At 44.0% G+C, this 144,179-nt stretch overlaps 1 protein-coding gene across 4 annotated transcripts; it reads right to left on the reverse strand.

Moving 5' to 3' along the window:
* Positions 1–20,949: 20,949 nt before the first annotated feature.
* Positions 20,950–104,264, reverse strand: DUSP22 (dual specificity phosphatase 22). Of its 4 annotated transcripts, XM_037843322.1 has the most exons (9): positions 103,879–104,259; positions 91,136–91,169; positions 84,646–84,728; positions 60,834–60,883; positions 47,906–47,980; positions 45,562–45,733; positions 44,981–45,053; positions 24,295–24,413; positions 20,950–21,899 (listed from the first exon to the last, which is right to left on the reverse strand). In XM_037843322.1, the coding sequence occupies exons 1-9, from the start codon at positions 103,897–103,899 to the stop codon at positions 21,876–21,878; spliced, it is 651 nt and encodes a 216-aa protein (XP_037699250.1). In that variant the 5' UTR covers positions 103,900–104,259; the 3' UTR covers positions 20,950–21,875. The 4 variants fall into 4 exon arrangements, with proteins under 4 accessions (XP_037699250.1, XP_037699249.1, XP_037699252.1 ...); XM_037843321.1 differs by lacking the exon at positions 20,950–21,899 and having other exon boundaries at positions 24,189–24,413; positions 103,879–104,264; XM_037843324.1 differs by lacking the exons at positions 20,950–21,899; positions 24,295–24,413 and adding an exon at positions 42,699–43,222 and having other exon boundaries at positions 103,879–104,207.
* Positions 104,265–144,179: the final 39,915 nt, after the last annotated feature.

Consider the following 144,179-nt stretch of genomic DNA (forward strand, 5'->3'; position numbering starts at 1 on the left):
GCCTTGGCAAGTGCCTAAATAAAAAAGTGATGCAGAGGAGCAGGTTTACAGGGGGACTAGAAGCATGGGATGGTGGTGCAACATTCAGGTTGAGCAGCAGGCATTTGGAAAAGTGGGAATTGTATCTTGATCATCTTTGAATCACAGAAGCTGAAGCGCTGAGTTCATAGTTGTGTATAATGATCCTGTTTCTGATATCATGTCTTTGGTGACAGGAATATAATGAGAGTCCAGTCCTCACTCTGCCATGAGCTGGGTGTGGGATAGGAGCAGACTCTGAGACAGAGATGAGCTCCTAGGGTGTTTTTGAGGGAGTGTTCTCTGAAGGCATATCTTCGGGCCAAGGGAAAGGAAACAGGATTGGGCAGAAAGAGAAACTGAGATGCCATACAGTTCCAAGAAGCCCTCAGCCAACACTTCAGAGAGCTCTGAGCCTTCAGAGCTGTCCCAGGTTGGGATTTTCTTCAGCTGGGGCAATCTCCAAATAGGGCTGGTGGCTGAGCACTGTCTTCCAGGAGCAAGCCCAGTAGATGGGGAAGAAAATCTGTCACTCCTGTTGGGAAGTCTGAGCAACACATAGTCCACCAATGTCTGCTCCTCGTGGCTTAGATCCACTTCATACAGGGACTGGAGACACCTCCTCCAGATTCCTATTGGCCCCTCTTCGTAGACCGCTTGATGCTGCCAACTCCCTTTACCAAACCAGCAAAAATGCGAACGGTTTGCAAAGACTTTGCACATATTGCCAGATTTAGCATACAAAAAAACAAGATGCCCAGTTAACTTTATAAACAACTAGTAATTGGGGGGGGGGGTATAGGTATGCTCCATGTAATATTTAGGACATATGTATACTAAAAAAACTATTCATTGTTTATCTGAAATTTAAATTTAACCGGTCTTCCTATATTTTATCTGGGAACCCTAAACTGGAGGGAATTTCAGAGAGAAAGGTTAGTGGGGCAAACTCCAGCCTCTGTCTCTGTAGCTAGTGTTGGGGTGGGACTGAGACTGCCATGCTCCCCGCCCCCTTCTATCCATCCCAGAGCCCCTCTGTGTTTAGCTAGCAACACTACTGGCTGACTTGGTGGCAAGACCCTAACCCTCATCCATGAGGGGTTTGTACAAACCCCAGTGCCCAGGGTTGCCACACTTCCTGGGAGCACCAAGAGGGCCCATTTGGGTCACCTGGGTGCCAGGCAAATTCTTTCCCACCCCACGGTGTAACAGCGGCCCTACCTTCTCCTGATGACCTTCTTCTGAAGTCAAGGTCAAGATGGTGACTTCTCTCCTCATCTGCCAGTCCTTGCCCAAGGCAGACACCTGGCTGAGGTCTGCTATAGCTTGTCCTTCAGAGACACTCAATCTGTGTGCCCTGTCAGAGTAGTTTCCCCTTTGGGACCTGGACCTCCAACCCTGCAGAGCCCAGGCTTGCAGAGATTAGAAGCACAAATTCCCCACGTCATCAGGATGGGGTGGGGTAGGGGGGTGCTCCAAATTGCACCCCTGGGTTCCCAGATCCATGTATTGGACTGAGGGCAAGCACAGCCCCCAGGCTTCTGTTCCACCATGTACGCATCCCCCATCCTTTCCACCACCTCCTGTCCTGGCTTTAGTACACGCCATCATTGTCCTCACACTTCTAGGAGCCATCCTAGCAGTACGTTTCTACATCTGTCTCCCAGGAAGTCAGCACATGTTGATAAACTCGGGTTTATCTGAACTTACCTTCCCCATCCCCTCCGTGTGGTGCCTCAGACCTTCTCCAGACATTCCTGGCAGCTGCAGGCTGGGCACTGGGGTCCCCCAGCCAGGGGAGGCTGCAGCTCGACCCTCGCCATGGGTCTGGAGGTGCCAGGACTGAGAAGGGGCAGATCCGAGGTACACGCTGTCTCCCACTGTGGGGGCGGCTCCTGCAGGTCAGAGAGGGTCTAGGGGCTCAGCCTTCTGGCCGCGCTGCTGGCAGCTGGGGGAATGGGTCCTTTCTCCCCCGAGGGCTGCTCCCGACCCTGCATCCAGGCCTCTTGGGGCCTCTGCTTCTCCTACCCGTTGTGCGTGAGGCCAGTGAGGCCAGTCCCCCCCCTAACCCCACTCCCCCGACTCTCAGGGTTTTTTCAAGAAGATTCAGTGGAAGAATTCCTATTCCAGCAGAACTCTGATGGGAGAGCAGGACTTCTCCAGGCAGGGCAGGGTGGAGGAGGCAGCCTGGGGGAGGACACAGGGGCAAGGAGAAGGAGGTGGGCTGTGAGACAGAGGGGTGTGGGGGAGGGGGAGTTTGGGGGGGGAAGCTGGGGGAGGGGAGGGGGACTTTGGAAAAGCTGGGAGGGTGGAGGGAGCTGGAGGATGAGCTGCGGGCTGGGGAGAGCTGGGGGAGGGGTAGCAGTGTGGGAAAAGCTGGTAGGAAATGCTGGAGGTGCGGGGAGTTGGGGATGGGTGGGAAGCTGGAGCAGAGGTGCTGGGGTAGGATGAGAACTTGGACTTGGCCCTGCAGGGAAGCCCTGGAGTCCCAGAAGGCTCCAGAGCAGCCAGGTCCCTGTATCTGGTTGGAGATATGGGAGCAGGGGGACCCCAGGATCTGCGTGCCTCTGTTTCTTTCTGCCCACTGAATTAGATTCTCTGTTTTTGTTTGGTATCTTCTGTTAAGTGTAATAAGGAACCAACTCATATAGAAGATAAGGCCCAAGAGGTGCTATCCTGAAGATTTCAATCCAGCTTCTCTGAGAGGTGCATCTTGCTTTCATCTCTAACAGTGTGTCGCCGTAGTCTCCAACGATGTCACAGTTCCATAGATGAAGTCTCGCAGGCTGGACCTGAGCATGTTCATCAGGGTGAACTACACAGAACTTTTGGGAGTTTCTAAATGCTGAATTTTACCAATTTGTGAGTGTGCTAGTTTGAATGTATCATGTCCCCCAGAAAAAGCCATATTCTTTGATGCCGTCTTGTGGGGACAGAAGTATTGGCATTTATTAGATTGGAACCCTTTGAGTGTTTCCATGGAGATGTGATTCAATCAACTGTGGACAAGACCTTTGATTGGATAATTTCCGTGGAGGTGTTGCCCTACCCATTCAAGGTGGGTCTGAATTAAATCTCTGGAGTCACATAAATGAACTGACAAACAGAAGGAGCTCGGAGATACTGAGAATGACATTTTGAAGAGCAGCTGCAGCTAAGAGAGGACAAAATACCCAAAAGCAACATTTTGGAGAACACCACTGTGAAACACAACCTAAGAGCAAGCAGATACCAGCCAGGTGCCTTCCCAGCTAACAGAGGTTTTCCAGGTGCCATTGGCCATCCTCCAGCGAAGGTACCCTATTGTTGGTGCTTTACCTTGGACACTTTATGGCCTTAAGACTGTAACTTTATAACCAAATAAACCCCCTTTATAAAAGCCAATCCATTTCCGGTGTTTTGCGTAACAGCAGCATTAGCAAACTGGAATAGTGAGTTATGTGAATTTTGTATTTTATAAATTTTCCCCTCCCTTTTTGGGGGGAGTTTGTTACTATTTCTTGGCTTCCTTTTATAGTGTTTGCAACCCAAAGCCCCCTAATATATTCCTCTCCTCTGCCTCTACCTTTATAAATAAGAAATGAGCGTTCTTTTATTTATTTTTTTTGAAACATTCCAATTCCTTCAATATTTATTCCTTTCAAAAGTCAAGTTCGAGGTGCATGGGTAACGTTCCAGGATGTGTTCATTTTGATATCCACACTAAAGCACTCTGATGAGGAGTGGGTGCTGTTTTTGCTTTAGCTTCTTGAATAATTTTCTGGAAAAAAAAATCTGTGTACGATTCATACTGATCCCAGTCATGTCGACAGTATCCCCACATGGCTCTGAGAAGCTCCACATTTTGTGTCACACTTTGAGATCTGTCCAGGTCCTGGGGACACATCGTCAGGGCTCAAGGCAAGAGTAGTCTGCCTGAGATTAGAGGAATGCAGGAGAATTCCAGAGAATGCCTCTTTAGAGTGTCAGAGAGATTTCTGCTCACTTCTTAATTTATCCCATGGAGGAAGAAGTCTCAACACACAAAGGTATAACCACCGTTGCTGTTTTTTCAGGGGCTGGCCGACCCCACGGTGGGAGCTGGCCTCTGCTATGGGGTCTAAAAGCCTGCAGATGCCACCCAGCCCACATCGCTGCCTGTCTAGATTCCCACCTTGGGGGGCCCTCTTTCAGGGGACCTGGAATGGTTTCTACTGAAAGAGGGGGCCTTGGACCTTATCAGAGAAGAGCATTGCTGAGATTTTAGTTGGAGGACAATGGTCAGGAAGGGTAAACATGTGTGGTGGGTGGGTGGCTGGGGACCTCACAAGAGATCTGTCAACCTGGAGGCCAAAGGGAGACAGTATGGGAAGGACAGGCAAAGGCTACTTGGCCGACCTGGACACTTAGCTTATAATGCCCTTGTGCTTAGGGCCATGTGCTTAGGGCCATGTGATGTACTGTGCTGTGTGCAGTGTGTGTGTGCGTGTGCGTATGTGTGTGCATGAATGTGTATGTGTGTGACGTGTGTGTGCACCTGTGGGTGGGTGTGCATATGTGTATGTGTGCGCATGTGTGTGGGGTGTGTGTGAGTGCGTGTGTGTATTTATGGGTGTGTGTATGGTGTGTATACATGTAAGTGGAGTATGTGCCTATGAATGTGTGTGGGGTATGGTGTGTGTGTGCATGCATGTGTGTGTGTGCACAGTGTGTGTGCATGAATATGGGGGCATGATGTGTATCTGTAACTGTGTGATGTGTGTGCATGCATGTGTATGTGCGTGAATCTGGGGGTGTGGAGGATGTGTGTGTGTGTGTGTGTGGTTTTTCATCAAGAACAAATATTACAAATACATTGGAATACATTGGAAATACATTGGAATGTCCCCCAAATTTGCATTCTTAGGCTCCTAGAGAAACTCACACTCTGTTCAAACAGTGCCCCTTATAATGGGGAGATGATTCGTCGTCCTGCGTGAAGGAGCTTGGCAGGGGTCGGGCAACATTTGGGGAAGATCCATTGTGAGTGGAAGGCTCACCTCACAGACTCGGGTTTTTAACGTGGGAATGCACCTGCTGAAATGTGTCAAAAGTGGTGTCTCCATGGCTGAGTGAGATATATGCTTATATAAATTGGCCTTCCTGTCAGGGGCTTTTAGCCCAACAAAAGGGTCATTGAAAACCAGGCAGTGAGCTTTCCGAGAGGCAGTTGCGTGCAGATGCTTGGCTTGGGACAGAGCGTTCTCACCACCTGGCACACTTTTGAATTACCCATGCGTGTGCCCTACCACAGCCCAGTTAAACCAGGACTTCTGGGGAAAGGCTGGGCACTGGCATTTTTCTAAAACCTCCCCAGGCAATGCTCAGCATTGAAGCTCTTTGATCTGCAGAGATATTATTGCTCCATCTAAGAGAGCATTAAAATTTCCATTTTAGATGTAGGAACTTGCAGCTTGGTATCAGAGCCTTGCCCAGGATCGCAGAGCTGCAGGCAGACACTCAAGCCCTGCTCTGCATTACCTCGAAGTGGGGTCATCTTCAGCTCCACTTGGCCCTGGGACCATCCCAAGGAGGGCCTGTTGTCCTGGCTAGATTCCTAAGAGTGACCTTTTTACTCTCAAAACTGTTCCATTTGGATCAGTCCATTATTTGGCCACCCCTCCTTTTTAAAAAGGAAAAAACATAAGCTTGCCACAGATTCGCCTCCACTAAACTTAAACAGAGCAATGGCCACAGTTTTGAGGGGGAAAGTCTGCTACCCAGCCCTTCAGCAGTGTACATTTTCCATGGACCCGTATTTTAAAGTAACTGTAAGTAAGCTCTGAAACCAATTAAGCAGAGAATTAAGAATCACTAATTGTGGATAGGACTACAAAACAGAATGCAAATGTCATAAACAGTTGTTGAAAAAGAACATGGTATAAAAACACATGCAATTATCTGGGTCTAAACACATGCAATTATCTGGTTGGGTCATCAACAGTAACGATGAAACAAAACCTTGGCTTTGAAGGAAAGGCTCATAAAAAAGTGCTCCTAGGGGGTGTTTGGCCTGAAGGAGAGGTTTCCCAGGATGCACAGACTGGTTAGATGCTTAGTGGGGAAGGAAAGCTTAACGACATAAGGAAGAGGGGTCTCATGGATGGAGCATGGTCTCAGAGGCGATCAGAGATGGGCTATGGAGAAAGGCTAGAGGTTCAGCCTTGGGGAGGAGATGCCCTTTTCTCTGGCCAGTGGGAAGGAGCAGGGTCTGCAGATATGGGAAGGGGTGACCAGAAGTCCCCACCTGGTGCCTCTGTTTATTCTGTGAAGTGCAAGGCAAGGCCGTCTGCTGAGAATTAGCAGGTATTGGGGGTGGTGGGACTTGAGAAAAGGCGTAAAGATGGAAGTGGTGATTGTGGGAAATGGAGAGGGTCACACAAGGATGACAAGGAAGTGAGGAGAGAGTGGGATGGCTCTCCGCAAACACAGAGGTGTGGCCAAAGCTCACCAACTCCTCCTGACTCCTCAGTCATCTGATAAACACACAGATGTATGTGATCTAGCTTGGTGGGTGTTGGCGTCTCTCTCTCCGAACTTTCTCTCCGTCTCTCTCTCTCTCTCTCTCTCTCTCTCATACACACACACTTTGCTTCACCCATGTGGTTTTCTTGAAATTCTTTTAGTTTTCTCATGCTACAGGAGCTTTGCACACACAGTTTCTTTCTTCCTGGAAAATGCACACTTATAACACACAGGCACACACATTCAAACACTCTCAGACATACACACTGAGCCCTTCTCATCTTTCCATTCTCAGCTTAAACATCGTTCCTTAGAGAGGCTACACCTGAGCACTATTATTCAGCCCAATGCCCACCCCCCATCATCCCCATCACAGGGCGCTGTTTGCTTTCTTCATGGCTCTCCCTCTACTTTTATGCATCTCTGTCCACATGTGATTACTTTTATCTCCCCCACCGTCTGAAAGCCTGAGGGGGCAGAACCTATGTCTGGCTCACTATGGATTATGTGGAACTGACACAAAGCCTGAGGTATGGCAGGTTCTCAGCACTCACTCCAGAGATTTGCACGGAGTTGGGACCCAGGACCAGGTGGTCTGACAGCATAAATGCATCAGGGTGGCCTGGGTCCAAAGCGGTACAATGGATGGATTTCATTCCTTCCTGGATTGTGTCCTTCCTTCTTTGTCCTGTCTTTCTACCTCTTTCTTTCTTCCATATTTACTTGCTAAACTGCAGCCCATTTTCCAGAAAACTTCAGTCACAAGTCCTTAATGCACCCACCTCCTACTCCACCCCACCTCCCCCAAATTGTTGTGAATTTGGGAAAGGTCCAGACTGGCAGAGACAGAAAGCAGGTCCTAAGGCACGGTAGAGGCTCTGCTGCTTGTTCTCTGTGTGAGAAGAGATCAAGGGTACTGTCCAGGGCTTAAAATGTGCCCCCTTGAGGGGTGCCCGCAGAGAAATGGTGCCAGGGAGGAGACAGGGGCTTCGAAGGGTCCTAGAAGGTAGGAGGACCCAGATGACACAGCTGAGACAAACTCTTCTCTAAGGAGTTCTGTGTGTGTGTGTGTGTGGTTGTGTGTGTCAGTGTATCTGTGTGTGTGGATATGTGTGGATGTGTGTCTGTGTGTGGATGTGGGTGTTTTTCAGGAAGAAGGAAACAGTGTGTGCCAAGGTCCTGTGGCACGAGGAAACTCGGAGCATGAGTGAGTGAATTTCAGGGAAGCTGTATGGAAGGTGGGTCTAAAATTTGTCCTGGGACTCCCACCCGGCTCATGGTTTGGGTGGCTTAGGGGAAAGACTTAGAGTTAGGTCTGTGCCTGCTGACCCTGTGCCCAGGGGAGGGGTTGGGGAGACATAGCAAGAAAGGACTGCATGGTTCCCGGCTGGGGACTGGGTAAGGGCTTTAGCGTATGTGCATCCATGAGTAGGAGGAGCCCTTGGGCCAGAACAGATTCATCCCCACGTGGACATCCTGTGACATGCAATGGGCCATCGTTGTCCTGATTGAACAGGGAGTGTGAGGTGCACATGTGGGTGGTGGTGGCACAGTCTGGAAAACTCACAAGCAGGAAAGGGACGTGAAGAGGAGGTCACTGCCTCTGTTTCCAATCCCCCAGGTAGCAGAGGGAGTTACCCACGGCAGGTGTCAACAGCAGCCTAGGCTGAAACTTCCAGTTTGGATTATTCTGGTTTGTCCCATCCTGCCCCTCTCCTGATGGAACCATCTGGCTTGTGAGCCCAGCCCTGCTCAGACTGGCCCTGTCCCCCACCCTCTCCTGGCAAATGGCCCCACCAGCCCCAGCCAGCCCACATCAGGCTCAGTCTGGGGATTGCGAAGGAGGTGCATGCATTTGTCCCTGCAGCCACCCATGGAAGAGCTACCTTTCCTAGAAGCACATTCCAATGTCTTTGGGCATCTGGTCACTTGCTTATGATCTCGTCTACCTTGTTAACACTTTCTGTCTCCACTCCAGTCCTATCAAACTCCGTGGAGTGCCCACAAGCCCCCCGGCTCGGCTGCTGCTGCTCCTTCTGCACACACACCTCTTCTCACTGAGTTCGGCATGTCTCTCAGAGCCCACTCACGGTGCCCCCTCCAGGAAGCCTTTCTTGACCCCATGGTCTCTGGCAGGACTTTGTGTGCTGCTGCATCCTGTGATGCTCCTACCTCAGTCCCTGGGCCCTTTGTGGCAGGACCTGCCTCTTTAGTTCGCCTGGCTGTCCTGTGCCTAACGCAGACCCCATAGAGCCTGGGAGTTAGGGGGAGCTTCAAAGCAGCCAGTCAGTAAACAAGAAGGCAGGCATTGCGTGTAGAGGCAAAGTGGGCATATGCAGTGTCCCAGAAGGATGACTAGGGGACGAAGAGAAAGATATTATTTTTGAGGGAAAATGTGGAGAGCAAAGGACAGAGGAAGCAGCCCTTATTTCAACGAGGAAGTCGAGTGGCTGGGTTAACAACAGACAGCAATTTTTTGGGCACTGACTCTGCCAGACACCCTTCTCGTGGCCCCTTGACTAACCACTTCACCTTATGAAAACCCCGAGAGGTAAGTCCTACTGCGTCAGTTTTGTAGATGAGGAAACTGAGGCACAGAGAGGTTGGCAGGTGCTGGCGGAGCTTTCACCCCAGGCTGTCCACCTTGAGACCCGCTTGCTCTGGGTGAGGCAATTTTTGTGAGCAGAGCAGGAAAGGGGGCCGTGTGGGTGACACAATGAAGAGCCAGATGTGTGTCTGCGCCAAGGGGGCCATGTCCGAGGGGCTGTGTCTGAGAGCCTGTCAATGGGCTGGGCTGTCATCAAAGCAAGGGCTCCTGCAGCGGAGGGGACAGTCCCATACACAGCAATCAAAATGCAAAGTAGAATGAACCGGGAGCCATAATGATGATCCCATGATAAAGGGGAGGGGGCGATGGAGGGAATTCATGAAAGCATCGTGCAGAAGATGGGACTGACCAGAGCCCTGAAGGCACAAGGCGGCCATGGGGGAGAAGGGGCAGCAAATTCTGGGCCAAAGTTGCTGCAGGGCCCAACTCCTGGTGGGTGCAGATGAAAACGATGGAAGGGCCGGGTGTCCAGGATGGGGCGGGGTCAGGGCAAAAAGGCCAGGGAGGGGCCTGGAGCCCATCAGGGAGGGCACGGGGGGCTCTGAAGGCAAGACTAAGGACGTGGACTTCACTGGGAGGATCCTGCAGGTGTCCAAGAGAATCCGGCCAGCAGGTGGGCACCCAGTGGGGTTGGGGGAGTGGGAGCCATGTTTGATTCAGGCAGCCTGAGGGGCAAGGGGGCAGGGATCGCCCAGGGAAAGCTTGGGGGCCGAGAAGCCACGCACCCCAAGTTGAGTGAGAGGGCTCAGGGAGGGGGCACAGAGGACATGCAGAGAAGGGTGTAGAGGGGATGCAGAGGGGAGGCCCACATAGGGGGTGGATGGGGCAAAGAGAGGACGCAGGGGCAGCTCAAGGGGGCACAAAGGGGTTCAGAGGCGGCTCAGGGTAGGCGCATAGAGGGGCCGTAGTAGGGGGTGCAAAGAGGGGGCACAGAAGGGAGGCACGGTTGCAGGGCACGGAGGGGCCGGGGCACGGAGGGGAGACGGCAGCGCCGGGGTGGGATGGGGAGCGGCGCAGGGTGCGGAGCGGGACGCGGGAGCGTGGCTTGGAGAGCCGGAGGGGCGTTTGGGCGCGTGGTAGCGTAGAGGGCGGTGGGAAGCGCCGTGCAGAAGCGGCCCGGGTTGTGGGAGTGCGGACTCGGGACTCAGGACTCAGGCGAGGGGCAGCAGAGCAGCCGTGCGCCGCGCGCAGCACGCGGGACCCTGCGGTGAACGGCGGCTTCTCCATTTCTCGGCCCAGAGTGTCAGGTGGGGCGGGGGGTCAGGAGGAACTCGGCCGCCCCTGACCACCAGCGCCGGATCACTTCCCACCAAGGAGGGCTTAGTTAGCATCGCTTCCGAGGCGCTGGGGCTGGGAACCAACCGTCCGAGCTAGCTTCCTGTCAAGACCGCGGCGGGCTCCTTAGCCCCGGAAAGTTCCACGGTGGTCAGAGTGGACCCGCGACAGAGCTGCAAGTCAAGCAGGAGACGCAGGGAGGGGAGAGGCGCGAGCCGCTGAAGGAGGGAAAGAAGCCTGCGGAGCTTACTACCAACCCAGGGCCGTGTTTTGGAGCACTTCTCTTCCAAGATGTTTTGGAAACATGAAGCTGTTCTGCCCTGACGGGAAGGAGGCGCCTGGAGGTCACCTTCAGTGGAGGGACAGCGCCCCACCCCATCCCCACCCACCGGCCCACCTCTGTCTCCGTGGCTCAAGGTTCTGGGGGGTGGATATGTGTTTCCACAGAAGTGCCTCTTCCGTCAGAGTTGAGGGCACAGCTTGCAGATGTCCAACCTCATGTCTGGTCTGTGGGACTTTCTTCACTGATTCTGGAGCTATTGGGATTCAGAAATGAACACAGTATGATAAATATTGAAAATCCAGCCTGCTTAGTGGTCATAAAGAAGCCTCTGTGTTTGGAAAGCCTCCACGGCCTAGTGGGGCTCTCCCCTGTCTTCCTTCGTGTCCACAGTCAAATGCCACCTCCACCGAGACGCCTTCCGGGCCACCCCTCAGCACACGCGCTCACGTAATTTCTCTGCACAGCCTCTTTACCTCATAACCTTCTGCTTACGCTGCGTGCTTGGTTTGCTTGCTGTTGTTTCTCCTGACGGGAGTTGCAGCTCGGTGAGGGCAGGCGCTGGTACCAATTTGCTCACCGAGCCTCCCCATCCCTCAGAACTCTATCCACGTGTTAGATACTCAGTAAGTATTTTTTTGGATAAACGAATAAACGGGCAAATGGACGTTAAAAAGAGAAAGCAAATTCACATAGACTTAAACAAGACCACATGGAAAGGGTGTGGGTGAAATGAACACCCTTCTTCTACAAGGCAGCGGGCACTCTTTTCCAAAGATGTTCCTCTCAACACTGGTTACTGTGAAACGTAGAGATAATTTAAATATCTAATCATCAAGGAACAATTAAATACTCAGAAAATTATATTTATGAAAATTTTTGTTAATTGGGGGAAAATGCTTATGAGATGAGGTTAAGGAAAGAGAACACGATGCAAAATTGCCATGCATGATACGATCTTAACTCAGAAAAATATGCAAGAATAAGGGAAAACCCCAACATGTTATCAATAGTTCTTTATATAAATTGTTTTAATCTTAATTTTTTCTAAGTTTTTACTCTTTATCAGGAAAAAAAAACATGTTATGATCAAAAACATAGAACAATTTCATAAGAACAGAAAATTAACACATGTGAAGACTGACTAATCACGTTGATTTATGTCAAATCCTTCACCCTGTCTCTTATTTCTATGCCAGCCTTCCATTCTCTTCCTTCTTACTGTAAAGTTCATTCCTTAAGCACATCTTTGATACAAGTACTCCTATTTTCACTTGACTGCTTTATTCTGGATTGCTTGACATCTGCTTTGGTTGAAGCTGTTGGCAAGGAAACAGAAGCCTACTGGCAAAATTCAAAGATGATATTCTGGATGAGGTATTTTGGGGAAATGCAAGTTATATTAGACCCTAGTTCCTGCCCTCAAATTGAATTCTTGGTTGAGTAGCTCTAGCTCTTGGGTCTTTACCTTGGAGGAACTACTTTTACTAAAACCACCAGTGACATTCTTCTGGCAAAAATCCAATGGCCTCATCCTTTTCCTGGGTCTCTTGGCTCCTCAGCCAGTAGCCAATTAGCCAATTAGAACCAGGCTGGTCTTCAGGAATGTTCTGCATCTTCATTGGAGCCTTTTTGTTGAGCGTCTAACCAAGCTCCTTTCCTTGTTCTCAGAATCTCTAAGCTTATTGATATTCTTGAATCAGCTCCACATATCTGAGCAAATGCTTCAAAGATCTTTATCGTTATGACACCAGTTACCTTCACAAACTTTGGCCAAGTGGTCTCTGCTGCCCTCAACCAAAAAATAAATCTTGTTGCTGCCTTGCATCTCCATCCTACCCACATCTCCTAAGGATTATTCAATTGCTCTGTATTTAGTGGGTTTTTCTTTTGTTGTTCTTGTTTGTTTTTTTGTAGGCTTCCCTCCGTCCTAGAATACTCTCTTTGCAACCCTAATTCAAACCACAGCTTTTGACTCTTCTTCCCAGATAAATCCTACATGTCCCATACACCTTTAAACAGGCTGCCCCATTCTTAGCACAAGGTTATACATCTCAGAATAGGGGCACACTTTTAATCTTTGGTCAGTGTATTTCTCTTGTAATATCCTATTTCCCCCTAATATGTTTTCTAAGGTCAAGGACCGTATTTTCTATTTCTTTGTTATTTTTCACAGGACTTAAAATCATACTCTGCACAAAGTAAGCTAACTGTCCAGCTAAATGAAGTTGAGAGTTCAGGCAATTGTTCAAATAGGGTAATTTTAAAAAAATCTGCCATTGAGAAAAATAAGAAATATCTGCTGGCACCATCCTCACTCTTGGTCTTTGCTGTTCAGATGCTTTAACCTCTCTCCACTTCACTCTACCCCACAAGACTGTGATGGTCCCTGCCACTTGTCTTTTGAACTTCTCACATGGTTGCCAAGTTCTGCCAGGATCTAAGATCCATCTTAACCCCAATGTTATTCTTTTATAAGAGAGCAGATCACTAGAATTTTTAAGCTTTTATTTTGAAATAATTTCAGACTTACAGAAACATTATAAAAATAGCTCAGATAGTTCATTCATATCCTCCGCCCAAATTCTCCAATGTTAACATTTGACATCTTACCGTAGTACAGTGATTGAACTGGGGAATTAATGTTAGAATATTCATATTAAGTAAACTACAGACCTTACTGGAATTTCACTGTCTTCCACCTACCCATGTGGCATTTCATTGTTTCTCCTTAGCCTGCTATAGTCTGTGACAGTTCCTCAGTCTTTCCTTGACTTCATGAACTTGACACTTTTGATGAGTAGGGGTCAGTTAATTTGTAGAGTGTGTCTCCATTTGGATTTGTCTGATGTTTTCTCATGATTGCACTGAGGCTATGTATTTTTGGCAAGAATCCCATGGAGTGATGTTGTGTTCATCTTAGTGCACCGTGTCAGGAGGTACATGATGTTGAGATGCCTAATTACTGGGATGATATCCTTGACCTCTTGGTTAAGCTGGTGCCCACTCTCTAATTGATCAATCTCTTGGGGGACATCATTGAGATTATGAAAATATCCTGTTTCTCCTCAAACTTTCACCCAGTGATTTTAGTATCCATCAGTAGATCTCATCTGCAACCGTTATTATTATAATGTTTGCCCATTGGTAATTTTGTATTCTCCTCATTCTTTCTAAATTTGTTACCTTGAATTCTTCTCTAAGGAAGATCTTTCCCTTCTCTGCCATTTATTTTTCCAATTATTTACTTACATCACTCTGGACTCATGAATATTTGTTTTTTTCTGTAGATTAGGGTCCAACCCTACCATTCTTTATTTTATTTCTTAAATCATTCCTGTTTTGGCCATTGGGAGCTCCTTCAGGTCGGCTTTTGTGCTTTTTTGATGCATCCCTTTCTTTTTCGAACACTTCCTCATTTTCTGGCACCATAAGATGTCTCAGGCTCATCCTGTATTTTCCCCGTTCTAGCCCTGAAATCAACCACTTCTCCATGAAATCAACCCCCACGTTTGTGAATCTCTGTTTCACAATTGCACATTGGATTCCAATCGCAACCTTTTGATGGAGTCTTTGGTTTTGGAAGAGCAGAGGACGTGTTTTCTCATTACAGCGACACCCACATAACCCAGAAGAGTGTCTGGCACAGCAGAGAAGCCACCAAATGTCTCTGCGGAGTGAGTCCCCTTTGGTGACTTCATCACTTAACAGAACCTCCCTCCGTGCGTCCCAGAGATGGAATTTATGGCTTTGAAGCAATTCCAGCTTCTGCCAGTTTGGGGAGCCTGAAACCAGGCATCAAATCTTTATCCTCAATTTTCTAAAAGCAGCTCTTAAGGAAACAGGATCTGGGAGAGCATGAGTCACTCTGCAGAACTGAATGCTAGTGCAAGCACCAGGGAACAAGGATATGTCATAGGACAATTCACGAAGTGTCTTACCACTAGGCTTGGTATTTAATGGGCAATACCGACATGCATTTGGAAGAACTCGCTAATACGTGCATGCAGTTAAGAACCAGGCAGGGGAGTGCTCAGTACGGCTACAAAAGTGGTGCAAGAGCATTCAAAGTAGGCTCAACTCTTTGAATAACAAGGTGTGAAGCATTAGAGCCTCTGGTAGATATTATCATTAAATTCATCTAAAATAAAATACTTTTCAAATTTATTCAGTTTTTTTTTCTCACCAGCAAAACATTCTAACAAGAGGCCAGAACAATCTCTCCACTTGCTAATATCACATTGTAAAAATCAGGAGATTCGCTATTTTGATTCACAGAGATTCACGAAATGTGGCCTAATGAAAGGTAAATAGTCCTTTATACTTAACGGAGTCAAGGTTTCCAGAATCTTACCCTATGGTTAACTGCCACTCCTGGTTCCTGACTCACTTTGGGAAATGATGACTAGAAAGCCTACCAACCTTTTGGCTCCCCTTTGGGAGGGCACAGTAAAGAAAAACACAAAGGTTGAAGGCAGACATCTCAGAGTTCAAATTCCATCTCTGCCCAGTACTAAGCAAGCTTTTGGGTAGTAATTCCATCTTTTAGCCTCTGTTCCCTCATGTGTTAAACGGTGATAAAAATAGAATCTATTTGTCTGTTATTTATTAAGCACCTACTGTGTACCATGTTCCATGCTGGGCCTCAGAGGGATAGACTAGTGAGCTGTGAGCACAACATCCGAACTGCTGGCTCCCATTGTTTGCATTTTTTCCTATCAATATGGTCTCATGGGTGTTTGTCTTATTCTATGGGCTAGAATCCACAATATTTATATTGTGGCTCAACTTGTTCCAGCTTTGTGCATCGGCAGCTCCTCAGATTGGCTCCCGTGCCCTCTTGATACATCCCCATCCTTTTCCCAGAATGTTTCTCTTTTCTGGCTCCACAAAATGGGGGAGATGGAGGATTAAACAAGGAGTTCCAATAACAGGGACAACTGCCAGGCCTGAGGCAGAGGGGGCCATGTGGAAACGCCTCCTTCAGGGGGAAGTGACCTGAGCCGAGGCCTTTGTGGGGGTGGAGATAGGCTGGTGGTTGGGGTCGTGAGGACAGGTGGTTGTACACTGGGGAGAGGGCAGGATGCTTTTGAGGACCTGAAAGAGGGATGCAGGGATGGGTGACGGCAGGGCCTGGAGCACGAAGGGTGTTGTAGGCCAAGTCAAGGAGCTCAGACAGTACATCAAGGGTAACTGAGGCCTTGAGGGTTTCACACAGGGATGTTTTTAGGGCTGGATGAGAGAATATCTAGTACTTAGCACATAGGAGGAATTCAACAAAGGGTGGCTGTGGCCATCTCTCCTGTAGCAGCACCCCCACTACTACTACCCCTACTACTACTACCAGTAGTAGTGTCACCACCACCACCACTAATGCCAACACTTCCACTACTATCACTATTGTCACCACCCCCGACTACTACTACCACTGCTACTACTATCAGTACTAGTGTCACCACCACCACCACTAATGCCAACACTTCCACTACTATCACCACTATTGTCACCACCCCCGACTACTACTACCACTGTTACTACTACCAGTACTAGTGTCATCACCACCGCCACTACTAATGATAATACTACCACTACTATCACCAGTATTGTCACCACCCCCGACTACTACTACCACTGCTACTACTACCAGTACTAGTGTCACCACCGCCACTACTAATGATAATACTACCACTACTATCACTACGACTATCACCACCCCCCACTACTACTACCACTGCTACTACTACCAGTATTAGTGTCATCACCACCGCCACTACTAATGATAATACTACCACTACTATCACTACGACTATCACCACCCCCCACTACTACTACCACTGCTACTACTACCAGTATTAGTGTCATCACCACCGCCACTACTAATGATAATACTACCACTACTATCACTACGACTATCACCACCCCCCACTACTACTACCACTGCTACTACTACCAGTACTAGTGTCATCACCACCACCACTAATGCCAACACTTCCACTACTATCACCACTATTGTCACCACCCCCGACTACTACTACCACTGTTACTACTACCAGTACTAGTGTCATCACCACCGCCACTACTAATGATAATACTACCACTACTATCACTACGACTATCACCACCCCCCACTACTACTACCACTGCTACTACTACCAGTACTAGTGTCATCACCACCACCACTAATGCCAACACTTCCACTACTATCACCACTATTGTCACCACCCCCGACTACTACTACCACAGCTACTATTACCAGTACTAGTGTCATCACCACTGCCACTACTAATGATAATAGTACTACTATCACTACTACTATCACTATCCCCACTACTACTACCACTGCTACTACTACCAGTACTAATGTCATTACCACCACCACTGCTAATGCTAATAGTACTACTACTATCACTACTACTATCACCACCCCCCACTACTACTACCACTGCTACTACTACCAGTACTAGTGTCATCACCACCACCACTACTAATGCCAACACTTCCACTACTATCACCAGTATTGTCACCACCCCCGACTACTACTACCACTGCTACTACTACCAGTACTAGTGTCACCACCACCACCACTAATGCCAACACTTCCACTACTATCACCACTATTGTCACCACCCCCGACTACTACTACCACTGCTACTACTACCAGTACTAGTGTCATCACCACCGCCACTACTAATGATAATACTACCACTACTATCACTACGACTATCACCACCCCCCACTACTACTACCACTGCTACTACTACCAGTACTAGTGTCATCACCACCACCACTAATGCCAACACTTCCACTACTATCACCACTATTGTCACCACCCCCGACTACTACTACCACAGCTACTATTACCAGTACTAGTGTCATCACCACTGCCACTACTAATGATAATAGTACTACTATCACTACTACTATCACTATCCCCACTACTACTACCACTGCTACTACTACCAGTACTAATGTCATTACCACCACCACTGCTAATGCTAATAGTACTACTACTATCACTACTACTATCACCACCCCCCACTACTACTACCACTGCTACTACTACCAGTACTAGTGTCATCACCACCACCACTACTAATGCCAACACTTCCACTACTATCACCAGTATTGTCACCACCCCCGACTACTACTACCACTGCTACTACTACCAGTACTAGTGTCACCACCACCACCACTAATGCCAACACTTCCACTACTATCACCACTATTGTCACCACCCCCGACTACTACTACCACTGCTACTACTACCAGTACTAGTGTCATCACCACCGCCACTACTAATGATAATACTACCACTACTATCACTACGACTATCACCACCCCCCACTACTACTACCACTGCTACTACTACCAGTACTAGTGTCATCACCACCACCACTAATGCCAACACTTCCACTACTATCACCACTATTGTCACCACCCCCGACTACTACTACCACAGCTACTATTACCAGTACTAGTGTCATCACCACTGCCACTACTAATGATAATAGTACTACTATCACTACTACTATCACTATCCCCACTACTACTACCACTGCTACTACTACCAGTACTAATGTCATTACCACCACCACTGCTAATGCTAATAGTACTACTACTATCACTACTACTATCACCACCCCCCACTACTACTACCACTGCTACTACTACCAGTACTAGTGTCATCACCACCACCACTACTAATGCCAACACTTCCACTACTATCACCAGTATTGTCACCACCCCCGACTACTACTACCACTGCTACTACTACCAGTACTAGTGTCACCACCACCACCACTAATGCCAACACTTCCACTACTATCACCACTATTGTCACCACCCCCGACTACTACTACCACTGCTACTACTACCAGTACTAGTGTCATCACCACCGCCACTACTAATGATAATACTACCACTACTATCACTACGACTATCACCACCCCCCACTACTACTACCACTGCTACTACTACCAGTACTAGTGACATCACCACCACCACTAATGCTAATAGTACTACTACTATCACTACTACTATCACCATCACCACCACTACCACCACTATTACTATCGTGACTATGACCACTAACCACCCCATCCACTACTACTACCACTAACACTACTACCTCCACTCGTATCTCAACTACCATTCTTACTACTACCCCAACTACTACTACCACTGCTACTACTACTACTACCATTACTGTGACTACTACTATTACCACCACCTCTAATACTACCGCTATCACTACTACTGCCAGCACTACCACCACCACCATCACCACCACCACTACTAACGCTGATACTACCACTATTGGCGCTACTACTATCTCCATCACCACCACCACTATGGCTACTACTTCTATGTTCTTGAAACGAACCCCTCTTTGGGAAGCTGCAATCAGAGCCCTTTTTTGGAAGTGAACTCTTTGCCTATCTGAAGACTCCAAACTGGATGCCAGCCACACCACGACCCCCACTGTCAACTTCGGGAAGGTGTTCAGACCTGATGCGTCCAGTGTACAACAGTTGGGGTGCTCGTGTCCGAGTCCTCCTGCCTTTAGGGAGCCCCAGTTTGGAGAAGACAGGCCCAGGTCTCCAGCCAGCTACGAGGACACAAGTCCACATGGGCATTTGATTATCCGCCATGTGTCTGTCCTCAATCCATGATAGGGGAGTTCGAGTCTGAAGAACATCTGCGTATTCGATAAGCAGTGTTGAGTCCCTGCCATGTGCTGAGCACACCCCAGCACAAGTCTGGGCTCCTGCCCTTTGGAGAGGTCATTCTGAGCAGAGTACAAGAAGGGGCTCTAAGCAGTGGTCTCCGAAAGAATAAATCAGAACATCTGCTTACTGTCATCTAAAATATAAGACACCAGCTTAACTAGTCTTTAACCTAGAGGGTGACAGCGGGTCCCCACTGGGGACCCCATGAGGCCGTCCTGCCCCATCCTTCCCATGGAGGGTGCAAAGGGCAGGCCCCTTCCCACGGTGACCATGTTTGTGCTGCATGCACGGCCCTCAAGTGGATCTGCAGGGAATATCCTCTGGCTTTGAGGAGACACACCCAAAAGGATTATTAGCAGAGAAACTGAGAATGAAAGCTAATACTGATAAAGTGTAAGCAAACCAGGGACTAGCAGGCCCATCCTTCCACTCCTCTGTGTGTCTCTGCTTCATGGGCTGCATTTTGAGACGACACAGTGCACTGGAATTCTCAGAACAACTATTTGAGATACAGATTTACATTTTCTGCAATTAAAATGAGCCTCACGCTAGATGGATGTTCTGTCTTGAGTTATTAGCCAATGAGATGTGTGCTGAAGCTTCTTTTTCCCCAACAGTGCACAAGTTTGGAGTCTGCAGGCTTAGAGCTGCCCTAACCCCATGCTCACTGGATGAGTGATTCATTCAGTAACACGTATGCCAGGCACTGTGTTAGAAGTCGGGGATACGGAGATGAATAAACCACCATCCCCAACTTCAAGGAGCTCACACACATACAGAAACACACACACACGCACTGACATGCACATACACATGTACACACAGGCACACATAGACATAGACACACATATACACATGCACCCATGGACACATACACACACATATGTACACGCAGACACAGTGCACATACGGTGTACGAGAGGAGGCTTTGATTGTCTCTGCAAAGATGAGTTCTGTGAATGCACATGGGCTATATCCGGGGGAAGCAGAGAGGGTTCCGGAATGAGGAGCCAATCCCAACCCTGAGGAGCCGGGAAGGCATAGAAGGGCACTCCGGACTGCAGTGTCTAGTCATGCAGAAGCAGGAGAGCCTCCAGCGCGCACAGCACAACACACTGGGGGTGCAGTAAGGCCAGGGGAAAGGGCCTGGAGCCCATGGGATGGCAGGCAGTGCAGAACTGTCTCCCCAAAGCGTCCCCACGTCATCCCGCTGCTGTGGCCACAAAGCCTTTCCCACGAGCTGAAGGGTGGCACTGGACGCCTTGAGCCTCCCAGACAATCGCAGGGAGCTTGGGGTTCTTCCAGGGAATGCCCCCAGAATCCACGGAACCAAGAGAGCTGAGCGTTTTGAATCAGTGCGCCTGGGGTCCCAGGGGAGGCGGGCCACGCAGAGTCCCCACATCCCTTCCCCCCCCACCATCCCCTCCAGAGACCACCACTACCGGAATTTGGGTCTGTACCTTCTACCTGCATCTTACCTTTCTATGTGCAGCCGTGAACAATATATGACAGTTAATATTACCATTTTATTTAAAAAAGGTTATGTGCATTATATCTGTAACGTTTTATTTCTTTTACAGAAGAAAAGTGCATATGACGAAATGTTAACCAGTCCTTCTAGTGGGAACCTTGTTGTTTGCTATCTTGTACTTTATACAATTTCCATTTCTTTTTTAAAAAGAGCCAGTAGGGAAAGCATGGAACCCCAGAGGGCATACACCCTGCTCCCCAGCCCCACATCACCTATGGGGAGCATACTGGAGTGACCTGCATGTCCACCCCCTCTCTCTGCTCTGCCCTGTCTGGATTCCTGTTGACCCACCCACCCAGCCCCTGGGTCCAGAACTGGGCAGGGCTGGGGGAAGGAGAGCAGATCCCAGCGTGCAGTGGGGGCAGGGTCCCAGTGCCGGCTGTCAGCCCTGCTGCCTCTGCTTTGTCCTGGCACCGCCGTCTCCAATCAGGTGACTGGGAGCACGTTTCTGAACAGTCCGAGCCTGTTTCCCATTGGTAAAAAGGAAATACCAGTGCCGACTGGAAGCTGGGAAGCCCTCTGCCCACTGTGCAGTGCGCAGGAGGTGCCCAGGAGACAGTGGCGGTCACTGTAGTTGAACCAGGGCCGGCCGACTGCTGACTGGACAGGGGCGAGACCAAAGAGGACCTTGCTCTGGGGCTTTTCCCGCTGTCTGTGTTGGAGTAAGAGTAGACCCCCTTGGCTTTCGGCATTAGTGGAGGCACCTCTGCTTCCTGAGGACAAGGTTAGAAGGGTCAATAAAAGTGCTGGCAAATGTTTTGTGCTCTTTGGTAGGAAAAAAAAACAGTCCGTAAGAACAAAGTCTTCTGCCCTTCTACTTTGTGATTCAGGAGGCCAGCAAGGACCCAGTTTGGGATGGTTTGGCTGTATTTCATCACTTAGGATTGACGTAACTTCTTCCTCTGGCGGCACTTTAGGTGGTTGTATGTCTCCAAAAGTTAGGATAAACATTTATTTCCTGAGTGCCAGAGTCCCCTTTAAAAAAAAAAAATGGTAATTAAAACCCTCTCACTTGCAAAACAGAGTGTCTCCAAAGCAGACCTAAGGTTGAGAACGAGATCACAGAGGAAGGCCTGAAGGGACAAGGGAGGTCCTCGTGGCCCGGCAGGGAAGTCAGGGAGGGAGGTTGGGGCGAGGCGATCTGAAAGCCAGTGGTTTCCCTCTGAACCGAGAGGGGACAGCTAGCTCCCAGGGATTGTTTAGGTCTCCACCGGTGCAAATATGTCCCCGGGGGACAGAATGACAGCCACTGCTCCTCCTGAGATTCTGAAGAGATGGGTGCACCCAAAGATCATTTTCAGAACACTTCCCCTCTCCATACCACCTCTCACCAGAGAATCGAAATACTTATATCCAGAATAGTTTAAAAAAAAAAAAAGTGTGGGGTGGTGGGAGGAGGGCCTTCACTTGCATCTCCTTTTAAAAATTACTTATCAAAGCAAAAAGAAGTTATTTACCATTCTGCTACGTGTTTCAAAGTGGAAGCTGATCCCTGGGTGGGTGGGGGTGGGGGGGCAGTTGTTGAAATGTGCAGATTCTTTAGTCCCATAACGGCACTTCTGGGAAATTGCCTTGAGGTTATCCCATACATGTGCAACTGTGTGTGCTTGAGGGTGTTCAGGGGGCACAGTTCGTATTCATGGCACACCCCCCCCCCCACCCCCCGCCCCGAGCCTCCCGACGTGTTCACCATCTGTTTTCTCCCACTGGCTCCGAAGCGCCATGAGTACAGATCCGAGCCTGTTCTGTTTGCTGATGTGTCCTGGGGGGACATGTGTGGTAAAGGGGCTGGCACACAGTAGGCACTCACTCGGTTAGTGTTTGTTGAATGAATGAATTATACCAGAAAAATTGACTCCAATTTCAGTGTCCCAAAGAGAGGACAGGCTGAACAAATCATGGGATATGAATACAGCGTGGCCACTGAGAGGATAGAGAATTAGATATATTGACATGTAATGTCAACATATGCTGTCAAGTAAAAAACAGCCTGCCCTATGACTGTGTCTCTACTGTAGTATCATTTATTTAAGTACCTTTCTATACATCATCTATCTATATCTATGTTATCATTTATTTACCTGTCATCTATCATTTATATCTATCTACCAATCATCTATCAATTATTTATCTATCATGTATCTATCATTTATCTATCTGTCATCTATCACTTATCATCTTTATCTATCAATCTCTATCTGTCATTTACCTGTCATCTATCCATCCATCCATCCATCTATATACCCAGAAAGGTAGCAGGAGGAATGTTTGTAAAATCATAACATTACTTACCTCTACGTGAGAGGTGGGGATAATTTTTACTATCTTCTCTATATTTCACATGCATATCTACACTTTCAGTAATGAGCATACGTCATTTTTGTTTTCAGGGGATAAAAGCTACTTTTCTTTAAAAAGATGGAGAGGAGCGGCGAAAGTTTCTCACTTTCATCTGCTTCAAATTCAGGTTGGGTGTTCAATCACCCGTGAGCTGTGCTGGAGCACTTATGTGTGGAGGGCCATCCTTTTAAAGGCAAGCTTTTCTTTTGTACCATTTCTCTCTTTGGAGTTTGGATTTAGGGAGAACTTGGTTTTGATCCTGCCTCCATTACTTCTCAGCTGTGGGGCTCTGAGCAAATTGCTTAACCTCCCTGAGCATAAGCTTCCTCAACAATATCACAGACTGTATAATAACTGTCTGGCAGTGATTAATCAATAATGTGTGCAGAGTGCTTCCCTTTCAGAGACCTCACCAAATGAGTGCTCTCAGTTTTATAATTTCCTTCCCCCTCACAGCTATAAAGCTGAGAAATCTGTGTATGTAGGAGTATGTGCGTGTCTGTGTGTATGTGTGTATAGGCATGCACTGTGTTTATGTGTACAGGTATATGTGTACACATGCATGGACCATGTGTGTGAGTATATGTGAACACAGGCATGTTTGTGTATATGAACATATGTGTGTACACATATGTGTGCGCATGTGTATATACTGTGAGTGCACGTATAGGCATGTCTTTACAAGTGCAAATATGTTTCTGCATGTTTGTGTGTGTATATAAGCATGCACATGTGTATGTGTGCATAGGAATATACTGCATGTGTGTACATAGGCATGTTTCTCTGTGTGTACATATGTGTATGCGTGCATATGTGTATATACATGTTTAGGCATGCACATGTGTATGTGTGCAAATGTATACACTGATATGTGTGTGTACATAGGCATGTCTGTGTGTGCACATATGTGTGTTCTGCCCTCAGTTTCTTTTCACAATCTTGGCACATTTCTGAGGTGGTTTACCATGGGTATGTACAGAAGGTGTGATGAGATGCAGGGTCGACAGAGGATACTAAAATGCAGACAAACCTCAGGGAGGCCCGTTCTACCTGTGCATCCTCTTGGCCCTTCTTTTAGCAGCACTTCCTCCTCTGCACCCCTTCTCCCCGCATTTCCAGGGCCATGCAGGGCTGAGGCACAGCTGCCCACTGGAACAAAAGAGGGGTCAGAACAAGGAGAAGTTGCCCGGGGCAGCTGACACGCCACTGTTTATTTGTCTGGTTCCCAAAGGACCCTCTGCCGAGTACAGTTTACTAACTCCCAACAAGGCGGGCTCCTCTTACGTTAGTAAGCTCCAAAACAGAGTATTGTATCTAATTCATCATCACCAAAGCTCAAAAGAACTGAGAGATAGAATTCCAGCTCTTGGCAGCTCAGCCACCCCAGAGAAGAAAAGCTAGCAGCCAGTGAGTCCCTGGTCTCAGATAAAAGAAAATATTTTAATTTTGGCTGATATCTTCTTATTCCCAAGAGGGATACTGTGTTGCACAAAATGCTGGGTAATAAAGACTTCTTCAGTTTTGTTTTTTAGATCTGTTTTCTTTTAACCTCTGCCCCCATGTAAACTTTATTCATTAACTTTAAGAATAACAGTCAGTTCAAAATTCTGGAGCTGAACTGGTAAAATGCAATGGGCGTGCATGATGTCGGTCCTCCTGCTGCAAAAATTACGGTGCAATTTGTTGACAAATAAGCTTAATGTGATTTATTAATTGCCTCTATTGTAAGTTTCCCAACTGTTCCTGCAGCTTCCTGGGATTTTAGGCTATACCAGCCAACACAAGTTGCTGCTTTTCTCTGGAGGACATACTATCAGATAATATTTTGCATCTCCATATATTACTAGATTCCAGAATTAACCCAAATGGTAAAAAAAAAAACAAAAAAAACCCCATCAATTTCACAAGAGTTCCTATTTTAAACATACATCACAATTACACAAACTGTGATGTGTACTAAACCCAAAGGAAAGATTTTCACTGTGTAGCATTTGGTTTTAAACATGTACCCGCAAGAATAAGTGGAAATTGAGTAGTTTAAGCCTGGGTTTCTCAACCTCAGCACTACTGACATTTTGCGCTGGGCAATTCTTTGTTGCAGGGGGGCTGTCCTGTGAGTTGTAGGGTGCTTAGCAGCATCCTAGCCAGAAGCACCCTGCCCCCACCACAGTCGTGACTACCAAAAATATCTCCAGACACACTGCCAATGTCCCCTGGGGAGCAGGGTCGCCTGCCCCTGAAAAAAAATCACTGATCCAACGCCCTGGTGATCAGTCGTTAGCTCTCATTAAAAAAAAAAAAACCCAGGCTATTCCATAAAAAGGAAAGACGCACTGATAGATGCCACAACATGGGTCATGCTAGGTAAAAGAAGTCAGACACAAATGACCACATATTGTATGATTCCACTGAAATGAAAACCATGAATATGATGTAAATGTCCTGAAAAGGCAAAACTATAGAGACAGAAATTAAATTTGTCCCACTACTGATTGGAAACAGAGATTAACCGCAAATGGGCATGAAAGATGTTATTGGGGTCATGGATATGTTCTGAAACTGGATTATGGTGCTGGCTGCACCACTCAGTAGATTTACTAAAAATCATTAATGGTATACTTAAAATGGGTGGATTTTATACGTAAATTTTACCACAAAAAAGAACATGAAAAAAAAAAAATAGGAGTAGAAAGTGTATTGCAGAAGAAGTGAATCAAAACAGGAGGCAAAACCTAACCCCAGTAGTTTTATTTAACTGTAGGCAAGTCACCTAAAAACAAAGAGATCTGATTCCTCACGTTTTATCAAGCCAGATGACCGTTAGAGCAAGCCCACAATATTTTTGACGGTCAGACAGCTGCAATGTCTGTTAACACCTGATGTAATTCAATGGGCTGTTTAGTTCTGGTGTGTATTTTTTTTTTGTGGAAAATTATGTGCATGCTTGGCTACCCATGATTGGCATGAACAGGAGGACAAGGGGACTAGAAAGGGTTTATTTTTTAAGACACTGTATATTTTCTGCTATTATACAAAATAATTCACATTCATGATGAACCATGCTTAGTGTCACATGATAAGTAAAGGGGAAAAAGGTTTGAAACCACCCCGAATTCCCCATTGCCCACTCAAACCTCTAACACAGTAAAAATTTTTTTTCTCTCTCTCTCTTTGGTTAGCATTAAACTACAGCTGTTGTTGATATTCAAAAAAATTCTGGGGACTCTTATCGAAAATGGGACACCACATGTCTTTCTTGAAGAATATTCAACTGCTGTTAATTTACTGTAAAAAATATTCACCCTTTACTTAGACACCTAGTGATTTTCAGGGGGTTTGGGACCCGTCTGGGGGTGCCGGGAAGTGGGATGTCATCCCTTACAGGAGGGGCTTTTTCTGGCCATGTTATAAACACTCACTGGGCTGAATACCCAACCCTAAGTGAGGCAACACTTGACATTTCTAGACTCTTCAGCTCCAGTGAAGCTAAGCAAAGTGAGAAACTGGTTAAAAATTGGGGCTTTTGGGTAAATTATCCCAAGACCTCAATCTGCTAAAGTTTTGATGATGGTAAATTAACTCCCTCTCTTTAGTTGGAAACTGTGGGGAAGAGAAGAGATAAATTAGTCAGCCCCAAAATCCACAGAAAGATACTTTCTTCTTTCAATTACAATACACCTGATATGGTACAAAACAGAAATTCTGCCCTGATTTTAAGGCCCAGTAATGGAGGACTTGAGAAACCATGTTGCTTTCTTCTTGTACCTGAGCAAGAAGGTAGCCAGGAAAGTAATCTGTCTAACAATGCCTGGCAAACATTTTCAGGAAAAAAAATAGTTGAAACAATAAATAATTCTGGTTAGGCTCAACTTGAAAACTGGGGGTTGCCAGTTTCCTAGAAAAGGTCACGTAGAAAATTCTCTTTGATTTTTACTTGTCAATTATAATAAAAGGCACAGTATTTTTTCCACTCAACATTCTGTGAAATATGGTTTACAGTGACACCTTTTAAGCAGGAGTCAGGTAACAAACACACATTGAAAACAAGCATCTCAACAAACATGGCAGAAAGAAAAAGGTGACGTAGCTAGAGAAGAGCCAAAGATTTTTTTATTTTTTCCTTACAGTTTCCTGTCTCCTTTTGGCAAATAAACAAACATAAGGTTCAGAAGTAAATTTGAAAAGTTTTCTTTCTTTACATCAACAGCCTCAATCACCATTATCAAGTCAAAGAGTACATGGCTGGGGCTAAATAAAACCCTCCTGCCTAAATGGTACAAGTCAGATTATTTTCCAAAATATTAAGTTGACTTTTACTTCCAAAGAACATCATGGCTTTCTGGTTTCTAACCTTTGAGTCTTAAACTTATAGAAACAGGAGTGGGGTGGGGGGCTGATTTGACATGTCGACCAGGTGTATTCTACTAAGAAAGTCAGAGGTGCTGTCAACAGTGTCCTCAATCACTGTCTCTTTAAAATGATTGTTTTAATAACTACTTTAAAATTACCCCATTGCTTTTCTTTCCCAATTCAAATTTTCTTTTGGAAAAGCCTATTTGTTTTCATGGACTTGAGAGGTTTTTTTTTTTTTTTAGTTTGGGGACAAAACAATTTTTACCTCTGGGGCAAGAGAACATCCACTCTATGATCTTAAGATTATTTTAATTTACGATTGAGGACTTGGTGTTAGACTGATAAGCTGTCACTGGTCAGGAGTGGCCTTTCCCTGAGTATGTAACTCAGCCATTGGCCTGTCCCGTGTAAACAGTGCGTAGATTTCGCTCCGCCCTGCGCTGCTCCAGGGGCACGTGGTGCATTCCTGCAGACGGTTCTGCTCCTGAGCTCTCTTCTGATGCAGATCAAATCCCGTCCTCCCTGCTGGCTCGATTCTCAGGGCACCGACCGAGCTCATTCTCCTGTTTAGCTCATGCAATGCCTTTTGCTTCTTTGGGGCACCTTGTCTTTCTTGGTTCTGTTGCTTCCAGCACTGTCTGTTCCAGACAGACCCTCTCTCTCTATGATGCTCCCTTCCTTTTCTAGATGCAGTCCCCCAGCTTGTCCAGGCTTCCTCGGTGCGATCCTAAACTCAGCCACGTCGGGTCCACACACCTCAAAGATGATTTCAGACTCACAGTCCTGGAGCCTCTCCTCCTTTCATCCATGATGAAAGCAATTTCCCTGCATAAAGGTGTTATGTGTAAATAACACTCTCCTGCGGAGTAAACCACCGTGATCTCCTTTACCATTCATTTCTGCTTTATTAACTTATAAGTAATCCACTTAGGACTGACCATGCGGTGAGATAGAGTTGCCTTAACCTTTGTTTCCAAAACATTTTGGCAGGTCATCTTTGTTTTGGTCAACTGAAGCAGTCCCACATGGTGTAGCACAAAGAGCACTGGGTTGAGTCAGACCTGAGTCCTAGATCTGCTTTGCTTTCTTAGAAGCTAATTGTGAAGACTAATTATCTCATAGGTTTATTGGGAAAACAAATGAACTAATGTATGTGAAAGTGCTCTAACAATGGAAAGCCCTCTGTAAAATATGTTAGAATTGGCCAAATAAAAGTAATTTTTTGAATCTTACTTTAGACTTCTACTATTTGGGGGGGAAAGGCAAATGTTTGTAATCTCAGAAAGAAGCTGTTGGATGGAAAATCTAGAGGGTCTGATCTTTTTTTTCCCCCTAGAAACCCATGGAAAAGATGTTGCAGAAGGAGTGTTGATAAAGGCACAGCGAGGTTGAATTGTCCCGTGGAGGTTCACCATCCTTGGCAGTCAACTTGTTAGCTTAGGGGTTGTTCTTCCAGTTATTCAGTGTTAACTCACATCTTTTATAAGGAGGTGTGGGATTCCAGTATCAGAAGTTGTGTATCTTTAAAAAAAAAAGTTGCTTTAAGCAACTATATCAACTGGTAGAGTGAACTTTGCTCAGAGCTAGTTTCACAGTCAACAATCAGCATCAAACTCTTCTGAGAAATGAGTGTAAATTGTGAGAAAGGCAGTGAATGAAGAAATCCAGGAAATAGAACAAGGCTATCAGATGGTACGTGCATGGATTTGAGTGAAAGGTAACAAGAATAAGGTCAACGATATGGTAGGGAGTATGTAATAGTTTTAAAATGCAGGCCAGAAGAAGGTGAGGGAGGTTTCTGCAATAGCCTGCAAATCTTAGTAATTTGGGGGAACTCTGGGTGGGAGGTCTGGTTGTGATGGACCCATGAGGAGTCTAGCTGTGACTGTGAAAGCAATTCACAGAAGTAGACCATCAAGCAGGCTTTCCATCTGCACCCAAATGCAGCCAGTGACCCTCTTGATTGGATATCTGGGACCAGCTGGGCAGGGTCCCACACATGGTTAGGTGCACAGTGGACACAACCAATGATTTTGAGGGATTAACCTATTTAAACACAGGTAAAGAAAATGAGCAGATCAGCACTTTTTTTTCTTTTCTTAGTTTAGGAAAGGAAAATAAAACCAGGTTAGGATGTTAGTAGGAAGGCCTTGATAAAAAGGAAGTTTAAAAGGCTAAGATTCGGTTCCCCAAACTTCTGGTTTTTCTTGAAGAAAGGCTTAGAGACAAGAGATACCAGTGCAGGGGAGGTCACAGCTTCCCCCAGCCCACCATGTGCTCAGAGTTCTAAAGTGGCCCATGTGCCAAATGTAAGGAGGGCAAAGAGGGTCCCAAGAACATTTCTAAAACGGGGTAGGGTCGTAAGGACTGGGTTAAAAGAGGGGCTTTGTTCACGGGAGATGCTCAACCATTCTCTCCTTGAACCTATGACTAACGAGATGGCATGCACATGACAGACTGCCAGGCAGACCAAGGAGCAGTGGGGAAGCCATAGGATGGGAAGCACGACTGCTTGCCCTGGGCTTCTGCAGAAGAGGGGAAGGATGGGGCAGGGCGCAGGTGGGCCTCACTGGCTGGCAGAAGGTGGGGAGTGGGGAATGGAGTGGGGGGCATGACCGCGACCGGAATGAAGCCGAGCCATGTGATGCTCTTACCCAGGCAAACCCAGGGTGAGCAGAGTCTACAGATGCTACTATTTGATGAGGACATGGGTCAAGTACCATGCCCTGCCCTCAAGAAGCAGACATCTCTGGCAGGGAGATGCACGCGGTGATGGTGGCGGACGGGAAGGGCCTCTTTGTGACTGGGAGTCTACACATGTGTAAGTTAGGACATCACCAAGCAGAGGTGTGCTGTGGTCTTTCCAGTAGAGGTAGATTTAATGAGTTGTATGTAAATAGAACTATCACAAACCGGGTTCTCTGAAATGCGCTAGGGGAGAAGGTAAGTCAAAGACACATTGGTGAGAATTCATTGACAAAGAGAAGGGGAAGATCCTGCCTCCATTCATCTCTCTGGAAATGTATGTCTTCTTATACTGAGTCTCTTAAGGGAAGGGCTATCCATAGGAGATCCCAGCAAGGAAAACAAATGCAAACGTCCCATTCAAGGTCCTCAAAACTAACCAAAGTACTTCTCAATTTTCTTTGAAGAACGAACCAGAAAAATGATAGAAAAGTGTGAAAAATCAGAGACTTATCATCTTTTCACTTCTGTCTCTATAGAAAAAATGAAATGTAAGTAGTCGGGCAAGTCTCAGCTCTTTGGGAAATCTGATGAATTAGAATAGGGAAACGGTGCACCCACTGAAACAGACGGCAGTAAAGTCAGATGGGCTTCACCATCTTATTTCCTAAGAAAAGGGGGCTGACACAGAATGAAGAAAGTGAAACGCATAAAAAATTTTTTGTTTCATGAAGGACCTCGCAAATACTCTGTATAAAAATGGAATTAAAATGTCTCCAAGAGTCATATCTAGAATATTTGACACCCAGAGTGTATCATTAACTCCTCTCCTCTACATGGCAAAATTATTTTCAGTAATGATCATGAAATGAAACAAATAATAAGGGACAGGAAAGAAACATATTCAGTGAAAATGCTATTTTATTGAATTTAATAAATTATGCCAATAAAACAAAAAACAAAAACAAAAATAGAATAGATATTGCAATGAAAAGAAGAAAAATCCATGTACTAATATGTTTTAATTACAATAAAGAATATTTTGGACAATGGAGAAAAAAATACCTATTCATTGGTCTGTCACATTAATGAATAATTAGTTTCTGTTTTTGAGCCTTAACTTCTGCAAATTTTTCAATGATTTTGTCAAAACTGAACTTCTCTTTATATCACACTCAACAAACAGTATACAGTGTAGCTGGATTTGTCAATCTACCTCCATTCATTGTTGGTCAAGGGACACTTTTTATTTTAATTTCAACGAGTTTCTTTTACATTAAGCAACAGATAGATATAGTTAGGAAAAGTGTCAAACAAAAGGAAAAGATTGGGAAGAGTCATAAAATCCCATTTCACATCACATTTCAGAAATAGCATCAATTCTAGTGGCTTTCAGTAGCTCTGTGTTCAAAAATAATTTAAAGCAAGTAACCACATGAGAGGTCACACAGAATGCTGGAATTGAAGTCACCGTCTGCTACCACTGGCTATTTTGAATCTGCTGTTTAATTGCAGAAATGTAACGCTGCAGGATGGTGGGGGGTGGGGGAGGTGTTGGGGGGTTGGGGCTGGGGTGTGTGCGTGGGGGTAGACAAAGCTCCACAACCCTAAACCTTAGCAACTTACTCTAAACAATGACAGGAGCTGAGCCTTCTGGTATCTAACCCTGACTGTCTAACTGGGAGGTATATCAACATTCACATGTAAAATACATTGCTAATGAAAGGATACCTAGTAAAAATGTGTTAGTTTGAAGTTCACCATATAGATTATTAAAACTCCACAGCAAACACAGTGACTTAGGTTTACAACTTGGATCACAAAAGATGCTGTGGGGAGGAGTATTTATCACCGGTGTGGCCTGGGACGAGTCAGCTCTTGGTGCTCACAGAAGGCAGACCACATTTTCCAGTTTGGAGCCAAGCGGGTCTGGGTTTTCTGGAGCACTCTTGTGCTCCTGCGTTCTCCGTGTCCTGGGCCAGCATGGTGAGGGGACGCACACCTGCGTCGCTCCCAGGTCCTTTGGGACCCCTGGGCCCACTCCAGGCCCTGAGGGCTCTGCACATCTCCAGGGGCCCTCAGAGAGGAAGGGGGTCGACACGGAGCATGGAGTGTGGCCGTGGGAGACCCGCGCAAATAGCAGATGCACTCAGCCGTTGCGCTCTGGGGTCTGCTGTCTGCGGGTGCCCAGCCAGGCCCAGCAAGGAACAACAGGCCTGGCTGGGCTGCCCCAGGGCCCCTTCCCCAGCAGTTTCCTCCTTTCTCATTTCACAGGTGCCACCCCCTCCCAATATCCTTTTGCACCCTTCACTCTGTGTCTGATTTTGGACAACCCAAACCAGCACAGCCTATGGCTATTTTGACTGGGTGACCCTTACCTGTTTGCCATCCAAATGTCCCACAATTTGGTAGAATCTTCTTCTCAGAGGTTCTTGGGGGCATTCCCATGGGGGCTCCTTCCAGGCTCCTGATGCACACCCCACCGCCAGCCTCCACCGTCAAAGGCTTCCTCTTCCAACCCACCCTGCCCAGGCCCAAATTAAATCCAAGACTGCTGACGGCTGCCCATGGCACGCAAGACAAAGGCCCTGGGTCTTGATGACCTGCCCCTTCTGCCAGTCACTCTCTCTCCCTGGGTCTCACAAACACCCACCACATGGACAAGCCTGCTTGCAGGTTCCAAGCCCAGGAGTCTAGACTTTTACTGGCACATTGCCTCCACTTGGAGTGCCCTCAACCCTTTCTTCCAAGTTCCTCTCACCCAGCTTCACTACCCCTGGGCAGCCACATCTCTCAGCCTTTCTGCTGTGCTCCCTGCTTTGACGCTCAATCATTTGCTCAATGAATACTCACGAGCAACTGCCCTCTCTCCCCAACTAGATTAAAGTCGCTGAACTCAGGGGCTGCCCTGCTGAATGTTTCCCCTCAAAGCAGTGTGCACTGGGCTAGACTCTCGAGACAGACCACGAAGGTAACCAAAACACAACACCGTGGCACGACGAGAGTATCCAGGGTACCCACTCGCAGCTCCTCACAGGTGGGGATCTCCTTTCATGAGGGACACAGCAAAAGTTCAGACACCACCCCGACCCCCGATGGCCTTCCCTGTAAGGGTGTGATTTCTCCAAACAGGCAACTGGGGAAAGCACAGATCTGCAGGGGCACGTCAGTAAATGTGCTTCTAGAATGCTTTCTAAAGATGAAAGCGGTGAGTCACAGAGTGAAGCTCCAGATACGACGCTTCTAGCACCCGGCGTGCAGGAGAACCCAGACTCCCCACTCAGACCCACCGTTAGTATCTATCAGCTGGTTGACACCCAGATGCTTCTTGGAAGCCAGAGGCACTTCCTCCCTTCTCAGCACTGAATCCCTGGCCCCACCTGACTGTGGGCAGGGCTGCTGGTGTGGGAGAAGACTGCCTGGCCCTGTGCCTGGGAGGCGGACCCCACAACCCCACCACAGAGGCTGCCTGCTGGCCGGCTTCCTCACTGCGTTTGGACAAGGCCAACGGGAGACAGGACAGGGGGAGTTAGAAGGGGGCACTTCTCCCTGCCCTCCCTACTCTGCTTTTCAGACTAGCCTTGACTACCCTTGAAGGGTGGTCTTGTGGGGCCACCCTTCATGGTCCCAGCTCTCACTGGGTAACACTGGGAACACCGTCTCCCAGCCCTGCTCCTTCCAGCCCCTGCTGATCTCTGGTTGCATCAACATCCACGGCTGCTTTCTTGAACTCTGTCCCTGATGAATGTCTCTTCATTTGAGTTGAGTTGAACTGTTTTCTGCCAGGCTCTGCCTCACCTCTCCTTGATGACAGACATATTCTTGCATTAGCAAAGCAAATCCCTGAACTTCTTATAGATACCTTACTGGACACCTGGTGCTCCTCATTTTGAATGACTTTGGAAACATCAAAGGACAAAACGGTACCTGCTCAGTGTGCTGGGTACTGTCCACTCCACCCCCACCCCCACCAATGGGGTGATTCCTGCAAAGAGTGACATGATGGTGCACCCTGGGGTCCCCAGGACATCCCAGGGCTCTGCCAGCTACTCTAGGCTAAATCAGACTCCCAGTTATGTATGGCCCCAGAGTATAACACAACGAGCAGGCTTTGGTGGAAAGAAGAGATAAGTGAGTTTCCTTTGTGCCATCACCTAGCTTCTACCTTTTATCTCCTGACTCACACTCCACAAGGCATCTAATCTAATGAAAACCCACCTTCAGAAACCCTTAATACAAAGGTACACAAATGCTAACAGTTCTGCAATTTAACTCACCCTGTGGTACTGGCATTTCAGGCACACCTTGGCCTTCACGGGCATCCTGCCTGGATTCCAATCTCAACTTGACCACTTTCTGCTGGTGAGATCGGGCAAACCCCTCAAATTGTCCAGAGCTTGGGTGCCTCATCAGAAAAACAAGGATATCTCGCAGAGTTGTTAGGTGTGAAGGCTCGAGGCCAGCCCTTGCCTCACACTTAATGCTTGACAACTGCTGGTCATTACTAGGTGATTGTCTTGCCATCTAGACAGGAGACGTTTCGGGATCAGGGGGCCTGCCCAGACACACAAAATACACTGAAGAAGGCTATGGGTAAAGCTGGCTCTGGCCACCTGGACCATGCACTGGCCTGGGCACCCTCTGGCACTGTTCATCCCTTCTGGGAGTTTCTTTGGTGCTGGCCTAGAGTACAGGTTCCCCACAAGAGTGGGCTGCCTCCTTGGGACTTCCCCAAGATATTGCAGAGAAAAAGGATCAAGTACAGCCAGGTTTGCCTGGCCTGTGACCAACACGCTTGCCTGTCACCAACCCAGGTCTCTCACCTGAGAAGGCACCACCTCCACCCTCAGCTCTGGCTATCAGAGCTTGCACCTTCACGCTCAGGTTGAAGATGACTGGAAGGGGCTCTGGCAAAGCCAATAACTGTCTTCTCTGCTTGGGGCAGGGAGTATCTGGATGTGAAGCTGAATTCCGCATGCCCCTGCGGCACGCCTCTTGGACACATCCCATGGACACATTTGGTTCTCGGAGATGTGAGAAGAGCACTGCCAGTAGTCTAGAAATGGCACCTCTCCTCTCCTGCCTCTTCACCTTTACCACTGTCACCACAGCATGTGGCTTCACACAAAACCAAGGACACTCCTAGCAGCTGACTGACCTTAGCACATGACAAGCCCTGTCCAGGGACTCCTGTTCTGAGGGAGCTTGGGCCTCTTACAGAGAAGGGCACACCCTTTTTAAAGCAGAAGGTGACATTTCTCTAATGCTCATGAAGGGGTCTTTTTATTCTTATTTTGCAAAAGGGCTCCATCAGTACCTTGGGGAAACCCAGAGCCAGCCAACAAAAGGCAAACCTACTCCCCAGCCAAGGATGGTTCCTGTTTGTGCTGGCTGGGCCATTTCTTCTAGGGAGAAGCATATGAGCCATTCAGATGATAAACAGATTAAGAGGGCGAGGGGCTGACCTCAACATTGCCACCTGTCACCAGTATGCATCCTTGAGGATGAAGCGGCTATGCGAAGCGTGAGCTGATAAGACCCCACTCGGGTCAAGCTAGGAAAATGCGCGAATACTGTCATCAGAACCATTTCTAAAAACTGCCCCAAAGTACATTATTCCTTGAAGTGCTAAGGAAATGTCAGCACCGAAGAATCAGTTTCTTTTCCCCCTAGTTCCCCTGGTTTTTTTAACAAGGACCTTGAACACAGGATGTGCACAGTAATGAGCCCATCGAAAATGGCTCTTCTATTCTGTCCTGCTCTAAATAAACAGTCAACACCACACTCAAGTAGAATATCGAGCTGCCCAGCACTTTCAGTCACCTGCTAAACAACTCTCTAAAAACCAGCCTAATAACTGAACTAGAAACTTCAGGAAACCATGTAGTTTTACAACTGTGAACTATTAACTCTTTATGATCAATCGTTTGCATAAAGATCTAGAATAAACATAAAAACCCAAACCTGCAGATGTTCAAACAGGGACCAGCAATGTTTTCCCCCGATGGAAAGAGACACAGACTCAGCAGTTGCAACTTTTAGCCAGGTTTATTTAAGCTGGCTAAGCCTAAGCTGCAAAGCAGAACATTAATTTTGATACTGGCAGAAATGCTGCTGAAAAAATTATGTCCCATAATTGCAGCCACAGGTTCTCAAAATCTCTAGTGAGGGTTGGAAAATGAGAGGGCAACATGTTCACATTTTTCTGCCCTTCAAGGTCTGTGATGAAAGCCAGAGAGTCCCGCCGATCCAAGCCCTAGACTGCTTCCTGATGTGTCTCAGGCACAAGGAGACCCTGCTATCTACTGACAAGGGGATGGAAAGACATTTTTGAGCCTCCAAGAGAAAAATCGAAGGCAGTTTGGGGGTTTTGTTTTCTTAGTGTCTCCTTCTCCCTGGGCAATAGAAAGGAAAGGGAAGAGGAAGTGCCTTCTGAAGTCTTGGCGATTTCTTGTTAAGCATATATATAAATACAGTGTGTTGAAAGCACATTCTTAATAAAATTATTAATAACTCAGAGTCAGGATGGGAGGAGTCATCTAATGTGGGATCACAGGGTTTTGATTCTTACTGTGTTCCCTATTTTCACAACTTGCCCATCTCTGGTTGTGCAATTTGGGCTCCGGCCTTTCTGAGGGTGCTCCCAGGTACCTGCCTCCAGCTGGAACCGAGCTCCACACACCTCTGGACACTGCAAAAGTGACTCCGTGCAGCCTAAGGGTATCTTTAAGTAAGGACAAAACAGTGAAGCACACACAGACACACCAATCACCAGCATCTGTATGTTGTCTCTACACAGGAGTAACAGGAAGTAGCCCCAGAAGGAGATGAGAAAGAAATGGCACCAGCAATGCATGGAGCCCCAAGAAGCCCGCGGGGATGAAGGTGCTCAGAGAAACTCGCCTTAAGTCAAAGATCTCCTTGGGCAGAAGAGCATGCCCAGGACCCAGGAAAGGTGCTCGTCTGGGCAGATGTGAGCTCTGGGCATCACACATCCCCATACTTCCTTTCTCTGCCGTGGCAACCCCGCTCCGTCCACTGGACATCGCCAGGTCAGGATCACATCTCTCCCCAGGCCCTCAAGCTCCATGACCTGATAGTCCAAGCTCACGGGACAATACCTAATAGCTAATTTGGCCTCCCCCCAAAATCTTGGTAATGAGAGACAGACAACCTGCCCATTATCTGACTAGTCTCTGCAAAGTCTTCACAGTTAAATTAAGAAGTTGGAAATTTAAATTACAAACTAACTTTAGTGAGTCTAGTTACTGGGAGTCAGTTCTGGATGCACTGACATTAAGTGAGTGCCTAGCCTGTGAAGCTGTTTCAGCATCCAGGATGCAAGCCGTAATCAAGCCAGAGATGAGCCCCTTTGTGGCCCTAGATCTGTGAAGCAGCCAGCTCCTTCTCCAGTGTTTTCCTTAAATCTAGCCTCAACACTATGGAGGCTCACACAGCCATCACAGTGCAGGGGAGGTGCTGATGGAAAAGAACCACTGCGTTGGAAGCAAGACTCCACTAAGCCCTTGCTCCTTGACATTCAGTTGATCACCAAGAGTGCTTGCTTCTTCCTTCCCAACCTCTCTCCAGTCCATGGCTGTGACCCTGCTTCTTTCATCTGGGCAGCTGTAACTGCTGCCCCTCACTGGCCCTAGTGTGGACTCCCAGTCTCCTTGTGCATCCGTGTAAGCCTGTGACCATGGGAGCCCTCCAGTGCACAAGGACAGCCAGGTGCTTGCTCAGCAGGGTATGGCGAGTCCTCTGGCGTCTGTGGAAGCACAACCGTGCTGCTAGTATGGCATGGAGTTAAAGCCCAGCTTGGAATCAGACCTGTGAGCTTTGGGCCATGTCACCTACCTTCAAAGGGCTGTTCTGAGAACTACATCAGGTGGGTACCAAACATTCAGTAGGTGGTTGCAATTATTAACCACGTGACCCACCAGGCCTTTGCTTGTGTATAGCCTTGTCTTGCCCAATTTTCCAGCCCCCCTCTCCTTCTGGTGTTTGTTCTACTCACACAGAATGACCTGTGGTCACTCCCCCAACCCCCGCCCCCCAAATTAGAGTTGTTTCTGTCCCCCTTCCCCACATAGCCCCAGGGAATACTTCTATCTCTGCTTATTGCCCTGCTCTGTAATTGCCAGTTTTCCCAACAGCCAAAGCCTCCAGGCTAGTCTTTCTGAGAATCAGGAATGTGCCTTTGGTCCTGGCTTAACCCCTTAGCACCAATTTTTTTTTAATAATTCAATTTTACTGAGATATATTCACATACCATGCAGTCATACAACGTGTACAATCAGTTGTTCACATTACCACCATATAGTTGTGCATCCATCACTAAAATTAATTTTTGAACATTTTCATTACCACATACACAAAGGTAATAAGAATAAAAATTAAAGTGAAAAACAACAAAGTAAAAAAGAACACTGAGTGCTTTTTTTTTTTTCTTTCTGCCCCTGTTTTTCTACTCATCCATCCATACACTGGACAAAGCGGAGTGTGGTCCACATGGCTTTCCCAATCACATTGCCACCCCTCATAAGCTATATTTTTATACAATTGCCTTCAAGATTCAAGGGTTCTGGGTTGTAGTTTGATAGTTTCGGGTATTTACTGCTAGTTATTCCAATTCATTAGAACCTAAAAAGGGTTGTCTATATTGTGCATAAGAGTGCCCACCAGAGTGACCTCTCTGCTCCTTTTGGAATCTCTCAGCCACTGATACTTCATTTCATTTCACATCCCTCTTTTGGTCAAGAAGATGTTCTCCATCTCATGATGATGGGGCCAGATTCCTCCCCGGGGGTCATATTGCACATTCCCAGGGAGATTTACACCCCTGGGTGTCTGATCCCATGTAGGGGGGAGGGCAGTGATTTCATCTACCAAGTTGGCTTAGCTAGAGAGAGAGGGCCACATCTGTGCAACAAAGAGGCACTCAGGAGGAGACACTTAGGCAGAATTATAAGCAGCCCTAGCCTCTCCTTTGCAGCAAGTCTTTCCAAGGGCAATCCTGTGATTGAGGGCTCAGCCCATCAAACCACCAGTCCCCTATGTCTGTGAGCACATCAGCAACCATCGAAGTGGGGAAGCCCAACACCCCTGCATTCTTCCCCAGCAATGTTCACATTAGTGGTAGCATATAATATCTCTCTTTTCATGCCTGACTTATTTCACTCAGCATTATGTCTTCAAGGTTCATCCAAGTTGTCATACGTTTCATGACATCATTCCTTCTTACTGCTGTGTAGTATTCCACTGTGTGTACATACCACGTTTTATTTATCCATTCATCTGTTGAAGGACATTTGGGTTGTTTCCATCTTTTGGCAATTGTGAATAATTTTGCTATGAACACTGGTGTGCAGACATCTGTTCGTGTCACTGCTTTCAGATCTTCCGGGTATATACTGAGAAGTGCAATTGCTGGATCGACGGGTAACTCTATATCTAGTTTTCTAAGGAACTGCCAGACTGTCTTCCAGAGTGGCTGAACCATTACACAGTCCCACCAACAATGAGTAAGAGTTCCAATTTCTCTACATCCCCTCCAGCATTTGTAGTTTCCTGTTCGTTTAATGGCAGCCATTCTAATTGGTGTGAGATGGTATCTTGTTGTAGTCTTAATTTGCATCTCTCTAATACATAGCCTTAGCACCAATTTTGACAAATTTATATTTAAGTGAATGAATGAATGAAGCAGTGAGGAGGGATGAAGGACAGGCAAGAGCCACTGACCCAGTGAAGTCTCCTGCTTGTATGCTATGAGTCAGTGTCTGAATCTGAACTGGTCCGTTTTTAAAGAAAACTGCAGGAAAAATAGCAATGAGAAAGCTGATGTGAGCCACAAACTCCCTCACACTAGGAGCTGAGTCCCTTAGGGGTCCTGGAATTCACTGCTGTTTCCAGTGCAACCACAACCCTTCGGCTGGTTATCAACAGAAAAGGGCCCCTGGCGTCTGACATCTAGACACGTGCCCACAATTCTTAACCAAAGTGCTCCTGCGAGCTTCCAGAAAAAAGTCAGGCATTTGCTGCCACCTCTGATGGCCCAAACACCCCCACCCCACCCCTACACACACCCAAGACCTGAAGGATGAATGCAGCCAGACGGAGGCTTCCGGCTTCCACAGCTGTGCTTGCCTTTCCGCGGTGGTCTGGGCTCTCCTGTGCCCTCACCTTGCAAACCTCCAGAGCACAGGAGCAGCTTGGCCAAACTCTGAATTTCTTCCTCAAACCATAAGTTGCTGCCTCTCCCTCCTACCTTCTCCACTGATTTGGAATTAAAAGATCCAGGCTGAGGTTACAGCTTTGCTAACATTCTCAGATTGAGGTGTCTTTCTTATCCTCTCTGAGTTTCAAGAGAATGAAATGGTACTTTCTCCAGGGGTCTGGAAGGCATAAGGATGGTACTTCATGACCCGCAAAGCACCGTGCAATTATGCAATAATAACTGTTGGTGCTAGATTCTGTCCTACGACGTTAAAGGAAAGGTGGAGGAAAAAAAAGGACATGCAGATAGTGAAAGATGGACCATCTTACTGGATTGGAGTTGTCTTCATAAAAACCTAATTACTTGTAGACACCTCTATACACATTAAGGTTTTTCTAAGATTCTGTACTTTGAGTTGGCTATTTCCCACACAAGACAAAGTTCTGGCACATCCTCAAAGATGGGTGCTGGGAGACACATACAGGGCTCTTAGTCTACAAGTGAGCAATCAAAATGTCCACAACAGGATTATCAGTGTTATACCAGAGCCTATGTGTTAAATCAGAATAAGCCTCGTTAAGCCCGAGACACTGATCTGAGCATGTCATCTCCTGCCCAGCTGCCAGTGTGGATGGCCTAGCTCCCAGGCCTTCCCCAGTGCCCCCCACCCCACCCCAAGCCCAAATTTCCAGGCATTAGAAACAGAAACCCAGAACCTATGACAAGCCTGCCACCTATAGTCAAAGGGCCCATATATATTAGCTGTTGAGTTCACCTGCCCTAGGAAAGTTAAATTTCCTTCTTCTCCCACTAGTTTTATCCAAGGAGATTTTAGGGAATTGCCTTAAATTGTTCTTCAAGACAGTTTCTGTTCCTTCAGATTAAATGCTTGATACGGAGTCAGAATAACATATTCACCAATTGTCAGCAAATGTTCATGGTGTCCCTGGGCTACAATAATTCCAGGGGTGTTGTGCTGGTTTATATATATTATGTCCCCCAGAAAAAGCCATATTCTTTAATCAAATCTTATGGGATATTGGGATTAGGTTGTTTCCATGGACATGTAACACCTTTGGGTAGGGTGTGACCTCTGATTGAATGTTTCCATGGAGGTGTGGCCCTGCCCATTCAGCATGGGCCTCGATTAGTTCACTAGAGTCTTATAAAGGGGCTCACAAACAGAAGGACTTCAGAGCAGCTGCAGCTAAGAGAAGACAAAACACCCCAAGAGCAACACTTTGGAGAATACCATTTTGAAACACAACGTGGGAGCAAGCGGACACCAGCCATGTGTCTTCCAAGCTAACAGAGATTTTCTGGACACCAATGGCCATCCTTCAGTGAAGGTACCCTACTATTGATAGTTTCCCTTGGACACTTCATGGCCTTAAGACTGTAACTGTGCAACCAAATAAACCCTCTTTATAAAAGCCAATCCATCTCTGGTGTTTTGCAAACAACAGCATTAGCAAACTGTAACAGGTGTCAAATACTCAACTCTCATTCTGTGCAGGCAAAAAAAACCAACTCCACTGGGTGGCTTGGAGTTATGTACCCCAGAAAAACATATGTTCTTAATTTTAATCCATCCCTGTAGGTGTGAACCTATTGCGAATAGGACTTTTGAAGATGTTATTTTTAGTTAAGGTGTGGCCCAAATGAACCAGGATGGGTCTTAATCCTATTACTGGAGGCCGTATGGAGAAGGTTCACACAGAGAGAAGCCACAGGGAGCAGCCAGAAACCCAAAGTCAATGGAACCCAGAGGAGAAAGGAGAAGACATCACCATGTGACAGAAGAGCCAAGCACCCCAAAGATTGCTGGCCAGTCAGAAGATGTGACCCAGCGAGGAAGTAAGCCTTCTAGCCTCTGAAACCATGAGCCAATAAATTCTTGTTGTTCAGCCAAACCACTGCAGAATGGTATTTGTTTTAGCAGCTAGGAAATGAAAATATTGACTATCCTGGCTTCTTTCACCACATTGAAGATCGATATTTCTCATGTAGAAATTAATTCTGTTCTCCTAGCATCAGCTGTACTGCTTCATGAAGGAAAACAGCTTCTATTAGAAAGCTAGTGTCATTGCATGGAGGGCTTCCAACTTGTTTGTAACCCTCAGAGGCATGAATGAAAGTGACTTCATACTAGGTTAAAGAAGAGTATTGACACATGAAGCTAAATTTGAGTAAGTTGCCCTTTATTAACAAACGTGTGTAGTTTTTGGTAAATTCCACCATGGAGGACACACACACACTAAGAGATATTTCCCAAGCTGGGAAACCTAAGAACATGTGAGCAGAGTTTACCCAGTGCAGTCCCAGACATTACGTTTCTCCTTGGTTAGCTGTGCACGAGAAGCAATCCCTAATACTAAACAGTGTAACAGTGCTCCTGAGATGGTGTTACAGTTATCAAAGTAAGGTAAAGGAATCAGTCAAGGCGGTGGAGGTCAGGTAAAAATACTTTTCCTTGTTAGAAGAGTATCCTTAGTTCTCAATGTGGAGCATCATGATTCTACATGTATACAACTTAACAAAAAACAAGTTTACAAATAACTGTTGGACACTTAAAAATAAATTCTAGGTTGCTTTTCATTTTGGCAGCACCAGCCTAAACACTGTGGCTTTCCAATATTTCAGAAACTTCAGGTACATTACAGTCTTCTGAGAAAGGCCAAATATTTCAGAATTCCAGGGGTGGCTGTGGAGAAAGGATATCACTGGCAACAAATATCAAAACAACATTTAAGACCTACAGGAATACATTGAGATGTTCAAAAATGTACATGCATAACTTAAAACATTCAAGTGAATATTCTAAACGCTCTTCCTATAACATATTTACATTTCTTTTTGGTGTAAGGCACTTCGTAGGCAATGAAACGCGTCATAGCTGTACAGCCCCACAGGCCACGCTGCCCTTTCACCGGGTAGATCTGGGGCCTGCACGTCTGCCTAGGGGCAGGCAACCTCATTCTCCCCGGCCCAAGAGCTCACCCTTGGCACACCCTCTATAGTGCACGGGAAACTGCTCTTCTTATTCAGGGGCTCTTTTTGTGGTGGAACACGGAGAAACTGGGTTGCAACATCTTTTGAGGAAGAGGTCGAGTGTATTTTTTCATTCGTGAGGCTCTGCGTGCTTCCACACTTGTGTTGGTCTGGAGGCTCAGGGCACAGTGGTGGGCCCAGTAGCACAGGTGCCCCTGCCCGGGCCACAGACACCCTCCAACCTGCCTGCATGTCTTGCTGGCCTTGCCCAAATGTGGGCACTCACCCACCAGATAGCAACCTTAGTGGAGCCCAGATCAGAAACTTTAAATAGCTCAGTGGCATTGAGGCTTTTCTATCGTGCTTCAAAGGCCATTGTGACTGAACATTTTCAACTATAAGGCAGAGTTCAATGGAATAACAAAAAAACACCTTTGCAAAGATTTTAATGAGGTAGCTGAGATCAAATACCAAATCCACAGCATACACAAAGGTGCTTAATAAGCATTTATGAACACAAACTGCTACAGTGCCTAACAAGTGCTCTTTTTTCCCAATTCCTGAGGTGCATGCAAACCTTGAAAAGTGCCTACTGCAAAGTGGGAACAGCAAGAGGCTAGAGGAAGTGACCCTGGGCAGCAGGAGAAATGAGAGGCTCTCGGGCGCAGACCAACTTTGGCTGAAGCGGTATCCCTCACCACGGAGCTGACACGCAGGCCCACAGGGGAAAATGAAGGGGCCTGACAGGCTGAAAACAGGGCCTGGCTGCATTGACACAGAATCTGAGGCAGCGTTCAGAACACACCCCTCTCTCCAAGGCCCCGGAACCGTGCTCTGGAGCCCTGCCTTGCCCTCCAGTCCTGGCCCTGCCCGCAGACTGCCTGGGCTCTGAGACCGCCATGCTCTCAGCACTCAGGCCCCTGAGTTCTCCTGGATGTCTGCTCACATGTACAGGCGGCTCCTTTTTGAGCAGTGTGCTCAGATGTAGGGCTTGAATGCCTTCCATGTGGAGCTGTGGATGGGGGAGGATGGCGAAGCTCTTCCTGGTGGCTGGGATCTCCTGAATGTCCCGGCAGCACTGATAAGTCACATCCCACACAGGCAGGCAGGGCAGGGTGGGGCTGCGTGCAGCTCCTTGGGCAGTGGCAAGCTAAGGCGGGGCAGGGCTGGGTGCCGCCAGGGAGGGGAGCCTGGAGAGCTCCCCCACCAAGGCCCGGGGCCCTGCCCACACTGCCTAGGATCTCCGAAGCCCCAGAGTCTCCCCATCCCAGGGGCCGCAGAGGCATCCAGCCACCACTGTGCACACGAAGGAATGCACCAAGTACAAGCAGGCGAGAGAGTAAGGAGCCAGCCCCTTCCCGTTAGGTCTCCGTTGTATAGTTCCTGTAGGCCAAGGGAGGCAGGGTGGAAAACCCACCCCACCGCCTGGTGCCTGGCGGGGGCTCCACATGCCCTTGCTCTTTATATTTACCCAGGATGCTTTTGGCTTCTTCTGCATCCCGCAGGGGACTCTCTCCATATTCTTCCTTCAACCATTGCCGATACTGGAGAGGTTGGAAACAAAACAAGAAAGCCACACACATACACTTACCTGCATTCACATGTGCTTCTGAGCACCAGTGAATGGTGCAGATTTTGCCAAATGCAAACAGGGAAATGAACAAGCATTGGACAACCATAGCCTCAGTCTGTCACTGATCTGGCAGTGCCAAGCAAGACAGAGAACTGCTTTTTCAAGGTTTTGGCCTGAGAAGAGGAAAGCAAGGTGAACCAAGAAAGACAGCACTTTACCAAAAGGGAGAGAAACAGAAGCTATTCTGGGACACCCAGAATGGAAACAGCATAATGGAAATTAGGAAGGGGCTGATGCTGCAGCTGGTGCATGAGGGGCCACGTGACTCCGTGGCTATGCAAAGTGGGGGTCCTGGGGCCTGGTGTCCTCTGTGGGCTTTTCCCACCCTGACCCGATGACTCTAAATGGGCACCAAAGACTGAGGGCATCATCTCCAGGCTTCTGCCCACATTTTGTAAGTTCCCCTAAGGATCGAGTACCTGGTGGACCTCGTGCTTCTCAAACTCCTGCAGTTGCCTCTGGAAGCCCACATTAGGGTTGGCACAGGACCGTCCTGCGCGAACAGTGTGCAGGGCATCTTCCCAGCCGAAGTCGGTGACGGTCATGATGTAGGCGGTCACCAGCGTCACACTTCTGGAGACCCCGGCCAGGCTGCAGGGTCAAGAGGTCAGCACCATGGGGGGACTTCAAGGTCACCTTTGGGTCCACAATTCTATCACCCAGTCTCTTTGGAGCAGCGGGTTCTGAGGACCTCGTTTTACGAAGCCTCACTACCCTGGAGTCTATGTGGACAGCAAGCAAGTACGTTTCTAGAAAATCACCCAGAAACAACCCTGCTTCCCTCTTCCTTTATTACACTAGAATCTCAGGCATTCTGGAGCTGTTTTAGTCTTGTTTTTGGTGGATTTCTGCTGGTTATGACTCTAGACATGTCAGCTTTATACTTCCTTATCACTCCTGAACCCCTCCCTCAGATATCTCCCACTGCCTCAAACAAAATACTGAAGTAGAGGAACAGAGCTTGAGGCTTCCAGCATCTGTGCAATAAACTCATTTATAACTTGCTTAGTTTAGAACACTTCATATTTTTAAAAAGTTGGATTTTCTTGGGTTTAAGAGGGCTAAATCTGTAATTTTTAAAACCTACTAAACAGAAAAGCCCTTAGCAAAACTTATTTTGTATATTCTCTCTAATATAACTCAGCAGAGGCCACGAGCTGACTCACTCCAGTGCTTCAACTGGGTGCTCTGGCTGCATGGCCATGGGAGGCTTTTCAGGCAATAACGGTTAGAGGGAAGGATCTTAAATGCATATGCAAATTGAAGGCAGTTACAGAAAGGCTGTGCTGCGTCAAACTTAGAGTGTTCTAGGATGGGGAAATTTAGCAGATTTCTCACCCATTCTTTGTCCACAGCCGGCATGCAAACCGACCTACTCATGTTCAAACATAAATAATAATTTTTTAAAAACACTCCCAAGTAGTGGCTCTTCATGAGGGGTTTACATCAGAAACACCTAGGGCGCTTTGAAAAAGTACATTGACTCTGGAGATCCGCGGGTGACAAGAGCCAAGGCGAAGCTGGGCAAAGGATTTCAGGGCCCCCCTCCAAAGGACTCCAACATGCCCCCCCCCACAGGTGCTTAAAGCCAAACAGTTACAATACCCACATTTCCTCCTCTTTAAGTAAAATAAACAAACAAAAAAAGTCACACTATTTCCAGAATTGTATAAAACTGCAGAAGACCTTCTTAAAGCAAATAGACTATTCAGCTTCCCTCCTCCGCCATCATGGGCGACTTGCTCTCAGAACAAGTTATGGTTTCTTAAGTGGCTTTCTCTGGACATCGTGCCATCAGCCGTCTCCATCACAGCAAGTTGTCACCAACCTGGAAATTTCATTTTCTCTTCCAAAGAGCTTATACTTCAATAGCAATTTCTTGTGGGGGACTCAAAAGACTGTGACACTTTCTGTTGATTGTCACTGCTTGTTCAAGATAGGTGATATGTCCAACCTGCATCTTAACAGGCAGCAGGGCCCTGGCTCCAGATGTTGGCTGCTGGTTCCCTGGATGAACCAGCCACGCTACCAGACTGACTGCCCGCAGTAATGAAAACAATGGATGGCATTCGCTAAGAGCTTGCTTTGATTCAAGTGTGAAGAGCTATGCATGATGACCCTTGGGTATGTGTGTTGCAACAGCTTTCTGTCCACAGTGTGTACACACACACACACACACACACACACACACACACACACACACACACACACACACGGTGTATGTGAATACAAGTGGATAGCTGTCAAGAAACTGCTGAATTCTAAGACTCTATTCAGACATTTCCAAACCAAAGTAGTATGTCCCAAACACATAAAAGCCCAATCTGTACATGGAGAAGAAAATGTCACTTTGGTATTGCAGTTAATACAACCAGCAGATAATCCGTCAAAATTCTCCAGAAGGAAGCAGAGTTCTGAAAGGCCACTGGGTTTCAGAGATGAGCCTGAGCATCTGTGGGAGGCTGTTCTGATGGAAGGTTAGAGGAAGGCTAGAAAAGGACAGTTTCTGCTGTCCAGAAACCTGTACAATCCCTACAGAAATCCTAACCATGAGTGAAAATGAAAAGTATTTTTAAAAATGAGTTCTCCTGCAACAAAAGCAAGTGACTAACAAACAGCAGAGGACAAGGAAGGGTGAAATTCAGAGGGTAGAAAAAAACTATTGGGGGATAAAATAACTGATCACACATAGAAAAGCACTTGATGAGAAATCAAAATGACCAAAACATGCCAAGATCTTCTTAAACGAGAGAGCATACGTACCAGTGGACAAGACAGCCCTCCCCTTGGAGGCGGCACTCGTGAATGAATTTAATGCTTTCTTTGAAATGCCTCGTCCTGGGGGAAGAAAAAAGAGAGAAGTGACATCTCTGCACTGTAGTCAACATGTGATGCCAAGAAAAGTCCAGCTGAGGTTTCTTGAAAAGGTCTCTGAATCCCACATCTCTAGAACCTGGTCAGACAGGGCTGGAGCTGCCTTAGCTTTACAATCCGTCTTGGGAAGATGGCTCATATTCTGGAAATTCTGGAATTTCTCTGCAAGAGAAAATCCCTCGCCACAGCTGCCACTGCCAGGGGGCCTCTGGTCCACTGCCCGGCCACCCCTCTGTGTCCAGCCTGAAATCCCCACCATGCGGCAACTCTCCCAAGGATCCTGTGGCCCCCTGCAAGGCACGGGGACCCAGTGAGAAAGGCTTCCACATCACTCTGGCTCCTAAGTTCCTGAAAGCTAGTTTATTTCCAACAATCTGACAAACTGAAAAACGACCCTCCAGTGTTGGTCTGCTTCATCTTTGACAGAGTCCATCTTCCTTCCCCACAGAGCCGCACAGGAGAGATTGCAGTTCAAATCCCTGCTCTGCCACTGCCTGGCTGTGGGGACATAGGTCACAGGGTGGATGGAGTGAGATAATGTGTGCAAATGTGCTCGGAAAACAGCAGAATCCCACCCACCTATAGGTAACGCACTCCGCGCTCACTTTCCCCATTGCTCTGGATGGGGCATTGTGCTGAGTCCTCAAGATACAATGATGCACAGGATTCAAGCTCTGCCCCGATAAGCAGACACCGTCACTGTTAATGAACTTTTAATTCGGGAATAATTGCAGATTTACAGGAAAACTGCAAGCAGAGTCCAGAGTCCTTGCCAAGTTTCCCGTTAACATCGCACATAACCATTTTACATGGGTAACATCTAAGAACCAACACTGTGCTTTATTGTTAACCAAACTTGTTCTGCCTACATTTTAAACTGTTTTGTGGGAAAGTACAAAGTACATGTTATTTACATGTTTGTAGATGTCTTCTGCCTTTGAATATAAAGCAGCAGAATACCAAAAGTTACCCACTGCCTGAACTCACTTTGCTTAAAACACTGCACTGACTATTTGCCAGGGACTCTGATAGTTGCAAGATATCCAAAGATGAATAAGATGTAGTTCCCAATTGCAAAAACCTTGATCTACTATCTCATAATGGCTGGATTTAATAAGAATGAGAAACTGAGGTATGGCATAACAGACTTTTCTAGGTACTGATCACAGAAGATACTCAGCAACCAAACTGCTGGTGATCAGAAAGGGTACGACAAGCAGGAGGGAGAAGAAATTGTAAACAGGCACATATGCACATACACAAGTCTCCATAAGTAGAAAACCCTGAGGGATCAACTCATGGATTCCAGACCCTTACCTAAAATCTCTAACTTCCAGAATACTGCAAAAGATGTTTCAACTAACTTTCCCAATGACAAAAGCTACCAGCTGTAAACTGGCAAAGAGACTCAGGGAATTGCAACTCTACTCCCAGACGCTGGCTTGTATAAAGCAGGTAAGAAAGGATTTTTGCACAAGGGGTTGGGGTGGCTTGTGAAGCAGAGGCCCAGAAGGCCAGGCACAAAGGGGTGAGTGCTGAAGGAGAGAAATTGGCCAACGCCAAGGGGCTGAGCAGGCCTACACTGTGAGATCTTAGGTACCTGAAGCACAACCAGCCATCTGGGTTGCTGTGAAATCTTTGTATTCTGAAGGGCCAGAACTGTAGCAGACCTCATCAGTTGCACCAACTGTTTCGGGCGGCAAAGTGCACAGCCCCTCAGGAATTTCCTGTCTTCCCTCTAGTTCTGTCACTGAGATATAAAGGGAAAGTGGTAGGGTACGTGGAGCCTCTGAAAAGTTTCCATTCCTGACAAAAGGAGAGCCATATATCTCTGCCCCAGATTTCCTGCCACTGATCTGGAGGTGAGGATCAGGTGAGCTGTGCCAGCCATCTGCAGCCACAGGTGAGGAGCAAAGCCAAGCCCCAAGGGTGAAAGGGCAGCAGGAGGGAGAGGTGGGCTCCTGAGGGCAACCAAGGGCTTGCCCTGGCCTGGATGCACCCAGCTCCAGACTTCTTGTACATGAGTGAAGAAAATTTTTTTCTAACTTTGCTGTCAATCAGACATTCTGTCGACTGACATTCTGTAACTTACAGCCAAATGCAAGCTACTTGATATCAACAACTGATTTGAAAATGTTCAAACACCAGGCCAACACATCTCTAGGCCTAGGTTCAGGAGCTGGCATGTGGGGTTAATGGCTGAGCTGGAGGGCACACCCTCCCCACGCTTGCAGTTCCATGTTCTTTCCTGTTCTCTGTGGGTCTCTTTGTGGTCGAGGAGAGCTGAGTCTATGACCACAAGCAGGGAAGAATGCAGAAACCAAAAAAGGAAAAGCAAATCTGGAAATGAAGGACAGTCACCTGAGTAAATGTAAAAAATCCACCAATCCCCTCAGAGCACACTGTGAAGATTATGTCATGATACGAAAATGAACAGTGACCCTCCTTGCTGGAACAGGGCACAGTTGGTTCTCCTGAGCTCACCAAGGTCTGCAAGATGAAAACTAAATCACTTTACTGAAACCCTCTAGTGCAAAAGACTTCTAAGATCTGCTCTTACACCTTCACTCACCAAAACACATGCATTATGAAACCCAGGCTTAAATACTGTGGGGTTCAGCATGGGTTCCAGTCATCCTTGCCACATCTCAAAATAAGAGAGCACAGGGCACAGTTAACATGGCAGCATCTCAGAGTGTCCAGAAGAGCTGGCCCAACCCCGCCCAGGGCCTGGGGTGGCCTGTCAAGGAGCAAAGGCTCCCTTCCCTCACTCCCAGCTCTGCCCTCTTCAGTTCCGTCTCTGCCTAGAGTTGAGCCCAGGACTAGCCCACCTGACACAGCTCCTCTGCACTGCTGTGTTGGGGCGAGGGTACTGGAGCTCCAGGCTCAGGCATTAGGGACAGAGCTCCCCACAGCACCCCCCAGGAGCATAAATGATGCTAACGAGGGGACTGCTCAGAACCCTACGGCAAAACTTGACCTGTGAACACAAGCAGGCATTGGGCCAGGCCAAACAGACATTCCTAGAAATGCCTGTTCCAAGGAAAGCCAGAAGCAGGCAAACTCATTGCTGCTCGGGGCCCAGAACTGGGTGCTGCAGAGAGAGGGGGTTATTTCCAGGGAAGCTAATGACATAAGTCCAAATGCTGGCCACTAACTCCTTCCTCCACAGTGGGAAATACCCTGGTCCCTGGCTTGACATTGCTCAATTCCAATGCGAAGCAGAAGCACACATCTGAAGCACCCTCCCTGCCACAAGCAGTTTCAATGAACACAAGTTCCCTATTTCTGCACTGCATTTTATTGGCAGGTAACCTTTTACTCCCATCAAAACCCATGTGAGGTATGTCCTGACCTAACCTGTGTGGCAAATGCACAAAATAAGGCCTAGGAGTTATCTGCACCTATCAGCCAACTACAAACCCTACTCCACCAAGTCTGCTGGAAGAACACGTCAGGCCAGGCAAGCATCTCTGTGTAGGGAGAGACACCAACAGGTGGATTCCAGGCAGTCTGGCAGCCTCTGGCCTCCTCCTGCAGTCTGCACTGGCACTGCTTTTAACCAGCACACCTCCCCTGCCTTCCCAGTTTCCTCCCTCTCTCCATCCAGGGACAAAGAGCCAGCAACCAAATGAAGCTTTCCTGACCTTTAAAAAATTTACAGAAAGAATGGTGGACAGGCCAGCCTTCCGCGTGTTTGGCTGGACGCCCCATCTTGCAAGATCGTAAATAAATTCTTTTCTCCTCCAGAACCGAGAGAGCGTTTATTCCCTTACAGGTACCACTTTATTTCCGACAACTTGGGGGCTCGTCCGGGATCCAAAGCTTCGGAGGGGGACCCCCGAGGTGGACAAAGGGAAGGCGCGCCCCGCTGATTGAGCGGTCTCGGACTCCGCCATTGGGGGCCCATCTCCGGCAGCTAAAGGGCCCAAGACCAGATGCTTGGATCTGCCGGTTGTGGATGAGAAAAGGGGGAAAAAGAAAAGGCCTGCCTCTGGTTAACCAGGCAACTCCGTGCACGGACCAAGGCACCGTGGACTGCTGGCTCAGACCCTGCCTCTTGAATTTGCTGCCCATTGACATCAGCCTGGCAGCTGGGTTCTGATCCAGTCGTGGAAAGAATCCAAACTTCAACCGATCTGGGAAGGACCCTATCAAGTCTTGCTGACAACTAAGACGGCAGTCTGAACGGCAGAAAGAGGCTGGACTCATTACACACGAGTGAAGGGACCGGTGCCTGAACCAGACGATAAGTATCCAGGAACTCAACCTGAATCCTGGAAAGTGACTCCTACCTCAGATCCCCTAAGGATCACTTTAAATAGGCAACAGTTAAAGGAACATATTAGAAGGGAGAAAGGGCTGGATTAAACCCTATGTTTGCATTGTGCTCTGTGTATAGCTTAATGATGAAATTGCTTATGCTGATCATAATGTTCTATATTCAAGGAGTAACAGGTTCTGCTAAGCTGGTTATAAGTGTAGTCAAAGGCTTAAAGTCTCAAACTGTACAATTTGATGTTTGTCAAGTAATGAGCTGTAAAAATCTAAAACGTCAGCAACAACTGAGAGAGGAATATAAGCATTTATGTAAGCAGACTGTTCAAATAGAAAGCAAGATTGTTGGGGGGCGAACATTTGAGAGTATAACTTATGAGACACCTAACCCCTGTTATCCTTGGAACACTGCTTGGTGGACCACACAGTATGAGGGATGGGTCTTAACCCAGGTTGGAGGAAAAACCATTAAGGGAAACTTGGCTGGAATTTAACTCTCCAGTACAAATTGACCCCAAGGTAATTAGAATACTTAAGGCCAAAGACTTAAAGCAAACCACAGAAATAGAGACAGGTTATGGAAATACAAATGCCTGGGTAGAATGGGGCAAACATACCATCCAGAGTCTAAACAGAAGTGACTGTTATGCTTGTGCAACCAAACAACCCACTGTTCAGATTATGCCCTTCCCCTTGGGGATGAAAAAGCATGAAAGGGAGTTTAAATGTATAACACTCCTCTTTCAAAATGCTACTCCTGGTGAAAGTTGTAGTACGTTGTCCTCCCTTTTCCCTCCAGTCCAGAAGGGAAGTGTCAGAGCCATACCAGCGTCTCACCTTGGTCCCGGAAACCACTCTGCCTGTCTCTCCAGATGGGAAGAAGGGCTCTAGAATCTTGGTACCATGGCTTTGTGTACACAGGTGTGGAATGTGAGCAAGGATAGTACTGGCAACTTCTCCAGCCTAACTATACCCCAAGCAGACCTCTGGTGGTACTGTGGGAAGGGAATCCTCTGGCCAACACTATCTGAAAGGTGGGGAGGAACCTGTGCTCTGGTTCAATTGGCTATCTCATTTACCCTGGCATTTGAAAGTAATAAAGTACCAACCCAAGGCAAAGTAGAAAAGAAAAATGTACAAAGTGTACCTAGTTCCTTCAATAAAAAAATGTTTGTAGATAGTATAGGGGTTCCCCAGAAAGTTCCTAATGAGTTTAAAGCTAGAAATCAATTAGCTGCAGAATTTAAATCATCCTTATTCTGGTGGGTCACCATCAATAAAAATGTCAATCATCAGCTAAAATTTATCAACTATACCAGGAATGTCATTAAAAAATAGCAGAACAGTTAGATGCCAGTAGCCGAATGGCATGGGAGAACAGAATGGCCCTAGACATAACGCTAGCTGAAAAAGGAGGCATCTGTGCTATAGTTGGGGGAAATTGTCGCACATTCATCCCCAATAATACTGCACCTAATGGAACTATCACCAAAGCCCTACAAGGCTTAACAGCCTTATTTCAGAAACTAGAAAAGAATTCTAGCATTAACAACCCACTCATAGAATGGTTGGAAAATTGGTTCGAGAAATGGAAAGGAATTGCAACATCTATTTTAATTTTCCTTATCATTCCAGCCAAAATGTTTATAACAGCTGGGTGCTACATAATCCCGTGTGCTCAAAGGCTAGTTCAAAAAGCCATCAAAACCACTAGAATCAAAAATAAGAAAGATCCCTATGATGAGGAATGTAAAAAAAGCCCTTAGCAAATTTGAGAATCTAAAATGTGAAAACTAAAAGTGTTTAAAAAAAAAGAGGAGGGAATCTGTAAGAAAGGAATAAGTTTCGTTTTCACATAGAGACAGCATGGAATAAGGGAAATGGAGGCAAAACCAGTTTAAACAAGCCCCAGACAAAGAGAAGAGAGAATCTGCCTGATGTAAAGAGACATGAGGTAGTATCAGAGGCGGGAACTCACAGCAAAAAAATAAAAATTTGGGGGGGGGGCATTGGCTAATCAGTTCAAAATCTCAATAATGAGCTAGTTGGCTCTCTGGGATTGGCTGTACAAATTAAAATCTCAAAAGATGAATTAGTTAGTGTTCTCGGATAGGCTGTAACCTCTGTAGTACCCAGTCAATGGGGAAACAGGGGAGGGACTTGCGAATTAGGAGTAGGAGATTTAAACATCGCCATTCTCTTCCTCTGGCGCGCCAGCCTTCCGCGTGTTTGGCTGGACGCCCCATCTTGCAAGATCGTAAATAAATTCTTTTCTCCTCCAGAAAAAAAAAAAAAAAAAAAAAAAAAAAAAAAAAAAAAAAAGAATGGTGGACAGCATCTAAAACCACGCCACACGATTTTCTTAAAGTCATGTAAATGTAGGTGTATGCTCCTTATTTTGAGGTTGAATGATCACCTCTTACTCCAAGACTCTCAGATTTGGAGGCTCTGATCTCCACAGGGGGTCCTGTGGAGAAGAGCTTTGCTGAGTGAATTAGGAGCGCTGGGATCTGGCCATGCTCCGTGAGTACCAGATGAGGGTGTATTTGACAGCAAAGGCCACAAGAACCCAGGATGTTCCTAGAATATGAGTATGAATGTGTGAATATACATGTGTGTGCACATGAAAGCAAAGGAGAACAAAACCAGGAAAGGCAAGCACCCTTAGATTCCCCCCACCCCCCACCAAAAAGGAATATTTAAAAAAAGCAAACAGGCAGAGTGTTCTATCTAGGTAGGTGGCCCAGAGAGCTGCTTCCTCCTGGAGAAGACCCCGTCCAGCCCCATTTCCTGCCAGGGCACAGGCTGAAGCTCCCCCAACTCAGAAATGAGCAGGCAGGCAGCCTCCACCCCTGAGCAAACATCTGGGGCTGCTCTCTCAGTGCCTGGCACCAAAACACACAGGGCCACATCGTGTACTTGCAGTGAGTCCCAGCTGGTACATTTCACGCACTGTCAGTTGTTTTAAAAAGTTGGAAGATGGGTTATCATACTTTTGTGTGTGTGTGTGTGTGTGTGTGTGTGTGTGTGTATGTGTCAGATATCTTCATTTTAAACACAAACTGAAAAAAGCCTCTCTGCCATCTACAACGACATTATTTCACAAAACGACTTGGGTTCAACACCAGAAAAGTAAGGCTATAAGACTAAAAAATTGTTCTTTACATTGATTAAGTGTTATGGAACACACATTAGCCATTTCCTTATTTTTCTCATTTTGCTTTTATCAGGGACAATGCCACGAAGAGCCAGCAACAGTGCTGTGGACTGTGTGCACATGCGTGTGCATCTCCGACATCCTCAGGGCCGTGTGCCTGCATGCGTGCGTCTCCGGCATCCACAGGGCCTGTGCACGTGCATGTGCCTCTCCAGCGTCCTCAGGACCCTGTGAGTTTGTCTGTGTGTGGCTCTGAAAGCAGGGTCCATAATGCCAAAGTCCTCCTGAGCTCTGATTTTGTAAAACTGCTCTTTAATAATTAAAATGAAAGAAAAATGTAAGAAATAAAGAGAGCTGGATGGATAGAAGACATCAGCTAAACTAAAGAAGAATAGACAAAAATATAGGGAGGTGACATAAGAAAGGAAGTTTTGTTGATGTTTTAAATGTAAGCTCTCTGTGTTGCTAATGCCTCTTCTCCCCACAAAAACCTCAAGATATTTAGAGACCTGCTCAATTCTCAAACCACTGAATGTCATGAAGGCTCTGTTGTAATGATGCAATGCTACAGACTCCATAGCCTGGTACAAAATTGACTCCCTTCTCTGTCAGGAAAAAAAAAAAAAGAGATGTTATTCCCTAATGATGTCTAAATACAAAATATAAATTTAATATATATGAAAATAAAAATGAATAAATATAAGTTAATTTACATGGAACCATTCACTCTCAAAATACATTAATACAGCTTACTTGAACAGACTGAAAACAATCTTATTTTTGGAAATGCTTAGTGTTCATATAAACACTTTCACATATCTCACCTAATGCTATAAAATCCTGTGAGGCAGGCATTTTACAGGTTAAACTGAGGTTAAATGACTTGCCCAAGAAAGCCCAAAAAGAAAGCAAAAGTAAATATTTCCCAAAACCTTAGTTCACTAACCCATCCTACATCACAGAGCAAATCTCATGGAAATAGCCACTGGAAGAACATGTAGCATGTGTATTTGATACACACTCTAGGATGCCTCTAAAAGTGATGAAATCAACAAAACACACCACACTGGGCCTGTGGGATTATTATAAACGATGAGAACTTGAACTTTTACATTTCCTGACTCTGCAAGGCAAGGTGGTTGGGGGAACTGAGCTAAAATTTTAATGTGCTTATGTTATCTCAAACCAGGTTTCTGCATTTTAAGTTCCTGGAAGATCAGAGGGGGGAAAAGTCTTGAGGATTAAGGCCAAGACATAAAATTTGACCTTTCTGAGCAGTCTGCAGCAACTGAATGCCAAGTGAAAGCAGCTAAGTCTCAAAGGTCAGAAACCTTTTGCTAAGCATAATTGGTCAGAATTCCTAATGGTATAGGGATTTGCGGGGAAAGATTTAGGATATAAAACCTTAACTTATATTCAAAGTTGAAAAATCATTTTAAAAATCTGTACCTAAGTTTAAAATGGTAAGCAATCCATTTTTCAGAATTTATGTTGTCATTAAATATAGGAACTCTCAGGCCTCAGGAATGAAAAGTGGCTAAAGAACTACTATTTCTAGTTCGATTATGTAACAAAAGCATGTTCGTCATTAAAAAGACGTGTTATGCTTTTCAATGAAACACTTGCAGCAGGGAAAGAGAAACTCAAGCTATTTCATAGGCCATCTCAATATAACAAGTACCCTTGAAGTTCCAAAAGGGACTCTAAGATCTCCATAAAGCTTCAGTAGAGCAAAAAATATTTATAGAATCATGGACCATGTGTCAATAGCCTTATTTCTGCATCAGCTTTTGCTATTTCTAATGGATTTAAAAATAAAAAATCCCCAAAGAATCACACAAATGCCTACAAGCACAACATACAACATTAGAAAATGTTCCCTTTTCTACCTTTAAGTGAGTTAAGGTCTTGACTTCCTTTTCCAACTGTAACAGAAGGTTCTACCATGGTGGGATTTCAAAAGAAAGGACAATAAATCTTAATTCTCAATAAGCACATTCTCTGCACATTCCCTTTGGCATTAGCCCCAAACATTTATGCTGCAACACACCAAGCCTACTAGAACCTGGGATCCCACTCTACCCCTTCATCCAGATACAAGGAAAGGGCTAAAAAGGGACACCACAAGACATAATACCTCTCCACATGCTTGGTACAGGAGAGAATGAATTCTACTATTACAGGCTAGTCCTCTGGCAAGTCTGCACAGCTCTCTGGAACCCTGAACAGACATGCTGTCTCCCTTGGCCCCCTTATCTTTCCACATAAGCACATCTAAGTAACCGAAACAGAACCCCTGAGCATCAAAACTTGTTATTTCAACTACCTTTCTGTAACTCTCAAAACACATTAATACAATTTGAGTAAAAATATAACCTTATTTGCAAAAGTGCTTAGAGTTCAAACCCAACTCTGAAAAAAACTCATCACCCTCCACCCACATGGGGCACAATTTCCAGGGGTGTAAATCTCCCTGGCAACGTGGGACATGACTTCCAGGGATGAGCCTAGCCCTGGCATTACGGGATTGACAATGCCTTCTTGACCAAAAGGGGGAAAAGAAATGAAACAAAATAAGGTTTCAGTGGCTAAGAGATTTCAAAAAGAGTCAAAAGGTCATTCTGGAGGTTACTCTTACACAAGCTTCAGCCAGATATTGCAAATTGCCATGGCATGACAAGCCCCAACCAACAGTATTAATGAAAATCCTAAAGAATACCCAGGGCTCTATCTGAGACTCTATAAGTTTCATTCATTAAGTTAATTTTTCAGAAACTTAAAACCTCCAGATTGTTCCTATAGATTGTTCCTATGCCAGATAAGCCTGGAAACCCAGAGGTATCAGTCTTCCAAGAACATCAACCAGCTGCATCCCCCTACCCCATGATGTTGACACCCCTTTTAAACATGAAGAAGTTAGAACGGTCATTGCCCAAATATCTCTGAAGATAGAGACAATGATCAAATGAGAGGGAGGAGTTGTAACAGAGAAGATAGGATTTAACAATTGATTATGACTACTGAATCATTATATAGATATTTCTCTTTAGTCTCTAATGTACTGGAGCAGCTAGAAGGAAGCACTTGAAATTGTGGAACTGTAACCATACCATACTTTGAAATTTCCTCTATAATTACTTGTCAAACTGTATTACGAAATTTATCACTTCTCTGCATACATGTTATATGTCACAATAAAAATGTTTGTTTTTTTTTAAATGGCCATTCATCAAAGTTAAAGTTGCCCTAGGTAGACTACTAAGAAACCAGCACTTTTGGAACATAACAATAAAAATAAAGTTACCATATATGTTAAAAGGAAAAAGGTGCTTAGAGTTCATAGAAAACACTTTCACAATATGATCTCACCTACAAAAATCCTGAAGGCAGGAAGAGAATGGAGAGTGACAGTGATTTACCCAGGGTAGATGGAGCTGGTTTTAAACTGTGGATTTTCCTACTTCTAGGTCTACTGCCTCCTTGTCTGCAGTCCAAGGCTGCTCAGCACTGAACCATGACTTGGTGAGTCTGGGGCTCACCCCAACACTGAGGAGGCTGTGCTCCTGGCCAGGCTGGGAGGGTCCTCAGGGCAGATCAAGGACAGGTGGCTGTGTGCCTGATGACAAATGGCCAGGCTGCTCTATAGTTTGATCCTTCTGTAGAACCATACTGCCAATCAGGTACTGACAAGTTCAACAGTGTGATAGAATCTCGGGTTGAGATAAAAGGAAAGCAACTAATCCAAAAATAGCCACCAAAAACAGAGGCTAGAAGACTGCTGTGATCTTCAGAGAAAAGCAGTGGTTCACTTCCTTCCGTACACACCATGCCCTCCAACCACTTCTGTTTCTTGACACGACTTGTAACCAAGGAAGTTCTTTAATGTTCCTTCCCCCTGTCCAGACCCAGGATGCCCCTCGTCTTCCCAGTGCCCCTAGTCAGGTCCCTCCTCCACTAGCCTCAATTCAGAGACTCACCTTTTCAGTGAACTATCAAACCTTGGTATGGGTAGAACATACTTGCCACTGCTTCCTACCTGCCCATGCCCTTTTCTAGTCTAACTCAATACCACCTGTCCCCCACCCTCCTACCTCACCCTTCCCCACATCAGTTGATCTGACTTGAGCCCCATTTTTTTTAAACAGGTAGATTTCACAAAATGATTGTATAACCTGTGAACTCTCTGCTCTCCAGTGGTGGAAAACCAAGGCTGGATGATATTCAACCAGTGTTTGATTACCTTAGGAGAGGCAGAACACATGGACCACTAATCATATGATTATGTTGTCTCGACTACCAATATTTAGGGTTTATAGGCAATAAAACAGGTGAGACATGAAGGATGAAACCTGAGAAACATGTGGACTTCCAAACTCACAATCACTGTAGCTTACAGGTCCCCTGAGGAAATGCTAGGTGGGTTTTGAGCCTTTGGGAATCAGAGGGTGTGTCAGCTAGCTGGATAGGTGGTAAGTGCCTTGACTTCCGCCCCCACATAAGCCTGCAAGGTACAGATCCTGCTTCAGCAAAACTACCTCTTATTCCATGCCGTGGACTTCCTGGGTCACTTCTGGACACCTGAGGGTGTGCAGGTTAATGCCGTAACCGCCATGGGTCTCCAGAGAGCTCTGTCCCCCAGCCTGCCGAAGTCCAATGCCACAGGCCTTCAGTTAAAATCGCACCAAACATCAATTCAACTGTGAAAAAAATGAGGACTGGACCTTCTCTTCACTTCAACTCAGAAAGGCTTTAGAGCCGCATGGTCCCCCATGGTGGCTATTGTGCACTTGAAATGTGGCTGGTCCGAATCGAGATATGCTGTGAGTGTGAAGAACCATACAGATTTCAGAGACTTAGTATGAATAAAAGGATGTAATATGTCCCATTCGTATTTTTTTTTTTAATAGCGAGTTCATGTTGAAAAGATAATGCTTTGGATTTACTGTGCTTAAAAACATACTACTAAAATTAATGTCACCTGTTTCTTTTTACTTTTATGATGTGGCTAATAGAAAGTTTAAAATGACCCATGTGGCCCACCTTTTATTTCTGTTGGACAGAGGTGCTTTAGACAGACCCAACAGGCTCTTTAAGGATTTGTTTCTAGACAACGGATGAGCACGCCAGAGGCTTGGTTTGAGGCACCCTTTGTGAAACCAGACCATCTTTGCAAATGCTCCATCAGCCAGTGCTGCCCAGGGGAAGGGCTGGCGACCGGCCCCATGCATGCAGCCACCACTCTGGCCAGGTCACTGCCCCACTGCGGTTCTCTGGAGAACAGGAGCCTGTGGACACACTTCACAGCTCCCACTGGCTCCAAGGATGTCACAATCTGTAATTCGTTTTTTTATTATTTCCAGATAATACAGAACAATAACTTACAGGTTTTGAGATGGTGAATCTGCTGCCGGAATGCAAAGATATTTAACTCCCTGTTGAATGAAAAAGAATAAAAAATTAAAACATGACACTCAGTGGAGAAAAGTATTTAAAGGAACTATTTAACTCAGGACAAAAAATAAAAAAAATAAAAAGGAGAAGTTTTTCACAAACATGTTGCCAAGGAACTGGGGGTTGGGGGGTGGGCTCTTTAATTAAAGTTCCTGGTTATTTTCCATGACCACATGTACAAATACTCATACTCCAGTTGGCCAGGGTGCATTTAAAAAGTGAAATAGTTGAGCACTTTTCAGTCAGTGTCCACAAGTTTACAAACCATTGCCTCAGATGCTTGTTCGTGTATTTCACCTCTTTTCATCTATTTCACTGGGGTCCCGAGTGACCAGAAAGGAAGCACTGGTAGTAAGAACCTTAACAGCATGAGTGAAAATCATAATGGTGTGTGGCAGCTTTCCAGATACAAGTCGGCTGAGACAAAAGCTGCTTCTCACAGCTGCACCAATAAGGGTTTTACACACGGAAACAACTGGTTTTGTTCTGCTTGCTTTTCAGAAGAGGAAAAGTTCGTATGCCAAGCTAAAGCATATTTTAAGAATGGTCTGATTTGAAAAGATGCACTTAATATAGTCCTCTATAAAAAATCTATGCCATTTATTTATATATTCATGCTACTGAAATCATGATAAACATGTTTTACCAAAAACCTGGTTGTTTCTTCTTTGGAGGGATTTAAAGAATAGTTCAAAAGGTCTTAAAAGTCAAGTAAAAATACAAGATCTAATCTTATCAGGGAACTTTGCAAGAGAATATGGCCTATTAAGACAGATAAATCATTTTTAAAACCTTCCTCTGTAGATAGCCTAATCTCACAGAATCTTAGCATAATGTCACGGATAATGGTGGGGAGAAACATATCAGAAACTAGAAAAGTAACCAACCTAGAAAGTAAATGAAGAACAGTTATGCAGAACAGTAATACAGACAACCAAGAGTCCCTCAAAGAATAAAACCGTTTGTCCACCAGAAGATGGATAATGTCTTATAAAATTGCTGGTTTAGAAAATTTTTACAATTGATCATTAATTTCCTCCCGTTAACTCGCATCATTAGGATCCTTTGGGCTGTATTTGCCACTTACATGAGTAAGGAGAATCTCGGTTTTGGGCTGCTCAAAACTCTCCAACACCTTCCTCCACATTTTGACAGTTCCTACACTGTTCATTCCTTCTTTCTAGACACTGTGTAACCACACAAACTACGTTTCCTAACCTCCCTTCCCATTAGGGTGCAGACTGATGACCCGGTTTCCTCAATCTGACATACCCGCCTGATCATGATTTGGAAATGGGACCTGGGAAGAGGCCATGGATGTGGACAGCGGCAGAGGCAGGGGGCTCTGGGCAGAGGGGCAGTGTGAGGTACTCCTGGGAACCGTGCCTGGAAGCTGAACTTGCAGCCTGTTTCTCCAGGTCTTCTGGGGAAACTTCAGCTTTCAATGATCTCTTAATGGACCCCTTCCTGCTGAAACTGGCAGAGTGGAATCTGTGGCCTGCAACTAAGACCTGAATGATACAAGTCCCTTTCCATCTCCCAGTACATGAGAAGGCGGAAAAAACATTTTTTCCTCCATAATTTCTGTATTTATTTTTCTAGCTTTGAGTCAATCATTACATCTTCCAATGAAAGCTCCTTTAGGTCATCGGAACACTTCACTTAAGACCACATAAACTTCAGCCATGCCAAGGGTCAAATTAAAGGATCAGCTGGCAGAAGAGGTGAGCAACCGACAGATCCCACCTCATTCACCTTTCACTTCATCACCCCCAACTACCTCCCTTTTATCTCTTTTACCTTTAAGGCAGGCCTCAGAGGACTGTGCTCTGCTGGACTACTGAGGCAGTTTTAAGAAATTCTAAAGTACCTCCAAATGCAGAGAGGTGTCAGAGCAATGATTTAAAGGGCAAGAAAACTGAAAAGTAGATGCTACCGTAAAAAACCAAAGTCATCTCACTTCTTCCCTTCATCGAAGCCAAACAAGTTTGCTGGTACAGATATACATAACCGATCATTTCATACAGCCACCATTATATTTTATTTTTTATTTTTCTTTCTTTTAGCTACCATTTTATTTAGTCATCTAATTTTTTTCAATAACTTTTAGAGCTGGCAGTGGATTGGGCCCCAGAAGCCTATGAAATTCTCTCCTCACCAAACCCACTTCCCTCAACCTCCTTTTGGATCAAGACTTCCAGAGGAGATGGAAGGATCCTCAGGTCTCCACTATGATCTTCACTCTGAGCAACTTAAATCAATCAAGAATGCTGAAAAGTGGATTCTTCCAAGACAGGAAACAAAAATCAGCCCAGTCCAAATGCTGGGAAGAAAGGAAAAACTGAAAGAAAAGGGAGATCAGCAGAGAGGTTAAATAGCTCTTAGCTTATGAGGAGCGTTCACCATACATAATTACAGCATCGGGACCGGAGAGGAATTTGTTTTCTCTAGGTATTCCCCAGATGGGGTCACGGTCCCCCTCTGTAGCCAGCTGCACAAGGCAGGAGTGCCTAGTCAGTGGGGCATGAATATCTGAGAACCACAGGAAGGAGCAAAGGGTATCCCTCCCTTGGTGAGCCACAGAGGACGAGGCCCCTCACCCTCACTAGCTGGAAAGGGTGTGTGACAGCTACAGCTTCCCATCTATAAAACATCTAAAGAGGAACAAGGGCTCCTGACCACAAGTACGGGGACCCTCTGCATTAAGGCAGAAAACATAAAACATAAAATAAGACCATGTTTTCCCAAAGACAGAATAATCATCACCATCACCATCATCTTCTCTGGAACAATGCCTGGCACACGGAAGGCACTCAAAAAAAAATATGAATGACAAGAACAAGGTGAAAGTCAATTAACTTGAAGATTGCACACTGTAAGATTAGTTCAAGAGAACTAATTAAAGAGAACTAATTAAAACTATTTTAATATCCCCTCTCCCTGCAACTTATCCTGGTGAAGTCAGAGATGAGGGAGCTGGGGTCTGGCTGAGCCATGCAAAGGGCACGTTTGGCACATATGCTCCAGAGATGCCAACCTCCCTCCCACCCACCTGAACGAGATGTCTAACAACCAGCTCACAGGGATCTATAATAAGAACGCAGCAATTTATGTAAATTCAGTAAAGAGTCAAAACTGTCAAAAAGGTCCAGCTGCTTACCACCCAAGAGTGTCTATTTATCTTGCTTAGTCATTAACGAAGCACAACGTGCATCTACGGACTACAGAGCTGGTGCTGGCTGAAAAAGAGCTTCAGACGCCTGTGCATGGGTACATTTCATGACAGTTAATTACTAATTTAGAAAGCAGCAAAAGTACTGAAAGCACGAAGGACCGAAGGCCACAAGAAAGCTGGACAGACTTAGAATTATTCTCGTAGTAATGAACTGAGTTCTGCAAATGCTTTACTGTAATGTGGAATTGATTTTTCATTCAATAGGACCGAAACAAAGGCCTACTCTCTAGTGCTGGGGTTTGTACAGACAGAGATAAGGGATGTGATTTGTTTAGCTAAATTATGCACAGTATATTTAAAGTTAAAAAAAATAATAAAATTCTAGAACAATCTGAAGAATCCCTAAGTAGCAGCATAAAAATTCATAAAATAGCAGCAATATCTCTATTAGAACAGCATTTGTGCATGGTACTTACTCCTTCATATTACCTATAACATAAAGCAAAACAAAAACTGGTTATCATCGTCCTTGAAATAAAATTCTCACTAGACAAATAAAAATTTGGCAAATAAAAATTCCATGATGTTTCAAAAAAGTGGACTGGTGGAAAGTCAACTTAACATCAGACTTTTATGGAGATAACAAATGTCAACCTATAGCTTTTCAATGTAGAGAGCTGGCCCAAGGGTATACTGAAATACAGAAATAATCCTCTGCTGCTTGGTTAAAGGAGGAACTTAGTCAACGAGGTCTACAGGAGACAGAGGAGGGCAGCTCACTTCTCCTCACCACATGGCATTCTGCGTGGCCAAAAGGTCCGGAGAATTTGTCGGTACTGCCGAGGTGGGCACTGAGGGCGGATGACAGGATGCATCACACAACAACTTCCATCTATGCTGAGACTGAGTACGCATAATACCAAGCAACATGTCAATCAGTATGATATGCGTTACAAAAATTAGGAAAATTCAGAAAAATAAAAGTGTTAGGAGGGATGTGCCAAAGAAGGGTTTTTGGATTATGCTTTTGTGCTAGGGTTCAGAAAGAAACGATATACGTTACTTGCCAAGAAGAAAGTTTAGAAAGTATTCCAGAAGCTCTTTTTGACAAAAGGTTACAGCTTTCTAAGTCAATATTCTCAAAAGTTCTAATATTTTTCAGTTTTCTGTTTCAACAAACACAGTAACCACCAAAAGTAAGGTTTTTGCCTTTCTTTGGCCCTGAAACTAAAGGTGTACACTTAAAACGATACATAGGCAAGGGCCTGAAAAGCGAGGGCCAATATTCTGAATTCAAGACTAGTAAAGAGATCAAACTCTCGCTTGTTTCAAGTACAATTTCTAAAATTCACTGTTCTTTCCTTCTGAAACATCATAAGTAAGAGTCTTCTGAATAACCTACCTGACATTCAGCTTTTCAAAAGAAAGATCAGGCCCTTCAGAATCTGTTTTTCTCTCTCAGGAAAGCTAAAGGAAAGCAGTTATAGAATACAACTGTACTCCCTGCAAGGGCCTATGCAAACGTAAGAGGAGACACAAGTGGAAGGGGAGAAACTTAGCAAGGGGCCAAAGATGGGAAACCATGCAGTGGAAAAGTTATTTTAGCTGCTAATAAAAAGACACCATTAGAAACCTGAATTTCTCATCTTAGCCCAGGCAGCCCATAACAATATGGGTGTTAGAAGAGGGGTCCTCTAAGGAGAGGGTATTTTTTTCTTTGGCAAACAATCACATTCAAGACACACCAGGGCAGCATGCTGAACTGGACTTGGTGTTCCCAAAGGAACACTGGTCATTTAATACTTTTAACTGCCTGGGTGAAACAAGCTGGGACCCTATTAAAATCTCATGTCAATGCATTCAGAAGCAAGAATCTAATTCTAAAAAAGAAAAATTAAATTAAAAAGTTTTAATCTAATAAGAACAGATAAGATATTGAGCGTAATCATAATGATATGGGGATGTTCAAGAATGACTACGATTTGTTAATTTTTTTGAGGTATGGTAGTAGCATATTGGAAGCAATGAAGTTATGTTGGTTATATCAGTTATATCAATGAAGTTATATCAGGATATTTGTTTTTCCTGTTCCTTTGTTTTATTTTTATCTGGAAATGTTTTTTTAAATCTATTTTTTGATAAATAAGTTCATTTAAAATTAAAAAACTTTTTAACTCTCCCCAACACCTGATCAGAAGCAAGACCACGGCTCACATAAAACGGCTCACAAAAAACAAAACACAGTGAAAGCTTCTTCCATTGGAGATAACCACTTTGAGCACTTTTAAATATACCTAAAAATAAGTAATCTCTGAAGAGAATCTGTCTGGCCTCACTCTTGAGATGGCAGCTCCTGACTGGAAGTTCTTTGCAACAATGCACTGTGAGGTTTAACCATTTATTTATTGATGTCTCCTTTCTAGCACCTCCTTTTCACAAATGTCTATCCTCAAGAGAAAGCATATTAAGATTTTTACCTTGTTTAGTGTGTGAAAGTCAAACCCAGCACATACATTTTATTATTGCTCCTCAATCTAAGAATTTTCACAAAACCAATACAATCTGTAGAAATTATGTAACGTTAAAGGAAAAAAGCAGAATACAAAATCATATCCATATGATGCTCACATCTGGAAAAAGTATGCCCGTGGACTAAGAACCAAAAGTCAGCATAGAAAATAAAATACGTTAAGGTATAGTGGATGAGATTCTCAGTGATTTTTCTTTTTTAATTTCCTTTGTCATTTGTACAATAACAAAAATCTTAAGGAAAAGACTATAGAAAGTCACCCCAGAAGATAAATGCTAGATAATGCATGCTTTAAGTCCAGGTTCCAAAACTGCGATGTATTTTCTTAAAGTACCCATTTGCCACTGATTCTTCCTGCATGAGCTAAATTTAGGAAACACTACTGCAAATAACAACTTCCAAGAACTCTGCGGTACTTGATGGGGTGGGGAGGGGGTGGGAAGGTCAGAGTGGAGAGACAAGATTTAGCCCTTAGTTTGATTTTGTGAGACAAAATGCAAATGATAAACCCCCAACACCTGTTGACTTCTTTCAGGTTAGTCAAAAAACTACATACATTTGACTTGTCAGGTCAACAGATGAGGACTCAAATGCTTATTTTTGTCCAAGGTATTCAATGAAAGGCTAAAGCGGGCCCAGCCAGAACATCGGATGTCCTTAAGCCCACATGCGTAGGTATCAGAAGTCAGTGGAGGATGTCCATGCTGACTCCAACTCACAACTGAAAGCTGGCTCTGTCCTTTCGGTTGAGTCTGAGGACCTGCCAATACACAGCATGACTCAGGAAAACAGGGCCAGGCGCAGCCAGCGCCCCAACCAAGGCCTGCTGCGGCAGCACTTATTGCCTGCTAATTTAAACATCATCAAGAAATTACCACAGATGATGCTGATGCTCCTGGGGAAGGAGAAATCAGTAGTAAGATACCTTAAGAGTAGTCTATGTATATCTTTAAGGAAAAATATATTTTTGTATAAGGAAATTTTATCTGATCATGTGTCTCGACTACCAAGAAATATTCAGTGGCTCCTCCCTGACTACAAAATAAAGAAGGCTAGTCTTCGAAGTCCTCTGATACGTGTCTACAACTTGTCTTTCTAACCTCATCTCCAGGCCCTCTCCCTGCCACCTCCCCAGCTCACCAAACTCCAAGTGCACTGGCCTGCCCCTCTGCTCCTGTGGTTTCCTCTCTCTGGAATGCCTTCTCTTTCAGTAAAACCTCCCAGATACACCTGCCAACCCTCTCCAGAAAGCCCTCCCTGACCTCATCTGCCTCCACCCTCAGGCAACAACCCAAGTTCCCTTTTGTATGTGCCCCGAGCCCCGTGTTTCCCCAGGTACTCCGGCCCCAGCAAAGGGGTCGGCTGTCACCATCGCTGTGATCAGGACACTCTCTCCATTACATGCCTGGGTCCTACTCAGTCAGCTTCCTACTGGTACCCTAATACCGCTCTCCTCGAAGGTCATCAATAGATTGGCTGTCAAATAACCTGGAGTTCATTTTGCAGAACACGCTTTTCTTCTACATTTAAACGATTGTCCGATGTAGCACACCACTTTCTAGAAATTTGCAAAATTCTTAATCATTGGTTTTCCTCAATTCTCTTCCTTACTCATTCCAAGAAAGAATGACACAGGAATTTTATTCTGATTTGGGGCTTTTCTAAAACAAGGAGATCAGATGCAACAGGTGAAAAGCACTGAGGACAGGGCCTGGAACGTAGCAGCTGCCATCAGTGGGAAAGGAGGGTCTGCTCTCAGGGGACTCTCCCTGGACAACTGCCCCATCTGCTCTGTGACCAGCACACATGGCACTGCAGAGGGCAAACAGTTCTTCCAGAGAATAGGTGGGAGGAGAGAGCCAAGTATCTCCACAAACATACCTGCCCAAGTCAGCAGCACTTTCTTTGCAAAACATGGCCACTCCCCTCCTTACATACAGCTCTCTGCTCAGGGAGGCAGGGGCCTTTGTTTGGAATGTTATTTATGGCCTCTTTTGCAAGGCAGAGTGCTAAGCAAATCTGTCTTCAGACTCCCTCATGCAGAAGAATTACAACAGAATCACAAACCAACTATAGAGTGAGATATTGACTTTGAAAATGGCCAGATTTCTTAAACCTTGGGACTACTGGTGGCACTTAAACTCATTCTGACAGTGTTCACAGTCTGCCTAGCCTCACTCGGGTCCTCCCTCTGGGATTAGGCCCTAGAGATGGTTTGCTTTGGAATGTACAGATCCTGACTCAGTGTGGAGCATGGTCACCACCCCCACCACATTCCAGTGCTGGCCCCGCTCCCTCAGCCCCATGCAGGTAGGTGATGGCTTACAGACTTGAAGGCTGCACCAGGTGGCTGCTGAAAGAGGGTCACACGGGCAGGACTTGGGAGCTCAGAGCAATGAGAAGCCCCATGGAGTCAATGAAGCAGAGAAGACAGGATTCTCCAGTTTCTCCTGAACAGTGTCCCAGCGTGAAGTTCTATTCTGTATCTCACTAGTAAGGAACCACCGGCTTTACTGGTGCAGCCTCACATTCGCTGATGCATTCCCCAGCCCCAGGGTCTGGGCCACTTGCTGCTCTGAGGACTATGGGGCCTGAGTTGCCTGTGGGTGAATCCTGTGCCTGAGGTTTTCTGGTTACTGGGCAGCGCTTCACCAAGCCCCTCACTGCAACAGCCCTCACCAAGGTAGCCTATCATAGACAGAAACTGGACAGACTATTTTTATTTTGACAGCTGCATCCTCTTGCACCACCACACAAAAGAAAGCCCCAGGCACCTTGACCAGAGCCTTGTGCGAGGACTTGCCAGGGTAGATCAGCAGCCATTAAGGAGATCAGAAGACCCTGTGCTGAGGGTCAGCAAGGAGGGGGTAGGAGCAAGGCAGAGCTATGCCACTATCAGGAGGACTGGGAGCAGGGGAGAAACTTGGAAATGTTTCTCCTTGGTTAGCTGCGAGGTGTCATTTAGGAAATTCCACAGTGCAGTTGAAATGGACACTTAGAGTAGCCTGAAACTGCCTTCCATGTGGATGCCGTGGGCTGGTCTCCTTGAATCATCTAATTAAATGGGTAAGTTACACTATTCCTAGGCCCCAAGTGCTCTAAAGGCCACTGAACTAATCTATGAATTAATCTACTAGGAATCATTTCTAGGACTAGGAGTTTCTGGCCAAGGTCTCATCTCAGCTAGGCTGCACCACGGTGCCTCTCTTCATGCCTCATTCCCTCATCACAAAAAATGACTGAGGGATGAACTGTGGCAACTTTTGGATACATGCTTTCCTTTCTCCTGAAGTCACCAAAGCTTTATGGCTTTGCCCCCTTTAGGTGGGAAAAATCTGAGAAGCAAGCAAGCAAGCCCACAGGCTGGACCTCAAGAGAAAGAGGCTCTAGTTCAGATTTCAGGCCACCCACTTTCTTCTAGTTGCCGGCACTGTAAGCAAGCTATGGTTTGGTTAGCCCTGACTTTCCCCACCATTTGCTTTCCCACCAGAAAAGAGGACACGAGATGGCCTAAGAGGCCCATGCCCAGTGATGAAGGGTGGCACTTCACATTTGTACTAGTTGTGGTGATACCTAAGAAGAGAGAAATAATGTCCCAATTCAAACACAGGGTTAGAACACACAGCTGGGGTTCCAAACCATCCCAGGGTGAGACCATGGAGGGGAGGAAGACAATCTAAACAGCAGCAAAGGCGACCACCTGTTCACGTGGCCTGCACTGAGGTGATGAAACTAGCTAGGTGCTATTGCTTCAGCCTCAGAGTCTTAAAATGAGGTTGGATCATTTCCCTTGCAGGTGTGGGCAGACCAAGGTCACGTGTATCACCTACCAGGCCATGAATTATTAACAGCACCTGAAAAAGGCAGGTTTGTTTATACCAGTCTCCAATAAACCAGGCTACATTTGAATCTTTATTTCCCTTATGGCTAAAAACAATCGCAGTGTCTGCAGAGCCCTTTAACCCTGCTTTGTCTTACCCAAAAATCTTTAACTTCTGATTTCAGACTCGAAGCCCTTCATTCACCCTAGGATCCTATAACCCATCTGACCCCATCACTGCCCAGCACTCGGGGCTGGAGCTGAGAAGGGAAACACACTTTTCCCTCTGCTGATATTCTCCTTGGTTGTTTCCACCAAACTGAGCCGCTGTTCCCTTTCAAACTCCTTAACAAACCCACCTCCTTGATCCACACTTGCCAGGTGTGCTCCTGTGTCACTTACTGTCACCCTCTGCCATCTGCAGCACCTAACACAGCCACGGTACTGAGTGCCTTCTAGTTAAGGGTCAATGACCAGCCAACTAGAGGCTCTCAGCCTGGGGTGAAACAAACACAGTCACACCCTGGACCAGAGCCTCCCCCCCACACCCCTGCTCCTGAGGGGACCCCTTGCAGGGAACCCCCAGGCTGCACTCAGAAGGGTTAGGAATTATCGTCAAGACGTATCTTCATCACAACCTGCCTTTGTAGGAGAGCATGCTGAGATGTCTACACCATCACATAAAAGCAAGGGGGCTCCCCCATCCCTGGGAATCTGTTCTACTCACGCTCAGGTAGCATTTTCTCGCCTGGTTTTGCTCAGCCCGAGCAGCTAACGACCGGCTCCTCTCCTGAGCTGCAGACCTGTATCCCTACCCACTCACCCCAACCAGAACTGGACTTGGGGCACTGCCCTGGACTCTGACACCCCTCAGAGGCCCCACTCCCTTTAGCTCACTCACAGGCACCCCTAATGCCACCCCACTTGTCCCTAATCAGTGAACAAACCCTCTTCATTCCACCTGAGAAATGACAAGCTTTCTACATCCTGGAGCTGTTTTATTAAGTGCATGCAAGGTAAGGGCTGTTATAACTTCTTGACAGATTGTTCCTTTTTTCATTTATGTAGTTTCTCTCTTTATTACAACTATTTTTTTTCTTTTGCTTTCAATTCTATTGTCTGCTACAGCTATTGCTATGCCAGCTTTCCTCTGGCTCCTGACATCCTGAGGTGTCTTTCTCACCTTTCCTTTACCCTGCTGTGCCACTATGTGGCCATGCCTTTCAGATCAAACCGGATTCTTCTGGAAAAACCACACTCCTGGGGTCCCAGTTCAAACCCCCATGATTCCTAACCAGGTTTCCCAAGTGTCCTGACATCCATCTCTCCTGCCTCTCTTCCACGACCAAGGCAGCACCCCAGGAAAGGAATCTGCACATGTCACCTGACCCTGTCCACAGAACTTTGCACCCCACAAGATAAATCTCAAACCCCACAGCTCGGCAAATGAGACGTTTCTGAACCTGGTCCAGGTTTGCTTTCCCAGCTTTGTCTCCTGTCCTTCCTCCCACCATGCCTCCTGCCATGACGAGCTCTTCAAGTCCCAGATCACACCCCAGACTTGCACGCCTGCAGCTCTGCTCCTGTGGCTTTCCTTGCCAGGAATCCCATCCCCACCGTGTCCCCTCAACATCACTACTACCAAACCTCAACTACCTGTCCTTTAGGACCACGCCAAGACATCCCTCCCTGGGGAGGCCTTCCTGGCCCCAGCTCCCTGGACAAAGCTGCCCATTTTCTCCTCTGTGCCCTGGGAACCACCCTCCCCTGTAAGGCACTCACAGCTCTGTCCTGTTGTAATGATTTATGTGACTGTCTCTCCTTAATGCTGGGCCCCTCATACTTTTCTTGGTATTTTATCCCCAATACCCGCTCCAAGGTAGGTGCTCCGTAATGTTTGCAGGAGTAATACTGTTTGCAGTAATAACAATGTTGGCAGGAACAAAATCCCAATTTAGCTAAAAGGAGGATTGGACAGGCATGTCCCCCACCCCTGTCCTGACCACTCCCTCCACCCTCATCAGGTGGTCCAGACCCTCTCATGGTCTCCTACAGGTCTGGACTTATTTCCCGTGCTGACCCAGCCTGGAGAGATGCTCCTGGTTGAACACACTCCACTCCTCTCCTCCCCACAGAGCCAAACCACACAAGTTTGACAAGGTGTGCTCAGCATCTCCTCCTTTACCCTACTGTCCCCAAAGAGCCCAGTCCACGGGCCTGCTGACCCTCTACAAGCTCACTGACCCCCACCACCCACAGAGCACACTGGGTCCTCCTGTCTAGGCGGTCAGCAATGCTCACTGTCACTCATGGTGTAATGCAAGTAGAGACCATGGCCACATCCATTTTGGAGACCTTGGCTTTGAGCTCCTAGTGGAGCAGGACATCCACTTGTAGTTTCCAGGCAAGGGCTGGGAGGGAGGTACATCAGGCAGGCTGACACCAAGAACACAGACCAGGGTACACAGCATGCTTCATACTCATTCATGACGAGGAGTCAGGAGAGGGGAGATGAGACGGGGGCTTACTGGAAACTAGGGCGTGGCCTAAGGAAACATCTAGGAAGTGTGCTTTGCAAGTCTTCAGCTACACAGAAAGGCTGGTGACTAAAAGCAGGAGCACACAGCCAAGTGCCGGTGCTCCCAGAGAGCCAGGCAGAAAGAAGGGTGAGACTTCAGCTCTTTCACTAAATGTTAAGCTGAAAGGTACTGTGTCCCGCCCAGAATGAAAAGAACTAAAAGGTACGGTCTCCTCCCTAGAATCAGTTAAGGACTAGCAGATATCAAGCCCCTTCCAGGCCACTTATACTGGGATTTGGGGTAAGCTTTAGAATTCTGATTAAAGTGTGTTTGTCACAGATGGAGTGAGCAGCCAGATGAAGCCATCCTTCTATGCACTTGACTGCCTACATACAAGGAACTTAGATACAACTTAATTCAAGAAATAGCGATTACTAGACAGTTTTCGATACCTACCATAATCATTTCTGTTTGAGTCATTTCTATTTAAGTCTGGGGTTGACTTCAAACAAATTTACCTCAACACATCAAAGCTGCTGCCAGTCTTTGGTACTCTAAGTATCAATGATACTTGGGCAGCATCAAAGAGATTTTCCTGGAGAGGTGGACACCACCAGGTTTCACTGGAAACAACTTGACAACCTGAAAATCATTTCAGGTCAAACAATTACTTGTTTTCAAAGGCCTCTGACCTCCTTAGCAATTTGATGTTGTGGTTTTTGCCAGGTCAGTAGGATCATTTAAAAAATCCATACTGGAAATAATGGCCAATCCAAACAGTAAATCTTGCCCAAGCTGCCTCACCAGAGGATTTGTGAATCTAAAAAAGGACAGACTCATTTAATTGCACCAATTGAGAAGTACAGCATAATTGATATTGAAAATAAAATCTATACAGTTAAAAGAAGTGTCTTGGGCTATCTTCTCCTGATTGAAGATGAGACGACTTAAATGAAGTGGATGATGTACCTGCTTTGTCCCTATTGACGATGGATGACAAATATGTCTCGTTTGATGTCACATGTTTCCATGGGAAACATCAATACTAAACCTAGAACCCATTCCAGCTGAGCCTGAACATTCAAGAAGCAATCTACCAGAACTACTACAGACATCATCCACCCACCTCCCTTCCTTCCCTACCTCTCTTCTTTCAAAGAGGTAATATGAAGAAACTCCAACAACAGGGAATCAAGAAAGAAAAAAAAAGAGAGATCTTTTCCACTCTCCCCTCTCTTCCTGCCTTTTTTTCCAGAGGACAACCATTTTTAATCATCTGATATGGTCCTTTCAAACCCTTATCTGTGTATTTGCATACTTACATATATCTATATATACAGAAATGCCCTGGATATTATTCTACAACTTGCTTCTTTTGCTTTTCCCTGTGAATACATATAAATCTTCCTCTTCCTTTTGAATTGTTACAGGGTATTTCCCAATAGGGATACAGTCTAACTGACTGCTACCTTCTGATGAATATGTGGTTAGTCCCAGCTTTTTCTTTCACAAACAGAGCTGCAGGGAAAGTTGTTGTCCACTCCTCTGTGCACACAAGACTGGTGGCTGTCAGTGGATGTCCCCTTAGTGCCAGGGGAAACGAGGCCTATAGCAGCATCTCATGGGTCACGTGCAGGATGCTTTGCACCCTGAGAGCCGAGGACTGACAGAGTTCCCAGCAGAAAGGTGGCACTGCAGGGCGGCCTCAGTGGCTGCCAGGGGACGACCACAGGTACCAGGAGCTCCCTCTGGGATTCAAACAAGGGCACAGCACCTTGAATGCTCCTAGCTTTCCATGACTTCTCCTCACAACCGGGCTACAAGCTCCAAGTCTGAGACAATGTCTTAACCAACTTCGGCATACAGTATGCCCCACATGTGGCATACTGCCTTCAACACGGCAAATGTTCTTTTAATTGATTATTCACTGGACAAGCTGTAGATGCAACATCCACCTTAAAGAATCAAAGGTAGCTGAAAGAGCCTTGAGAGAGTGATCATAAAGTCACAGTGGCTTCACAGGGGAGTCTGGGTTCCAATAACTCAATAAGAGATCATTCTGAACTGGGGCCATGACAGCTCTATGAAACAGAAAGCCTGCCCATGCCAACGCCCACTGGCAAGTGGGGAACTGCTCAGTGAAGGGGTTCCGCGTCAATGAGGTCCCTCAGCTTCACAAATTACTCCCCAGGCCCTGACTAATAAATCCTTCTTGGTACAACTCTTCTTTCACACACCCAATTAACCACAAGTGACCAAGGAAGGTTTCTCCCTTTCGACTGGAGATAACAACGCCTGGGGCTCCCAAGCCTGGTGGCAGCATAAGGGGGCTCCCTGTGTGCCAGGCCAGGTTGAGCCCGCAGAGCTGCAGTTGGAGAGAGGTGGCAAAGGGCTACCTGATCCAACACAGAAGCTGTCACAGAGTGTGCATAATTCATTACCAAACAAAGAGAACAAACCACAAATCGAACAGAAAAAGAGGAAGGAGTTCCTGTGGCTGGAGCGCCCTGGGAGTGGCCCTCCTTCACAGAGGAAGGGGAGTGGGGCCAGGGTTTGAAGGAAGGCAAGAGGAGGGCAGGAAGAAAGGAGAGAGGAGAGAAGCATGCTCTCTTAAACTTTAAACACCACTTAACATCTTGGTCTGGTCTGCTTTACATTGGGACTTCTGGATGAGAGAAAGGGGTGGGTCACAGGGGAGAGAATAGCCGAGGGCCAGGCCTCTCTAAGCGGCCTGCAGGTTCCCAGGCCACTCGGCCACCCGGCAGAGACCCAGCACATGAGACAGGCCATTCACGAAGACTGGACATCTCACCTGGGTAGGAGCTTCTTCACAAGGAAACAAGGAAATGAAGAAAGCAGGACACATATATCAATGAAAATAAGTACCTGAACCAGAAGTGGCCAGCTACTAATCAAACCAACAAAATTAAATTTTGAGCCTGGACCCTCAAAGAACAGGCCACAACATCCTCAGGGAAAATATCTTTAGCAAAAAAAGTGCCTTCGACAGGTAAACTCACTGCCCTCCCCCTAAGTGGAACCTGACTCCCAGGGGTGTAAATCTCCCTGGCAATGCAGGATATGACTCCCGGGGATGAATGTGGACCCGGCATCATGGGATTCAGAACATCTTCTTGACCAAGAGGGGGATGCAAAATGAAACGAAATAAAGCTTCAGTGGCTGAGAGATTTCAAATGGAGTCTAGAGGTCACTCTGGTGGATAGTCTTATGCACTATATAGATAACACCTCTTAGGTTTTAATGTATTGGAACAGCTAAAAGTAAATACCTGAAACTATCAAACTCTAACCCAGTAGTCTGAACTCCTGAAGACGACTGTATAACAATGTAGATTACAAGGGGTGACAGTGTGATTGCGAAAACCTTGTGGATCACACTCCCTTTATCTAGTGTATGGACGGATGAGTAGAAAAATGGGGACAAAAACTAAATGAAAAGTAGGGTGGGATGAGGGGGATGATTTGGGTGTTCTTTTTTACTTTTATTTTTTATTCTTATTCTGATTCTTTCTAATGTACAGAAAATGTTCAAAAATAGATTGGGGTGATAAATGCATAACTATATGATGGTACTGTGAACAGTCGATTGTATGGTATGTGAATATATTTCAATAAAACTGAATTTAACTAAAAAAAAAGTGCCTTAAACAAAAATAAATGTCTGCCTATGGAAACATTCTATTATTTAAAATAAACTACAGCAACAACAAAACCTGAAATGGTTCAAAATAAAAAACCCAGAACTTCAAATGTAAAGAATATCCAAGCTGAACTCTAGCTCAGGAAATCCACCTGGTATATATACAATGCCCTGGTTTGAATATATGTATATAAACTAGCTTTTGTCTATTCAATCCTATAATATGCATCATTTAAACATTAAAATTCTTTGTGTTATCAACACAGCAGAAAGAATGAGAAGACTTTTTAAACCAGTTTTGTTAATAGTGAAAAATAGTTTTGTTTTCTGCAGGTGCTCTGGTTAAATACACAATGAAAAATGAAACAAACCCTGAAAATTTTACATTAGAAAGACAGAGCTCTGTTTCATTTTTCAGGGGAAGAGAAAAACCTTTCATTGCCCAATATTACTCTCTGGGAACCTACAAACAACATCGGGTTTCTGATTTGAAAAAGCCCGTCCTGGTCACAGGAGTTATCTGCCCCCCTCGGACCTGCAGCAGTCAAAGGTGCTGCAGCCGCAGCTCACACCTGGTCCCACAAATAAGGCAAAGTGTACTCAGCACACGTGGGCCCCCAAGCAAGAAATAACAACCCGGCAAAGCCTCCATCACAGAAATGGAGACAGAGGCCTTTCCCCAGGAACTGTATAGTTATAGGTCTGGGTCTAATTTCTACTTGGAATTAATATATGTGGCAAAGATACTGTTCTTTTGATGCACCAGTTTCATGGCCTCCAAAGGTCTCATGAGCAGGGTTTGCAGGAAGAGCCTTCCTTTGAGGCCAGGAGTCCTCAGATTGCAGCCTGGGCTCTGCTGCTGGCTGGCAGGGAACGTGAGCGGTTGTCTGACCCTGTTATAAAGTGAAGCAATGAGGGTAACACTATCTGCCCTTTTTGAGTTCTTGGAGGATCAAACAACATCATAAGGATGTCACGGCTGACACTGAGCCCAAGCTCCATCCTCCCTGCACTGTAATGATGACTAGTGTTGACAGACTATCTATCACAAAGGGCTTGGCTGGGGCAGATACTGGGATTCATTCACTTCTTTTATTTCCAGCACCTGTCCCAGGGCCTGGCATACAGAAGTTCAAGAAATGACTCAATCAACCCCATGACTTTGAGGAAAGAAGTATCTGGACTAGGGATTCAACAGTGTGAGGAGGATATTAGTGGTAAATAAAACAAAACAAAAATATTACTAATTAAAGTGAAAGAAGAATAAAACTGTGTGTGAGTGACGGTGTGGGGAAACAAGTACTTGCATACTCTACTAGCAAGGTACAGTCCTGTCCAATGCCAATTTGGGAATATCTAGCATTTTAAAATGAATGTACTCTCTGACCCAGAAACATTATGACTAGGAATTTACCTTTTGCATATACTAACACAACCACACCAATAGAAATACAAATAGAATACAAAAATGTTCATTGCAATGTGGGGTGGGAAAGGAAGGGAAGGGAAGGGGAGCTAAACATTCACCAATAGAAGACTGGTTAAACAAATTCTATCTCATGTATTGTAATTTTGTTTGGATAATCAAGAACTTATTTTATTTGAAAGTAAACATTGATGCCCCCCAATCCCTACAACCTATAAAATTTCTGAATGAGGAATTTTCAACAGCCTATTTAGTAAGTTACAAAACCAGTAAAAAACTCCAGTTGTCCGATGATGAATGTTGGAAAACATATATATATATATATATATATATATGGCAACTACTGAAAAAAAATCCTTAGCTAAAGGTTGAAAATAAAATTCAATATCTGCACAGAAAATACTGTTAACTTAGTAGCCTTTGCTTAATAGGTGGGATTAATTTTCCATGATGTTAAGGTAGAATGCAACAACAAGCAGCCTTTAGTTCACAGGCACACAGAACTAGTGCCCAAACTGCTAACACCAATTCCAACACAGTACATAAGGAAGGCTAAGGCACTACCGAACTGTCCATTCTCCATCAAACCCGTGACTCTCCCCATGCATCTAAGGGAAGACATCACCACTCTGAACATAAATGCCTCCACGAGAAAAGGAGAATTCAATTAGGGTTACATTAGAGAAAAGATAAGTGTACATACTACAGAAACAGCTGCTGGAGATAAACATAAAATTTTTAACACTAATAATTCATGGGGTAAATCACATATGCTGCTAGTTGTTGAACACCAATGTTTCAAGATATAACTTTTATAAACATGTTTTATTTGCTTTGCTTATACCATCAGAACTGAAACTACTGACTGTCATTTTCTTAAACAGGGAAATCAATCTAAAACACATACTGGTGCTTTCAAAAGATAGCAACTTAAAAAGGTGGTGGCAGCAGGCATTTGATACCTTTTTCTTTTAAAAACCTTCAGGCTACAGGAAAGACGTGACCAAAAGGGTTATGATTATCCATTAAAGATTTTAATCAGTACCTCTACCAATTTAGGTGACAATACAGCAAGATCCAAGAATTTCACATACTGGAATTTTATGAAGCTGTAAAAAAAATGATCAATATGTATGGAAAGATCCCTAAAAATACATTAAGTGAAAAAAGTTACAGAACAGTTTGCATAGCATAAACTCATTTACATTTTAAAAAATTTTTACTTTAAAAGTTTTGAGAAGAATATTGAAAAAATGTAAATAGAGTTATTAGCTCTGTGGAGTAGGACTGTAGGGTACAAAGAGAATATATGGTTCATTTGGTAGCTGGTGAGAATGTCTTTTTTTTTTAACTACCTGCATATATTACCTTTCAAATTAAAAAAATAAAATTGAAATACAAATACCTGGTCTCCTTCCTCCCTTATCTCACACCCACCCCAAATTATGCCACAGTACTGCACTTAATTTAAACCCATCCATGAGAAAGAAAATAGAAAAGATCTCATAACTGTAGTTGCAACTAAATTAACCTTGTTTCACCCCATCTACTTCAAACTTCTTACTAAAAAATAAAACATGATCTTCTAAGTGTGGGCATGGAGAAAAACTCACTGGAGTCTGTCTTTAAACTGACTCACTCTAACAACAGCTTCAGTTCTGAGAAGAGAATTTCTATCCAAAGGGACAAAGCAAGGAATATATGCATGTGTGCAAGTATCTGCACACACATATATGTACACATACATGCATGCACATGCACACACAACAATCAGAAGTTACCGATCATGCCAGAGAGATCCAGGCCAGTGAGGCACTCTGAATATCTCTGGATCCCAAGGTTCCCAAAGAATACCCAGACCAGCTGTGGGATGGGAGGCAAGTCCCTTCACCTCTCTGAACTTTACTTTCCATGTGCACACGATGATGGAGTCATGCATGGATGCTCTCTAGGATCCCCCCAACCCCGCCCAGCTGTGACCATCATTCAAACAAAGAGCAGTGGGCACAGAAACAGAGTCAGAGCTCTTCAGAGTCTCAGGTGTCAGTTTAGAGCTGGTTCTAGTGAGTTTGAAGTCTTCCAAGTTTCTATCATGTTTCTAAGAGTCTTGATTCTGGAAGATCTGCTCCTTAGATCCTGTTCTGAAGAAGGAGGAATTGGAGCCTCCTTGGTCCCCTGTCCCTCAGCAGGCCACCTAGTCCCATAGTCAAGAGGATAAACAGATCTTGTAATCATCCATCAAAGAAGCACCAATGATGACCCTGCTTCAAGTCATGGCCAGTGCCCAGGTCCCAGACCTCTCAGAGGCCTGAGAGCAGTGCCTTTCTTTTTCTCCCAACAATCAGGATGTTAGGAAGAGTATAAGACCTTGCTAACATGATTTTGGGAACTGCCCCTTCCCCCCAAATTACCCAAATAATGGAGCAATCAGATCTAACCTAACTAATATCAGCCAAGTCACAAGTTCTTGAAGCTCTCTCTAGGAAAATTCTTAATAAACACATGACTGACAATGCCTCCAGCATCTCCATCTACCTTCCAGTGGGTACAGGTGAGTACACTTTGCAGTACTGCCAACAGCCACATATTGCACAAATTACAGATCACCACATCCAGAGGATGGAACAGGTACAAAAAATGTAGTTTTTTTTCCTACCTCCAGCGGGTTCTCAAAACAAAATATGTAAAGTAATATAAAAAAGTATAAAGAATCTGCATGAAGGCAATGGTGATAAGTTCAGCTTGGAGCCATCCTCTGGACACTGGCTACGTCAGCTCACCAGCTGTCTGGGCAAGCAGCCCCTCTTCCTGTTGAATTTCCCAGGGCCTGCTTAATCTGGTCCCCATGGCCTGTATTCTACAAGATGTTATCTGGTGGTGTGTCACAGGGGCATGCCCACACACACCTGGTAGCCTGGGCAAAAGACTGAACAATGTGCCCTCACTGCAGAACCCATAAGCCTTTATTCTGTTGGCCCAACTAAGGCTCTTCAAGGGAGCCTACCATGGGCCAAATCTCCTAAACTCATTTTTCTGCAAAGCGTCACATTCCAGGCCTACTGGTGGACAGTCTATCCTTTGAGAATCCTCGTTAAGCCCCTGACCTATCACCTCTCTTCTAGAAACATATTAAACAATGTGCCCATCCTCTCTCAGCCTGCATCTCGATAAAGGCAGGCTTAATGATCCTGGAAGCCCTTGATAATTGATACCAAGCACCTCTCATCACAGAAGAAACTGTTTCCAGGACTAACTTCATTGCATTGGGGTAGAGAACACAGCATACAGTACTTTTAAACCCGTTCAGATAATTGTCAGAAATGACCCAAAGAAGTTTCTTCAGTGTAGTTCTTAATACATAGCTCACAGCTGCAAGGCTCACTGCATTCCCTCTGGGATGGAGGAGTACAAAAAGTCTAGCATTTTAAACAGTAACTGCCACCCCCTCTGGTAAAACCCCAGACCAGGGCTGCCCATTTGATAATAGCCGTGATTTCAAAGCTGTCTCTCCCACCCCTCATTCCTCCACCGGAATTAGGGTACTCCTTGGGCTGGGGCCCAGCTCACTGCAGCAGCCTGCCCCTATGTTCAACTGGTGCTCTCATCATATCCCTTCCCTGCCTTCCTCCAAGAATCAGGACCACCAAAGCGTGGAGCTGCTGAACAGTAACACCCATCAATTATGTCCCTACTGACTTGGAACAAATAATTTCCCTGACTCATCTCAGGCCCGGGTGAGGTCATGGCTTCTGGGACTGAATTTGAAATTTCAGAGAGAAGGCTGCCCTTGGACATCAAACAGTGGGCCAAAGGAAGACCTGAAATTTCTGGGACTATAGCTAGCCAAGCCTCTTCCTTTCCAATATATTTAATGTGGGTGCATCACTTAAAACAACCTTTGGTGCCTCAGTTTTCCCTACCTGTGAAACCACAGGTATTAATATTTGTCTAAGAATGAATTCATGAATTACTTCTGAAGTTAAAAATGAATAAATAATATGAATGGAGGAATGCAAAACTATGGTATGATTTGAAATGGTGGTGTAACCCTCAGATAATATGAGGCCACAGGTAAGTACTTATCACCCAGCTGAATAATAACAGCACCCAAAGACCACATAGGATATCTCCAAAGAAGAGCTGTTCCCATGAAGAAAAGGGGCAGAATTTCTCCTTTTTTTTTTTTTTAAGGCAGAATTTGGTCCTTATAGACTCAGATATATAGAGATTAAAAAACAGTATGCAATGTATTATTAAAGGTTGGCAAATCTGGGTATCTGCATAGGGGTATAGTGGAGTTCTCTTTAGTATTTTTGTATATCTTTGCAATTTCCCTGTAAGTTATTTATATTGAAATTATTTCAAAATAAAAAGTTTACAAAAAACAAGGAAAACCAACAAAACAACAATAACAAAACAACACAAGCCTGAAGACAGTGGAGCAATATTTAAAGTATTGAAAGAAACAATGTAAATTCTATACCCAGCAAAATTATCTTTCAAAAAAAAAAAAAAAAAGAGAGTGAAATAAAGACTTTTTAAGACATACAAAACCTGAGAAAGTTAAGCACCAGCAGACCTGCACAGCAAGTCATCTAAAAGGACGCACTTTAGACAGAAGGCCAATGATGCCAGCGGAAACCTGGATCAACACGGAAGAGTGACGAGCAATGGAAACAACTATGTGGGTAAATAGAACAGACTTTATTTTCTTATTAATTAAATATATTTAAAAGCTAATTGACTGCTTAAAGCAAAAATAAAAGCAATGTGTTGTGGGGTTTATAACATATGTTGAAGTAAAATGCATGACACTAGCACTAAGGCCAGCCAGGGAGAACTGGAAGCATTCTGCTGTAAGTTCTTTTACTCTGTATGAAGTGGTATAACATCATTTGCAGTGGTATGATATCGTATTAAAGTCACATACCATAAACTCTAAATCGACCACTAAAATAAAATAACAAAGAGTTACAGGTGAAAACAAAGAGTAATACATGATGTATTACTGATGGGGAAACAGAGTTTGCCCAGAGTTCTGAGCTTTTTAAGCCAACAGTGGTCTAGTTACACCTGGGATATCATCCCATCAGTTTAACTAAGCCACAAGCCTCCAGCAAGTCACTCAGCTCTGCACGCGTCAGGGTCCCTGTATATAAAACGGGATGTTAGGACAGAAAAGGTTAATGCTTTTTCATTTCTAACACGTGGAGATCTTGTATCTAGACGGAAGTTACCATGTGAGCAGATTTAAGGGCCATATTCGTACCTAGCAGTGTTACATTAAATGTAGTATAACACAGCAAGGCAGGCCTCGAGGGCGGGAAGAGCATACACGTAATTTATTAAAGTAAAGGAAACCTCAAGGCCTCATCTTGCGATTTAGGAGGAAGTCAGTCATGACAAGTTTCCAGCTTGACTTAACATACTGTCTTTGCTACAGCTTGGTTATATTTTAAATATAAACTATTGCTGATGAATTTAAAAACTGAATAGCAATTTTCAAAGGAACTGTTAAGACTCCTAATGATGATTTTTTTTTCCCAATAAAATCATGCTAAAACACAAAAGTATTGACCCCTAACAATACAAAAAACTATCAGCTAAAACAACAGAAGGAAGTACGAACTCACAGAGCCGGAGAAGTGAATTGATGTTTGTTCACCATCTATGGTTCTCTGGTACTACAAAGCTCATTAGAATCATTTATTATTCTATTTTCTCACTTGTTTTAGCTTATTTTATACTAACTGAAATCTGGAAGCTCTAATGACTAAAGAAAACAGACAAATTTAAAATAAAAAAAAAAAAATTGCCCACTCTTGCATAATGTGAACTTAAACAAAAACAGTTTGAACCAGGATTTTTTCTTTCAGAACAAGTCACCACTCCCTTTCCAACACCCCACCCTAAAATAGAAAAACATATGTATCACAACCACATATGCATTCTTTTCTAAAAAGAGGTAACTTGGACCCTTACAAGGCTAATAAACAGAAATTGATTTTACTCCCAGCCAACAGCTCAAACCGTCCATCAGGTTAAAATTGAAGGTGTTTTTGGAATTAGTGTACAGGGAGACACACCCTGTTTACACTGAAAACTTAAACAACAGCAGCAGCGTCTACACGCATGGTCTCTATACCAGAGACACCCTGGAAAATCTCAAGTGAAAAACTTACCTTCTGTTGTCTTTTATTCCTGAATGCAAATGGTAGATAATTAAACTCAAATGAAAAAAAAAAACAAAGAAACAAAAAAACAGGAAATGAGAAGCCTAAGTTCTTTTGGATTCTAAAAGAGGAGATGATTCTGAAAGGAATGAAAATGGGTTTTAAATGTCCTGAAAGTCCAGAGGGAAATGCAGCATCAGCTTATTGTTTGGCCTTTAGCCGAGAAAGCCAAGCAGCAGCAGTAGGATCAGGATACCACCACACCCTTCCGCCATGCCAAAGACATGGCATAAACACAAACATGCCTGAGCACAAATTAATATTGCTAGCAGCCACAGGAGCAAACTGGTGTCAAAGAGAAAACATTCGTCTTCGTTGATGTCATACTCATGCTCCCCGAATATGAGATAAAAGCACACATGCCACAACTCCCTCTTACCTCCAACAATGGCCGGGCACTGTCATGGACTGACAGGATATGTGTCACCTTATTCTTACTTAGTTGCTCTGCGTCTCTGGCATCTGTCGTAGAAGAAAGGAGATGGACATCTTAGTATTCTCTACAAGTTGATTCCTCCTAACGTTTAACCAGGAAAAAAACACAAAATGACTTGCATACTTCTTTCTTGAAACTTTAATTACCACCCCAAATAATCTAGATCAATAGAATCTGCCATCTTAAACCTTGCTATAGGGTTAGCTTTGTGGTAGTTCACTAGGTTTAGATTATTTCACCTATCGCTTTTAGCCATTTGCAAACAACTAAGTTTAATGCTAGTTGATGCATATTTTGATCCAAAGTGGTAATCTAGAACTGTATTTACATTAGTAAATATTATAATCATGACAGCCACTGTTTAAAGGAACTGAAATTACAAGATCATTTTGTAGTTGGTACTTATAAATTGCAGATGCTTAGCCTTGGCTTTCAACATGACACACATAATAAAGAAGTTCAAATTATTAAAAAAAAAATTTATCTTAATGCCTACTAATCTAAATTAAAACTAAATACAAAAGAGCCACTTACTACAGAAGATACAGGAACCTGCTAGGCACTTCTTTACCCTAGTGTCAAAAGCACATACAGGTCTAGACAGATGCAGATATGGTTGTGATTTATAATGTGTACATTCACTTTAGAGCAAAACTAAAAATGGAAAGTTTTTGAGAATTCCAAACAGAATTGTCCATCAGTTATCAGATGGCTATGAAATCATCTGATTATGAAACTAAGGAGACACCAAAATTACATTCCCCTTAAATTCTCCTGGAGAAAGACTGCATGACTCAGTCCTCCTGAACTGGAACCCTTTTGCCAATCTCCAAAACAGGGACTAGCTACAAACAAAGCTGACAGCTCCCCCTATGCCCTGGTTTGGCCTGGGATAAACTTTTTACAAAGCTACAGGGTACACTGTACCAAAGAGAAAATGCTTATTTATCATGTTTCTGAAGAATATTTAATGACATGAGAAAACACTCAGAATATAATGTTAAGCATAGGGGAAAAAGCAAACACAAAACTATAAATACAACATAAACTCAGTTTGTAAAATCACATAAAGACAAACACACAGAGCTGGGAGGGGGGGACTGTTGTAAGGACTGAATCTCAAACAGTAGTAACTGTTAAGAGAAGGAATTACAAAGTGGTTTTTCTTTTCTTCTTTATAACGTTTTTCTGTATCCTACACAAGTGGTTCTAAAGCTTCATGTGCCTATAAACTACTGGGGGGGACTTGTTAAAAAGGCAGATTCCTGGGCTGCAACCGAGGTCAAGGTCTGTGGTGGGGTTGAAGAAGGTGCATTTTTAACAAGCCTCAATGATCAATGCAGAAACCAAGAAACACAGCTCTAAATATTTTATGGTAAGCATGCACTGCTTTTAAAGTCAGGAAAAAATCTTTTAAAAATACTAAAATGTTGGTTTTATTTTATGACTCTCTTCATTGCTCCGACCATCTCAAATTTCAAATTCAGATGTGCCCGGCAGCCACCGACATCATATACATGGGCGCCAATCAACTCCCTGCCGGACTCCAGAGACAATGTAAGTGGCCACTGAATGACACAAGTTTCCCTCTTGCACTATCTGTTTTGTCATAGCATCCTCTGCACTGCTACACTGCTTTTGGGATTACCCTTTCCCATAAAGCCCAGGCTGTCTCCACTTCCTTGAGAGGGCCTAAGAATGCTTACTCAATGCTGACCAACGATAACATTGGCCCCTTTCTTCTGCATGACTTTAACTTACTGATCATTCTGGAGGGCCCTAAAAGCATGAGCATTCTGGCAGAGAGTTATGAATCATGGTGCTGCCTCAGTCTGGGGATTAGTATGCACACACAAAGACCTGGACGTTCCAAACAAGCTTCTGCTGGGCACACAACCACCAGATACACTTAGTCCCTGGCTTCTCAAAGTGGGGCCTGCAGACTAGCAGCCTCGGCCTCCTTTGGGAGCTGATTAGAAATGCAGAGTCTCAGACCCTGCCCTGTCCAATTAGGAGCCGCATTTTAAAAGGAGCCTAGGAGACGTATGTGGTCTGCACTGCACAGCATCCGGGGGGCCTCCCAGGAGTGACCAAAATCTTTAGACCTGGTGCCAATGGCACCCTCTCACTTCTTGTAGTCAGAAGAAAATCCACAGCCACTAACAATCACAAATTCAACACAATGGTATAATGAAACCAACAGAAAGGATCCAGGTCAGAATTCACATGGGAAAACAATCTAGAGGAACATACCCCAACTGAAACTGAACAGACACTAACCATAACATCATGGTTAACTCAGGTTGGGGGGTTATGGGAAATTTTCACTTTCTTTTACATATTTCTATCATATTTGAATTTTTTTTTTAAACTAGTGAGCCCATATTATTTTTATAATCAGGAAAGGAAAAAAAAAGAGTTTAAATACTGTCAACCAAATTCAGTATAAGTACATTCATAACTAAGATAACTAGCACACCCTTCTTGGGAAAAGCTGCTGAGCATGTTCTTTTCCTCTCTCTCTACACCTTCTGACCAACTGCCTCCCTCAGACCCTGAGGTCTCACATAGTCTTCTGAAGACAGCAGATGTCTCCTTCACACCCTGTGGGCAACAGAACAGAAATGCCCAGCGTGGTGGTGTCCATTCTATCCCTGACTCACAGGAAGACCTTGCCAGTCCCGGGCCAGGCCTCGCTGAGGGAGTAAGAGGGTCACTAGAAGATGCTGCCCTCAAAGGGCCAAGTGACGTCCCAAATGATCAAAGCAATCTGCAACCTTAGGAAGGGGCACCAGTGTTCTATTTCTCGTATCGATGCAGTCATGTGGACACAGGGAACTAATTCTAAGAAGTGGGAGCGCCAGAGGGCTGCTCAAGTAACCAAGTGAGTAAAAGCAAATCCATAAAGTCAGAAACTAGAATACAGGGTACTAGGGGCCATGGTGGGGTGGGGAATGGGGAGTTAGTGCTAAATTGGTACAGAAGTTCTGTTTGGGGTGATGGAAAAGTTTTGGTAATGGATTGTGGTGACAGTGGCGTAACATTGTGAATGTAATTAACACCACTGAATTATATACTTGACACTGGTTAAAAGGGGGAATTTCAGTCTGTATATATGTTGGAATAAAAATTTTAAAAAACAGGACTGTACAAAACAAACAATAAGCCTTAATGTAAACCATGGACTAGTTAGTAGTACAATTACAATACTGTTTCATCAATTTCAACAAAGGTAACACACTAATACAAAGTTTTAATAATACAGGGGTATACAGAAAGTCTGGGTTTTCTGTATGATTTCTCTGTAAACCTACAACTTCTCTAAAAAAATGTTTCATAAAATTTACAAAAATATATTGGAAGAAGCATTAGATATCAACACTGTCAACACCACCTCTCTAGAAAAACGACACTTGGCAGGAAAGAACTTCCTTGGCAGTGTCTTTCCAACATTAAGAGCACTCTGCACCCTGCCTTGCTGATTGAAGGACTCAGGAGCACAGCCACAGAGGATGAGAGGCAGGGACAGGGATACTGAGGGAAAAGGACAGAGAAAGTGGAGGAGGAGGGAGAAGAAGGGTGGAAGGGGGAAGGAAGAGGCAGGGCAAGGGCAAGGGAAATGAGGGAAGGAGGAGATGGGAAAGAGAGGAAGCGACTATTTCTTTTACACATTTCTGTATTATTTGTGTTATGACAAGCACGTGTTATTTTGTAGTTATAAAAAAGAAATGACTAAATGAGACATGACTAAATAAAAACCATGAGAAATCAGAGAGACAGCTGGATTCACTTTCAGGGGAAAGTCACAATCCTTTCTAGAAAGAGGCCAGATTTCATGCTGGATCTCACATTTGCTACTATCCTTTCAGGCCACACGAAGCTGGCGCAAGGTCTCACGAGCAGCTACTTCGTCACTAGATGTGGTGAAGACACACATCTCATCACCAGTGTTTGTGGACTGAATTATGAAACCCAACAAAGACAAATTCTTAATCTAATCTGCATTCCTGTGGGTGTGAGCCCTTTGTAAATAGGGTTATTTTTAGTTAAGGTGTGGCTACCTGAATCAGGGTGGGCCTTAATCCAGATGATGGGAGTCCTTTATAAGCAGAAGGAAATTCAAACACATTAAGTTAGAGAAAGTCAGAGGGAGGAGGAAGAAGCCAGAAGTCAGCAGAAGCCAGAAAAGCAGACACAAGGGGAAAGAGACCGCCATGTGATGGAGGCAGGCAGGCAAGCCAAGGAACCCCCAGGATTGCAGCAAGCCAGTGGGAGAATGCTACAGACTTTGGGAAGAAAGAACGGCCTTGTCACTGTCCTAATTTTGAACTTCGCCCCTAAACTGTGAGCCAATAAATTCCTGTTGTTTATACCACGGATGGTATTTGTCACAGCAGCCAGGAGATTAAGACATCAGAACAACACTGAAGAAGTAAGTGTGTTTCCATTTCACAGCCTGGGGACAGGAGGGGGTGGCACTTGTTGCGTGCCCACCACGCACCAGGCACTAAGCAGACAGAACTAGCATGTCGACCACACTGTCCAGTTCAACCCTCACACAGCCTGCACAGTGGATGCTATACCCCCCACCTTGCATCTAAGGTGCTTGTGACCTGTCAGGGGCCACATGGCTGGCACCTGGCCTACCTGGGCCCTAAGGCAGGGTGGTATGATGCACACCAAACAGCCTCCCTCACTCCACGGGTGACCCTTGTCCAGCACCTGCTCCCTGCCTGCCTCATGGCGAACCACCTGCAGGCAAGCACATGGTCAACGGTCAGCACCCAGCCCAGGGCCAGCATCTTGGACACCCAGCCAAGACTGTGAGAGGAACAAGGTAAGAACACAATGCTATCCTCTTCCTTCCCACTTCTGTACTACCAGGCCTCTGTTTTAATGAGCCTCACACCTGCTCAGTGTTTGGGAAATGCTTGGTGAATTAGTAGGTGAAGAAATGACAAGGACATACCGATGTCAGAATCACTGAAGGCAACAGTGAACAGCAGCCACCTGTACAGGAAGACTAAGGGCTGCTGCAGAGCAACCGACAGGTGAAAAACACTCTGAGGACCCACAGACTGTGAGGATGCCTATGTGATGAAGTCTTGGAAGACAGAGATCTCAGCAGAAAATGAATTTAATATTTCCTTAAAGCTGTGCAGGCAAGTCCTTTTAAAAGAAGGCAACCTATGAGTAAAACTCTCATGTGCTATTGGCAGAGGTATTGAATTTGGTTGATGTCTATTAAAAGTGCTAATTTGCAAACACTTTCACCTAGCAATTCTACTTCTATGAATGTATCCTGAACTCCATGCTATTCCCAGATTTAAAGAGCATGAAAGTAGTGAATAATGAATCACTAAATTACTCCTCAAGTCTTTGCTCATTTAATGTATTCCAGCACCACTAGGCCAAGCCTGCCACAAAGCAGCTGCTGCTTTTTCAGAACTACAAAGCTTACTAATTTAGTAGCTCTGAAACTATTTTTAGCACATTCGTTCTAGTGACAATTAGCAGCTGTTGGCTCCCCGTGCTCAATTCCCTTTGAGGCCAATTCACAGCTCTAGGAGTCCACGGGGAGTAGGGGGGATAATTGAGCAGGGAAATAATAAAATTATTTTTGTAATCAATTTGAACCTGAACTGATAAATTTACGCAACAACCAGAAAACAGACAGCAGTTGCTGCTGTATCCTGACTTGTACAGGAGAGGAGCTTCCGATGCATCTGACAAGCTCTGGCTCTCTCTCAGCTCACACAAGCAAGCTGGGATGAGTTTTTGCAAGTTTCCCAAGTCCATTCCATTTACTTTGGTACCTCCCACCTCCAATGCTAAGGAATCACTGTTTTCGCTTCTACAAAATCAAAACATGGCATGGGCTGTGCTCCACAGGTTTACGTTCACCTAGCAGACTACAGAACATTTTGATGAGCTAAAAATAAAAAGTTAAGAGTTGACAGGAAATCAATAAATACTGGATGAGCAACAGGGAGATGTGTAAAAAGAGAACTCAATACAAGACGAGAATAAGCAGCCAGAGATGAAATTGCCACTAATTTTCCCTGGGTGATTAAAAACAAAAGAGATTTCTAGAAATTTATAGACAATAACTAGAAAACAAGAGTGACAAAAGGCATATTTAGAAACCATGTTGTTTTAACCTTTTATCTAGCATCTTGTGGCAGCAATGTAGAGGGGAAGGCATCCTCCAGGTGGGCATGCAGAGCTGGGGAGGAAAGAGATGAGGCCGGCAGTGCAGGTGGCCCCTTCCCCCCACACTCTACCCCCTCATCCCCCCAGTCCTTGGACCAAGAAGTGGGAGCTGAGAAGGCTGAAGGGGGGCCTGGACGCCAATAGAGGCTATTTCCAGAGTCTCACGTTGTCTGCCAATCACATGTGAAAAGCCTAAAGATCTTTCAAAAAGAGAACTCACCTTTGAAGTTGCCGATGTACAGGCCAGGCAGGATCTAGAGGAAAGAGAGACGTAAAAAGTGGATGTTTGCAGGCAAAATAAGGCTGTGCCCTTCAACGGGGCAGACACTGTGGCAGTCCCAGAACTTCCCCATCACCTTCCCAATGGCACAGCATCTGTGCCTGCCCCACGGCCAATGGGAAACAGCTGCCTTGGGCCCATCCACCACCAAGTGTCCTCTGATTCATCGTGTCCCTCCTTGCAGAGACCTCCTGGAGCTCCCCAGCCCACTGAGGGCCAAGCCCCAAACCTCAGGCCCACCGTCGCCTCCACCCTGCCTGCCTTCCCTTTCTCCCACACCGCCTCCTTCTCTCTGCACTGCACACCTGGGCTCCACGTGGCTCAGCAGACCTGGCTTCTCCTGTGGGAGCCTTTGCACCTGTGTTCCCACCCTCGGGTGGTGCTCTCCGGTGCTCCTACCTATACCCCAGACAACTACTTCACCTCCCGGTTCCCTAGGACACGCCCCTCCCCGGAGGCCTGTCCCGAATCCCTGACTGGGACCGGCCCTACTCAAGCTGTTTCCCTTCAGTGACACTGCCGCATTGCTGGGCAGCTCTGTCTCCTCTGCAGGACTCCCCGGAGGCAGGACACATCCTCTCTTTTGGTTTGTATCCTCAGCTCCTGGTAAAGAGGCTTGGCCCAGGATTACCAGTCAATAAAGATTTGTTAAATGAATGAACAGATCCTCTAGAGATGAGCAAATTAATAAGCACACACGTCCACTCCAAACTGTCTACTCTTACTAAAGGAGTAGATCTTGAACCAGACTACCCATCAGAATCACCAAAATCTGTTAATTACATGATTTTTTAGACAAGTATCCCCCCACCTTCCCATGGAATGATTCAGTAGATCTGTGAGGAGAACTGAGGACTGCATTTTTCATGAGCACCTCCACCCATCTCTATGACTTTATGAAACGCCACGCTAATTCTTATCCTGCCAATCCTTTGCATGGATACTCTGAAACCCAAATACAGACACTGCTTCGGAAGCTGACATTCTGCCCACTACATCACCCTGCACCCCAGCTAGGTGACACTGCGCTGCAGACCTCACTGGGCTGGCAACTCCCTCCTGCCAGCATGAGCACCACACGCCTCTTTCAGCTCTGCCCATTCTCTTCTGCTCCCACTAGGGAAGCCAAAGCAGCAGGAAGCAAACTGCTTCCTGAGGGCCACTTCTCCAAGCATCCTCCTGAGGCCTGGCTAACACTGCTGGTGTGTGTCCAAGTCCCTTCCAGGGAACTGACTGGTGCATCTCAGGGCAGCCTGCTGAGACGAGTAGTGACTGGTCCACGGTTTGCATTTGAACCAGAGGGGACCGTGCTGAGGGGCATGTCAGTTATCAACCAAACTGGGACATTACTTAGTAATAATAGCTCCAGGACATCAGGCAAAAGCTGGAACCACCTGGACATGCTGGGATGTGCCTGGCCCAGTACCCACGGTCCGAGGAGGTCAGTGATGTCCACGGCTCAAGTCACAGCACAGGCAGGCTAGGTCAATGCTGTTAAGTAGGAATACATGAGGAATATCTTGGAGGAAAAAGCAGCATCCACTGCCAAGGAGTTCACAGCACCTGATGGGCCTCTCTTGAGGCCCATCTAGGAGGAAGGGTGGGGTGGATACCCGGAATTCCTGCTTTAAGACCTAAGAACAATGCAAGCGCATTCTGGCAATGGAGCAAAGCACAGCTCTGGCAGCTAGGTCTGCAGTGTGTCTTCTTTCTGTAAACTCCAGTTCTCTGGGGTCTCTCCATCTTCATTAGGATATCATAACAGACACTGATGCCACAGCTATTCCATAGCATTCTGACTGGCAGTAACTATGAACAGCTCCAGAATTCCACAACTGACGGTAATTATGGATGATAACCTGAGCCTGTTTGTCTGCCCAAAGTCACAGAGGACTCCCCGCAGTGGGAAGGGAGAGGGTCAGGAGCTCCCACTATATGCAGGCAATGGGGGGACGCCTGGGGTCCAGGCATGGCCGAGGGTCACAGTCCTCTCAGGGCTTCCGGGGCAGGGAAGGTGGGGTCGGGTGCCTGGACACATTCAACAATGGGCCTGTCCATGCTGGGTTCAGAAAGGCCTTTCTCTTCCTAGAGGCAGAGACACTCAAGAGAGGAGGGTGCCTGGAGAGGAGGGCTGGGGGAACAGGGGGACGGGGCCTTGGGCAGAAGGAGCAGGGGCAATGGCCACAGGAGCCAGGAGGAGGAAGTCCGACAAGCCTACGAGAAGTGCATGGGAGGGAAGGGAAGTGGGCACACCCCACGTGGCAGCCAGTGGACCTTAACGTATGGCCTGGACGGCTGCTGGAAGGCTTTCAGGGTCGGTGCCATGCAAGGAAATTCTGCCAAGGTGGCTAATGTGGAGATGTAAAAAGGAGGGCAGCTTTATGTGCTTTTATATCTTGGAAGTGTTGTGATGAAAAAAAGGAAAGAGTTTGTCTAAACTAAACCAAGTCACGTGCCTTAGTTTGCCAGGGCTGCGATGACAAACGCCACACACTGTTGGCTCAAAGAACAAGAATTCATTGGCTCAAGGATTTGGAGGCCAGCAGTCTAAAATCAAGGTGTCAGCAGGGTCAGGCTTTCTCCCAGAGTCTGTAGTGCTCTGGTGGTGGCTCAGTCTCTACCTCAGATAGTCACGTGGTGATCACACGCCTCTTCCCTGCCTTCTTTAGTCTCCAATCTCCTTTGTTTACAAGGACTTCAGTCACTGGCCACACCTTAACTAACATCTTCAAAAATCCTATTTACAGATGGCTTCGCATCCACATGACCAGGGGTTAGGACTTAAACACATCTTGTGTGGGGGACACGATTCAATCCCCAACATCGTGTATACAGTATCCCTGTCATTAGCAGGGCTCACCTCCGTGAAGCGGTAACTGGGGGCTGGGGGAAGCATACTTTTGTATTTCTACATGTACTTTCCCATGTGGTTTGAACTTTCTATTCATACACGTGCATTACTTCAATTTCCTTTTTTTGTGTGTCAAGAGGGGTTATTTGGGGAAAAGATTATGGCCTGTTTTTGTTTTTCTTCTTTGTATCTCTATCACCTTCTATAATAAAGGTGGACTAATCATTTTATGAGATGAGAGAGTCTCTGAGCGCCAACATTCTAGAAACAGGAGTCCATGGAACTCCGTCCCAGTTCCTGCCTTCACCTTCCTGCTGGACCCTCTAAAACAGACTCATGATCTTCCCACTCCCATCATCTATTCCTCCTTCCCCTGATGGTGCCTCCCCACCCTTCTGTCTCCTCCCCACTCCCCCCTCCCCCCGTACAAGATGAGTTTGAGATCCTGGTGCCTCTTGGATCCAAGGTGTCCCATCCCTCCCTCCTTGGCCTCACCACCTCCACCCACATCCACAACCTTAGTTCACAAGTGGGATGTAGCAACAGACACTTAACATATTTCCCTTTCCTATCAAATTAGTTTCCTAAAGTCCTATTCTTACTGGGCTATTTTTCCAGATCAAAATATTCCAATGTGAATCTCTTCCCAAGAAGATAAAGGCTGAACATTTTGACTGAGAATTCAATGGCTTCCATGGTATAGCCTCCACCCTCCCACCCTCAAGGCTCCCCACTTACCTCAAGCGGCCTAACTCCACTTTTCTAATACCCCTGCCCGGTCCCACCTTGCAATATCACCTTTCTTTGTTCCAGACATTCTCTCTAAACAGACAGGAGGTCCTCACTGTTTGGGGTCCCTCATCCCTTTGTTATACTCAAAAATGACAAGCCCTGTAGTGAATATTAGGTTTATTTTATTGGTTTCCCAGTATCTCAACCCCTCTATGTCTGAGGGCTTCTCTGCCTTATGAATCTGGGGGGACAAGAGGCCAGTTCTTACTACAGAAGCTGCAAAGGCCAAACACTCCCTCGCAGAGGCCTTTGTTAAAGTAATGCAGAACTGTGACCTAAGCACCAGAGGCCTCCACTCCTGTTCCAGACTACAGTCCAGAGGTTACCTGAGCATCCTCTCTGGTAGCAGGGGCAGGAGGCTGGGGCAGCCCCCAAGTCTGGTCCTCCCCCTTCCTGGTCATCTGTCCTGTTCTATTTATCGCAGCCACATTTTGATTCTGTTGCATACAACCAGGAATCCTGATGTGGGCCCTCCGCCTGGGACATATCCGTGAATGCAGAAGAGCTGCACAGACTTTCTGGCAACTCATAGATCTAGCAGCCCTGTCCTGTCCCACCTCTGTTAAACACACCCGATTGATTTTGGTGATGAATACACAAATATGTGGTGGTACTGTGAACAACTGAATGTATGCTTTGTTTTGTATGACTGCATGGTATTTGAATATATCTCAATAAAATGGAAAAAAAAAAAACAAAACAAAACCCTACACACCCTTCAAAGAGCAGCTCAGATGGCCCCAAGAACCCCTTACAGATCAAACCAACAGGAAATCATTCCTGCCTCCTCTGGACTCCACTTGTGCCTTATTTAGCATTCACGTCTACTTCTCATAGTTCTCCATTTATCTACTCCTCTTCAAATTCTAGTGGAGTTCCTCTGTTCAGCTTATCACCTCCCCTCTGAATTACTGCAACAGTCTCCTACTGATCTCCCTACCTCTGGATTCGTCCCTCCAAAGGATTCCTCAAACTGTCTCCAAGGTATTTATTCTAAAAGGCAAAAGTGAGTGTGTGGCTCTTTAGCATCAAATCCATGTAGCTTTCAGCATGACACTGAAACTCTGCACCTTGGCAAGTGAGACGATTAATGATGAGAGCCCATGTTGTCCTTAGCCTCATCTCACTCCTAGCACCTTCTCCTGATCTCACTCTCACCCATGGTGACATGCCATGGAGAAAAGAGGGACCAAGATCCCCAATTTCCAGCATCCAGATTTTATATGAAACAGCCCAATTTCAAAGACTGTCAACTAAATAATAAATTAAAATTAAAAAAAAAAAACCCTTAATACAGATAGACAAATAGAACACATCTGTGGCTCACTGTGGCCTCTCACCTGCTGCCTGTCACATGTCTGTGAATGTATTTTCTCTAAACTTGATTGATTCTCCTTTGGATAGGAACTCAAGTAAATGTTTCTTCAGTGAATGAATGGACAAAAAAGACAAGGTGGAAGTGAGACAAGGAAAGGAGAGAGATAAAAAACAGTGGTAAGTAAAATTTGGAGCAAGCTTTGCCAGAGATGGACTCTCTCCCTTGCTGCCCATGGGCAGGCTTCCATCTGGGTCAGTGACCCAGACACACCCCCACAGGATCACGGCTGGGGCTGGAGTAGAACAGTGAGCTGAAGCGGAGCCAGAACAAAGTGCTGGTACAGGCAGAAAAAGGCTGAACTGAGAAGATAACTTATTGAAAGCAATTTTACATGAGTATTTCAAAATATTTCAAAATAATGTGAAGAAAGGATAAAGTTCTGTCTGTAAACTAACTCCATTTTCCAGACCAGGAGAGTGAGCTGGAGTTTCAAGGTCTGGAAATAGAAAGCAAATTGTTCAATCCTAGTTTCTGTAGTCAGATTATGAGTATAACTATTCCAAGCAGAATTACAAAACAAGATCAAGGAAGGCCATGGGCAGGGAGAGAAATTATATTCACGAAGAGCCCACGAATATTTAAACTTCTACGTCAGCCTCATAATTCAAACTTAAAACTCAAAAAATTTGACCCTTCTACTTCCCCAATATTATGTTGTTGGTAACGCCAGAGTACAGAGAAAGAGAAAATGAAAGGAAGTGAAATGAAATAATCTTCCAGCACAGAGATGGCTCACAGAAGAACCAGCACCAGGCCAGTCAACTCCTGGAGAACCTGAAATGAAGCCAGTGGCAAGAATAGCGCAGGAGAGAAATCACTACCACCTATTAGGAAGTAGGCATAGACTTAAAAAGAAAAGGTTGGAAAAGCATCTTGGGAACTTTCTACGACTCTTAAAGGAATAAGCACAGATCAGTCCTATGAGACAATCTCTCTTTCCCTCTGCAGAGATGCTCCTCCCACAGAGGTTTACCTGGGGGCTCCTTGTCTCTCAGGTCTTCTTAAAGTGACCCTTCCTAGGGAGGTCTTTCCTGGGAACCTAACTCCAGGCACCCTGGATCACTTTGTCCTGTTTTATTTCCTTCTTCACATTTATCGTTGTTTTATTATTTAGTTTTTTTATTTGTTGACTTTCTGTGTGTGACCTTGAAATAGGGGGCGTGTCTGCCTGTTCATTGCTGTGTCCCAAAAGCCATCAATAGCTGCTGGCACAGTATGAGGTAACCAGTGAGCAGATGCTGATGAAACACAGCACAAACCACAAAGGGTGATCCTTTCTGACACTCTGACAGTCAAAAAAAGATTCCTGCAATGTGTACAAAGATTGTCTGTGGATAGACAATGAGGCAGACTCAGCCTGCAGAATCACTCTTGAGATCACACTGCTGATTCTCCATGGCTGACGGCTCTTCTTGATCGATATCGCCCAACCCACATGCCACGCTGGTTGACACCAGCCATGAGAAATGCATAAAACCAAATTCTCAGCCACAAAAAAGCACCTGAGCACAAAAGAACACTGCTTCCAAGGCAGACCATATTTTGGCCTTTTTTTTTTTTTTTTTTTTTTTTTTAACATTTCTCTTAGTACTTCAGGATGCCATGGAATCTAAGAACCCATCCAAATAGAAGATATAAAATTCCTGATCAAGCAACATTACAAACCAGAGGGAGGCAAAGCTTAACGATCCCTCTGTCAGAGAGGATGCTTTGGTTTTCAAAGCCAGGGGTAAAGGGGAGAACTTTATGGGATTCCCTGATGGTTAAATGTCATAGAAACTTTCTTAATGCCATTTGGCCATGGATGCTACCAGTTTGTACTTATAAAGGAAAAAATCAGAAAATAGTCTTGTGTGCCTTTAGAACACTGCCTTAAACATCTGTTCCTGCAACATGAAATAAAAAAGGAATGTTAAAGAGAGAAAGAAACATTCAGGGGCTGGCGTAGGGGAAACAAGCAAAGTCAAAAAGACAGGGCCCAACAGCATGGAGCGAGCCACCAGCTACATGGGGTGGGGGAGGGGTCGGCCCTAACGTGGGGGCTGGTCCCAGCATGGGGGCTCCTGGCAGTATTAGGGTCCATCCCGGCATGGGGGCCTGCCCCGGTGTGGGACACACTTCCAGTGTGCTCACATCCACAGAGGGCCTTTCTTTACACATACTGTGACTATCTGGATGACAAAGTTCTCATGTCACTCATAATTCCCACTACAGGATCTAGCACAGTGCCTTGAAATAGCTGGGGGTCAACATTACCATTTGATGGACAGATGGATAGATGGATGAATGAAGGATCAAGGCAGCCAAGCCATGGCTACCACGTAAAATGCAGCATTTAACAATGCAAAAATATCTGACAGACCTTAGTAGACTAAACAGTGTTTCTCAACCTTTTAAGCCCTATTCCCCTTTTGATAACTACCAGGTTCTAGCTCATACATGCCCCAGGAGATTCTGAGATTGAAAAGCCTAAGCCAGTGGTTCTCAATCAGGGGCGGTTTTGTGCCCCCTCCCCCAGGGGACATTTAGCCATGTCTGGAGACATTTTTGGGTGTCACAACTGGGAGAGGGTGCTATTGGCATCTAGTGGGTTGGAGACTGGGGATGCTGCTAAAGACCCTACAATGCACAGGATGCCCTCCAACAACAGTGAATTATGTGGCCCCAAATGGCAGCAGTGCTAATGTTGAAGAACCATGTCACATGGCTGGGGGGGCATATCCCCTCCGTCATTTCCCCATGAACTATACTCCTTTCTGAACTAAACTCCTTTGTCTTCCTAAGGAGGAAAGAGCCATCCTAAAACAGGTTTTAGCCACTTGCAAGGTAGATGGTATCACAGTAATAATCACTGATGGGACAAACCCCAGAACACTAGTAACAGTGCATGTTTGTACTGTGTGGTTTACAAAATTGTCTCCTAATAAATTTTCATTTGCTTCTCCTAAGAATCTAAGGAGTATCTGGGGGAAGTATTATTATACTCCTTTTAGAGCAAACAAGGAAACTAAATGAAGTAACCACTGAAGGTTTTTTAGTTTTAAATGCCTAAAAGTCCAGAAGATAAGGACTGAAGCTCAGAAACAAGTGACTCATCCAAGATGACACCAAGAAGCAGGAAGGTAGAGAGACACCCAAGTCAGGTTTCTGATGGTTCCCGCCCTCTTTCTTCCACATTGTACAAAGAGCAGCTTCTCGTGGAAGTGATGCTTTCATTGAAGTGCTGCCTCCCACCACCACAACCAAGTTTCCCAGTGAGCATCCATTTCCACCAGCATGATGTCTTTGGAGGGACATGGAGTAGCAAAGAAGGAATGGGGCCACCATACTGAGTGCCTGGGTGCTGGAAGAGCTGAATCAACCCTGGTGGTCAGTGAGGGTCATGTCCCTCTCCAGGAGGCCAATGCTGAGCCCACCTTTTGGTCATTAGTTGAGGCAGGTCAAGACAAAGACATGCACCCAGCAAAGCAGCACTGGGGCAGTTTTCTGTGCATCACGCTTGGCTAGAGAGGCAAATGTGTTGGATTTTAATGGGGTATCAGAGTACTTAAGACTAGTAAGATGACAGCCCTCCCCCTCCAAAAGATCTGGGGGTTCAGACTCTTGAGAAACCCATGAGTCACAGAGGAGTTTTCAAAGGCTCCACAAAAACATTACATTCACATGCAACACCCCATTTAGTTTAACCTTCAAGTTGCTAGAGGCATTTACTAGGCTGATCCTTTAGCAGTAGCTGTGGCATGAGCCAGACACCTGGGTTTGAATCTGGCCTCAACCCCTCACCTGCTGTGTGACCTTGGGCACCTCTGTGTCCCCCATATGTAAAATGGGAATGAAAACAACAGCACTTGGTTCACGGGGTTGTTAAGATCACATGAATTACTCCACAACATAAAGTGCTCAGAACAGGGCATGGAATGCCATAAGCCCATTGGCAATTATAATTTTGGCCAGGTTGGGGCATCTATTAGAGAAACAAAGAGGCTAAATAGTTTTAGGTACCTGTCTCTTCCCTCCTCTTTATCAAAGTCCAACAACATGAAGGAAGACGGGTGGCTTTGCCTGTTTTGCCATTAATTTGGAACTCTGGGGAGCTTTTCTGGTTATTTTTCAGGGTCTTTAGAATTGACATGGGATGAAATGGCATCCTGACTCAAAGGACTGGCATTGATGGAAACTGGATTCCAAACCTGACTTTGACATTTCCTAACAACAGGGCATTAGTCTTGTTACTTCACCTCTCCGAGTCTCAGTTTTCCAATCTGTAAAAAGAGGTTAAGATAGCCTGACCTGATAGGACTGACAATGAGGATTAGGTTTTAGAAAGGGCAGGCGCATCACATGGAGCTCAAAAAACAATAGATCATGAATGTTGTGTTCCCTTTCTCTACTTCCTCATAATCTTTCACTGGCCAGAATATGGACGGCTCTTTCCCTTTACGTTTTGTCTAAAACACGCTGTGTACATCTAGACAAGACGGACATAATACTATCTGCCACAAAGGAGCCATGTACTTATTGAAGAGAAGATCCACCACAGGGGCCATGAAATACAAATAAAAATGTTATCCTCAAAGCAGTCAGAACGGAATCTGCTTTGTGTAGTTCATAAGCTTTCTTTGGCCAAGAATAACAAATTTGTGTGAGATTGAAAAGAAATCCTGCCCCAGTAACCTCGGGGCACACACACTCAAATCTATGCCTTTAGTTCCAAGGGTATTGTATGTTTTTATTTATAAATGTTCTTCAGAAGGCACTTCTGTGGTTAGCAGTTCATAATAATTCCACTGATTCTGCAAATCAACTGTTGTTTCTTTTATCTTTCTTTTAGATGAGGAAAATACAAAGCATCATTCCAAGTCAAAGTAATATGTGGGAACACTCCAGTTAAGTGTTCTTAGTTTCTGGCTTTCCATTCAGCAATCTATTTTGCCAATAACCAACTTTGTAACTTTGGGCAATTCCTTCTGATCTCAGTTCCAACTCCAGCAGGATCCCCTGTTGGGACTGGGTGTCCCTTCTAGGTTGCTCCCATCTGTATCTACCCCATACGAACACTTGACCACTCATATGAAACCACCTGTTGTATTTTCTGGAGCCTCCACTCCTCCCCACCTTGTGTTTGTTCTCCCTCTCATTCTCTCCCTTTCTCTCTTTCTCTCTCACACACACACTAGCCTAGCCCTGTCCAATATGGTAGCCATTGGTCACAAACGGCCACTGAGCACTTACAATGCGTATAGTCCAAAGAAGTGAATTAAGTATAGAATACACCCAGACTTGAAAGACTTAGAAAAAATAAAAAAGTAAACTATCTCATGAGAAATTTTTATATCAATTACATATTGAAATGATAATGACTATTTGGAGTTAAGTAAAATAGATTACTAAAATTAATTTCACTTGTTTCTTTTTACTTTTTTAATGTGGCTACTAGAAAATTTTAAATTACTATTTGGTTCATATATTGCTATTGGACAAGCCCTGGTCTATACTGAAGGTTCTGGGGAGGACTTCTGTGTCATTTACTACCCCCTACAATTAGTACAGCACGTGACCCACTGGAAGTTCACAATAAATATTTGTTGAATCAGTGGCGTCTCTAGATCTCTCTATACATATATTTCTCCTCTACACTGAACACAGTTGCTCTATTTACAATACATGATGGCTATGATAATAAACTAGATGAAAATCTTATTACTTGCTTTTTCCTGAAAAGCCTAAAACTAATTTTGATCTCTTAGGCAATAATTTGTATTCCTAAATTTATTCTTTAAATTATAATATTAAAATACTACAAATTAAATGTTGAAAAAACAGTGAGCAACTTGCATGGGAAAAACTGAAGAAAGAATCCAAGGAAAGCTGGGGTATGACCACAATCAATGGGAAGGCAAACTGTGAGCCCACAAACCTGTGATGAGTGGCTTTACTGCTCAGTTTTACATTTTAAAAAGCAGAAGGCTTGTGGCCATAATGGGTCCAGTGTTAACAGGGGCATAATGCAAATACACACACGCACACACACACACACACACACACACGTACACACACAAAGAGAGAGTCTCTTTCCAAACTCGATCACTGGCAAATAAACAACAGCACAAAAACAAACAAAAAGAAGAATAAAATCCTGGTCACCCAAAAACTTCAGTGAAGTGATACACAGGCCCAACACACAAAACAGTTCTTTCATAAACTGGGTCTCCAGGACACACTATACAGGATTTGGACATGTGAGGGGAGTGAAGTAAGCCACAGAGATCACCCCTATGCTCACACTAACTCTCCCGCCACTTTCAGCACTTCAGCTGTCAGAGCCCACCTGGCCAACATGGTACTGAGAGAAATCAAAGGATTTTCTATCCCCAATGCTATGAGCTGAGGGCATGGGGTCTGAGGGTGGGTGGAATACCCTGGGGGGTCCAAGGGGCAGGAGGCCAGAGACAATTCTGATCCAGGACTTGTAGGTCTGTCCTTTAAACCAGCAGACACCAAACCAGAAATCCTTAGCCTTAACATTGAAACGAATACCTCTCAGGCAACTGGGATCTTGCACCTTCCTGTGACAGGAGGAGACAGCCTAGCCCCCAGCCTAGGAAGGTGGGGTACAGGGACACCGGACAGCAGAGAGGGCAGACAAGTCAGAGACAGAAAGGCTAACCTGCCTGAGCAACGGGTCTGAGCAGCCCACCAGCAGGATGCCCCATGGCAGGAGCCACACAAACCAGGACAAAGGGGCACTGGATCCATATTCTCACTCCCGGGCATTTAAACAGAGCTCAGGACATATGTCTCTGTCAGCTTCTCTGCACACAACAAAAACTTATTTATGCACATGAAAACAAGAATCTGGGGGTGGGGGGTGGGATGACAGAACAGGACACCCATATACACCCAATTCACCAGTGATGGGGCGGATGATGCCTCAGAGTCCAGTGGGGAGTGGAGGGAGAAAGCACAGCTTCACAGCTCAGCCCACATTCCAGGAACAAGTGTCAGCAGCTTTTACAGGGGCTGGGGCAGGAGCACCACTCTTCTCACTGCAGGACGGGCTGGGGCACCTCGACACCACTGAGGGGTAGACACCTTGACAACAGAGGGGATGGGCACCTGGGGGGGCACCTCAACACCACCAAGGGGGTGGGCACCTGGAGGAACAGCACCTCGACAACACTGAGGTCATGGGCACCTGGGGGGTTCAGCACCTTGACACCACTGAGGAGTGGGCACCTGGGGGGGGTACCTTGGCACCACCAAGGGAGTGGGCACCTGGTAGTGCAGCACCTTGACAACACTGAAGGCACTGGCACCTGGAGGGACCAGCACCTTGAAAACAACCGAGGGGATAGGTGCCTCAACACCACTGAGGGGATGGGCTCCTGGGGGCACCTCGACACCACCAAAGGTGTGGGCACCTGACGGGGCAGCACCTCGACAACACTGAGGGGACGGGCCTATGAGGGGGCTTTTGAGATCACAGTAAGGACAAGCATGGGGAGCACCTCAACATCATAGACGGGACGAGCAGGGGGGGCCAGCACCTCAACACGCACGCGAGATGAGAACCGAGGGGGCGCACCTCGACACCACACAGGGCGAGCCCCGCCCCGGACACGCCCCCCGGCCCGCGGATTTGGGGTCAGGCCGCCAGGTTACCTTGTTCATGCCATTCCCCATGGCGGCGGCGGGCGTTTCCCTCCGCCTGGCGGGCGGAGGCTGTCAGGCGCTGGCGGGGGCAACAGGGGGTCACCTGGGGGGGCGCTCGGGCGTCGGACCAATGACGGTGAAGACGGTAATACTTTGTAGGGGCAGACCTGCCCGCTCCGGCCGCGAGAAGGGCGGGGCGTTCCAGGAGGCCGAGCGTGGAGCTGCACCGGCACCCGAGCCGGGAAACGCTCGGCGCCGCACCGCCCGCCCCCGCTCGCCGGCCGGCACCCGGCGTCCGCCCCTCAGGGACTACAACTCCCGGCGGGCCCCGCGCCAGGTCCCGTGGGGGACTAGGAATTCCGGCCGGTCAGCCGCGCCCTGCCCTGCGAGGACTACAACTCCCGGCGGGCCTCGCGCCCCGCCCTGAGAGGACTACACCTCCCGGCCGGCTCCGCGCCCCGCCCCATGAAATATTAGAAATCCGGGTCGGCCAGCTGCTTTCCGCCGGGCAAGGACGGGGGTGGCCTGTGGTCTGCTGCGCTGGGCTGCTGGAGGGAGCCCGGGAAGACCTAGGCTCGAGGGTCGGAGCCCGGATTTCCGAGTATAACAAATTTAGGCTGGGGGATTCCTGCATCCCTGCACGCCCACTCAGACCGAGAAGGCCGGGGCGAGGGGGCTCGCTGACTCACCCCGTGGGCGGCCTCGACCCCTGCCCGGGGTTCCCGGCTGACCTGGCCTCCCGCCGCAGCCTCGCACGTCTGTGTGCCCTAATCGGGTCATAGCCCTCCCCATACCCTCTGTGGGCATGGCAGCTGCTCCCGGAAAGCCCCGACCCCTGGTAAGCACCACTGGGGGTGTTTGCCTGCAGGTCTGAGGAGTCCATGGGGACGGAGATTCGCAGCTGCATTCTTATATCCTAAGCGGTGCCTACCGGTGCCCTGCACAAAGAAGGCCCTTAATCGATACTTGTCGAATTCCTGAAGGCATCAGTCCGCCCACCCCTCTGACCTGATTCGTACCTGATGTTTGCTGAAGCTGCAGCTGCACTGGCCTTCTGGATGTTGCTTAATCTTACGAAGCCCCATCCCCCCAAGGCCCTTCCAGCCAGACATTTCATTTCCTGCTCTTCGCATTCTGGTTCTTCGCTTTGAGTGCTCTTTTCTTCCAAGAGGCTTTCCCTGACCCGATCTAAAGAAATCCTCCAGTCACAGCTTGATTGGAAAGTGTGGTATAAGTTTGCTTACTTCTCGCTGGACAGTAACCTCCAGAGAAAAAGGACCTTGTTTGTCTTATCCACTACCATAGCCACCGTGGTCTACAAGAGCACCTGTCGCAGAGGAGGGGTTTAATAAATACTTATTGAATAAATTAATGAATTCCTGTGGGCCGAGAAAACAGCAGTGAGATTCTGAGGAATGCTGTCATTTGGATAGTGCTTGCAACTCCATCCGTTGTCATTTCTCTCCTTGTACACCACATCTTCTGGGCAACCACTGTATCGGAACCCCACAGGCAGGAAGTCCCCACTTAATATGCACCCCTGGATAGATAGGATGGGACCAGGCAGCACCCTTCTTGCCACTTGCTTCAGGAATTTTCCTTCCCTACCCCTTTGCTGCCTCTTTTTCCTCCTGCCTGGACCACCCACCCTCTTACCCTCTGCTTCTCACCATTCTTATTTTCACTGCCTCCAACTTAAGAGACAGCCGGCTTGGTTATCAGACTGCAGGGGAAATCCCAAGATCAGCCTCAGTTCCTAATGGACTGATCTTGGGCAAGATAATTGACTTTTCTTAGCCAGTCTTGTCCTTTTTAAAATGAGAGCCTTGAACTGTGAATTTTTAAAGGTCTAATCCAGCAATCAATGAACTGCTTCTATTTCCCTCCACTCTCCTTGAGCCATTGTTGCTTCCACTAGCCAGATGAACTGTCGAGAACACAGGGAGTTCTTAAGTTGGTACTTACCCACCAATGACAGTTTCCTACCCAGTTTTTTTCTTCTGCCATCCGTTTGAGATATTTCTTTTCTCTTGTTCATGCTCTTCTTATGAACTTATTTCTCCAGTTCAGACCATCTGCCTGCGAATCTATTCTAGGTACAGAACCTGCCATGGCTGTCTGCTAACAGTCAAGTCAGAACTCAGGCTTGCATTCAGTATGGCCCTTAGAACTCCACATGCCTGGAGCGGATTTCAAATCCTCAAGGTTTTCTTTTTGTTTGAATGAGAAAGTAGTGGGGACCATTAACACCAGAAGTCAAAGGATTCAGATTCTTTAAATTTATTCTTGGAAGGAGGGAGTTCTCAACAAGACTTATCTGCCCCCCCGCCCCCGCCACCCCCAGAACTAACCTATCATATCACTATAACATCATAACACAGCAATTACCAGTTTATCAGGTCTTAAAAGGTTACGATTAAAGAAAAGGAAAAGGGAAAGTCTGATCCAACTTGGTAGCACATCCTGGCTTTCTCTCTCTTCATTTTTGTAGCCCTGCCTCTGAGATTGTCAGGTTCAGCCCTCTTGCTGAACAGGTGACTTGCCCATTTTCCCTCCGGCCTTCTTCCTTTATTCTCTATGGCTCCTGATCATGGAAAGAAGGAGGCAGGTTGTGCCAGTTTGGATGTATTACGTCCCCCAAAAAGCCATGTTCTTTAATGTGATCTTGTGGGGGCAGATGTATTAGTGTTGATCAGGTTGGAACCTTTGGATTAGGTTGTTTCCATGGAGATGTGACCCACCCAACTGTGAGTAATACATTTGATTAGATTATTTCCATGGAGGTGTGGACCCACCCAATCAGCATGGGTCTTGATTTAATCATTGGAGCCCTATAAAAGCTCAAACAAAAGGAGCTTGCTACTGCAGCTTAGAGAGACATTTTGAAGACAGCCATTGAAAGCTGATGCTGACATTTTGGAGAACGCCATTTTGAAATGTAACCTGGGAACAAGCAGACACCAGACATGTACCTTCCAGCTGACAGAGGTTTTCTAGATGCCAATGGCCTTTCTCCAGTGAAGGTATACTCATGTTTAGCCCTTGGTTTGGATACTTTTATGGCTGTAGGACTGTAAATTTGTAACCAAATAAAACTCCTTTATAAAAGCCAGTCAATTTCTGATATTTTGCATAACGGCAGCACTGGCAAACCGGAACAGAGGGAAAGAGGGAAACGTTTAGAGAAAGCTAGAATGGTTCATGTCCAAAGTACAATATATTTATTCATTTGCATTCTCTCTCATACATGAAATGTTTAAGGAATCATAAACCTAGTGGAATTCCACTCAAGCTCCTTACTTCTACTTTCCTTCCTGCCACTGTTCTCTCTTTCAGCATAGCCAACCGCACAAATTTTGGCAAGAACCCCCAAACAAGTAAAGTCTCGTGTCCACAATGAGGAATTTTCTGCAAGTTATTCAGGCCATTGGTTACAGATTACTTGGTTACAGATAACTGGTGGGCAACAACTTTGGCCATTAAGATGGGGAGGAGAAAAGCCCATAGGGAGACGCTCAGTTATTAATCCTAATGATTAACCAAATCATTAGGAGTGTTTGTGATTTCAGCCCAAGTGAGAAGTAGTGATATACTCTTCCTTTGCCATGTGAACATACTGTCATCCAGGGCTTTTCAACCTTGGCTCTCCTGACATTTGGGGCTGCATAGTTATGAGGGCTGTCCTGTGCATTTTAGGACATCTAGAAGCATTCTTGGGCCCTACTTGCTAGATGTCAGTAGCACCCCTCAGTCATGGCAATAAAAAATGTCTCCCACCTTTGGAGGGCAAAATGTCATCCTCTCCCCTGCAACTCCTGTTGAGAACCATGGCTGTAATCTGTACAATGGGGCCACAGGGACGAGATCTCTTAGGGATGAAGTCAGTCTTTCTCTTTCTCAATAACCAGTTAAATATACACCCATTAGATGATGTTAATTCTCTGTGGGAATTCTTAGGCCACACTGTCTTCCTGAATAAGAATAAAAAGAGACGATAAAGAGACTTCCACCCAGTGCCCATACATAGGAACCGCATGAGTCCCTGTTTGCAGCCCAGCTGTCATTTGCACAACCATGCACTTCCGACAGCCCTGCCCTTGACATCGTGCTGTACTCTGAGCTTTGGTTAAGACATTCCTGATTGCAGCATGTCTGACATGCTGTGGTTATTTTCTTCGTCTGGAATGATTTGGCTTGACCTACATATTTCCCTGTATCTGTCAAGGAAGGTCCACCTGAGACAACAAACAACGTCCTTTTCATAGCTGATGACCCCAGCCCCAAACAACTAATCAAATCTGAACCATTAATGTCCTTTTTCACTTTTTATTTTGAAATAATTTCCAATGTACAAGACAATTACAAAAGTAATGCAAAACCCATGCAAGGAATTCCAACATACGTCCTACCCAGATACCCAGATCCATCAACTTTTAACATTTTTCCATGTTTTCAATATTATATTGTTATCTGTCTATATCTATTTATCCATTTTTCCATGTATCTATCCATCCACCCACCCATCCATCCATTCATCTACCCATCATTCTTTCTTTCTATCTATCTATCTATCTATCTATCTATCTATCTATCTATCTATCTTATTCTAAACATTTGAAAGTTGGTTGTATAACTAACATCCTTTTCATCTGTTTGACAGGGCTGATATCAGATACAAACCAGGACTTGCATTCTCACCCTAACTCATCTGACTGCCAAGGGCACAAGGCAGACACACCCAGGAGCCCACCAGTTTCCATCTACATGGGACTTCTGTTTATGGTCTCTAAATCTTTGTAAGATTTGGGCAGTGTAGCCACTAGTCCAAAGTGGAGGGCAGAGAATAGCTAAATGTCCCTGGCTGGAGGAATTCATCCGTCTGTACTTACCACACTGCACAGTCAGTGCTCTCTCCAAGATGTACTTCTGTTTCCTCAAATGCCCGCAGGGGCCCTGGGGCCAGCCCAGAAGATGAGAGTATAAGGAAGAACAGCAGGGAAGCCCCTGCGCCGAGATGACTGGGCAAGTGTTGCCCTCCTTAGACGACACAGCACTCACTTGCTAACTGTTACTATGGAGCTCTTCTCTAGTGAAGTTTACGTTGGTTTTGTTTGTTTGTTTTTGTTATTCACCCTTTTATGTGAAACAGAAATTGAACTGGACCTGAAGACACTTAAAAAAATGTCTGGGTAGGGGGTTGGAAGGGTAAGGGGGTTTCCTGAGAGAATGGAATGTCCCAAGAGAAATTTCACTTACGGTGAGAGGGGAAGTCCGTCTCATATGACATAATGTTGTCATTATTTAACGCTGTCTGTTGGGTTTTACATTTGCTAAGATTTCTTATTTTTATTATTCATTTATCATTAAAACCCTATGAAGCATGAGAAAACCATCGTGCGTTATCATCTGGCTCAGGCCGGACAATGAGATCTGAGATGCTTTTCTTTATTATCCACAACAGGGCTTTTATATTTTTCACTTATTGCCACTTGGGCTGTAGGAGCAGGGCTTGCCTCTGGCTGAGACATGACAATTGCATCAGAAGCCAGCGGTCTGCCCCAGTGCCTCGTGCTTACTCAGAATAGACGTTAGCTTTTAAGCGGTGCTGACTTACACCCCTTGAACGTCCCTGTCACTCCTCTGTGTGGGGATGGAGAGATGGCAGCACAAGACACATTCAGTTCACACATAGTCAAGAAATATTTCTCTTTCTTCTCTCCTACATCCACTCCCTAAAAAAGGGAGAAAAAGTCTGGAACAAAGCTTGCTTCATCTCATGGATTCACAACTCACATTACTGAACCAACAAGAGCAATGCTTCAATCTGAAAACATTTACATTTGGCTTAATAATGTCATCAGTTTCTCCCCCATCCCACCCCCAAAATACGGGGGAGTACTTCTTTTAATTTTTAAATCATTAAATCATTCATGATTGTGATTTTTTTCCAATCGAAGACACAGTTTGTCTAAGGTGATATGAAATCTCTATCTCTAGACATAGGAAAGTTTGTAACTTTTAAATGGCAGTCCCCCAATCTCTTGGTAAGGTTCAGTAGGATAGTTCAACAGGTAAACAGGTACAGTTTTGGACAGAAAGGTAGTTAGATAATCTTAAGTAAAATGATGTGACAGATGACAATCTTTCCTCACTGCCATGATTTTTGAAATATGTGCAATGAAAGATGACTTTACTTTTAATGTCTCACAATTTTTGTTGCAGTCGTTAACAGACCAAGCCAGCAAGGCAGGAAGCTATCTGTTGCATTATGGTTATTTCATTCATTTCATGGTATGAAGCTTCTTTTTGGTATAAAATTATGCTTTTTTCTTTTCTTGAGTACTAGCAACTCTGGAACTTCGGTGTGGGGACCAGGATCCGGGCCCCCTCCCCTCCATAGTGATTTCACGTCCACACCTACTTGACCAGGACAGACAGTTAAAAGTCATCAGACCTCCCTAGGGGAGGAGAAAATGTATTGTTAACAAAGCATTAAAACTCCCCTCCCCAGATCACTGTTGATAACCAATCTCCACATCCTTGTGTCACAAGACCCTGCTGAAACTCTGTTTTCACACCCTCCTGGTCCTAACACTTATAAACCACCCCCTGGCACCCCCTGCTTTTGTGGAGCGCTAACTTCATCTTTCCCAGCCAGCTGCCACCCTGGAACAACCATATCTTCTGTAAGTCCTATTAAACTTGTGTCTAACTTCGTCCTTTGGTCTTGGGGCTTAGCTGGGTTGTAGCATTAGGGTAAGTAGAAATGAAGATTCCAATTGCTAGAATTACATATCTGACTTCAAAGAGCTGCAGAAGCAAAATGTGTAATGAAGTGGTTGGCACAACTAGTCCTTTGAAATAGAACGTGGTCTGTTCTAGTTATCAACTAAGCAACAAAATTAAGCTAAATAATACTTTAACGCTCTTTGCCTGTTTCCTTGAGGAGCTATACTGCCATGGTTTTATTTTGCATTAGTATCTTGCTGTTCTTTCTAATTTTGCAGAATTTCTCATTTCTGAAATGTGTAGCAATCACATGAAAGGGAATAATTTGGTCCTTTGACATGGTGAAAGCATCTGTCATGAGGGGTGAACAGCTTGTCCAGTCTGACCAGGATTTTCCTGGTTTTAAAACTGAAAGTCACTCATCCCAGGAACCCAGTTAATCTGGGGCAATCGTGCATGGTTATTATCCTACATCCATGGTATATTTTGAGAAGGTAGGCACTAGCTCTGAATGAGAAAAAATGCTCAATTATCATTTAGTATTCAAATACTCAACACTAAATTTAAATGATAATTGAGTACTTTTTCTCATTTACACACCATCCTTTTTATTTACAAATTCAGCATTCCAAATCTTGGAAAGAACCAGCTACCTCCAGTTGCTGGGCAGGGCCAGGCCCTTACAGCTCCTTTCTATACCTGTGGGAACTGGCTGCTCCTTCAGAGTTGTGGAGGGCAGTCGATATTTTCCGGAAGGGAAATATTGGCTAAAGAAAAGCCAGTGTCAATATTTCCCCTGGAAGAAAATACGTTTTGATCTTTGCCAGCAAAGCAAAACAAAAACCAAGCCAATAGGTGTATCAGGTTCCACTTGAATACTTTCATGAGAAACCATCGCAGAGTAACCACAACAGCCTAATAGATTTTCTTTGTGATATTAAATTGAAAAGCTCAGAATGCTTGAAAGAGGATTTATATCAAAGGAGATGGACAGTCTCCTAAAGTGGTTAGATTTTGGCAACGTGGAGGGATTGGGTGCAGAAGTGCATTAATTAATCATTTTCGTCTTTAGATCTCCCCACTGCCTCCCACTCCCAGCACAGCGATCGCTCCCAGGGACTGTGGTCTGGGTGGTTGTGGGAGCCCCAGGCCCCCAAGTGTCTTAAAGATTGCACACAGCAGTTTGCTTGACCTAGGACAGTTAAGGTTTGACCTATTCTCCTTGTAAAATCAGGTGCTAAATGTAACCTATACCCGAAACTACCTCCTTCCTGAGACTCCCTGAGATACTGTTGTCTCTATAATCCTCCCCTCCTCCCTGTTGATTACAATCAACCCCTCCCTGCATTGCACGACCCTGCTCCCTGCCTTATGCTCTCATACCCATTGGAATGTCGAGCCCTTATAACCAGCTTATTCAGCCCCCCGAAGTGTGGACTATTTCCAAGTTGTGTTCTGAACATGCTGCCATTCAGAGCAGCTCCTGAATCCATTCAGAGAAGCTCCTGATTTCAAGGCAACGTGACTCGACTTTCCCACCCTATAGGTAAGCCCTATAATAAAAGCTTGTGTCTCAGAATGTGTCTGGTGCTTTCTTTAGTCCTTTGGATACAAAAGCCCTCGTGGGCCATGACAGTAGTCCTAGCCATATTCCCCATCTCCCAGCTTTTAGGTAGCATTTTCCTCATTCACCAGCATTAATTGAGAACCTACTCTATGCTAGGCATTGTGCCTGACCCTGGGGATACAGAAATAAAAAGAAAACTAACCCCACACTTAACTTGCATTTCCTTATTCATTCCTTGGAAAGAGGCACTTACACATAAATGATTTCCGTGTGATATGGTATCTTCTGAATTTGTAAAACTCACTTTGGGAGTGTAGAGGAGGGTGAGCTTAGAACTGCCTCCATTATTTCTTCATGAGGATAGATGTCCTTATGTTTCTGCATTTCTGGTGTGCAAGGAGTTCTTTTCAAACATACATACTGTCATGTGTTGCAAGCACAACAATTTTGGCTGTTTAGGACCAGGGATACAAGATGAGCTTATCTTAATTCCGTGTTCTGGAGCTCTTTGATTCATACTGTGTCATTTCCAAAGGGGTTGTGTATAGGGGGTGACGTACATGCCTTATGCCTAGAATAAAATAAAATTTGGTGGGAAAATGATGACTGCTGTCTTTCTGCACATGCTGTGTTGCAGATGTGTCTGGTTCATCCAAGGAGAAAATACAGAGCCAGATTACAGGTCATCAGTTAGAAGGGTCATTCCAGAACATAGTCCTGTTTATAAGCCAAACTGATTTGGGTGATTTTAGCTCCTCCTTCCCTCCCCCTCCTCCCTCTGGCTCTTATGGGATTTTCACAGGTACCATTTTCAAGGGAAGCCTTTGGGATTTAGAGAGGCTGCAAGTAAATAAAGGCAGCATAATTATATGACTACAGGTTTGGGAAATGTTCAGCCTTGAGAAGGGATACCTTTTCTCCTACATTTCTTCAGGAAAACTCAGTTTCAAGAGATAGATGATTGGGAATGAACTAAGGTAGCAAATCAAATTTGGTATATATTTAAGAAAAATTGTAGAGCCTGAGTGTCTTTGGAGAGCATCATATTCTAGTCTAAGCTACTTTGCAATAAGCGCACCGAAACATTAAGTGACGTTCTTGGAGCCACACAGATAAGCAGTATTAGGAAATATTTGCTATCCCAAGTTCCGCCTCATTCCTCAGACCGCTCTCTGGGATCCTCCACACTCCTGCTATCCAGCAGAGGGTTAGTGCCTGCCGGCCTGAGCTCAGCTCCATGCTGCTGCTGTCTGGATGGACAGGTCAGCACCATGATGTGGTGATGACTGAATATCACCCCTGAAAGGCCAGTGAGGTTTCAGTGGGAGAGAAGGGCAAGGAGAGCTTCAGAAGGAGGCAGGTTGTGAGTGCTGGGGGAGTGGGGTAGAAGGTTGTTGGTGATGGAGTGAAGGAGCGTGTGGGTTTGAAGTTCCGTCAAGCCGACTGTGGCTGCCTTGAGGACCATGTCTACTTGCACATCTGTTATTGGGAAGAGGAATCTGTCTCCAGTGGACAGGAGCAGGACTGAGGGTGGAAGGCATGGGAAGCAGTGAGATCCCCTAGGACACTGTCTCCATGGCCCAGACTAGGATCTACACACGTCAGACTGTAAAGAGAGCAGTGGGAAGGAAAGTGGGAGTGAGGGGAGCCTTGGTAAATGGCTGAGTTGTACAACGAGCCCTGACCACCTCCTATACACAAGAGAGCAGACTAGACCTCAAAGATACAAACTTAAAAAGACGCAGCCTTGGGTTCAGAGAAATAGGAACTCTCGTACATTGTTGGTGGGAATGTAAAATGGTACAGCCACTGTGGAAATCAATTTGGCAGTTCCTCAGGAAGTTAAGTGTAGAATCACCCTATGATCCAGAAACCCTATTTCTAGGTATACATCCCCCAAAAATGGAAAAGCAGGAACTCGAACAGATATTTACCTACCGATGGTCATAGCAGTATTATTCACAATTGCCAAAAAATGGAAGCAACCCAAATGTACATCGACAGATGAATGGATAAGCAAAATGTGGTATATACATACAATGGACTATTATTCAGCCCTAAAAAGGAATGAAGTTCTGATAAATGCTCTAACATGGAGGAAACTTGAATGCAGTCATGTAGAATGAAATAAGCCAGATGCAAAAGGACAAATATTGTATGATCTTGCTTATATGAAATAACTACAATATGTAAAATCACGGAGACAGAAAGATTATAGGGTACCAGGGGTGAGAGTGGGGGTGGGAAATGGGGAGCTAATGCTTAATAGGGACAGGGTTTCTATTTGGGTGATGGAAAGGTTTTGGTAATGGATGCTTGTGATGGTAACACGACATTGTGAATGTAATTACCGCCACCAAATTGTATACTTGAAAGTAGTAATGGAAAATGTTATGTTTAATGTATGTTACCACAGTTAAAAAAAAAAAAAAGGAAAAGGATGCAGCGTTTACCCTCAAGAAACTTGTAGTTTTCTGGAACACACACAGGGAATCAGACAGTTAGCATCCTGCCCAGTAAGTGTTGGGGGCAGGAGAAGGAAGCAGCTAAGGGCACTCACAGAAAAGATCTTCTGTCATTGTCCCAGCAGGAAATGGAATTCAGCCGGATGTTCCAAGTAATGTCAATGAGCAATGACTTCATTAAAGATGTGTCAGGGTTAAGAGAAGCGAAGGCAGCTGCTGAGGCTTGCAGGGCTAGTGACGGGGGAAGCTGTTACCATCCCTGAGCCCAAAGGAGAAGAAGAGGAACGGATTTATTGGGAGCCAAGGCTGCTGTGGAGGGTCCATGTGACTGGCACTGTAGTTGGGGAAGGAGGCAGCCACTGTCAGAGTTGTTTCTCCCCTAACCACTCTCTCCCAGGCTCTCAGATCTCTCTCAATAGCCAAACCCAACTAGAAGCCAGCCAAGGAGCCCACACAATGCCTTGCACATGGGCCAGTCTCCCAGGGCACAACTGTAGGACAGGGAAGGGTAGAGAGTGGATAATGGGGCAAACATAATGATCAGCAAAGGTGTGTAATCGAGAAATCAAGAAACACTGCATGAAGGAGGTGACTCAACCTGAGTCTGAAATAATAAATGAGCTAATTTCAGTGGAACACTCAGAAGCCTACTCGGTCCATAGAAAGATATATGTGTTACTGTTGTTGTGATCATTATTTTTACCATCAGGTTCTTTCCATTTATTATTTCTAGTCCTCCTAGCAACCCTGGAAGGGAGGGGTATTGTTTTCATTTTTTCCAGATAAGAACATCAGGCTCAGGGATGTTAAGCAAATGGCTAAGTCAGCAATCCACACCCAGATCTGCCTGGCCACCACTCCAGGCTCTGTCCCTGAAGGGTAAATAGTCATCAGCCAGGCGAGCAAGCCTAAGTACAGGATGACTCCAAAAGAGGATGTTGTAGACCCAAAGGCATGTTGACAAGAGAGACAGTTCACCAAGGAGGTTCACCAAGGTGGGATTATGGGGTGCAAGGTGGGGAGAGGCAAGAAGCAAGTGGAAGGAAGGGAGGGGCCAGTTGAAAAACATCCTCATACTACATGCTAGGAGTTTGGACTCCTTCTCAGAGACCTTGGGGAGCCTTTGAAGGGTTGGGTTTTGGAATGAGCATCTTGAAGGGCATTTGGAGAATGTCGTATTCTAATAGGCAAGACTGAGGATTGGGAGATCAGTTAGAAGGTCAGGTGAAAAACCATGAGGGCCTTAAATAAAGATTGGCCATGGTGATGGAGAGAAGGATGCTGTTTGGTTAAAAAAAAGGAAGAGGGAGAATTCGTGGGAATTGGAGACTAATTCAATGTCACAAGTGAGGAGGAGGAGAAGTGAAGGGTGACTCCCAGGATCCTAGCTTGGGAAATTGCGTTGGTGGTGGTGCCATTTGCAAAATCTAGGAACACAGGAGGAGGAACAGGTTTGGCAGGAAATTTGGTGGGTGCTGTCAGGACATACTGAGTTTCAGATGCTTTTGGGTCATCCAAATAGATTTAGAGTCAGGTTACAAGATGAAATACAGCAAACTTAAAAATGACTTAAATTTTGTAAAGTATCTTATAGATAAATTAAGGTATCCTGATTGCCCAAAAACGTGATTATTTTCCCACCTTTGCCAGGAGTGATAAGAAAAGGCCACATGATTAGATCATAGTTATAAGTGTGTTATTTTAGTGATTTTTTTTTAACAAGCAACTATTGAGTTCTGATTGTGCATAAAATTTTGAAATAAATGTTAGGAGATGGGAAGGCCAGGCTGAAAGATGAATAAGACAGAGTCTTCTAGGAGGAGTGATACATGGATGAGAAGCATAGATATCACAAAACTGAAACCAGGGAGTGACCTGTGGGAGGAAGGCTGCACTGTGTGGCCACATGGGGACAGGCACATCTTGAGTTCCTAGCTGAGTTCCCCTTCAGTGGCATTGCAAACAGGAGAACAGAATAGCAGCATAAAGTCAGGAAACTGGGCCAGGTGAAGGCGACAGCTCTGAAATCCCACTGCATGTCATGCAGTAGGACTGTAATATAGTATTTCAAATTGGTCAGCTCAAATAGGTGACCAATACTGAGAAAGTGAACTGTCCAATATCATAATTGGCAAAGACAGTGAAAACGGCCTATGTGTGTGAAACAACTGACCCCAAAGATGTGTTTTTGAGATCTTAATTTGAAATAATTCTTTTTATCATCTGCCTCTATTTCAGTGGTTTGGTAGTTCTGACAACCTTAACTGTGGTCACAGAGAGCCATCGGGAACCCAGTGGTGTAAAAGAGAGATGCTTCACTGAGATGGCTCTCAAACTCACTGGAAGTCCCTTGCCATCACTTCTGCATGTTTATACTTTTGGTCAAACAATGTCACTAATACATATTTAGATAATAATAAAGATTGGGCACTATGTGTGTATGTGTAATACATTACCTTTATTACAAAAGAGCAATTTGTGGGTTCTTAAGGCCCATTAAAGAAGATTCCAAAGCACATTTTAAGTTCTATTTTGTTATGTCTTAATCGAGATTTTCACTTATAAAGAAAAAATATCTAGGAGTTTTAATACATGGAAAGCAAGGGGCACTACTCCCACTCTATCAAGTAAAACTGGATAAACTATATTACTGTACTTTTCTTGAACCCTTCAGGGACCTGAGGTCATAGGGTAACCAATAGTCCCAAATCCAAGGAATGGCAGTTCCTTCCAAAGAGAGACAAAATACAGGCACTTGCTCACCATTGGTTGAACATGGCAGGAAAGATGCTGGGCATCAAACAAGCAGGTAAGAAGCCAACATTTTTTAACATATTGTGTTTTAGTTTCCTAGGCTGCTCAAAGCAGTTACCATGAAATGGGCTGGTTTTAAACGATGGGAATTTATTAGCTTAGTTTGAGGCTATGAGAATGCCAAATCAAGGCATCATCAAAGCTATGCTTTTTTCCTAAAGACCAGCTCTCTGTCGGTGATCCTTGTCTCCTCTGCTGCATAGCAAGGCACACGGCGGCATCTGCTGGTCTCTCCCCTCTCTTCCAGGTTTCATTGCTTTCAGCTTCTTGCTTCCATGGGTTTCTCTCTCTCTCTCTCAATCTCTCTCAGTCTCTCTCAGTCTCTCTCTCTCTATATATATAATTTGTATTCATTCCACTTATAAAGGACTCCAGTAATAGGATTAAGTCCCATCCTGAATGAGTCTCTTTAACTGAAATAGCCTCATCAAAAGCTTCTACTTCAATGGGTCCACACCCACAGGAATGGATTATTTTTAAGAGCATGTTTTTCTGGGGTACATACAGCTTCAAACTACCACAAGGAGTCACAGAAACCAGGGATTGGAGAGTCACAGAGACCAGAGATTGGGAAGTCACAAAGACCACGGATTGGCAGTCAGAAGGGCCAAGTATGAGCTGGAGGGAGACACAGACACATGGGTAATTTGTACCTACTCACAGGCTCCTCCCCAGTCTTCTACTATGTTCTCATGAGAAAGATTAGGTGCAGGGCCGGGGATTGTAGAGAGGCTCCTGAGGTGGTACAGATATGGAGGATGGGAATCCCTTCCAGATCATTCTCTCCTTTGGCACTACCAAACATTTAAGGAAGAAATAGTACCAATTTTACACACTCTTCCAGCAAACAGTTGGGAGAGGAGAGTCAGTTTATTGCAATATTTAGGAAAAGCTTCACAAATTCCTGCTGCTCAGATCCTTAGAGACATGATGGGTGTTTCTCTTTTTGATGCTTGTTTGTTTTACTTTTCTTTCAATTCTGTGAGATAACCCATTCATTGTTCACTGCCTACCCAAGAATCTTCCCTTAAGGAGTTAAGGCTTAAAAGGTACAGAGTTTCTATTTGGGATGGTAGAAAAGTTTTGTTAATGGATGGTGGTGTTGGTAGGACAACATCATGAATGTAACCAACAGCATTGAATTATATTTGAATGTGGTTAAAAGGGGAAATTTTGGGTTGCATACATGTTACTAGAATAAAATTTTTTAAAAAAATCCTGAGTTAACCATGTACTATAATTAATAGTGCAATTATAAAAATGTACTTTCATCATTTGTAACATATGTAATATACCAGTGCAAGGTGGTAATAATAGGGTAGTATATGGGAATCCTGTATTTTATGCATGATTGTTCTCTAAACCCACAACTTCTCTAACTAAACAAGAACCCTCCCTTGTTCTTCTTTGCTTAAAAAAAAAAAAAAAGCCAACAACAAAACAGTTATAACTCAGGATGGTCTCATGAGATAATTTACCACTGCTTGTGGTAGACTGGATTATGTGCCCCAATGTAGACATGGTCCTAATCTTAATTCCTTTGGGTGTGAACCCATTATAAATAGGACCTCTTGAAGATGTTGTTTTAGTGAAGGTGTGGCTCAACTGAATGAAGGTGGGTCTTAATTTGGATTATTGGAGGCTTTATAAAGAGAACTTAGAGAAAGGCCACAAGAAAAGACCAAGGACACCTTCCTGTGAGAGAGGAATGCCATCACCAGAATGCTACTGACACTGGGAGAAAGCTACTGACACTGGGAGAAAGCTACTGACACTGGGAGAAAGCAAGTCTTGCCTATACTTTGATTTGAAATTCCAGGCCTCTAAAACAATGGGCCAATAAATGATTGTGGTTTACACCAAAGCAATTTTTGGTTATTCGTGATAGAAGCTCAGGCCAACTAAGACAGTGCTCTAAGCCTTCCCAGATGATTTAGCTTATCTTTGCCAAATACTCTATTTTTCATTCTCCCTTGCAACAAAGGTGCTCATCTGACTCAATTCTGATCAAAGGCACATAAGAGAAATTTGAGGAGGGGATTCTGGAAAATCTCTGCCCTTCTCTTCTGGCCTTGAGTACAGATGTAGTGCAGCAGCAAGCTGACCCACTCAAGATGAAAGAGGCTAGATCGTTTGGTCTCACTGCCTAAAGTGAAAGACTTCACTTTATGAGAGAAAAATAAATCCCTCTTTCTGTAAGTCACTATTAATTGGGTTTTCTATTAGTTGCCACTGCAAACATTCGTAGGCAGAATAATGGTCACTCAAAGATGTCCACATTCTATTGTCTTTAATTTGTGAATATGTTACCTTAATTGGCAAAACGGACTTTGCAGATGTGATTGGGTGGGGTGGGGGTGTGGGGTTGAGATGGGAGGGTATCCTAGCCCCATCTAAACACATGAGTCCTTCAGAGCTGAAGACGATAAAGAAGAGTGGTCAGAGAGATGCAATGTGAAAGGGACTTGACCCACCATTGCTTTGGAGATGGGCCATGAGCCAAGGAAGGCAGTGGTCTTCAGAAATGAGGAACGGGCCATTGCTTACAACTAGTAAGAAAATGCAAACCTAAGTCCTACGCTGCGAGGAACTGAATTCTGACTACAAACCAAATGAAAAGGAAACATACTCCCTGGCACCTTGATTTTAGCCTCGTTAAACCTATGTCACACTTCTGACCTACAGAATGTAAGATAATATGTTTGTGTTGTTTATGCCACTAATTTTGTGGTACTTTCTTACAGCAGTGATAGAAAACTAATACATACACCTAGTATCATTCCAGTAAATTCAATTCCTGTCCCCTACAACTAAAAGAATCTTCACTAATTCAAAAATTTAGGCCTGTAGAATTATACCCAATTCTCTGAATTGAAAAGGAAATCTGCTTTCCCCAACCTGACATATGTGTCAGGCTATGCCCAGTGTTCTCTCTCCTTTCTTAGTCATCCTCCAAGATGACAAGGATACTTCTACATTACTATAGCTGTTCTTCAGAATTAGATCTGGAGTGGTTCCTCTTTGTTGCTTCCTCCACTAAGTTAGATGAACTCAGCCAAGCAAAAACAAATATTTAGCAGATGTTCTGCTTTTAGCAGAATTAGAATCATAACAGATGTCTAGAAATATAAGTATAGGAGATAAAAAGAAGTTCTAACCTGTGATTCTACTAATAAGTACAGCATATGGAAAGTTTGTTAATGTTCTTACATTAAATAAATTTTTTTATTGAAAAAAGTAATTGCTAAAGTTCTACATGGGGTTGTTTTGTGATTATGTCTGAGGAAATACAGTATCATGGGTGAGGAGGCATAATCCAGAGAGTTCACACCACGGTAATGGTTTAGTGCTTGTGTTCTCAGGCCACACTGCCTGGATGCAAATACTTCCACTTGACATATGATATGGGGGAGTTACCCTTTCTTAACCTTAGTTTTCCATCAGTTAAAATGGGGTAAGCATAATACCTGCATCATAGAACTGCAAGCATTCATAAAACAGAATAGTTGCCAGTCCATAGTAAATGCTTATTAAGTGCTACTATTATTGTTTGTTGTCATTATTAACACTCAATGAAAATTTTCTGAAGTGCATATTTAAGTGAAATTTTCAAGTTCTTCCAATAGGCTTCATCATCTTGCATTAAGAAGACTATTTCATTTTACCTTTGGATATCATTAAGGAAAATTATTGCCAAAACAGTTGCTTTCTTATTTGCTAGGGTGCTTTTAGCTGCAAGTAACATGGAACTCAACTAAATGTGGCCTAAGCCATAGGAAATTAGGTTTACTCAAAAGTTCTAATTCTTTTGCCTTTCCTTATAAATTTTAGAATCAGCTCATCAGTATCTACAAAGGATCCTTAAGAGATTATATATGGAATTGTATTGACTCTGTGGATCAATTTGGGGGAGAATTGACATTTTAACAATATTGAGTCTTCCAATCCATGAACATGGTATAACTCTCCAATTAGTTAGCTCTTCTTTGATTTCTTTCATCAGTGTTTAGCTATTTTTAAACATACAGTTTGTGCATGTACTTTGCTAAGATTTACACATAAGTGTTTCATATTTATTGTTGTTATTCTAGATGGTACTGTTTTCAAATTTCAATTTCTGTTTTTTATTGCTATAATATAAATAACAATTGATATTTTTATATTAACCTTGTATCCATATCCTGTGGCCTTGTTAAATTCATTTACTAGCTCTAGCAGATTTTTGTGTATTCTTCGAGATTTTCTTTGTAGGTAATCATGTCATCAGCAAATAGAGACAGTTTTATTTCTCCATTTTCAATCTGTATCCTTTTAATTTTTCTCCTTGGCTTAATAATTGGCATTTCTAGTATTCTAGGATCTCTAGAATTATGCTGAATAGGAGCGGTAAATGTGAACATCCTTGCCTTGTTTCTGACCTTAAAGGGAAAACATTTTGTTTTTCACAATTAAGTACAATATTAGCTATAGGTTTTTTGTAGATGCACTTTACAGGTTGAGGAAGTTCTCTTCTATTCCTAGTTTTCTGAGATTTGTTCTTTTGTTCTTTTGGTTTTTTTTTTTATAATCAAAAATAGATGTTGGATTTCCTCAAATGTTTATCTCTGGATCTATTCAGATGATCATATGGTTTTTTCTTCTTTAGTCTACTGATATGGTGATTACATTGATTGGTTTTCTAATATTGACCCAACATTGCATTCATGGGCTAAACCCCGCTTGGTCATGATTTATTTTACTTTTTATATATCCCTATGTTTGATTTGTTAATATTTATTGAGGATTTTTTGCATCTATATTCATTATGGATATTGGTCTGTAGTTTTCTTTTCTTGTATTGTTCTTGTCTGGTTTTTGTGTCAAGTAATGCTGGCCTGGGAGAAACAATATAGCCCAGATTGGGTCAGATGGCTATCCCTGGGTCAATTAGCTATGGCCAGGAGGGCAAAGACATTTAGTGCAGACATGGTCACTGGAAATCTATCCATGTGTATAAGTATGATAATTATGAATTGGACCTTTAACCAAGAGATGTCTATTACAAATCCAAAAGGAAGTATGGCTGCATCATGTGTGTGTGAAGTAGTGACAACACAACATAGTGGCAGTAGTTTTCAAAATGACATGACATACAGTCACTAAGTTAAATTAATGGTCCCATCTCATATAACTCATTTGATGAGGAATAAAGTCAGTATGCTAATACAAGAACTGTCCTGTGATGTCTCTGCCAAGAAATACGAGGAGCATGACTAAGGTTTTGCATGAACAATACTTGAGAAGTGATAAACTTTACTGTTGCCTGTTTATCCCTCCAAAAGTCATTTAGCTGTGTTGTGGGGGATTCTGTGTAGTGAGTCAGTAGCAAAGATTCACTAAATGTAGGATGGCTATTGGGCACCAGTTCATTATGCTCATTGATGTGTGAACTTGTGGGACAAATTAGCCTGTTCTCAACTGGATGTTTTGTTGAATGAGAATTGAATGAATTCTAATTTTTGAAGTTTCATTTTTCATATTTATTTAACTTTATAGAACCCAGGGTAACCTATGAAATACATGAGAAGTATTTTTACTAGGCATATGAAATCTTTTATATAAATGCTATTTGCAAATTGTATGTCTGATATTGGACTTGTATCCAAAATATAAAGAACTCATCATTCAGTAATAAAAAGATAAAAAAAAAAAGCCCAGTAAAAATTGGGCAAAGGATCTAAATAGACATTTCTCCAAAGAAGATATATAAATGGCCAATAAGCACATGACATATTTCTCAACATTTTTAGTCATAAGGGAAATGAAAATCAAAACCACACAAGACACTTCACACTGCTAGGTTATCTCTAATAAAAAAGACAAATAATAGCAAGCATTGAAAACTTTGTGGAGAAATTGGGAAACTTGTACATTACTGATGGGGATGGAAATGTTGTAACCATTTTGGAAAACAATTCCCCAAAATGATAAACATAGATTTATCACATGACCTAGAAATTTCACTCTTAGAAACATAACCAAGTGAAATGAAAACATATCCACATAAAAACTTATACACAATTGTTCATAATTGTATTGTTCATAATAGCCATAAAGTGGAAACAACCCAAATGTCCATCAACTGATGGATGGATAAACAAAATATGGTATATCTACCCAATGGAATACTAGTCAGACATAAAAAGGAAGGATGAAGTGATTCGTGCTACCATATGGATGAACACATAAACAAGAACATTATGCTAAGTAAAGGAAGCCAATCACAAAAGCCCACTTAGTTTATGACTCCATGTATAGGCATATCTCATTTTATTGTGCTTTACTTTATTGTGCTTTCAGCTATTGTGTTTTTTACAGATTGAATGTTTGTGGCAACCCTGCACTGAACAAGTCTGTTGGTGCCATGTTTCCAACTGCATGTGCTCACTTCATTTTTCTGTATCACGTTTTGGTAATTCTCACAATGTTTCAAGCTTTTTCATTATTAGTGTATCTGTTTCGGTGATCTGTGATCAGTGATCATTCATGTTACTATTGTAATTGTTTTGGGGTCCCATGAACCATGCCCTTATAAGACGGAGAACTTAATAAATGTGGAGTGTGTTCTGACTGCTCCATCTACTGGCTGTTTCCCCATTGTTCTCCCTCTCCTCTGGCCTCCCTATTCCCTAACACACAACAATATTTAAATTAGGCCAATTAATAACCCTAAGTGGCTCCTAAGTATTCAATGAAAGGAAGAGTTGCATATCTCTTACTTTAAATCAAAAGCTAGAAAGGATTGAGCTTAGTGAGGAAGGCATATCATAAGTCCAGATAGGCTGCAAGCTAGTCCTCTTGCACCAAATAGCCAAGCTGTGAATGCAAAGGAAAAGTTCTTGAAGGAAACTAGAAGTGCTACCCCAGTGAACATGTGAATGATAAGAAAGCAAAACAGACTTATTGATGATATGGAGAAAGTTTTAGTGATCTGGATAAAAGATCAAACAAGCTACAACATTCTCCTAAGCCAAAGCCTAATCCAGAGCAAGGCCCTAACTCTCTCCAATTCTATGAAGGCTGAGAGAGGTGAGGAAGCTACAGAAGAAAAGTTTGAAACTAGCCAAGGTTGGCTTATGAGGTTTAAGGAAAGAAGCCATCTCCATAACATAAAAGTGCAAGGTGAAGCAGCAAATACTGATGTAGGAGCTTCAGTAAGTTGTCCAGAAGACCTAGCTAAAATAATTGATGAAGGTGGCTATACTAAACAATACATTTTCAATATAGATGAAACAGCCTTATACTGGAGGAAGATGCCATCTAGGACTCCATTACTAGAGAGGAAAAGTCAATGCCTGAATTCAAAGCTTCAAAGGACAGGCTGACTCTCTTGTGAGGGGCCAATGCAGCTGGTGACTTTAAGATGAAGCCAAAGCCCATTCACTATTCTGAATATCCTAGAGCCCTTAAGAATTAGGCTAAATCTACTCTGCCTGGGCTCTATAAATGGGACAACAAAGCCTGGATGATGGCACATCTTTTATAACATGGTTTCCTGAATATTGGAAGCCCACTGTTGAGACATACTGCTCAGGAAAAAAAAAACATTCCTTTCAAAATACTTCTGCTCACTGATAATGCACCTGGTCTCCCAAGAGCTCTGATGGAGATGTACAATGAGATTGATGTTGTTTTCATGCCTGCTAAGACAACATCCATTCTGCAGTCCATGGATCCCTAAGGAGAAATTTTGACTTTCAAGTCTTATTATTAAAGAAGTACATTTTGTAAAGCTATAGCTGCCATAGTGAGTGATTCCTCTGATGGATCTGGGCAAAGCAAATTGAAAACCTTCTGTAAAGGATTCACCATTCTAAATGCCATTAAGAACATTCATGATTCATGGAAGGAGGTCAAAATATCAACGTTAACAGGAGTTTGGAAGAAACTGATTCCATCCCTTGTGGATGACTTTGAGGGGTCCAAGACTTCAGTGGAGGAAGTAACTGCAGATGTGGTGAAAATGGCAAAAGAACTAGAATTGGAAGTGAAGCCTGAATTGCTGCAATCTCATAATGAAACTTAGAGGAGTTTCTTCCTATGGATGAGCAAAGAAAGTGGTTTCTTGGGATGGAAAACTACTCCTGATGAAGATGCTGTGAATACTGTTGAAATGACAAAAAAGGATTTGGAATAGTACATCAACTTAGTGGATAAAGCAGTGGCAAGGTTTGAGAGCAATGGCTCTAATTTTTTTCCTTGCAGTTTTATTGAGATATTGTCACATGTCATGCAATCATCTACAAAGTATACAATCAATTGTTCAGAGTATCATCATATAGTTGTGCATTCATCACCACGGTCAATTTTTGAACATTTTCATTACTCCCCCCAAAATAATAAAAACAAAAATAAGAATAAAAATTAAAGTAAAAAAGAATCCCTAAAACAACCCCCACCCCCACCCACCATGTTATTCATTTACTTTTTTGTCTCCATTTTTCTACTCATCTGTCCATACACTGGATAAGGGAGTGTGACTTTGAAGATGTGAGTAAGTTAAGAATTTTGCGATGGGGAGATATCTCTGGATAATCTGGATGGACCCAATGTAATTACAAGAATCCTTACAGGGGAAACAGGAAGGCAGGGGAATCAGAGAGAGGGAGAGAGAGTTGAAGATGCTACACAGCTGGCTTTGAAGTTGGAGGGAGGAGTCACCAGCCAAGGGACACAGGCTGTCTCTAGAAGCTAGAAGAGGCAAGAACGTGGATTCCCCTCTAGAGTCTCCAGAAGGAAGGCAGTCTTCCATTTTGGAACTCTGACCTCTAGAGCTGTAAGACAGTAAACTTGTGTTGTTTGAAGTACTAAATTTGTGGTATATTTGTTGCAGCAGAAACAGGAATTATTATTTTTTTTTGTAGTTGTTTCTACTAGTCTGCCTAAACGCCTGTGTAAAGTGGATAATAGCTTCAAATGAACTTTGAATTTTAGAGTAGGTTTTGATTTACTGAAAAGTTGCAGAGGTAGTGCAGAGCATTCCCATTCACCCCACACCCAGTTTCCCCTGTTGTTAACATCTCACATTAGTATGGTACCTTTATCACAACTCAGGAGCCATCACTGGCACATTACTATTAACTAAACTGCACACTTCCTTCGGGTTTCACTAGTTTTCCCACTAATGTCCTTTTTCTATTCCAGGACTCCATCAGTGATACTACTATTGTACTTTGTCATCTCCCCTGGTCTGTCACCATTTCCTCACTCTTGAGGATATTGGCAGTTTTGAGTAATACTGGTCAAGTCTGTTGTAGAATGTTCCTCAGTTTGGGTTTTCTCATGATTAAACTGAGGTTTATGGATTGGGGGGAGGGAGACCACAGAGGTGACATGTCCTTCTACCATACCATGTTACATTATGCACTATCAACACGACCTATCAATGATGATATTGTCTGTCATCACCTGCCTTTGGTAGTGTTTTCCAGGTTTCTCTACTATAAGTTTTAAAGTTTTACCTCATACCCCACCACCCCACCTTTCCATACTCTACTTTTTGGAAGCAAGTCATCAAGTTAAGTCATCCAGCAAAGCCCATACTTGGGGGATTGAGGGAGCAGGGAAGATTAAGTCTTATCTCCTGGAGGGCAAAGTATTTAACATAAGTTATTTGGCATTCTTCTGTAAGATTTATCAGTCCTCCTTTATTTATTTACTTAGTTCATTTGTTCATTGGTTATCCATTCATGAATTCATTTATTTAATCATTTATATTTATCAATATGGATTCATAGATTTTATTTTACACTTTGAGTTATAATCCAATGCTATATTATTTATTTTGTTGCTCAAATAGTTTCAGCTTTGGCCATTTCAGCTCTTCCCAATTGGCTTTGTAGCCCCTTTGACATATACCAATCATTGTTTCTTGAGCATTTCCTTTCTTACTAGCACTTCAAGATACTTCCAGGCTCATCTTTTGTTTTTCCCTGCCCCAGTCCTAGAATCAGCCATTTCTCCAAGAAGCCCCAGTTCCTTTTATTGAGTGCTTCCTTGCTACTGAGGTGTCACTGCTTCCAGGCCCTCTCAGTGGACAGATCTAGGACATCTATGTGTATATACTAACACACACACACAAATATATGTGTGTGTATATATATATATACCTATAATTATTTCTATATCAATCCATCTGCATCTATATTAAACTAAACAAGAGTTCATATTGAAGTGTACAGTTTGGTAAGTTTTGACATATGTATATACCAGTAAAACCATCACCACAATCAAGATAGTGAACAGAGCTGTCTTTCCCAAAAATTTCCTATGCCCTTTTTGTCATTCCTCCTCCTGCCCCTCTCCTGCTCCTCCATCCCAGGCAACCACTTACCTGCTTCCTGTCACTGAAGATTAGTTTGCATTTTTTAGAGTTCTATATAAATGAAATTATGTAGTTTGTATGCACTTTTGTCTGACTGCTCCCATTCAGCATAGTTATTTTGAGATTCAACCATGTCACTACATGTGTCAATTATTGACTCTTTTGTATGGCTGAGTACTATTAAATTGTATGGATATACCACAGTTGTGTATCCCTTCATCTGTTGATGGATGTTTGAGTTGCTTCTATTTTAGGGCTATTACAAATAAAGCTGCCATGAACATTTGTGTGCTATCTTTGTATTATGGACATATGCTTTCACTTCTCTTGCCTGGGTAACATGGGAGGTGTATGTCTGATTAACTTGCACTCCCACGAACAGTGGTGAGGGTTCAGTTACTCCATCAACACTTGATTTGGTCAGTTGCTGTAATTTCAGTCATTATAATAGTATGAGGTACCTCACTCCCTAATAAATAATGGTGTTGAACATCTTGTCCTGTGCCTACTTGCCATCTTCTTTGTCGAAACGTCTGCATGAATTGCCCATTTTTAATTTATCTGTTCCCTTATTATTGGGCTCTGAGGGTGCTTTATATATTCTGGATACAAACACTTTATCAGATATGCCATATGCAAATATTTTCTCCCAGATTGGTAGAACTTCACAATAGGAAGTCTGAGAAAGTGTCATTCAGAGATCCATCTCAGCAGATCAATACCTGGCCTTGGAGAGATCTAGCAGATTGTACTGGGTCTCTTTTCTCAGTCATGATGAAACTGAGGGTACCAAATAGGTTTTCAAGGCAGTGGTCCACTCAAATCCACACAAGATAAATATCTGGTCACTGAAATTGGCTGAAGAGAGAAACATGGTCACAGAAGTCCATTTTCTAAACTGGAATGGAAGGTCAGTGTGGAGCAGACAGGAAGATTGACTTGGTATCAAATTGTCTACCTTACTGACCTGGGCATCACTAGATGCCTCCCCTACTAAATATAAGAGACTAAAAATAAGAGACAGAGCTGCATTCTCAGGAGGCCTGCCAGTAGATAACCCTGTGGTGAGTGGAAGTCTATCCTAGCAAGAAGGACATCAAATGTTTACAGTCATCTCAGAGCCAGTAGAATAGAAGGACTTGCCAATATATAGTTCGGGACAACCAGAAAGCCATCTGGAAAGATAAATAAATATGGATCCCAACCTCACACTTTGCACCAGCATACTTTCCTAATGGAATTTTTAAAATAAGACATAAAAGTAAAAAAGAAAGAGGAAACCATAAAAATTCTAAAATATATTCATAATTGTAAAAAATTAGAAACAAGGAAGATGCCCTTCCATAGGGTAAACAAACTGTGGCCCATCCATACAATGAAGTACCATTCAGTGACTTTAAAAAAAGAACTATCAAGCTATGAAAAACATGGAGGAGCCTTAAATGCATCTCGCTTAGTGAAAGAAGCCAGTGCGATAAAAGCTACATAGTGTTTGGCTCCTATTACATGACATTCAGAGACTAAGGAAGAGGGAAAGAGGGATGAATAGGTGGAAGAAAGGACATTTTTAGGGCAGCGAAACTACTCTGTATCGTACTGTAATGGTGACATTATGAATTTGTCAAAACCCATAGGATTGTACAACACAAAGGTGAACCCTAATGTAAACTATGGGCTTTAGTTACTAAAAGTGTATCAATATTGGTACTGTAACAAATGTACCACACTAATGCAAGACATTAAAAATAGAGAGAAACTATGTGTTTGGCATATAGGAGCTCTAATTGCTGTTCAATTTTTTCTGTAAACCTAAAAACTTGTCTAAAAATAAAGTTTATTTAAAAAATTTAAAAACACAAATAAAAAATGTTTAAAAGAAAGGTCTAAGAGAAATTAAAGGGAAAATCCTTTATCAAAACAACCTTTGAGTGGAGAATCCATAGTCAACTATGATACAAAGCTTTAAAAATATTGATAAATTAGGTATATGAAAATCAAACATTTCTGTATGACAACAGCTGCTGTAAGCAGAATCTAAGAAAAAAGGACACACTGGAAAATGAATATTTGCAAGTGACACTGAAACAAAGACAAATCTCCCCAATATAATAAGAGATTATACGTATCAATAATTTTTAAATAGAGAATATGAGCAGAGAGTTTATAAAAAAGGAATAACAAATGACTTTCAAGCATATAAGAAATTGCTCAATTGCGCTCAAGATAAGAAAAATTTAAGTGAACCAAGCACATTTGAAAAAAATTGATGGCATTTAGTGGACAAGACTATAGGGAAGCAAACAATTTTCCATATTGCTGGTGGGAATGTAAATTGGTAAAAAATAAAACTATGCAAGGAAATTTGGCGGCACTTCTCAAATGTGTATACTGTCTGTCCCAGCAATTCTATTTCTAAGAATTTATCCTAATGATATACTTGAACAAGGGTGAAATACTATATGTATAAGGTAATTCACTGAAGCAATATTTGTTCTAGCAAAGGATTGGAAATAACTAAAATGCCCATTAGTTAAGGTCTGCTTAAATAATTGTGATATGCTTTGTAATATTCTTTCATTAATTGTAACAAAGCACTATACCAAAGCTAAATATCAGTAATAGGGGGATAAAAGGGGTATGGGATTTTTTTCTTCAGAAGAAATGAGAATGTTCTCATATTGACTGTAACGGTGAATTCATAACTATGATTATAACAAGAGCCATTGATTATACACTTGGCATGGTGTGTGAATAAAACTGTTTAAAAGAAAAAAAATAACTGTGGTAGGCATGTATGTGTTCACACACACACATGAGGACAATATGTAGGCACAATAACTAGCAAAGAAGTTTCCACTAATAGAGAAGGATTATCAAGAAATATTAATTGAAAACAACAAAGTGGAGAAATGTGTATAGTGTGCTATTGTTTCTGTTAAAAGGAGGGAATCACATAAAACATATTTTCTTATATATGCATAAACTATGTACAGTATCACTGGAATTATATACCAAAAAAAAACAAGAATGGGTTGCTTCTGGGGAGGGGAAATGAGGGGCTAAAGGACAGAGATGAGAGGGATATTTTTCATTTTATACAAGTTTGAATTTTGAGTCAAGTGAATATATTATTTATTTTTTTTTAAATTAAATAAAAATGGGTCAAAGGATATTTGCTTAAATAGAGGAATACCTCTGTGCAATAAAGGATCAACTCAGCAGGTCTGAGCTGTCCAAACTCTGTGCATGCCAAAGATAACCTGTAAGCTTTGAAACCTGCCTGTCAAGACTGTCTTTGTTTATTGAGGCTGTGGGCCATGCCAGACAGTTTGTGATAACAATGTGATTTATAGTGGGAACTTCGGGCCATATGGTACCAGCTTGCCCTCTGGAGGTATTGGGAACTAATGGCCATGTAGGCAATCAGCTGTACCTGCATGACTGACCCCTGATAAAAACCCTAGACACCAAAGCTCAGGCAGGCTTCCCTTGTTGGCAATACTCTGTGGTGTTGAAGAGCATTGTTTCTGGAAGAAGTAAGCACTGTCCATAAGACTCCACTGGAAGAGAACAACTGGAGACTTGTGCCTGGTCTCTCCTGGACTCTGACTTTGCACCTTTTATTGAACCTGAAGATGGTCTTGGAGATACCTTCCCACTCACACACACAAGAACACCTTCAATTCATTGTTTTTTACTTGTTGGATCTTTAACACAAGAATTCAACGGTATAATGTAAATCCATAGTTTACTTGATTCTGATACAATTACAATGTATTGTTCTATGTGGGACCTCCCGCCAGAACTGGCCAAATGAAAAATGAAACAGTTTGCAGTTTCTCTCTCTCTCTTTCTCTCTCTCTCTCTCTCTCACACACACACACACACTAAATAAAAACAAAACATGCCCCACCAAAAGTTAGTTGAACAGCTATTTCCAAAGGAGTCTTGATTAATGAATCAGGGACAAAGAGGAGGATGGCCTCAAGGAGAATTTAAGCAATAACTGACACAAAGACACAGTGATTATTTATCATACCAAATTTGAGGAAGACAGAATGCCCAGAATACATTAGATGACAGAGTGAGGAACTATAAATGTTCTCTGGTAGGCTGCAGTTATGGGCTTAAACCAACAAGATGAAATAAAAGTGGTATAAAACTAGATCCTACCTTTAAATTAAAAAAATCGTAAATAAGATATGAATGGAGGAGAACTCAATTAACAGCATGGATGAAAAAGAATGTAACATCAACTGAGGTTGAATTAATGGAACTAATAGAAATATGATGACCGCATGAAGAGAAATGCAGTATAGTCCCCTGTACCCGGACCACATCTGAAGGATCGTGTTCAGTTGTTGACTGCATAGTGTAAACACAAATGTCAGGTTTCCCAAGGAGTGTGCAGGCTGGAAGCCACGGCATTTGAGAACTGGCTGAAGGGATCCGAATACACAGCTGTGTCAAGGACAGCATAGGTGCACGCAGTGGCTGACAGTGGAGAACTGTCCCAATGAGCATCTAAAACTCCAGAAATGGGCAGCTGATCCTTAGCTCTAGCCAGCTGCTGACTTGAGAGAAGGAAGACCTATTTTTGTTGCTGTTGTTGTTCAAAGAGAGAAAGAGCGGGAAATCAGACGACCTATCAGCCCCAAAATCTGTCTCCCCGAGTCCAAGGAGTTCATGGTTTTTAGGAATTCAGACAATGGGAGATTGAGTTGTTACCATTATGATATCAGGTATAAACACGGCTGAGATGAGGCTAGAATAACCATTACAATAGTGAGTATACACAAGGCAGAGATCAATTGAGTTTCAGGAATTTCAGGTATTAACTTTTCGCTATTCTACAATAAGAAAGAAAACTATATGATGATTCAGTAATCATAATCATTTGTTGATTCTCAATTTCTTGGTTACAATTCCTCCCTTTTATTTTTATTCATTCCTCAATCTTGAGGGATATCTGGGCAACAACCGTCCTAGTGGAAAAGGAGTGAGTAAGACCTATTAAAAGAGCAGCTGGAAACCAGGTTTACTATATGAAATATTCCAACTTTCAAATGTTGACAACTACTTAAAACATTAAAACCCTGTGCAAAATGAAAGAAATGCTTCCACAGGGGTCAATTGCAGCTTCTGAAATTAAAAACCTGAAGAGCTGGCATTCTTAAGAGGGCATAGAGTGGTTCAGAGTTAATCCAGGAACAAAACTGGGAACAAGGGGTTGAAACTGCATGTAGGTGGATTTTAAACACAGCATAAGGAGGAACTTTTTGCAAGATTACCTCCAACCACCAGTAGAATATGCTGTTCCCTGGGGGCCCCAGTCAAGTGTTGATGACCGCCTCTCAGCGAGACTGACCTGGATGGTGTCTGAGGCTCTCCAATGCCCAGTCCGTGTGTCTGCATATGTACAGCATGCTGCAACCCAATCAAAATGCCTTCTCTTGGATTATTAAGTGAATAAACGATTATGTGTGAAGTGCCAGTAAGGATGTCAGAATCCACAGATGGTGTAGGATGTAGGATCCAGGAACCACTTATTTTTGAACATAGGCCAGAGAAGAGACCTGGAGAGAGAGAGTAAGGAAAACATATGTTCTTTTCAAACTTATCTTTGTTTAAAAAAAAAAAAAAACAACAACACAAAACAAAAAGACACATGCTCACGTGCACACACACAGACACAGAAAAGACGACAAAGCATGAATAAAAATCACAGTTGTCAATACTGATACACATAACTGACTTATTGATCATTCAAGCTGCACAATGGACACTTTCATTTTAAGGCTTACTGAAGTGCAGGGAAGCAAGACGACTATTGCTTTCTTGCCTACCTGGTTAAAACCCAGCAGAAGTGTGAGTTATAGGTTTAGTTTTCACAATTAAACAGGCTGGAGTTGTTGTTATAATATGCTTCTCTGCACTTCAGTAAGCCTTAAAATGAAAGTGTCCATTGTACAGCTTGAATGATCAATAAGTCAGTTATGTGTATCAGTATTGATAACTGTGATTTTTATTCACGCTTCGTACAATCATCACCCTCTGAAGGACTGTCTCAGCGGGCGTCCTCAAAGTAGTAGCAATGTGCCTTATATATGTCCGGCTTTATGTGAAAGCATGGAAAAGGTAAATGCACATGAGCAAAATGATTCCAATGATTAATTCCTTGTTCACTGCTGCCTCTTCCCACTAGAATGTAAACTCTGTGGGAGCAAGAGCTTTGTTTTGTTCACTCTGCACACTTAGCTCCTGGAATAGCAGAAAGGAGGTGCTTAATAAATGCTTATTGAATGGAGTCTAACACTTGAACTGGGTTCTTCTGCCTTCAGCTTTTTACCTAGCAGTTTTGACCCTAGGGACAAGCAACATGAAAAAACCCTCAAATCAAAGAGCCTGAGTGTGAGCAGCAAGAGAAGAGGAGGGGGAAGCCCGCTGTGTCCCCAGAGGGACAGAGGCTGCAGCCCGTTGCCTTTGGGGGAGCCACAGGGGCTGGCCTGAGCCGGAGCTGGGCTTGGCCCTCCGTCGGGAGGCTGTGGTGATGCGGGCAGAGTTTTTGCTGAGGAGGATTTAAACATATGTACATTCTTTTAAAATGATTATTTAATATTTTTCTGGGGTCTCAGATTTTGGTGCCCTGGTAGGCCAAGCCCCATTGAGCTCAGCCACATGGCAGTTTTGGCCCATGTTAGCCTTCAAAGCAACCCTGCTGGAGTGATCCATCAAAAGGAGGTGTTTTCTCCCTTTCCCCACATGTTCTGCCCGTGAAAGGTGAATTCTGGGCCTTTCAGAATTATTGGAAAGAACTTGTTCCCTCTACTCTTTATCTCCTTCTCATTTCTCCCCTGGGATGACTAATTCTGCCTGCCCGTTACAGCTTGAGGTCAACGTGGACAGATCCCTGCCCTTCTCTCCCCTCTCTCCTTGCTGTCACACTCCCCTTTTCTACCTCACTCACTCTTTTTCTCTCCTTAGTGTTCCCTCTCCCCATCTTTCTCTCCTCCTCCCCTCCCCCTCTCTCCCACCCTCCTTTTCCCTTCCTCTCACCCTCTCTCTTTCCTCCTCCCCCTCTCTTTTTCTCTTCCTTTTTCTCCCCTCCCCCTCCTTGGCATTCTTGCCCCCCATCCTCCCCCCACCCCGTCTCTCGCTCTAATTTTTTAACAGCCTGACCACAGGATGCACCTGTCCTCCTCCTCTCCATGGGGTAAGCCCAAGGGAGCAGGTGCTGCCCTTGCTGGGGGTAGCCTGCAGCTGTCCTCCCGTGGGTGGGTGGTGGAAAGTTCAAGAAGACCCTTTGGACCTTGGGTCCAAGGCAAGATTTTTGGTCCAACTATACCAGCAATAAAAGCCATGTGTTGATCCTGTCTGGTTTCTATATCTATTTCTCAACTAATCTGCAAACCCAAAGGGGTGGGGTATGTGTGTGATAAATTAGCATTCCCAACTCCCTCCATAACAATGGATCTGACCTTCCTCAAGAGTGAAAGAAATTTAAAGCTCAACAAATAAGGATGAGCCAGTATTCAGTCATAATTCTGGAGGGCTTTGGTGAGGCTGAAGTCAGGGGCACAGTTTCGGTTTCCAGGAAGCCAGAGCTGGTATCTAGTCCTGTCTGGAAAGCAGTGCCCAGTCTCTGGGGGAGTTTCATCATTGGCATCCCCTGGTCTCCACTGAGTTTTAAACCAATTAAGAAACAGGATAGAGGAGTTGGCATGTGGAGGCCAATGAACAAGCACCTTTACTCCCAACAGAGGTGTAACATACTTGCAGGCAAGCACGGGCTCTCTGCCCTTCCCAAGATGGCCAGTGGACTGATCTGCAGGAAGGCTAGCCTTGGGGAGCCAGAAGGTTGTGGGTCCCTGACAGCATCTTGCCCCAAGGTAAGAAAAAGGAAGGGGCCTCACGGGTTCAGTTTTCTCCTTCCAAACTCTCCCAGGCTAGGAGGACTAAGCCAAGGGGTGGAAAGCAGCCAGGACACTTAAACTACAACTGCCCCTCACAGGGAAGGGGGTACCAAGAATGGGAATTCACACCAGGCCTTGACCAAAGGCTGAGGGGAGTACCTGGTCCCAGAGGCAGCCAACAAGAAACAGGGAGAGAAGCAAAATTTACAGGAAAGTGTACAGTCCCACCTAGATACCCTCCATTGTCTGGACAGCTTTTGGACAACTTAGCCCACCCCTTCTGCTGTTCCGAGCAATCTTAAAGGCCTTGCCCAGCATTAAATATCCAAGCCCATAGATGAGATTTTTACAAGTAAAACAAATTCAATTCCACACCATCAACACTCAGTTCCTCATAAAATTTTCTTTCCATACTGGCATCTAATTTACAAACGTAATTTTAAAAATTGTGTCCCTTTTATCAATTTTCGCAAGTCTCTACTTTTTTAGCATTAAAAAAATAATGTTTAAGCTTAAAAAAATTCCACTTGTCCAAAGATGCCATTCTTCACCAAAATGAGTGTCTTAAAATGTGTTCCCCTTAAAGAGAAATTGGAAGTTTCTTTCCCCCATGGTGATAGCATCTGAGTTAGAATTGCCTCATCAACAGGAGATTTCTCATGATTACTCAGCCACAGTCAGAGCAAGATAAAACGAAATCTCAAAAGGAAACCACTTCTTAAGGAAGCATTTTCTCTAGAGTATATTCAGTGTTTTAGAGGAAAATATATTGACTGTGTTGTCCTTCAATAACCCAAGTGGAATTTTTTCTTTTTCTTTTGTTTTTTTCCTTTATTATAGAAGTTGTAGGTTTACAGTACCTACAGAATCGTGCATAAAATAGAGGTTTCAAGTGGAATTTTTATGCTGAAAAATTTCTTATAAACCTTTTTCCCCAAGGAATTTTAGGTCTAAGTTAAAACTTTTAATTATTAATTTAAGCTGATTAGCTTAAAAATTTTTTTTCTTAATGGTCAAATACTCCTTACCTTAAAAAGCTCCATGAGTTAGGAGACAGATGGTGTGTAAGGAAACATATCCCTGTCACAAGCCATATGTATGTATATATATGTACATATATATGTATAATTAAGTATAAAATTTAATTGAATATATAATTTAATATGAAATTAAATCAACATTTTAGTATATAAATTTGTACAAATACATAGTACATAAATATGTAAATATGTACGAAATGAATGCAATTTGACATATAATATGTACCATTGTGTGTTCATACACTAACTACTTGGCTGATAGTGTGAACATCTGTTTGTAATTAATCTCACTCACATCGAGGCACCTGCAAGTTTGACACGGCAGCGTTTATTTAGCACAGGTCTGGGGAATGAAAATATTAAGCACAAATCAGGTGAAAATTTCATCACAGCAGCACTCATTGAAGTAATCCTGAACAAATAATTTGATGTACAAACATAAAGCTCGATGATGAATGAGAATGTCCAGATCAGGGCCAGATACCTGCTTGCCCTGTAAATAATAATTAAACTGTAACGGTTCCTTTTTAGGAATTTGTTCTTCCTCCTTCTCCTCACCTCTCAGTGCCAGCACAGCCTTTGGGTTAATGCAACTTAAAATGGTAAAAGGGAGCAAAGGGCCAGGAAATCTGAGTTGTAGCTCCAGCTCGGCTTCTGCCTACAGGTGTCACCAAGCCAGGCAAGCCCCTTGAGCCTCAAAGTCTGCTTTTGTCAAATTAGAGCAATGGACTAGATAGAGGATCAGTCAGGCTCATTTTCACTTTAAAGTGCCATGATTCTGTGTCATATTTCCTTGGATTTTAATTTCATGGCTACAAAAAGAAAACTGCCAATGAGGCTCCGTGTCGGCCGTGGATGTTCTTCGTCCGTGTTAGCATTTTTAGAGGGAAGTGAGAAGCTCTAAGAAAGACCTCTAATTCACTGAAAACCCAAAAAAGATTTCATTACATTATCACTTCCTTCTTGTTTGATTTCTTATAAGAAAATATGCATTTGTTCTAAGAGTCATTATCAGCTTTCGTCTTTATCTCAAGGTATTAATAAGTGATTGTAAACACAGGGCCTGGTACCAAGTTTCACTCCCTTCTAGGAACCTATATTTCAAAATCGTGTGGCTTGTTTTCTTCGGTAAATATTTAGTTTCTTTTGAAACCCAAAAGTGGGGTTCATTTGGTGAACCTTTCCCTATAATTTCACTTTCAGTTGATCACATTCATTCAGAAAGAGTGTACTGCGTGCCTTCTCTGTGTTGAACACTGGGCAAGAGCCGGTCACAGAGAGACAGGTGAGCCAACATCGATTATGGGCCCTGCTAGAGTTGGAGTCCAGGACACCTTTCCTCGGAATTGTCTCTCCCATTCCATTCTCCTGGTGGTGGGTTTTTAAGACATCATCTTTTCAACTTCCCAACAATCTGGCCACAGGACATTGGCTGAGGAGATGGGGAGGAGGAGGAGAGGCAAGGAGGGAAGTGGCTGACACAAAAATGGCCAATTACAGTTCTTCCTTAGGAATTCAGAATTGAGACAAAGAGATAAATGGCTTTGCTCCCTCCATATAAAACTTGGGGGCTGTCAAATCTCTTTTCTACTAAGTGGCAACTATTCCACACATGAAAATGAAGCAGATTGACCAGGTAAAGTGGAGACAGAGATGGAGAGAAGTGACTTCCTGGGTTTTCCTCCATGCTCAGTCCCACACTGTATCCTTGCTTATGACTTTTATGAAATACTCCATTTCCCTGTGTTCTTAGAATAATTCTCCCCTTGGCTTAAGTTAGCTCCAGTATGCTTCTGTTGCTTGACATCAAAAGAATTTTAACATGGTGTCCTTGTTTACAAGCAGAGCTCAACTTAAGTAAGATTGAAAACTACATCTCATAATACTTCGCAGTGTGATCGGGCTCTGAATTCCTGTGCTGCGTCTTATTCATCTCTGTATCCCTGGTACATTGTAGGAGCTCAATGGAATGTGTCAACTCCCTGACTAAACAAGTGAGAAAAGAGGAGTGGGACCTTGGGCGGGTTACCAAACCTCTCTTTTCCCCAGGTTCCTCATTGGAAAAGGCTCTTAGAAATGATTTGGTTTAAGTCTTTATTCTACAGAAGAGGAAGCTGAGGCCCAGAGGGGTAAAAACCATTTGCCCAAGGACACACAGTAGTCAGCAGCAGAACTGAAACTACAATTCACGTCTCCAGGCTCTAAATCCAGTATCCTTTCCGTTACCTTGTGATACTCTGTTCCTGCTAAACCAGCTTCCATCGACCACAATGGATAATGCAGCACAAAAGCCCCAAGAGTCAGTCTTCCTTCTTTAAAACTTCCTCAGTATGGGGTCACAATTCAGCCATAATGTAGAAAAGCTCTCAGAAAAGGAAACATGGTGTCAGTCGTCACTGGGCTTGGCTAGCCACAGACACTATTGAATAAGTGGAGGAGGAATGCCCAAATCTGGAGTGCCATGAAAAGACTCAGCATGAGATAACTAAGACAACCCACATAAATTCTGCCTGGTTTTGTTGTCCAGTGAGATGGGAACTTTTTCTGCCCTTGACAGTCATATGAATAAATGGAAAATTGATCACCACAACACTGATGAGCAAAACAGTCTCAGAAATACAAGGATATAAAATACATATAAGTAGGACCTGGAAAGGACTTAAAAATAAAATAAAATAAATCAACCCCCTAATCAAGAGAGACAAAGAGAAAAATCTATCTCAAAAAGGAAGGCAAGGGAGTGATGAACACAGGATTTAAGAGAGTGGTTACCCTCAGTTGGGTGAGGAGAGGCAGAGATATGAGAAAGGACCAGAAAACTAGAATTAAATGATTGTCAAAGCCCTGGCTTTTGTATTGTGGTGATAGGTTCATGGGTATTATTTAAAAAAAAAAAATTAAATGGAAAAATTCCTAGGAAAACACATATTACCTAGACTAACTTTAGAAGAAATAAAAAATTTCAACAGACCAATAACAAGGTATTGACTCAGTAATCAAAACCTCCCAACAAAGTAAAATCCAGGGCCAAATGGCATCACTGGTGAATTCTACCAAACATTTCAATCATTTCTACCAAAACATTTCAAAAATATTTTCAAAATATTTGCAAAATAATATTCCACCAAGCATTTCAAATATTTCAAAATCCCTTTGAACTTTTCCAAAAAATTGAAGAGGGAACACTTCCCAACTTACTCTATGAGGTCACCACGACCTTGACACCAAATACATATAAAGACATCATAAGAAAAGAAAACTGAAGACAAATAACCCTTATGAATCTAGATGCAAAAATCAAAACAAAAACTAGCAAACTGAATCCAGCAGTCCACAAAAAGGTTTATACACCATGACCAAGTGAAATTTATCCCAGGAATGCAAAAGTGGCTCAACATAAGCAAATTGATCAACATAATATACCACATTAATAGAATGAAGGAAAAAAAAACACCCACACAATTATCTCATTTGAGTCAGAAAGGGCATTTTTAAAAATCCACAAACTTTCTTGATTAAAACACTCAGAAAAATAGGAATAGAAGGGAACTTCCTCAACATGATAAAGGGCATATATGAAAAACCCAGAGATACTATTGTACACAATGATGGTAGACTGAAAGTTTTCCTTCTAAAGTCAGGAACAAGACAAAGACACTCGCTTCCACCACTGCTATTCAACATGGTACTGGAGGTTCTAGCCAGAATGATTAGGCAAGAAAAAGAAATAAAATCATCCACTTTGGAAAGGAAGAAGTAAAACTATCTCTATTCGCAGTTGACATGATCACATGTATAGAGAATCTCAAAGAATCCTCAAGAAAGCTACTAAAGCTAATAAATGAATTTAGCAAAGTGGTGGGAAACAAGATTAGCACTCAAAAATCAACTGTTTCTCTGACTGAGCAATGAACAATCAAAAGAAGAAATGAAGACAACAATTCCATTTACAATAGCATCTAAAAAATAACATACCAAAGAAAAATTTAACCAAAGATGTGAAAGACTTGTACCCTGAAATTATAAAATGTTGCTGAAGGAAATAAGTGAAAAGACATATTGTGTTCATGGATTAGGATAATTAATATTATTAATATGGCAACACTACTCAATGCTATCTAATGATACAATGCAATCCTATAAAAATTCCAGCAGCCTTTTTTTTAAGAAATGGAAAAGCCAATCCTTAAATTCACAGGGAATTGAAAGGGGTCCTGAATAGATAAACAATCTTAAAAAAGAACAAAGTTGGAGGTCTCATACTTTCAATTTCAAAATATACTGTAAAGCTACTGTAATGAACACAGTGTGAACAGAACTGAGAGTTCAGAAATAATCCCAGACATCTATAGCCAATTGATTTTTTAATTCAATTTTGTTGACATATATTCACATACCATGCAGTTATACAAAGCATACAATCAATTGTCCACAGTATCATTATATAGTTGTGTGTTCATCACCAAAATAAATTTTTGAACATTTTCATTACCACACACACAAAACTAATAAGAATAAAAATTAAAGTGAAAAAGAACAACTAAGGTAAAAAAGAACACTGGGTGCCTTTTTTTTTTATTCTTCCCCCATTTTTCTACTCATCCATCCATACACTGGACAAAGGGGAGTGTGGTCCATATGGCTTTCCCAATAACATTGTCACCTCTCATAAGCTACATTGTTATACAATCATCTTCAAGATTCAAGGGTTCTGGGTTGTAGTTTGATTGTTTCAGGTATTTACTGCTAGCTATTCCAATTCATTAGAACCTTAAAAGGGTTGTCTAAATTGTGCGTAAGAGTGCCCACCAGAGAGACCTCTCGGTATAGCCAATTGTTTTTTGACAAGGGTGCCAAGACCACTCAATGAGAAAATAATAGTCTTTTCTAAAATGATGCTGGGAAAACTGAATATCCACATGAGAAAGAATGAAACTGGACACCTACCTCACGCCACATACAAAATCAACTTCAAAATAATTCAGTGATTTAAATATAAGAGCTAAAAGCATAAAACTCTTAGAAGTAAACACAGGAGAAAATCTTCAGGATCTTGTCCTTGGCAATGGATTCTTAAGTATGAAACCAAAAGTATGAGTAACAAAGGAAAAAGTCAATAAATTGGACTTCATAAAAATTGAAAACTTTTGTTCATCAAAGGACATTATCAAGAAAGAGTAAAGACAACCAACCAAATGGAAGAAAATAGTTGCAAGTCATATATTTGATAAGGGTAAAATATCTAGAATATTTAAAGAACTCGTACAATTCAACAACAAAAATACAAACAACCCAACTACAAAACAAGCAAATAATTGAAAAAGACATTTTTCCAAAGAAGAACATGAAAATATGTTCAACATCATTAGCCAGTAGAGAAATACAAATCAAAACCACAATGACCTACAACTTCATACCTTTGAAAAACATTTTTTCAACATTGTTTGAAACAATCTGAAACCCTATTTATAAGGATGGCTATTATTTAAAAAATAGAAAATAAGTGTTGGTGAGGATGTGGATAATCGGAATCCTCATGCATTGCTGGTGTGAATGTAAAATGGGGAGCCACTGTGGAAAACAATTTGGCAGTTACTCAAAAATTTAAACATAGAACTAACCCAGAATCCCACTCCTAGAAATTCCACCAAACAGAGACTCAGACATACAATTTGCACTAATGTTCACAGCAACCTTATTCATAAGAGCAAAAAGATGTAAACAATCCAAGTGTCCATCAAGAAATGAATGGATAAAAAAATGTGGTATATACATACAATGGAATAGTATTCAACCATAAAAATAAGTGAAGTCCTGGTACAGTGGGGATGAATTTTGAATTCATTATGCTAAGTGAAATAAGCCAGCCACAAAAAGATAAATATTTTATAATTCCACTTATATGACATATCAGATTAAGTAAAATCATAGAGACAGAAAATAGATTAGAAGTTACCTGGGCCTGAGTGGAAAGGGTGAATAAGGGATTACTGTTTAATAGGTACTGAGTTTCTGTTTTGAGTGTTGAAAAAGTCTTGGAAATGGATGGTTGTGATGATTGTACACCATTGTGAATAAAATTAATACCACTGAATAGTACACTTGAAAATGATTAAAATGGAAAATTTTATGGCATACATATATATAACCACAATAATAAATAAACAATAAATAAATAATCAAACATAAGTAAATTAATATGAGGGCCATGCATGGACCAATGAACCAAGTTTTAGGCGTGATTCAAGTCTTTGTACCTCAGGTCCATGAATGAGAAAGAAAGGGGAAAAGAAAGAGTAATTATGTGTCAGCCTTGAGTACTTGATGGGACACTTAAATAGAAGTGACAATGTCTGCCCTACCATTCTAAAATAAGACATTCTGCAATGAACTTGGGCTTCCTGTGTGTGGCTTACTATATCACACTGACCTGGTAAAACCTGCTTTAGTTTCAGTTATGAGATAATTAAGGACAGGCCTTTTCAGGTCCTTCAGTATTTTTTAAATGGGCAAGAAAGTATGTTTCTAAGGCTTTCTGAAACAGGATTCAAAAACTGGCCTAGCTAAGAAGGAAAATAAGAAGTGACTGATTAAGAAAGTTGAAGGTAAGTTTTGAATAACAACAAAGCTTCCTGGTTAGGGTTATATTTTAGTGTTGGTTGACGGTCTGCCACTTGACAGGAGAACCCATGTTCTGTAACCCATCTTAAAATCACTGTTTTGTTAAAAACATTAATATAGATGAAGCAAATTTGGTAAATGTCAACATTTGGGGATTCTGGATGAAAGGAATATGGGAATACTTTGTACTATTCCTGCAACTTTTCTGTGTCTGAAATTATTTTAAAAGAATAAATAAATAAATACATAAACAAATAAAGGCAAAATATTAATGTATGTATTGGAAGGCCAAAGGAACAAGATTGGCAATCAATTTGAAAAGGTTACCCAAAGACTTTACATCCGTAAGCAGCTATTATTTTTAGAAAGTAGAAAGAACAACTGTTGGTAAGAGAATGTAGGAGAAATTATAGAACTGAGATAAATGCTTCTCCCAAGGTTGTGCGGAGAGCTAACTGCAAAGCCAAAAGCCTGAGTCTAGGTATTTAGAGAGTGTTGATCTTCCTTTAATAACTCAATCATCATGGAGTGGTGAGGGGCATTTAGAATGAGTTCTGGTGCAGTGAAATTCTTCAATGTGCAACTGTTAGATAATTTCTGTGCACTCAAACCTTGTGACTGTACAAAGATAAGCCAGCTTCATTTTTTAGAAATAGAATTCTTGGTACATAAAATACCACAGTGCAGGGGTGGTTGCAGCAGTGTTGGAAGGAATGGCTTGCAGAAAATTATGCTGAATGCTTCAAAAGAACAGTGTACTGCCAGTGGTAATTGGAATATTCAAATCCCAAGGGATCA

The sequence above is a fragment of the Choloepus didactylus genome, chromosome 7, assembly GCF_015220235.1.
Source record: "Choloepus didactylus isolate mChoDid1 chromosome 7, mChoDid1.pri, whole genome shotgun sequence".
Taxonomy (NCBI): Eukaryota; Metazoa; Chordata; class Mammalia; order Pilosa; family Megalonychidae; genus Choloepus; species Choloepus didactylus.

Excerpts from the sequence above, each read along its gene's own strand:
- DUSP22 (XM_037843321.1), bottom strand. The coding sequence starts at position 103,899 with ATGGGGAATGGCATGAACAAG. Across the intron at positions 47,981-60,833 it reads GATTCACCATCTCAAAACCT|GACGAGGCATTTCAAAGAAA; the intron begins GTAAGTTATTGT and ends TTCTTCCCCCAG. Across the intron at positions 45,054-45,561 it reads AGAAGCACGAGGTCCACCAG|TATCGGCAATGGTTGAAGGA; the intron begins GTACTCGATCCT and ends CAACCTCTCCAG.